A 144,179-nucleotide genomic window follows, 5' to 3' on the forward strand; every position below is an offset into this window, starting at 1 on the left:
GACCCACAGGGCAGAGGGTGCTGGAGGTTTCACAGGAAAGGCTGATCTCCTCTCCATAGTGAGTGAAACATTCCAGAAGGAGAATCTTGCTTACTGAGCTCTGGTGCAGTGCAACTCAATGTTAGAAAGTGTATAGTTCTATTGTTTAGCATTTCGTTTCCTCTGAACACACGTTTGTGTACAGTCGTGGCCAAAAGTTTTGAGAATGACACAAATATTAATTTTCACAAAGTTTGCTACTTCAGTGTCTAGATATTTTTGTCAGATGATACTATGGAATACTGAAGTATAATTACAAGCATTTCATAATTGTCAAAGGCTTTTATTGACAATTACATGAAGTTGATGCAGAGTCAAAATTTGTAGTGTTGACCCTTCTTTTTCAAGACCTCTGCAATCTGCCCTGGCATGCTGTCAATTAACTTCTGGGCCACATCCTGACTGATGGCAGCCCATTCTTGCATAATCAATGCTTGGAGTTTGTCAGAATTTGTGGGTTTTTGTTTGTCCACCCGCCTCTTGAGGATTGACCACAAGTTCTCAATGGGATTAAGGTCTGGGGAGTTTCCTGGCCATGGACCCAAAATATTGATGTTTTGTTCCCCGAGCCACTTAGTTATCACTTTTGCCTTATGGCAAGGTGCTCCATCATGCTGGAAAAGGCATTGTTCGTCGCCAAACTGTTCCTGGATGGTTGGGAGAAGTTGCTCTCGGAGGATGTGTTGGTACCATTCTTTATTCATGGCTGTGTTCTTAGGCAAAATTGTGAGTGAGCCCACTCCCTTGGCTGAGAAGCAACCCCACACATGAATGGTTTTAGGATGCTTTACTGTTGGCATGACACAGGACTCATGGTAGAGCTCACCTTGTCTTCTCCGGACAAGCTTTTTTCCAGATGCCCCAAACAATCGGAAAGGGGATTCATCAGAGAAAATGACTTTACCCCAGTCCTCAGCAGTCCAATCCCTGTACCTATTGCAGAATATCAGTCTGTCCCTGATGTTTTACCTGGAGAGAAGTGGCTTCTTTGCTGCCCTTGACACCAGGCCATCCTCCAAAAGTCTTTGCCTCACTGCGTGCAGATGCACTCACACCTGCCTGCTGCCATTCCTGAGCAAGCTCTGAACTGGTGGTACCCCGATCCTGCAGCTGAATCAACTTTAGGAGACGGTCCTGGCGCTTGCTGGACATTCTTGGGCGCCCAGAAGCCTTCTTCACAACAATTGAACCGCTCTCCTTGAAGTTCTTGATGATCCGATAAATGGTTGATTTAGGTTCAATCTTACTGGCAGCAATATCCTTGCCTGTGAAGCCCTTTTTGTGCAAAGCAATGATGACGGCACGTGTTTCCTTGCAGGTAACCATGTTTGTCATAGGAAGAACACCACCCTCCTTTTGAAGCTTCCAGTCTGTTATTCGAACTCAATCAGCATGACAGACGGATCTCCAACCTTGTCCTCATCAATACTCACACCTGTGTTAACGAGAGAATCACTGACATGATTTCAGCTGGTCCTTTTGTGGCAGGGCTGAAGTGCAGTAGAAATGTTTTTGGGGGATTCAGTTAATTTGCATGGCAAAGAGGGACTTTGCAATGACTTGCAATTCATCTGATCACTCTTCATAACATTCTGGAGTATATGCAAATCGCCATCATACAAACTGAGGCAGCAGACTTTGAAAATTAATATTTGTCATTCTCACCTTTTGGTCACGACTGTATTTGAAGTTGGAAGTTTACATACATTTTTAAAGTCATTAAACTTGTTTTTCAATCACTCCACACATTTCTTGTTAACAAACTATAGTTTTGGCATTTCAGTTAGGACATCTACTTTGTGCATGACACAAGTAATTCATCCAACAATTGTTTACAGACAGATTATTTCACTTATAATTCACTGTATCACAATTCCAGTGGGTCAGAAGTTTACATATACTAAGTTGGCTGTGCCTTTAAACAGTTTGGATAATTCCAGAAAATGATGTCATGGCTTTAGAAGCTTCTGATAGCTTAATTTACATCAATTGGCGGTGTACCTTTTGGATGTTTTTCAAGGCCTACCTTCAAACTCAGTGCCTTTTTGCTTGACGTCATGGGAAAATCAAAAGAAATCAGCCAAGACCTCAGGAAAAACAATTGTAGACCTCCACAAGTCTGGTTCATCCTTGGGAGCAATTTCCAAATGCCTGAAGGTACCATGTTCATCTGTACAAACAATAGTATAAACACCATGGGACCACACAGATGTCATACTGCTCAGGAAGGAGACGCGTTCTGTCTCCTAGAGATGAATTTACTTTGGTACGAAAAGTGCAAATCAATCCCAGAACAACAACAAAGGACCATGTGAAGATTCTGGAGGAAACGGGTACAAAAGTATCTATAGCCACAGTAAAACGAGTCCTATATCGACATAACCTGAAAGGCTGCTCAGCAAGAAAGAAGCCACTGCTCCAAAACCGCCATTAAAAAGCCAGACTACGGTTTGCAACTGTACATGGGGACAAAGATTGTACTTTTTGGAGAAATGTCCTCTGGTCTGATGAAACAAAAATAGAACTGTTTTGTCATAATGACCATCGTTATGATTGGAGGAAATAGGGGGATGTTTGCAAGCCGAAGAACACCATCCCATCCGTGAAGAATGGGGGTGGCAGCATCATGTTGTGGGGGTGCTTTGCTGCAGGAGGGATTGGTGCACTTCACAAAATAGATCGCATCATGAAAAAGGAAATTTGTGGATATATTGAAGCAACATTTCAAGACATCAGTCAGGAAGTTAAAGCTTGGTCGCAAATGGGTCTTCCAAATGGACAATGACCCCAAGCATACTTCCAAAGTTGTGGCAAAATGGCTTAAGGACAACAAAGTCAAGGTATTGGAGTGGCCATCACAAAGCCCTGACCTCAATCCTATAAAAATCTGTGTGCAGAACAGAAAAGGCGTGTGCGAGCAAGGAGGCCTACAAACCTGACTCAGTTACAGCAGCTCTGTCAGGAGGAATGGGCCAAAATTCACCCAACTCTTTGTCGGAAGCTTGTGGAAGGCTACCCAAAATGTTTGACCCAAGTTAAACGATTTAAAGGCTATGCTACCAAATACTAATTGAGTGTATGTAAACTTCTGACCCACTGGGAATGTGTTGAAAGAAAGAAATGCTGAAATAAATCATTCTCTCTACTATTATTCTGACATTTCATATTCTAAAAATAAATTGGTGATCCTAACTGACCTAAGACAGCGATTTTTTTACTAGGATTGAATGTCAGGAATTGTGGAAAAACTGAGTTTAAATGTATTTGGCTAAGGTGTATGTAAACTTCCGACTTCAACTGTGTATATATATATATATATATATATCACACACACACACACCACCCCACCAAATACTGGGTGGAACCTGTTTATTTTCTAGTGATGTTATTATCTAAAGTGAGCTTACAGAGACAAATTATTGTTTACTTCTACTTGGGGAGAAGATGGTCTCTTGAACTTGGCCACTGTGATGTGGGACTTCGCAGCAATGACTTCCCTGGTCAGGGTCTGGTTTCGCTGTTCCACTATTCCTTTACATTGTGAACCATAATTACAATTGGCTCAGTAAATCCAGCACTGGGGAAGGACACACACAAATAAGTTGCGTCACCCACTCACCATCCTCAGCAGTGACTCGGTGAGACGGGCGACAGGGAGTGGGAGTCAGCTGTGGGCTTTTGTCCCTGGTCGTCCAGCCTGGCGAATCCCATCAGGAATCTGGGATTGTTAAATCGAGAAAGAAAGAGGAAGAAAAATGGTGAAATGGCTTTAGATGGAGAGGGTTATGCGCGAGAAGTGATTGAGACATGCTGTAAATAGGTATGTTCCTGAATGCTTCACAGCCACTGTAAAAAAACATTAAAGTAAACTCCCGAAGAGATCACAACTCATCTCCTTCACTCTGAAAGTGAGTTTGTTTGAGAGGATGTTAATCATTAAGCAACATTTTAAGTTTGAAAATGTTTTCTCTAAAACTTTCAAACATCTAAGTCTTTCTAAAAAAGAAACAAATATGCAATACTATATGAATAAAGAGGTAAAGAGCTGCAACGGTGTTGACAAAGTGACCCATACACACACTCACACACAGTGCTCTTGGGTAAAGTAGTCACTGAGGTCCTTCTGTGAACAAAGTAGCTAAACCCTAAGGAGTAAAGGCAACACGAGTGTGTGAGACTGTAAGGTCATCTAATACCCTCTGTCCCACAGCCTACCCCTCTCCTGCCACGTGTGTGTGTGTGTGTGTGTGTGTGTGTGTCGTGGCGACCCGACCAGGGGAGTGTGTCATAATCCTCTGGAACCGAGCAGCGGAAAGACCGGTGGCTACACATCACTGGGGGTTGGATGGGTGGAAGATGGGAATCAATAAATATGGTGGGGTTTGAGGGATGCGGTAGTTTGGTTTAAAGGTGGAGTGAAATAATGGCGAGATGGAGATTGTTTGGAGATTAAGTAAAGATGGGTTAGGACTGGAGAGGTACAGTTGAGGTTGCATCCCACAACACCCTATTCCCTATAAAGTGCACTATTGGACCCTGGTCAGATGTCAGGGGAAGCTCACCCGGGTAGAAACTTTGTCTTTAGACAGAATTCTGCTAATTCCCAACTTTTTGCAACAGAGACCATGAGTGATGTTTCCCCGAAGAATGGCCAGTGGGAGGGAAAGCATAATTGACTGGATGGAATTCACAATCTCTTCACGTTTCAATGGCATCTGAAAGATGTGACCTCTGTATAGATTGGGGTGAGGCTATGAGAAGGTAAAAGGGTATGGGGGTGTTGAGATGGGGTACAAACATCCTGTGATTTGGTGGAAAGGCAGACAGGAAAACCACCAGAACATTCCTTGATAAGGAATTATGGTATCCCTCCCACTGGCCATTCTTCGGGGAAACATCACTCATGGTCTCTGTTGCAAAAAGTTGGGAATTAGCAGAATTCTGTCTAAAGACAAAGTTTCTACCCGGGTGAGCTTCCCCTGACATCTGACCAGGGTCCAATAGTGCACTTTATAGGGAATAAGGTGTTGTGGGATGCAACCTCAACTGTACCTCTCCAGTCCTAACCCATCTTTACTTCATCTCCAAACAATCTCCATCTCGCCATCATTTCACTCCACCTTTAAACCAAACCACCGCATCCCTCAAACCCCACCATATTTATTGATTCCCATCTTCCACCCATCCAACCCCCAGTGATGTGTAGCCACCGGTCTTTCCGCTGCTCGGTTCCAGAGGATTATGACACACTCCCCTGGTCGGGTCGCCACGACACACACACACACACACACACACACACACACACACGTGGCAGGAGAGGGGTAGGCTGTGGGACAGAGGGTATTAGATGACCTTACAGTCTCACACACTCGTGTTGCCTTTACTCCTTAGGGTTTAGCTACTTTGTTCACAGAAGGACCTCAGTGACTACTTTACCCAAGAGCACTGTGTGTGAGCGTGTGTATGGGTCACTTTGGCAACACCGTTGCAGCTCTTTACCTCTTTATTCATATAGTATTGCATATTTGTTTCTTTTTTAGAAAGACTTAGATGTTTGAAAGTTTTAGAGAAAACATTTTCAAACTTAAAATGTTGCTTAATGATTAACATCCTCTCAAACAAACTCACTTTCAGAGTGAAGGAGATGAGTTGTGATCTCTTCGGGAGTTTACTTTAATGTTTTTTTACAGTGGCTGTGAAGCATTCAGGAACATACCTATTTACAGCATGTCTCAATCACTTCTCGCACATAACCCTCTCCATCTAAAGCCATTTCACCATTTTTCTTCCTCTTTCTTTCTCGATTTAACAATCCCAGATTCCTGATGGGATTAACCAGGCTGGACGACCAGGGACAAAAGCCCACAGCTGACTTCCACTCCCTGTCGCCCGTCTCACCGAGTCACTGCTGAGGATGGTGAGTGGGTTACACACACAAATAAGTTGCCCTTCCCCAGTGCTGGATTTACTGAGCCAATCGTAACTAGCTCCCCAAAAATTCAGCTGGGGTCTACAGATGCCCTTTACATTTTAACCCTTAATCCTAGTGACCTCTGACCTCTCACAGTTATAGGTTCAGCCTCGAAAGCTGGCATCACTACCCTCTTTCTAAACGCACTCTTGAAACAGAGTATAAATGTTGATGTGTATTTTTATTCTTTTTTATTTGGTAGTGTAGCAATGAACCTGACTACAGTGCATGCTTTTATTCTTTCCTTCTTAAAACCGAGATGCCATCGAACTACAGACCATGTTGGGAACAAAGGACCTACCACTGCCACTGCTTTCTGAAAGTCTAACCACCTACCCACCGTCATGGATCTGTGACTATACCGAATGCTTAGACACATACACGGCATGGAGAGGCCAGTGTCTCAGATGAGTGGGCAGCCTCACAGAAGGCCAGACCTGAGGCCAATTAAAGCCTTTCATGAGAAGGAACACACTGCACTTCCTGGAAACCTCACAGAGAGGAAAGGACATTCTTTACACTATCCTAGTCCATTCCTGAGGGTATTCAAAACAGAATCCACTGGGCCAAAACTGGTTGACATTGTTTCTATGTCATTTCAACCCCAAAATTAAGTGTGATGACGTTGAATAAAATGTGGAAAACTGATTGGATTTTTTTAAAGTCATCAACGTAAGGGAATTTCATATTTCTTTTCACCCAATTTATAACCTATATCCAATGCCATGGTGACATTGTTTGCTGGTTTCACGTTAGTTGACAACTCGACCAAATGGAAATCAAAACTAGACATGAACTGACATCTGTGCCCAGTGGGAGGGTTCCGAACCATACTGTTTCTGCTACTTAGTACCAAGATAAACTTTGATAGGGGCTCACACACTCATAGGAATTATCGAAACACTAATTTAATCCTAAACAAATAGTTTGTTTATTTTTCCCAAGCTGTGCTGTTGTGAGCATCAGTCAACAGAGAAAATCCACACCAGTGCCTGGAATAAGCAACACCGAGTTTCCTGCAAGACGTAATTAGTGTCAAAACAATGCTCTCCTCAGGATCCTGTGTGTGTGTTGTAACTTGTTTGTTTATTTACCCTTGTACTGATTGCCATTTCCCATGTAAATATGTGGGCCGACAGGCCCAGCTGATACAAAAACCAGCCTTGTCAATTAATTACAAAGACCTTGGGTTGACTACAGTTGTGGCCAAAAGTTTTGAGAATGACACAAATATTAATTTCCACAAAGTTTTCTGCTTCAGTGTCTTTAGATATTTTTGTCAGATGTTACTATGGAATACTGAAGTATAATTACAAGCATTTCAAAAGTGTCAAAGGCTTTTATTGACAATTACATGAAGTTGATGCAAAGAGTCAATATTTGCAGTGTTGACCTTTCTTTTTCAAGACCTCTGCAATCCGCCCTGGCATGCTGTCAATTACCTTCTCGGCCACATCCTCACTGATGGCAGCCCATTCTTGCAAAATCAATGCTTGGAGTTGGTCAGAATTTGTGGGTTTTTGTTTGTCCACCCGCCTCTTGAGGATTGACCACAAGTTCTCAATGGGATTAAGGTCTGGGGAGTTTCCTGGCCATGGACCCAAAATATCGATGTTTTGTACCCCGAGCCACTTAGTTATCACTTTTTCCTTATGGCAAGGTGCTCCATCATGCTGGAAAAGGCATTGTTCGTCGCCAAACTGTTCCTGGATGGTTGAGAGAAGTTTCTCTCTGAGGATGTGTTGGTACTGTTTTTTATTCATGGCTGTGTTCTTAGGCAAAATTGGGGCCATCTTCCAAAAGTCTTCGCCTTACTGTGCGTGCAGATGCACTCACACCTGCCTGCTGCCATTCCTGAGCAAGCTCTGTACTGGTGGTGCCCCGATCCCGCAGCTGAATCAACTTTAGGAGACAGTCCTGGCGCTTGCTGGACTTTTTGGGCGCCCTGAAGCCTTCTTCACAACAATTGAACCGCTCTCCTTTGAAGTTCTTGATGATCCGATAAATGGTTGATTTAGGTTCAATCTTACTGGCAGCAATATCCTTGTTTGTGAAGCCCTTTTTGTGCAAAACAATGATGACGGCACTTGTATCCTTGCAGGTAACCATGGTTGACAGAGGAAGAACAATAATTCCAAGCACCACCCTCCTTTTGAAGCTTCAAGTCTGTTATTCGAACTCAATCAGCGTGACAGAGTTATCTCCAGCCTTGTCCTCGTCAACACTCACACGTGTGTTAACGAGAGAATCACTGACATGATGTCAGCTGGTCCTTTTGTGGCAGGGCTGAAATGCAGTGGAAATGTTTTTTGAGGATTCAGTTCATTTGCATGGCAAAGAGGGACTTTGCAATGAATTGCAATTCATCTGATCACTCTTCATAACATTCTGGAGTATATGCAAATTGCCATCATACGAACTAAGGCAGCAGACTTTGTGAAAATTAATATTTGTGTCATTCTCTAAACTTTTGGCCACGAATGTAGATAGAGGACCGCTGGCATGGCACGCACTCACACCTTAGGGGTTAGGGGCAGCTTACGTTAGGACACTCACTGTTTCTCCAAATGATGGGTTATAGTTTGGTTTACTTGATTGGTCACTACAACAACCCCCCCCCAAATGTGGGTTCTTAGCTGAAAAGGTTGACAGACATACAAGAAGAGAGACTCAGGAATGTCTCCTGAGCCGACTGACATTCCACAACCTGCAGGCCCTCTCCTTCATCTCAGCAGAGAGCTGTCAGGCTTTTGTCTGGTCCGGCTGCCTTGTGGTTTCTTGGATGTGTTGTCTGTTCTTTGGCATGTTTGTTTCAGTGTTTAACAAGGTTGTTTTTTGTGTTGTGGCCTGATGTTGTTGTATTGGTGTACTATACAGTAGACAGACTGGTGTTGTATTGGTGTGCTATACAGTAGACGGACTGGTGTTGTATTGGTGTGCTATACAGTAGGCAGACTGGTGTTGAATTGGTGTACTATACAGTAGACAGACTGGTGTTGTATTGGTGTACTATACAGTAGGCAGACTGGTGTTGAATTGGTGTACTATACAGTAGGCAGACTGGTGTTGTATTGGTGTACTATACAGTAGGCAGACTGGTGTTGTATTGGTGTACTATACAGTAGGCAGACTGGTATTGTATTGGTGTACTATACAGTAGGCAGACTGGTGTTTAGAATCTGTTCATCTATTCTGGACGATTGGTGGAGTGGAAAATTGGATAAAACTCCCATTCTCAAAATCTTTTCACTCTATGTTAATATTTTGTAATGCAGTTGATAACCTCCTCACTGGAGACTTGATTCCTCATTCTAGTGTGAAAGAACAACATGTTGTTCCATCTAGATGACAAAAGCAGGAATGTCTTGGGTGGGATGTCTGAGGGAGTAGCCTCTGTTTTTTTTGCTGACAAGTCCAAAAACATCTCCAACACAAACACAACTACTTTAGGACGGTGTAGTGCAGGGTAGATGAGATTAAAGATTTCGAATGAGTGACTTTGTCTGGCCCAGGTTTTTGTGTGTGTGTGTGTGTGTGTGTGTGTGTGTGTGTGTGTGTGTGTGTGTGTGTGTGTGTGTGTGTGTGTGTGTGTGTGTGTGTGTGTGTGTGTGTGTGTGTGTGTGTGTGTGTGTGTGTATGGATGTGTTTAAATATACTTGTGGGGACCAAAAGTCCCCACAAGAATAGTAAACAAACAAAACTTTGACCAACTGGGGACATTTTGTTGACCCCTACAAGGTCAAATGCTATTTCTAGGGGGTTTAGGGTTAAGGTTAGAATTAGGTTTAGGGTTAGGAGCTAGGGTTAGTGTTAGGAGCTAGGGTTAGGTTTAGGGTCAAGGTTAGGTTTTTGGGTTAAGTTTACGGTTAGGGGTTAAGGAAAATAGGATTTTGAATGGGACTGAATTGTATGTCCCCACAAGGTTAGCTGCGCAAGACTGTGTGTATGTATGTGTGTGTGTGTCTCTCTCTGCGCGTGTTCATGGATGTGTGTGTGCGTGCGTTTGTGTGTGTGTTCATACTTGAGGGATAGTAGTGTGAGACAACAACTAGAGAGCCCATAACAAGGAGTGTTTCACATGTGTGATGGAGCAGTGTTTAAGCCCCCTCTCTCCCATATTTCGCATGTTCCTTCCTGTTCCGTTGTCTGACAGGAAGTCCGATCGTGCTACTGGGCTGGCTTAAGTCTCAGTGGTCCCCAACTATCTAGCCATGAATTATGCCACTTACCACTTCTAAAAAATAGCTTATGTAGTTGCTCATCAGTTAAGATGATAAACTCCCATTTGTCCTTTTACTGTAAGCATGGGAATGGAGTGACTGAAATTCTGTTTTATTGGAGACTCTTTATCTGGATGCACCTGCTTTGGCTGAGTCATCTATTACTCTCTCTTTTTGTATGAATCACCTTGTTAAAGTAAATCACCTAACCTTTTATTCATCAAAGATCTGACTAAGAGAGAAAGTATGCTCCTACAAGACTCCTTTATAGAGACTCCCTAACTGGGATTTAGAGGCTTGATGTGACATAAAGTACAATATTTTGTTATTCAGAAGGTGAGTGTTCGTTATCTTTCCTTCTTTCTCTCCCCTCCCCCTGTATCTCTCTGTCTTTCGGTCTTTGTCTATTTTTCACTATAAGGTGTGCAGTGACCACCTGACCTTAATGCTTTGAGTGCTCCAGCAGGTGTGACGTGTCAGAGGGTTTGTGACCTCAGTGACGTGGGGGATTCCAGGGAGATGAGCTCATGCGTGATCAGTAGAGGGAAGTGACTTCTGACTCCACAGGCCAAGGTTAGAGGTGAAAGGTCAGGTCATGAGAAACAACAACACAGCCCAACTGTCAACCACTGTACTGGGTTAATGTTACCTTAAAGCACAGATTTTGGATCGCTTTACCCTCCCCAAATCCTAACCTTAACCATGAGAGGGTGGGCAAAAAAAATAAGGGGACTCTTTAGCTCCCAGCGCCTTCCCCCTTCCTCATCGTGTCCCAATCTCTCTCCCTCATCTAGGTCAAGTTTACTGTTCACTAAAATGGCTTCTCCATGTGTCAGAAACCATGATGTTCCCAATGCTACTGAGATTATCATAGGTATATTGTATCATTGTATTACATTGGTCACCTGGTTGAGAATGAAATGTGTTGAGATGGAGTAGAATATTGGTAAAGCAATATGAAAAATTCAATAAAGTTAATCTACATTATTTATGCATACTTGTCATGCTTTTATCGTCAACATTTTGGATCAGATTGTTGTTTTTTTCCCATGTGAAGACTTTCCAAAAACATTTTTAGAGAGAAACCATTTGTCATAGTTCATGAACACAGAAAGAAACATTCTTACACTCGTACACATAGTTACTCATGCTTTGTTCATTGCTGAATTACTGGCTGTTCGTAAATCCCTTCTCCCTGTCCCAGACAGGGGAGTCTGGTGTGTGTGTGTGTGTGTCGGAATGTCCACAGGCTGGGCCTTTATTAGGCTCATCCATACCACCACATTATAGATCCTGTAGCTAGGCAACTGCAGGTCCTAAACCGTTACATGGCAAGGGCCCATTGAGTGACATTGCTGGCCCTGTTTGCTTCTTTTCTCTCTGGAATGGGGGTATTTTAAAGGTGCATCCCCCAACTTTGCACACACACCCTGGCTTCGTCGCCCTCTGTGAGGTGCCTGGAGGAGTGGAACTAACAGTCCCACAATAACAGCCCAGAGAGCCAGCCCATTTCCAACAGACCAGGGACTGCTTCTTTGTGCCCAAACACCAGATACACACCACAGTCTGAATGCCAATAGAGGGAGGGATGCAATGCCTAGCTTGTCGTCATAGCGAAAAATTACTATAAACGTTACTATGAAAGGTTATCAATGCATAGATTCACAATGGAGTTCTATCACTTTTGGCTAAAATATCAATTGGATACATGCAGTTTTTTAACCTCCATTTTCTCTCTGCTAATATTTTTTTTTTCACCAAAAGATAATCAGCCCAACTCATATAGCTACCTCGACGCAATTGTTCTCGTGAATGGCCTTTACATTCCTTAGTTATGTGGGCATATGACCCACTAAGGGCTTTATTTTAACAAACCTAACACATTGGTAAATCTAAGCGCTGGCGGTATCGCTATACTTCTGGGTTAGGGTTGAATATTTTCCGTGTATCCCGGTAACTCAGTATTTACCGCCAAAACTGAAAGTGTCATTCAAAAGCATTATAAAGCATATACTGTAAATAGACCTATGTCTGGATTTGATTAGAGCTTTCATTTAAAAAAATTCATGCCTGATGCTACCTGAGCCTGATGAGCATTTTATGAGCCCAAGCCCAAATGATTGTGCCTTATCCGTACATACAGTCAGGTCCATAAGTATTTGGACAGTGACACAATTTGCATAATTTTGGCTTTGTACGCCACCACAATGGATTGGAAAGGAAACAATCAAGATGTGCTTTAAGTGTACTTTCATCTTTAATTTAAGGGTTTTGTCAAAATTATTGTATGAACTGTGTAGGAATTACAACCATTTTTATACATAGCCTCCCCAATTTTAGGGGCTCAAAAGTAATTGGACAAACTAACATAATCCTAAATTAAATTGTGAGTTTTATTACTTGGTTGCAAATCCTTTGCAGTCAATGACTGCCTGAAGTCTAGAACACATAGACATCACCAGATGCTGGGTTTCTTCCCTGGTGATTCTCTGCCAGGCCTTTACTGCAGTTGTCTTTAGTTCCTGCTTGTTCGTGGGGCGTTTTGACTTCAGTTTTGCTTTTAGCAAGTGAAATACATGCTCAATTGGATTCAGGTCAGGTGATTTACTTGGCCATTGCAGAACATTCCACTTCTTTACCTTAAAAAAGTATTGGACTGCTTTCGCAGTATGCTTTGGGTCATTGTCCAGCTGCACTGTGAAGCACCGTCCAATGAGTTTTTAAGTATTTGGCTGAATCTGAGCAGATAATATAGCCCTAAATACCAAAAACCAGTTCCATTGGCAGCCATACATGCCCACACCATAGCACTACTTCCACCATGCTTCACAGATGGCGCTGACAGAGATGCAGCATCGCGACTAGCTCTTAGGAAACTGCAGTATTTTGTTTATGTACAATTTTTTTACATTAATAGCTAAGGAATTGTTTTGTGTCATTACATAAAACCCGGAAGAACTATTGGATATTAGAGTGGCGGTAACTCACCAGAACATCCAGCATTACAACTTTATTACGACTTCCCTGGAGCAGATCCTTTGTTTGCTCTCCCCAGAGCAATTGAACTTATTCCAGAGGCTGACCCAAAACAACACCGGCGCAGGAGAGGTACTCGGGGCGGTCTTCTTGTCCGACTTAGGAAGCGTGCCCACCACCTACCGTTCCTGAGTATTTTACTCGCTAATGTCCAATCTCTGGATAATAAAGTTGATGAACACAAGGTGAGAGTTGCTTTTCAGAGAGACACCAGGGATTGTAACATACTCTGTTTCACAGAAACATGGCTCTCTCGAGATATACTGTCTGACTCTATAAAGCCAGTTGGGTTCTCAGTACATCGCGCCGACAGGAACAAACATCTCTCCGGGAACCAGAAGGGTGGAGGTATATGTTTTATGATTAACGACTTATGGTGTAACTGTGATAACATACAGGAACTCAAGTCCTTCTGTTCACCCGACCTAGAATATCCTACAATCTAATGCCGAACGTACTATCCCCCGAGAGAATTTGCAGCGTTCTATATCCCCCCTCAAGCCGATACCACGACGGCCCTCAAAGAACTTCACTGGACTTTATGCAAACTGGAAACCACATATCCTGAGGCTGCATTTATTGTAGCTGTGGATTTTAACAAAGCAAATTTGAGAAAAAGGCTTCCGAAAATCTATCAACATATTGTTTGTTGTACTCACGCTGCTAAAACTCTCGATCATTGTTATACTACCTTCCAGAATGTATATAAGGCCCTCGCCCGCCCTCCAATCGACAAATTAGACCACGATTCCATCTTGCTCCTCCCCTCCTACAGGCAGAAACTCAAACAGGAAGCACCCGTGGTAAGGACTATTCAACACTGCTCTGACCAATAGCACTCCACGCGCCAAGATTGTTTTTATCACGTGGACTGGGATATGTTCAGAGTAGCTTCAGAAAATAATATCGACATATATACCGATACGGTGAATGCATAGGAGATGTTGTACCACTGTGACTATTAAAACCTACCCCAACCAGAAACCGTGGATGGATAGATGGGAGCATTTGCACAAAACTGAAAGCATGAACAACCGCATTTAACCAGGGCAAGAAGACTGGGAATATGGAAAAATACAAACAGTGTATTTATTGCCTCCGCAAAGCCTAAACGTCGGTATAGGGACGTATGTGGCAGGGTCTACAGACAATCATGGATTATTAAAGGAAAACCAGCCACGTCGCGGACACCGACGTCATGCATCCGGACAGGCTGAACACCTTCTTCACTGGCTTTGAGGAAAATACAGTGGCACTGACACGACCCGCTATCAAGGACTGTGGGCTCTCCTTCTCCTTGGCCAACTTGAGTAAAACATTTATGAGTGTTAACCCTCGCAGGGCTGCCGGCCCAGATGGTATCCCTAGCCTCGTCCACAAAGCATACGCAGACCAGCTGGCTGGTGTTTTTACAGATATGTTCAATCTCTCCTTATCCCAGTCTGTTGTCCCCACATGCTTCAAGAAGGCCACCATTGTCCCTGTACCTAAGAAAGCAAAGGTAATTGAACTAAATGACTATCGCCCCATAGCACTCACAGTTCTATTGGCTGCTATATTTAACATTCAGCAAACAAGAGCTTGCGTCCCTTTTCGAATAGTCTATTGGTATAAGAAATGCTTAAAAAATGATGTCCAGCAAGCTATTCTAGTATAGCTTTTCATGTGTGGTACTCCAAGAGCTAAGGAGAGCAATTTTTAAGGAGAGGCCAGCATAGCACAGGTGTGTGCATATTGCGCAACAAACAGACGTTAGAAGCTTATTATGCATAACCCATCATTAATTAGCTAAAGGCTATAAGGCCAATACTGCATTTAATGTATTACCTGAAAGATGTAGATTAGGACATCTAAAAAAAACCAGCCCTTTTTCAGGACCCTGTCTTTCAAAGATAATTCGTAAAAATCCAAATAACTTCATAGATCTTCATTGTAAAGGGTTTAACACTGTTTCCCATGCTTGTTCAATTAACCATAAACAATTAATGAGCATGCACCTGTGGAACGGTCATTAAGACACTAACAGCTTACAGACAGTAGGCAATTAAGGTCACAGTTATGAAAACTTAGTACACTAAAGAGGCTTTTCTACTGACTCTGAAAAACACCAAAAGAAAGAAGCCCATGGTCCCTGCTCATCTGCTGAACGTGCCATAGGCATGCTGCAAGGAGGCATGAGGACTGCAGATGTGGCCATGGCAATAAATTGCAATATCTGTAGTGTGAGACGCCTAAGACAGCGCTACAGAGAGACAGGACGGACAGCTGATCGTCCTCGCAGTGGCAGACCACGTGTCACAACACCTGCACAGGATCGTTACATCCGAACATCACACCTGCGGGACAGGTACAGGATGGCAACAACAACTGCCCGAGTTACACCAGGAACGCACAATCCCTCCATCAGTGCACAGACTGTCCGCAATAGCCTGAGAGAGGCTGGACTGACTGAGGGCTTGTAGAACTGTTGTAAGGCAGGTTCTCACCAGACATCACCGGCAACAATGTCGCCTATGGGCACAAACCCACCGTCGCTGGACCAGACAGTGCTCTTCACTGATGAGTCGCGGTTTTGTCTCACCGGGGTGATGGTTGGATTCGAGTTTATCGTTGAAGGAATGAGCATTACACCGAGGCCTGTACTCTGGAGCGGGATTGAGGTGGAGGGTCCGTCATGGTCTGGGGCGGTGTGTCACAGCATCATCGGACTGAGCTTGTTGTCATTGCAGGCAATCTCAATGCTGTGCATTACAGGGAAGACATCCTCCTCCCTCATGTGGTACCCTTCATGCAGGCTCATCCTGACATGACCCTCCAGCATGACAATTCCACCAGCCATACTGTTCGTTAGAGCACGTCTGGGACCTGTTGGATCGGAGTGTACAGTGAGGGAAAAAAGTATTTGATCCCCTGCTGATTTTGTACGTTTGCCCACTGACAAAGAAATGATCAGTCTATAATTTTAATGGTAGGTTTATTTGAACAGTGAGAGACAGAATAACAACAAAAAAATCCAGAAAAACCCATGTCAAAAATGTTATAAAATGATTAGCATTTTAATGAGGGAAATAAGTATTTGACCCCTCTGCAAAACATGACTTAGTACTTGGTGGCAAAACCCTTGTTGGCAATCACAAAGGTCAGACCTTTCTTGTAGTTGGCCACCAGGTTTGCACACATCTCTGGAGGGATTTTGTCCCACTCCTCTTTGCAGATCTTCTCCAAGTCATTAAGGTTTCGAGGCTGACGTTTGGAAACTCGAACCTTCAGCTCCCTCCACAGATTTTCTATGGGATTAAGGTCTGGAGACTGGCTAGGCCACTCCAGGACCTTAATGTGCTTCTTCTTGAGCCACTCCTTTGTTGCCTTGACCGTGTGTTCTGGGTCATTGTCATGCTGGAATACCCATCCACGACCCATTTTCAATGCCCTGGCTGAGAGAAGGAGGTTCTCACCCAACATTTGACGGTACATGGCCCTGTCCATCGTCCCTTTGATGCGGTGAAGTTATCCTGTCCCCTTAGCAGAAAAACACCCCCAAAGCATAATGTTTCCACCTCCATGTTTGACGGTGGGGATGGTGTTCTTGGGGTCATAGGCAGCATTCCTCCTCCTCCAAACACGGCGAGTGGCGTTGATGCCAAAGAGCTCCATTTTGGTCTCATCTGACCACAACACTTTCACCCAGTTGTCCTCTGAATCATTCAGATGTTCATTGGCAAACTTCAGACGGGCATGTATATGTGCTTTCTTGAGCAGGGGGACCTTGCGGGCGCTGCAGGATTTCAGTCCTTCACGGCGTAGTGTGTTACCAACTGTTTTCTTGGTGACTATGGTCCCAGCTACCTTGAGATCATTGACAAAATCCTCCCGTGTAGTTCTGGGCTGATTCCTCACCATTCTCATGATCATTGCAACTCCACGAGGTGAAATCTTGCATGGAGCCCCAGGCCGAGGGAGATTGACAGTTCTTTTGTGTTTCTTCCATTTGCGAATAATCACACCAACTGTTGTCACCTTCTCACCAAGCTGCTTGGCGATGGTCTTGTAGCCCATTCCAGCCTTGTGTAGGTCTACAATCTTGTCCCTGACATCCTTGGAGAGCTCTTTGTTCTTGGTCATGGTGGAGAGTTTGGAATCTGATTGATTGATTGCTTCTGTGGACAGATGTCTTTTATACAGGTAACAAGCTGAGATTAGGAGCACACTCTTAAAGGGAGTGCTCCTAATCTCAGCTTGTTACCTGTATAAAAGACACCTGGGAGCCAGAAATCTTTCTGATTGAGAGGGGGTCAAATACTTATTTCCCTCATTAAAATGCAAATCAATTTATAACATTTTTGACATGCGTTTTCTGGATTTTTTTGTTGTTATTCTGTCTCTCACTGTTCAAATAAACCTACCATTAAAATGATAGACTGATCATTTCTTTGCCAGTGGGCAAACGTACGAAATCAGCAGGGGATCAAATACTTTTTTCCCTCACTGTATATGGTGAAGAAGGTGGGGCTCAAGCTGCATCCCTGTCTCACCCCACGGCCCGGTGGAAAGAAATGTGTTTTTTGCCAATTTTAACCGCACACTTGTTTGTGTACATGGATTTTATAATGTTGTATGTTTTTCCTCTAACACCGCTTTTCATCAATTTGTACAGTAGAATATCATGCCAAATTGAGTCAAAAGCTTTTTTGAAATAAACAAAGCATGAAAAGACTTTGCCTTTTGTTTTGGCTTGTTTATTTGTCAGTTAGGGTGTGCAGGGTGAATACGTGGTCTGTCGTTCGGTAATTTGGTGAAAAGCCAATTTGACATTTGCTCAGTACATTGTTTTCACTGAGGAAATGTACGAGTTGTTAATGATAATGCTGTTAATGATAATGCAGAAGTTGCTGTTGACGCATATCCCGTGGTAGTTATTGGGGTCAAATTTGTCTCCACTTTTCTGGATTGGGGTGCTCAGTCCTTGCTTCCAAATATTGGGAAAATGTCAGAGCTGAGAATGATGTTAAAGTTTAAGTATAGCCAATTGGAGTTTGTGGTCTGTGTATTTTATAATTTAATTTAGGATACCATCAACACCAAAGGCCTTTTTGGGTTGGAGGGTTTGTATTTTGTCCGGTAGTTCATTCAATATAATTGGAGAATCCAGTGGATTCCGGTAGTCTTAAATTGCTGATTCTAAGATTTGTATTGATCATGTATATGCCTTTGCTGTTTGTTCTTTGTTATATAGTCAACAAGTTTGGATAAGTGGTTCATCACACATCTCCGTTTTGAATAGATAACTCTTCGTGTTGTTGTTTGTTTAGTGTGTTCCAATTTTCCCAGAAGTGGTTAGATTCTACGGATTCTTGAAATATATTGAACTGATTTCTGACGTGCTGTTCCTTCTTTTTCCATAGTGTATTTCTGTATTGTTTTAGTGATTCACCATCGTGAAGGCATAGACTCAGGTTTTCTGGGTCTCTATGTTTTCGGGTTGGATAGGTTTCTCAATTTCTTTATTAGATGTGTGACAGAGCTGCAGGAGTTGTGACCTGGTTTTGTTGGTTGTTTTGTGATAGTTGTGTCAAGGGGGGCATATTTGTGAGGGAATATTGTCACCTCCAGGTAAGTGTTTGTCGTGTGCTGAGAGTGTCAGGTTCTTGTCCAGTTCTGGCATGTTGGTCACCACAGACTAGTACATGTCCCTGGGCCTGGAAATGATTGAGATCCCCCTCTAGGATGGAGAAGCTGTCATTGTTAAAGTATGGGGATTCTATTGGGGGATATAGGTTGCACACATGAGGAAATGTTTCTCTGTTGAGATAATTTCCTTATTAATTTGTAGCCAGATGTAAAATGTTCCTGTTTTGATTAATTTAATAGAGTGGGTTAGGTCTGCTCTATACCAAATTAACGTACCCCGAGTCTCATCCCTGTTTCACACTTTGTCGTTTAGTGGATGGGACAACCAGCTCCCTATAACCTAGAGCGCAACCAGTGGGTCCATCTCCTCTATACCATGTTTCTTTTAGGATGGCAATGTCTGTATTTCCAATTTCTTTGATGAAGTCTGGGTGAAGTCTGGTGATATTAATCCCACCAGGAAAGTTGTTTTGCCACCCCAATCAGCCACTCTTAAACCACACAATCACAATCAGGCCTACATAACCAAACCCACCCATTGGCGGGAAAGAGCCATAGTGGTGGAAAGACAGACATGCGGGAAGACGTTTCCAGCACATTCTCCCGAGCTTCAATTTACACGCCTGCTAAACAGCTGCGGTGGGTAGAGGGAGAGCTGGCCGAAAGGGGGATGGGGTCGGGGAGTATTGTGTGCTGAACAGCAGAGCCCCACTCTAGCTGAATAGGTATTGTCATCTGGATTTATAGTTCACCAAAGTACTTTCTCCTGCTGTGGGGGTTTACAACCGCCAGGCTGGGGTTTGGGGAAGCACGGTGGGAACACGACGCATTGCGTGCAGGCCCAACCAGAAATAATATTAAGGACTTACAAACTACATGTTCTGATGTTTTGGTACCTTATTCTATTAATTCAACTACATTTCGATTAGTTTAAATGAAACACGTAAACAAATAATTTAAACAATATCCGTTTAATGTCAGTGTAACAACGGAAAGAAGAATATTGCATCAAATACATAATGGATCTTTACAAAACCAGTCAGTAAAACAGCAGTGATTTCCTAAAAATCCATGACAAGAAACACATCCGGCACAATATGTACATATATAAAACACAAGTTTGCAAAATGTTTTGTTTTATCTTAAAATAATTTAGACTCCAGAACAGTTGTTGTGGACATCCTATATTTGACATCTAAATCTATGGTCCTAATTTGTGTAATATATGTGATTTCCCGCTGTTATAGACAAATGTTAGAATGCCTGAGTTGTGAATTGGTTTGAAAATAGGCCAACATGTTTTTGTCGATCTTTCCGAAGTCTCATGCAGCAAAAATCCATTGTCCAAAAACCTTTTAAGTGGTTTGGAGTGCAACCACTCTGAAGTCACTGTAGCCTACACTGAAGTAAAAAGACAGTAGATATGTTGTCATTAAAACTTCCTTTAGAAAAACAAATTCTGGTAAACATTTCTAAATGCAAAGGATTATGAGCAATTATAGAAAATATAGCCCGGGACATTTAAAACAATACTGTACCTAAAACAAAGACGCTCCTTTTTGTCATTGGCTATCACTTTAGGCTATACGCATAGTCTCCAAACGTTTATTTTCTTCTGTTTGCAAAAAAGGATGAATTAATATGTTCTCCAATATTGTGTTTTGTTTAAAGTCAGTGTTACAAAAGGGAATGACGCTTTCATTGATTTCAAAGTTCAGAGTAAACTGCAGGTGCAAAAAAAACGTTTTTCAAAAAACCACATTTAAGCACAGCCTAGCCACCCCATCATGAGGGTGAGACGCAGGGCTACACGTAATTCCTTTTGTCATAGTCCACGGTCCCGTTCGGTGTGGCCCGTTTGGTCGGGGCATATTTGGCCGAATAGCCCGAATTCCCGTTAGAAGGACAGGAGCAGCAGAGTAGCGCGCCCCCGATCAGCAGGAGCGCAGTCGCCGCCCAACCGATGTAGAGCGCAGCCCCAATCTCCCTCTTCGTGGACGCGGGCACCTGTGGGTTGTAGAAATCCGAGATTATGTTGTTGGCCATCCAGCAGAGAGGGACTAAAACAAACAAGCCACTGATTATGTAGATAACCCCTCCGGCGTTCACCACCCGGGCTTTAACGTTCTCGTCATTGATGCAGTTGGTGCACTGCGCCCCGGCGATCACCACCATTAGCCCCAGCACGCCAAACACACATGAGATGACGGTCAGGGCTCGCGCCGCCTGCAGGTCGTGGCCAAGCGCAAGGACCGAGTCGTGCACCTTGCACTGCATCTGGCCGGTGCTCTGCACCACACAGGACATCCAGAGCCCATCCCAGATGGTCTGTGCCACCACAATGTTGGCCTCGATGAACGCCGTCACCTTCCACATAGGCAGCCCGCAAACGACCATCACCAGGAGCGAGCCAATAACGCACAGTCCCAGTCCAAGGATCTCCAGTCCAGCGGACACCATCTTCGCTCCTTTTTAACGGATTTTTTAAAATAATATTTGTCCTTCTCTGTGTTTAACAACGCGTCTCTATCTGGATGCTGCGCTTTAGGATATATGATCTTGTTAGGAAGTTGCTACAAATAGTCTACAAAAGGATTTCTTTTTAGTCGGTATGTTACTGACTGGCTGTAAAAACAACTGGTAGCATAGAGCGGCTGGACCACGGATATATTTTGAGTGGGGTGTGGGCGACTCCACAAGTGCTAAAGCCTGAGGATAAACTTTCACCCAATCAGAAGTCACCGCATCCTCTTAGCCCCAATGAGGAGGCAGGGAAATTGGATGAGAATGAACAAAGCCAGAGGAGCGCTTTGTTTGTGTGTTTACAGTTATTCCGAAAATGGTTTAGTATGTTATTTGGTTAAATATAGGTTTGGGAACAAACGCAAAGGACACTTGGAAGACCAATTGACTGTAGGCTGTCATAAAACATGTTCTAACCAAATTGATTATTACTGGAATAGTCTTGTCTAGGCCTAGACAATAATTAAATGGTATACTTTTTAAAGGAAACTCAGTAGAATTTAAGCACATGCAATGAATTGGTTGTACCCAGAGGATACTGTATATGGCTCTACCCAGACCTGCAACATCTATAGCCTATTAGAATCACATTCAATGTTATTTTATTTAGTTGAATATTGTAACATTGTAATAATAGCAACAACAGAAAAACAACACACCGCCTTTAATGTAATCGCCCCATTCAGAGCAGTTTGGATTTCCCAATGCTGTGAAAGCTTGCGGTTTGCAGTTTATTGGCAACACAGTTGTAAGCAGGTGTAACTAGTTACGTTACAAATGTTTTTTTTTTAATGGTAGGTTAGGCTATACAATACATCTAGGCTACCATAGAACAGTTCTTGAAATATATTTTATTGGGAAAAATGCATCCACCCCATGCACTCTCCCCGACTCAATGTTTTATTTTTTACTAAGTTTGCATTGACATCAAAACAAAGTGGCCATTTAGACAGGGCTTGTTACATTGTTAGTGTTGCGAGGCTAAAGCGAGTAGGCTAGGAGAAGGAATGTTTCCTCCTCCGTAACGACCAAAGCGTGTCAAGATATCAAAATCCGACGTCATCATCCATCAACAACGATAACCGCCTTGTGTAGAAACTGAGAAGCATGGCTGCCATTTTGGACGTTAAACTACCTATAGGCTACCTATTGTTGCACTTCCACCCAGTTTGAGCCGCAATGGACCCAGTGGCACTGACTCCCACCCGTGACAAACGGGCATCATGGGGCGGAACAATTGAGCGGTTTCTGAAATCTCTTTCCTGTCCTGGGATAGAAAGAAGAGGGGGAAATACTTATGTTTATTTCCATTTCATAAATTACACACAGGTAAGGTATCAAACGGTCGTATATTAATGTTTGTCTACCCGAATGAGTCTGATGAAAAGGGATTGAGCGTCTTGAGTGAGATTAACGTTACAGATAGTTGAAATTTGGCAACATGACACCGGTCACATGAGGAAAAACTGTTGCATGCTAAAGTTTTACATGAAACAAATAGTTTCATAGTGTTTCGCAAGTTTAATTGATAGGCCTGTTTCCTATTTAAGATAAGATACAATGTTTCCATATACAGCATATGCAATTATGCCAAACAAATTCCTATTCATTTGGCCGTTAAATTCTTCATAGTGTCTGGTGTGTTTGCAAAATGTCAATCTTTCCCAAACTGGGTGTGGACGTCAAAACTGTAGTAGACAACACAAGGCCAAAACATTTCCGCAACATTACAAATATCCTAACTTCTCATTCAAGGAAGGAACATTGAGTAACACAAAATACAAAATCAGAATACAAAACTTAACTTGTGACAACATTGACAATGCATTGTGAATAGGGGCAATTCCATTCTGAGAGTCTGATTTTTCTCTTTTAAAAGGGTAGGTAGCATAAACGTATCACACGTAACAAATGGTTTTGCATTAGAATACACATCAAAAGTCCCAATGCAATGTTACACCTCTCTTTTCAATTTTTTTAGTTATTACATAAAACTGATCAGAATTCCGAAGAATGACGAAGTCACACAGTAAAAAACATTTGCAGGGTTTGACTTAATATGGAGGACCTGACGAGCCAGCCTATTTCCTGTAATTCTAAACTCCAACAGAAATAACTTAAAATGTATAATTTTAAATTAAACCAAATTGTTTTCACTCATGACTACTGGTTCCCATTACATTTTCAGCGAATTTACAAGCAAATACTTTATGAATTTATTGTTACAAATCAGCTTGCAAAGTTGCTTACCAACAAGCCTGCTAACTTACGTTAGGACTACGTGAGTGAGCCAGTGCATTCAACACCAGCATTTTTTCGAAATGCATAACGCCATCTTTTTATTTTATTTCACCTTTATTTAACCAGGTAGGCCAGTTGATAAAAAGTTATCATTTACAACTCCGACTGACCAAGATAAAGCAGTGCGACAAAAACAACAACACAGAGTTACACATGGGATAAACAAACGTACAGTCAATAACACAATAGAAAACCTGTATACAGTGTGTGCAAATTAAGTAAGCAGGTAAGGCAATAAATAGGCCATAGTGGCGAAGTAATTACAATTTAGCAATTAACACTGGAGTGATACATGTGCAGATGAGGATGTGCAAGTAGAAATACTGTTGTGCAAAAGAGCAGAAAAAAAACAAAAAATCAATATTGGGATGAGGTAGGTAGTAGGTTGGATGGGCTATTTACAGATGGGCTGTGTACAGCTGCAGCCTGTGTACAGCTGCTCTGACAGCCAATGCTTGAAGTTAGTGAGGGAGATATAAGTCTCCAACTTCAGTGATTTTTGCAATTCGTTCCAGTCATTGGCAGCAGAGAACTCATTTGGCAAATGAGGTGTTGGCTTTGGGTATGACCACTGAAATATACCTGCTGGAGCGCATGCTACGGGTGGGTGTTGCTATGGTGACCAGTGAGCTGAGATAAGGTGGAGCTTTACCTAGCAAAGACTTATAGATGACCTGGAGCCAGTGGGTTTGGCGGCGAATATGTAGCGAGGACCTGCCAAAGAGAGCATACAGGTCGCAATGGTGGGTAGTATATGGGGCTTTGGTGACAAAACGGATGGCACTGTGATAGACTGCATCCAATTTGCTGAGTAGTGTTGGAGGCTATTTTGTAAATGACATCGCCGAAGTCAAGGATCGGCAGGATAGTCAGTTTTATGAGGGTATGTTTGGCAGCATGAGTGAAGGAGGCTTTGTTGCGAAATAGGAAGCCAATTCTAGATTTAACTTTGGATTGGAGATGCTTAATGTGAGTCTGGAAGGAGAGTTTACAGTCTAGCCAGACACCTAGGTATTTATAGTTGTCCACATATTCTAAGTCAGAACCGTCCAGAGCAGTGATGCTAGGCGGGCGGGTGGGTGCGGGCAGCGATTGGTTGAAGAGCATGCATTTAGTTTTACTAGCGTTTAAGAGCAGTTGGAGGCCACGGAAGGAGTGTTGTATGGCATCGAAGCTCGTTTGGAGGTTTGTTAACAGTGTCCAAAGAAGGGCCAGATATTTACAGTATGGTGTTGTCTGCGTAGAGGTGGATCAAAGAATCACCCGCAGCAAGAGTGACATCATTGAAATATACAGAAAAAAGAGTCGGCCCGAGAATTGAACCCTGTGGCACCCCCATAGAGACTGCCAGAGGTCCGGACAACAGGACCTCCAATTTGACACACTGAACTCTATCTGAGAAGTAGTTGGTGAACCAGGCGAGGCAGTCATTAGAGAAACCAAGGCTGTTGAGTCTGCCGATAAGAATACGGTGATTGACAGAGTTGAAAGCCTTGGCCAGGTCGATGAAGACGGCTGCACAGTACTGTTTTTATCGATGGTGGTTATGATATTGTTTAGGACCTTGAGCGTGGCTGAGGTGCACCCGTGACCAGCTCAGAAATCAGATTGATAGCAGAGAAGGTACGGTGGGATTCGAGATGGTTGGTGATCTGTTTGTTCACCTGGCTTTTGAAGACTTTAGAAAGGCAGGGCAGGATGGATATAGGTCTGTAACAGTTTGGGTCTAGAGTGTCTCCCCCTTTGAAGAGGGGGATGACCGCGGCCGCTTTCCAATCTTTAGGAATCTCAGACGATACGAGAGGTTGAACAGACTAGTAATAGTTAACCAGTTATCAAACAATGTTACTGGTATATGCAGTTATCTTAGTCAGCAAGCCAATCGGAGAATTGCCGATTGACGGCTGGGTTAGCTACCGAAGTCAAAGAAGAGCGAAGGAGAGGCCTTCAGAGGGAGAGGCCGTTTCACCGGCCGAGGGAGAGTCAGTTAATCCAATAGTGATATAGTGAGGTAAATCCACATTGAATTTATCCGGTTTATCTCCATCACTGCTGACACTCGCAATGTACTGGTAGGTCGGTAGGAAATAGAGGTTGCAGGCTTCACATTCAAGCTCGGCACAGCACCTGGTTTCAGTCAGTCTCATTCCGAATCCTGGCTTTCACTGGTTATACTAAGCCATCGAAGTTCCTCCAGAGTGAAATGAGCACCACATACAGTAGACGTGCGCATGGTTCCCATACTCCAATAAGCTCGCTTCAACCGGACAAACCAGTCCCACTTCAAAGCTAGCTTCTCGTTTTTGGGCCATAAATGAGTCGTAACCCCGTCCTTGTGGGTATTACTGCACTCTGTGGGTATTACTGCACTAGCTACTAACGACAGAAAACTACTACAACACTCACTCGCTCGACTACCACTAACAAATGCACAGGAGAAGAGGAGATGCAGTTTTTCGTATGAATTTATATGGTTTCTTCTTCGTGGATGTACATAGTAGCCCACAATACTTAGTTTGGAATGTAATTACATGCTAGCATGGCTAGTAGCGAACGTTAGCCAGCTGGAACATAGCTAGGTAGCACCGGTTCTCCATATGATGTTAAGAAATAGTGCATTGTGGGTAGTTCAGAAGATTTCCAGAAATAAGTGAATAAATGTAAAAACGCTAAAACATAACTACATAATTTAACATAATAATCATAACATAATAATCATAACATAATCGTGACTACAACTAAGTTACTAAGTCTTGGACCACACTTACATTGGTGAGTTAAAAACTCATGCTTCCTTACCCTTTAAAATTTATGTCAAACAAAAACCAATGATTTAAAAAATAAACAAATCATCCAACTGCTTTTAACAATTTACACAGATAATTTGACAAAAACACATTTACTTGAAGAACAGTGCAGATGCAAAGTTTGGTAAGAGAATGGCGGAACAAATAGCACATTCTGTTACCAAACTTTGCACGGTTCTTCAGATTAGTTTTTTGTCAAAATGTCTGTGGAAATTGTTAAAAGTAGTCCTTTTGCATAGAGTTGTATGGTTTGTTTAACTTTGCAATCATTGGTTTTTGTTTGACATACATTTTAAAGTGAAAAATCTGAGATCCATTACGGTGGAATTGGCCAGATACTAAACTTAGGCCTACGCGTCATTGAGTTAGGTCAGTACTGAGATGTTTATACATTGTAGGAGTGCATAGCTTTATGATGTCACAGCATGAACAGATAGTAAAACGTGACATTGTATTGATATTGCTCTGCCATTTAACCTTGTGATCATCCCATGCTAGTCATACAGTAGCTAGGCCTTTGTGAATAGTGAAGCTTAACATTATGAGAACGTTTTCTTACCTTGTCAATAAGGCTGGGAATTGCCAGGGACCTCACGATATGATATCATGATACTTGGTGCCAATACGATATGTATTGCAATTCGATACTGTGATTTTATTGCGATTCAATGTTCCAAACATTACTCACCATGTCTGCTGCAGAGGGAGAGCCATGAGAAAACGAGTTTTGATCAGTCATGGAAATAAGTGCTAAAAACAAATTGGTTCCCTATTTGAAAAGAAGATGGAGAACAAACTATGAAGGAAAACTACTGGAGTTTTAGTGCAGGTACAGCCAATTAGCACAAAAATAATATTGTGATATTGTCAAAATAATCTTCTGATATGTAACTGTATCGATTTTTTTCCCCCCCCATCACTACTTGCCATCCAACTTTTATGTTGCTTGGCTATTTCCCTTTCTGTCCCCATCATAAAAGGGCCATCCTGTGCTTTTTCTAAAGTGTGTATTAGGAGTGGCCCTGCTGGTTTCCGTCTGCTTGAAAGGCCTCATTCTGCCCATTGTTGTGTTTTTTTTAACTTATGGCTCAGACTGTAGAGAGCTCCTGAAACAGAGTATAACAGCTTTATTATTGTTGCCCACCATCACCTCCCAACCCCCAAAGGACCAATTTATTACAGTTGAGCCTCAAACCCCCCTCTGTGTGTGTATGTGTATAGGTATGTGTATACATGTGTCTGCCAACCTGATCTTTTATCATGGTATTTCAGTTTATCCATTCACTACCCGAGTCATAGCATAGCTCAGATCAGGGTGGACTTTAGCTGCCATTTCTTGAAGAGGTTATTTTAACCAAGAGACCCAATTAAGCTTAAAATAATTCAAAATAATAATAACAAATATAGATTTGGTTATAGGTCTAAATAATTCTGTATGGTGTAAATGCTTTGTTTTAAGTTTCTGTGTGGTAGAGGTGAAGTGAATAGCTTCACTCCTTCCACAGCCCCTCATGGCTTTAATCCAGCTAATAAATCAAGTGTAGACCTCACATGCCAGGACTTTGGCTTAACTAAGGTGGCTTTTTTCCTTCTTTGCCAAACCGTTTAATCTCTCTCAGTCCGGCGTTCTGATTGTGTTTGTGTGTGGGTGTGTGAGTTCGTAACAGCTTACAGAAGCCGGTCAGTTAGCCTAGCGATTAAGAGCGTTGGGTAATTAACCGAAAGGTCTGCCCTTGATCAAGACAGTTAACCCCCGGTAACAACTGCTCCCCGGGCACCGATGACGTGGAAGTTGATTAAGGCAGCCCCCCGCACCTCTTTGATTCAGAGGGGTTGGGTTAAACGCGGAAGACACATTTTGGTTGAATGCATCCAGTTGTGCAACTGACTAAATATCCCCCGTTCCCTTTCCCTTATTAAGTGGGTATTATTGGCGCCTGCCTGTATCCCCCATAGTGTTGCCTTTGTGATATTACCGAAGTGATAATGGTACTGCTTAATTAATCTACTGCTGTTTCCCACAGAGACCGCTCAGGAATAACACATTTCCCGGTGTCTGTGTGTGTGTGTGTGTGTGTGTGTGTGTGTGTGTGTGTAGGGGATACTTATTTAGTTGCTGATAAAATAGGTTGTTTAAATACAGACATAAAACATATCTCAAATTGCTTTTGCATATTAAATAATTGCATTGTAACCTGTACAGTATGATGGCCCCTAGAATGTAGAGCTAGGTAACAGATTAATAATAATACTGCTGTAAATTAAATGTAGGATATCACTCGGATGCATAATTCTCCACTCAGCCGAATCTCACCCTGCGCTAGCCTGCTTTCTCCTGCTTGCTAAGGTTCATATCGCAAGCTAACCGCCTCTGTGAAGCTCCTGGTGGTGTGTGTGATTGCGGGCCAGCGGGAAAGAGGTCGGGCCAGCGGGTCTGTGGTCGGGACAGTGGGCCGGTGCTTGTTTCCTCTCCTACCCCAGCGAGTGGTGATCCAAAAGGCCTCAGGAACGTGGAAAGATGAAAGGCCTCAGGAACCTGGGTGATAAACAGCCATTGTTCTCCTGAGAGCTCGATGAAACGGAGAGGGATATCTGGCCACGTCGCCTGCTGCGGAGATAGGAGGTCCTGGCTCCATGTAGAATAAATCAGTCTTCATCACTCTTTAATGGTTGCCAGACAATATTAAAGTGTCAGTTTCTTTTGTTTGTTTTTCTAATAAAGTTACATAACAGGGTTCAGTCGTCTCTGGCTGTGCTCACCATCTCTCTCCGCTTTCGCCTTATCGTACACGACCTGTCAGTCAGTGCCCAGTGCATTAGTGATCAAATGGGGGGGGTTAGGTAGCGGTAGTTGTTGGCCATTATGTGATAATTTATCATTCAGGTTCATTTCTCTGTCATCTGAGTAGTACCATTGAGTAGGACAGCAGGAGCCTAACTAAACAAACCAGGCCCTTACTGGAGGTCTGGGAATCAACTTGATGCCCACCCTGTTTCTGCTCCATCCACTGACTGATACAGATTTAATGGGGTTGGCTGTGAGTGACTGGATGTCAGAGCAGTCTTAAAGTGACCTAGTGTGGATGCTGTCAGTGTCATTATTATTATTCAGAATGCCGATGATAGTGACTACTGCAAATTAATGGTAGTACTGTAGTAGGAGTTATGACTGCATGCTTGGTGGTGAGTGATTATACAGTTGTTGTCTATGAGATGGTGAGACAGCCTGGATGCCAGTCTACTGCTTACAACAATGCTACTGTACATTGTTGCCTTTCCAAGAAGACAAGTTTAGTAAAGCAGAAACAGACTAGCACCCAGGCTTATGTTACATTGTGACTTATCTGATGTCTTGTTTCTTGCAGGTTTAGGTGACCAGCAACAGTGACCATGTCTCAGTCTGGAGAGAAAGGGAAGGTGAGTGTGCCCTTACCACTTCAACACACACACACACACCCGCACACACACACACACACACACACATTGGGGGCGCACATACAGAGCACACATAGAGAGCGATCATCCTAGCCCAGAGGACATCCTGTATAAATGCTTCCGTTTCATCGGCAGCTTTATTGCTTTTGGGATTTTCTCATCCATTTCATCTCAATTACCACAGACCATCTCACACACACATCTCCTAAACACTGGAGATGAAGAATGTCAGGGTGGAAAGAGAGAGAGGGAGGGAGAGAAACAATTCAAGACCCCTCTTCCAATGCTAACCCTATTGAGTTATATAATACTGTACATTACCTCTATAACCATGTGTTTGTCAGTTCCCTGAGGCGGCGGGATATGTGGGTTTTGCCAACCTGCCCAACCAGGTACACAGGAAGTCCGTGAAGAAGGGATTTGAGTTCACCCTCATGGTCGTTGGTGAGTATGACTTATTACACAACTATTTTGATTCAATTCAGGAGAATTCAAGAGAAGCTTACCTATGCCTACACAGTAGTTATTTTGTGCCAGAATGCTGTCTAGTTGAGGGCTGTGTCCCAAATGGCGCCCTTTTCCCTACAGTAACCTTGTATATATGTATAGATCCTAGAGTACTATGCCTGGTCTGTATTCCTCCTGCAGGAGAGTCTGGTCTGGGCAAGTCTACGCTGATCAACAGCTTGTTTCTGACAGACCTCTACCCAGAGAGATACATCCCTGGGGCCGCAGGTGAACACAAACGCATGCACACACACACACAGGACATAAGCAAGGAGGAATGAGTTCTGCTCTCAGACCAGACAGCACATACACACACACACACACACACACACACACACACACACACACACACACACACACACACACACACACACACACACACATAATAACAGAGAAAGGTCTGTTTTCAGCTGTCTCCAGCATTGTATTGCCTGGAGTGGAATGTTAAGAATGTTTATTTTGTATTAGTCTTGAAAAGGCCCATCCCCTCTTTATGACTTAGATTTTTGGCCAGTCTGAAAATGCACCTCCAGCTCCTACCACTTTTGTGCTTGTAGTTCTGAAGGGATAGGATAGGTGTAAGCAATATGGTGATGGCTTATAGTAGCAACTTCTGCCATACTGCTTACACCTGTCCAGTGCCTGAAGATCTGCATAAGGATATTGTGTCCAGAGGCTTGGCTTAGGCAGATTTTGTAATTTAAGCTCTAAAGTCACATGGAATGGAAACTTTGATGTGAAAAGTAATGAAACTACTTATTATTAAGCTGTGTCCCCTGGGATCCCTCTAAACTTAACCTAGTGTGTTACACACAATGAAAAGGTATTTCCTTTTGTCTCCTCCTTTGTAGAGAAGATTGAGCGGACAGTGCAGATAGAAGCCAGTACGGTGGAGATTGAAGAGAGAGGAGTGAAGCTCCGTCTTACTGTGGTCGACACCCCCGGATACGGAGATGCCATCAACAGCCAGGACTGGTGTGTGTACAATGATGGCAGGAGCAGTTATTCTTCCTGTGCCCTTGCCCCCATCAGCTGCTGTGTGGGCTCTCTCCCTCCCCTCCTCCCTCTCTCAGCTCTGTTTCCTTTTGATTGTACTGATATACCTGTGTTTGGGACAGTTGGTTTGATATACAACTCAGGGTTGGTGACAACTAGCAGTGATCTAAGGGCTAGGCTGAGTGCAATAGAGCAGGTTAGCAGCTCTATTGACAGCTCTCAGTGGTGTTGGTAACAACAAAGGGACAACAGTACATTTGACGTTTTAGTCATTTAGCAGACACTCTTATCCAGAGCAACTAGGGCAATTAAGTGTCTTGCTTAAGGGCACATCAACAGATTTATTTACCTAGTCAGCACGGGGATTTGAACCAGCGACCTTTCGGTTAAGCTGTCAACAGCTAGGCTACCTGCTTCCCCATTAGAAGGTGTTAAGGATATGCTTACATTCAGAGTTGGGATCATTCTATTTCAATTCCATTTCCATTCCTCTCAGAGTTAGTCAAGGCATTTTTTCACAGTAGTGGCCTGAGTTATCTGGAGTTGCTATGGAATAGACCACAACACTACCTAGGTCCAATAGGGTGAGGTGAATATAGGACAGAGGTGAACTGCATCCCAAATGGCACCCAATTTCCTATATAGTGCACTACTTTTGACCAGAATAGTGCTCTATACACGGAATAGGGTGCCATTTGGGATGCAGACTTTATGTTGATGTTAGTTCTGGCTGGGAGGGAAGCTGTAGGCGCCCTGCTAATGAACATGTTACCACGCCTACTGGCCCTGCAGGAAGTCATCAGAGAAAGCAGGTCAGATGGCAGAGATGATAGGCTCCATCTCGGGGCGGCAGCGTAGCCTAGTGGTTAGAGTGTTGGACTAGTACCCGAAAGGTTGCAAGTTTGAATCCCCGAGCTGACAAAGTACAAATCTGTCGTTCTTCCCCTGAACAAGGCAGTTAACCCACTGTTCCTAGGCTGTCATTGAAAATAAGAATTTGTTCTTAACTGACTTGCCTAGTTAAATAAATAAAAAATACTCTGAAACAGCTTCCCTTTCTCCATGTTGGTTTCTCAGAGATGATAGGCTGCATCTCAATACTCTGGAACAGCTTCCTTTTCTCCATGTTGGTTTCTCAGAGATGATAGGCTGCATCTCAATACTCTGGAACAGCTTCCTTTTCTCCATGTTGGTTTCTCAGAGATGATAGGCTGCATCTCAATACTCTGGAACAGCTTCCTTTTCTCCATGTTGGTTTCTCAGAGATGATAGGCTGCATCTCAATACTCTGGAACAGCTTCCTTTTCTGGTCTTTTCTTTTTCTTATCCCTGGTTTTCAAATCGGTGCAGATGAGATAGAAGAGGTGAGGAGATAGAGCCAGTTTAGGCTTTCGAGATGCATCCCCTTCGGGAATATATATATATAGTGTGTACATATACTCCCAAGTCTCCAAAAACCCACAATCTATTTCTGGAGGTGGATTTCTAGTGCAGACTGTGTCTCTGGTTGTTTTTTGTTTGATGTGTGTGTGTTCTGTGCTGTGTGTCCTCAGCTTTAAGACCATCATCCAGTACATTGATAACCAGTTTGAGCGTTACCTTCATGACGAGAGTGGCCTGAACCGCAGACACATCGTAGACAACCGAGTCCACTGCTGCTTCTACTTCATCTCTCCCTTTGGACACGGGTAAGAACACACACACACACACACACACACACACACACACACACACACACACACACACACACACACACACACACACACACACACACACACAGCTACTTCTAGTTCATACCACCATTTAGGCTAGGTAGGGGGAACATAATCACTTTATACTTTTTATTTGGCTACTATTATTTATCTATTGATTGTATTTCTACCTGTCCCTGTCCAGTCTGAAGCCTCTGGATGTGGAGTTTATGAAGGCCATCCACAGCAAGGTCAACATCGTCCCTGTCATCGCTAAGGCAGACACACTCACACTGAAAGAAAGAGACCGCCTTAAGAAAAGGGTGAGTGGGGCACGTGTGCACACACACATACACAAGCAATGCGACAAGCATGTCAGACATTCAAGAGTTTTCCCTCATTCCCCTAGGTATTTCATTTTTACACAGGTGTAAAAACATAGCATTGGCCCTCACTGAGATCACGATGGAACCAATGGAATTAGTGATGAGGTTGTTGCCAGAATGTTGAGGGCTGCATTAGCATCAGTAGCTGTTCTGTGTTGTTTGTGTCCTGAGCCATATGGCACTGTCATTAGAAAGTAGATTATATAATAATAATAATAATAGAAATTAGATTCTTATCAGCACACTGGCACGCTGGCTCAGAGGCAACTATGCAAGTCGAACATCCGTGATTGTGTGTGAATACGCACACATTTGCCTGTGTGTGTGTGTGTGTGTGTGTGCATTTTTAATGATGCAGCTTGATTGCTGCTGGACAATAGCAGGCTTATTTAGAAGTTCAGAGAGAGATGGAGAGAAAAGAAAGAGAGGGGGAGAGAGAAAAGGGGGCGGCAGGTATCCTAGCGTAGAGTGTTGGGCCAGTAAACGAAAGGTTGCTAGATAGAATCCCCGAGCTGACAAGATACAAATCTGTCGTTCTGCCCCTGAACAAGGCAGTTAACCCACTGTTCCTAGGCCGTCATTGTAAATAAGAATTTGTTCTTAACTGACTTGCCTAGTTAAATTAAGGAAAAATAAATACAAATTAAAAAGAGGGCGAGAGAGCACAACATGTCCCTTCTTTCCAGATGCTTCCTATTGGAGCAGACCTGCATGCTTCTGATTTCCTGATATCTGGTCTGACATCACACACACCATGAGAGGTTTGTTAAGCTGATATAGCCCACGCTAGGCAGAGGAGAATGAGGCTGTGTAAATAGGATATCCTGTTTCTGTGATATCACTCCATCTCCCCTCATCCTCCTCTTATCTAATCTACTCCCTCCACTTTTGATTCTTGTGTTTGAGTCAGTTTGTTTCAAATGTTTCAACAGTGCCTTTTTCTCTCTGGTGGGAGGGATAGCAACCAGATCCGGACAGGGTTTGCATGTGTGTGTGCACTTGTGTGTGTAACATCCATCCAATATAATCACTAGTCAAAATCTTATTGTCTAACTCCTGCCCACTACCCACTTCGTTTTGCTTGAGCTGTCTCGTTAGGTATACTTTAACAAGTTTGTTTGCTTACCTAGCAGCTGGAGACACTCCCCCCTCCCCTCACTAACCCCTGTACTGGCCAGAACAGTCAGATACAGTCCCAGCTAGTATTGTATGTTCAGACCCCAGAAACAGTGGTCTTTTCCCCCAAGCGGGGAGGCCTCTGCTCTGGCATGTATGGGGCCGAAGTGGGGCATGCCTGGCACTCAGGCCGGGAACAGCTCTCCTAGCTGGGCTCCAGTGGAGAATGGCAGACTCAGTCACTGTACAGCTGCTTTGTTGAAGACTCACACAGTCTGGTTGTGTAAAGTGCTGATGTTACAGATTAGTAAAAACACACACACACAATTCCTCCTCAAACAGTCTTATTTAAAAAATATATTTTTTTGCTTTTACCAGATCAAATCAAATCAAATACACGTGTTTAGCAGATGTTATTGCGGATGTAGCGAAATTATCTGTATAGGGTGAGTGTCCTGACAGTCAGAGGGGATGGAATGGGGTGAGAGAGGGACAAATTGCACACCCTGTTCAACTGTCTAAAAACTCTGTCTGTCGCATTAGTTCCCATGGTCCACTTAGCGTTCCCATAACAACTGTCAGTTAACAAGCAATTAGGATAAACAAAATGGATAGCCTACACAGATGTGCACGCTAACACATCTCAAACAAGTTAATTTACTTGTGTGGCTGCCAGCCAAATAGTGTTGCACTTCTGTTGTCATCTGATGAAAATGAAGATATTTTCTGCCCAACGTGTTGCACTAATGTATTTTCTGTGAAGGAAAACTATAGCTGCACGTCCCTGATCACTCTATTGAAGCAAAAATTCGCTTGACTTTCAATATAAAATGCGACCCCTGTCAGTACACAGCTGGAGCTGCTTCCGCTTTCTCCCGTTGTGCTATTTACAAACAAACACATGACTGGCTCAACTGCTCTGGGGAACTACGTAAGCTTCATCATTTAAAATAATGTGACAGGTGAAATGAAGAACGCAATCTGCTTTATCTCCTAACGCATCGCACAAGTTGACTGCAGGTATTTAAAAAAAATATAGCTACAAATATTAAAATGTATAGAAAAACTAGTTTCAACAGTATTGACTATATTGAAAAACCTATTTCCAAATACCCCGGTATATGGTATACTGCTCAAGCCTAGTAGTGAGTTACTAGATAAATCATTATAGGTAGGATGTGGAGGGGGGCACTGGATAACACAGGTCCATATTTAGGCATGGCACCAAGCTGTCCATAAGGACCCATATTCTTTAATTTATTTAGTTAGTTATCTTTTGAGATTTTTTTTTTTAGGGGGTAGATCAGCTTTAATATTGCAGATAGAGTGTAGCTTCCATCAATGTAATAGTCTGCATCAACTCTCGGTCTTCCTTTCCTGTGGGGGTCCTCATGAGAGCCAGTTTCCTCATAGTGCTGGTTTTTGTAATTACATTTGAAGAAATTTTCAAAGTTCTTGAAATGTTCTGCATTGACTGACCTTCATGTCTTAAAGTAATGATGGACTGTTGTTTCTCTTTACTTTGAGTTGTTCTTGCCATAATATGGACTTGGTCTTTTACCAAATAGGGCTATCTTCTGTATACTACCCCTACCAGGCTGTATCACATCCGGCCGTGATTGGGAGTCCCATAGGGCGATTTGGCCAAGCGTCATCCGGGTTTGGTCGGTGTAGGCTGCCATTGTAAATAACAATTTGTTCCTAACTGACTTGCCTAATTAAATAAAGGTTATATAATTATTTATTTTTTAAACACAACTGATTGGCTCAAATGCATTAAGAAGGAAAGAAATTCCACAAATTAACTTTTAACAAGGCACACCTGTTAATTGAAATGCATTCCAGGTGACTACCTCATGAAGCTGGTTGAGAGAAATCCAAGAGTGTGCAAAGCTGTCAAAGCAAAGGGTGGCTACTTTGAAGAATCTCAAATATAAAATATATTTTGATTTAACGCTTTTTTGGTTTCTACATAATTCCATATCTGTTATTTCAAAGTTTTGATGTCTTCACTATTATTCTACAATGTAGAAAATAGTAAAAATTAAGAAAAACCCTTGAATGAGTGGGTGTGTCCAAACTTTTGACTGGTACTTTAAATCTGAGAAGTAGCCGTTATGTACTATTTTACACCTAGAGTTACTATACATAACTTTAACCCATTTTATAAGAGATTCTCCAAAATTGAAATATTCCAGGCATTTATATATAAACTCCGGTCGTACCCATAGTCGTAGCATGTTAATCTTACCCATCGCTAAGCATCAATTACATACATTTTTATATGGAAAATAAATTATTTTTCCCATCAGTCTCCTGGATGCTGAAAGTTATTGGCTCTTTGTCTTGAATCTTCTGGCCATGGTAATGTTGTGATGCTTAAAGTCTCTCTGTAACTCTACTCTAACTGCATGTTCATCTACCCTGGTCAATTCTACAGTAACTTAACAATTTCCTTTTTTTTTTTTTACAAAAACACATTTACTTGAAGAACAGTGCAGATGCAAGGTTTGGTAACAGAATTACTGTTTGTACTGTTTATGCCATCATTCTGTTACCAAAGTTTCCATCTGCACTGTTTTTCAAGTAAATGTGTTTTTGTAAAATTTTCTGTGGAAATTGTTAAAAGTAGTCCTTGTGCAGAGATGTATGGTTTGTTTAACTTTGCAATCATTTGTTTGACATATAGAGTGAAAAATCTGAGTCTGTGTCACTCTATGCAATTGCCCTCCTGCCAGACTAGGGTAGTTGGGTGCCCCTCCTCTGTTAGACTAGGTAGTACAATACCCCTCCCCTGCCATACTAGGGTAGTTGGGTGCCCCTCCCCTGTTAGACTAGGTAGTACAATACCCCTCCCCTGCCATACTAGGGTAGTTGAGTACCAGTCTTTCTATTGAGGTCAGAGAAGCAGCAGCCAAGAAGCCACCAGAAAAAGCCCTCGGCTGTAGAATGATTCATGACTAGAATGTTTCCCCCTGATATTTATTTGTTTTTCACTGGCCACATTCTCACCATTTTACGTTGTTTATCTGTCAGATAAATGTGTTGACCTCCCTTCATTACCAGTCCTACGCTCTCTGTATTATTAGGGGGAAAGAACTTGTAGAGAACAATATACGTTTCCTGCAATGGGTCAAGACTATTCCGCCGACAAGCCGCCCTGCGCAATATCAACCATTGAACAAACCTTGCTCTCGTTCTCTCTCGCCATTCCTTTATTTTGTTCTCTGTGTGCTCTGTCTGGTTTTGGTCAGTACATGTGCTGCAGCATTCTGTGTGTTTTGCAGTTGACCAACTTTGGTAGAGCAGACAGGAGAGCATTACAGTAGTCAAGCCTGCTTGTAATAAAAGCATGGATGAATCTCTCTGTATCAGCCTGAGAGAAAAACGGCAGCACCTTGACAATGTTCCATAGGTGGTAAAAATATATTTTGGTCACATTTCTAATGTGTGATTTGAAATTTAGTTCAGAATCTAAAATAGCACCTAGGTTTTTTACCTGGTGTTTTATCTTTATTGTCCGTGAATTAAAATGTGCGGCTTGATTCTCTGTCTGTGCTTTGGCTCTAACAATAAGTACCTCGATCTTGTCTTGATTTATACGATACACAATCTAATAATATATCCGTGGAGCTAAAATCCTCTAGTGACACAGAAATGTAAAGTTGTGTATCGTCTGCGTAGCTGTGAAAATAAATGCTGTGCTTTCTGATAACGCTGCCAAGGGGTAACATATATAAACTGAACAGTACCGGACCCAAAATGTAGCCTTGTGGAACGTGCAATATGTATTTTCTCTGAGTTATGTATTTCCTCTGAGTTACACCCAATTCTGGACCTACGGATCATCAACAGCTTTCTGAGAAAGTTCACGTTCCATATTCTTATGCTCAACGTGCTGTCTCAATCTATTCGTCAAGGTGACTGGTTCACTTCAGTCAACCTGTCGGACGCGCTTCACAGGAGCAAAGTGGTACGAGACACGGCTTTCCTTGTAACCCACCTAACCGAGTTAAGGTTCAAGATAATGCGGATAAAGAGCTGTTTGGTGCCCACACAGAGAATAGAATATCTAGGTGTCAAACTGGATTTTCTCTCTTATCGGGCTACACTATCGGACGACTGCGTCACGTGGTATCCAACAGTGCCTCGCCATGTTCAAGAGGTCACTCTCAGAACGTGTGTCTGAGTTCTGGGGTTGATGGCGTCCACCATCTCAGTAGTACAGCTGGGACTACTGAGAATGAGAGACTTTGGGTTGCTGCCCTTCGTCTGTGTCCACAACGGCACCGCAATCGGACTGTCTCTCAACTCTCCGTCACTGGACGAACCCCTCGATCTTTGTTTCAGGCACTCCCTTAGGGGTACTGTCATTGAAGAAGGTGGTGATGACAGATACGTCACTCACAGGGTGGGGTGCAGTTCGCGAGGGAAGAGCAATAAATGGATTGTGATCACCACATCTCCACCATTGTCATATAAATGACCTCAAACTGCTGAATGTGTTTCATGCATTGATACACTTTCTGCCCATCATTTGAAATTGTCACATCCTTGTCAGGACAGACAATACGACTCTACGTGTTTCCTCCTCTGATTTATTCCCCTCAACAAGACATAGTAGCCCCTCGATGGCCAGGCAGGCTGTGGTTAGCGGAGATCATTCTCCTGCTTTATGAAGATCCCTGGCAACTACAGTTACACAGGGATCTTTTGACCCAGGCGAACAGAGAGATTTTACACCCTCACCCGGAACCCATGGCCCTCTGGGCCTGGATAAATCTTCATTCAACAGGCTTGCCTCGCAGTCATTGAGACTATCCAGAGTGCAAGAGCCCCTTCAACACGCTCACTGTATGGACAAAAGTGGTGTGACTGAAAACATATTCCTTTCCAATGCTCTTTAACTAAAAGTGTTATGCTTCTTGCACAACCTTTTGGACCACGCAATGATTTGGGTTGTCAATTAATTTTGTCCTTCTTCTATACCGCCCGTAATGCGCTACACTACAAGTCCCAGCAAGCACTGCTAGTGCCAACGTGCTATGCCAAAGGCAGTGCATTGAAACACAAACACCCCTCCTCCCAGACCCACACACACACACACCCACGAGTCAGCCAGTGCGCTGTATCATATCATCACTAAACATTTGCAGCTGCCCTTAAAACGTTTTTAGGATAGGGGGCAGCATTCGGAATTTTGGATGAAAAGTGTGCCCAAAGTAAACTGCCTGCTACTCAGGTCCAGAAGTTAGGATATGCATATAATTGGTATATCTGGATAGAGAACACTCTAACGTTTCCAAAACTGTTAAAATTATGTCTGTGAGTATAACAGAACTTATTTGGCAGGCGAAAAACTGAGGACAAACCATCCAGGATTCTTTTTTGAGGTGACAGTGTTTTCAATGGGGATCTAGATTTCTAAGGCACTTGCTTGCAGTTCCTATTGCTTCCACTGAATGTCAACAGTCTTTAGAAATTGGTTGATGTTTTTCTTTTGAGTAATGAAGAAGTATGGCTGTTCAGAACGAGGGTCGAGTCTAGTGTACTGTTGTGGTTGGGGTGCACGACCTGAAAGCTCGCTTCACTTTGTTTTTGTCCTGTATTGAACACAGTTTATCCTTACATTTTATAGATTATTTAATAAAAAAAATACCTAAAGTTGTATTAGGAAAGTTGTTTGAAATATTTGGATCAAGATTACAGGTAACTTATTAGATATTTTGTAGTCATGTTGCGCGAGTTGGAACCGGTGTTTTTCTGAATAAAACGCGCCAAATAAATTGACATTTTGGAGATATAACGACGGAATTTATCGAACAAAAGGACCATTTATGATGTTTATGGGACATATTGGAGTGCCAACAGAAGAAGATCTTCAAAGGTAAGGCATGAATTATATCGTTATTTCTGAGTTTTGTGTCCCGCCTGGTGGGTTGAATTATGATTGTCATGTGTTTGTTTGATGGGGTGCTTCCTCAGATAATAGCATGGTTTGCTTTCGCTGTAAAGCCTTTTTGAAATCTGACATGGTGGCTAGATTAACAAGAAGTTAGGCTTTAATTTGGTGTATTGCACTTGTGAATGTATGAAAGTTAAATATTTGTAATACGTTTTTTTGAATTTCGGACGTTTCGGATGTTGCCGAAACGTTCCGCTAGCGGAACCCCTATCCCAAACAGGTTTTAATGGCACTGACCAAATCTTCTACCGGACCGAAAGTTCAAAGTGTTTTAGGCTAAATGTCGATGCCAAAGTTTGGTTCCAATGTACACAGAAAATGTAATCTTGGTTATCAAAAATGTATTAGATAAAGGATTCACACCCAAGTATAAATTACTACTAAAGGACACTAGGACACACGGGCCAGTATAATTGAATCAACAGTTGAGTCATCTACTTTATGAAATTACACAGCCTGATGCGTTCGCATCCAGCTGCGCTGTTTATGTGTGTCCTAGGATACTAAAATGTTGCAGTCTGGCTTAGTTTTTTAAAGCTTTACAATAAATATCAAAAAAAAAAAAACCTGCATCAAAACACCATACAAATGGAATACATGTAGGCCTATTACAGCAACATTTGAGCAGTAGCCTAGGCTGGCTAATCAACTGCAATACATTTTTAGCACACCATACAGTATTGCTGCATTCAACCGCACCAGTGATCCATGCAGCGCGAACAATGAAAAACATGTTTTAAGTTGAAAAGTTATTGCTACAACAACCTAGTGAACCTACCTACGTTTTTGTTATCGGCAGTTTTTAAATACTTTTTGATTATGTCGCAGAATATTATTTATATCTGCAAGGATAGCAGGAAAGGCTGGACAAATATGATTTATCTCTTGTTTTATTTATGTTAAAATGCTATATACAGCATCCTACATTATGTGCGTTTATAAGTGGACATTATAAAGTGGTATATTTTTTTAATAAAACAATGGGCAGTTTGAGTTGCAGTTGTATGCACGTATTTTGCTAAAAGCAAACATATAGGCTATGTCTGCCTGTGAATTTCTTGTGTTTTTTTTCAATATTGCCTGTGCGGTGATTGAGTTTGACACCTGTCACGACTTCCGCCGAAGTCGGTTCCTCTCCTTGTTCGGGCGGCGTTCGGCGGTCGACGTCACCGGTCTTCTAGCCATCGCCGATCCACCTTTCATTTTCCATTTGTTTTGTCTTGTTTTCCCACACAACTGGTTTACATTCCCTCATTACTTGTCGTGTATATAACCCTCTGTTCCCCCCATGTCTGTGTGTGAAATTGTTTGTTGTAAAGTGTTTGTGCACTCTGACTGGTTCGCGACGGGTTCTTTTGTACCCATATTTTGTTGTTCTGGGTGCTGTTGGTTTTGCATATTAAACTGCTCCGGTTATTACCCAGTTCTGCTCTCCTGTGCCTGACTTCCCTGCAGCCAGTCACGCACCTCTTACAGAATTTCACACCCTGTATATGGAGTCAGCAGGAGCAGGTGCCCCTGGTATAGGGGTCGAGGAGCGCGCGATGGACTTTCGGACCCTGGCTGCCAGCGCGGGATGGAACAACAGGGGCCTGATCGACAACTATCGCTGCAGTTTTCACCAAGACGTCCGTCGGGAGTTGGCCTGCAGGGACACCACCCTCACCTTCGACCAGCTGGTGATCCTGTCCATTCGGCTGGATAACCTGCTGGCTACCCGCGGACGTCCAGAGCGGGGTCTGTCGGTTCCATCCCCCAGCACCACTGCTCCGATGCCCATGGAGGTCTCCACCGTGCGCATTCCCCCCGAATATTCCGACTTGGCTCTCGCCTTCTCTAAGAAGAGGGTGACTCAATTACCACCTCATCGTCGGGGGGATTGTGCGATAAATCTCCTGGTAGACGCCGCACTTCCCAGGAGTCACGTGTATCCCCTGTCACAGGCGGAGATGGCGGCTATGGAAACATTTGTCTCCGAATCTCTGCGTCAGGGGTTCATTCGGTCCTCTACTTCACCCGCCTCCCCGAGTTTCTTTTTTGTGAAGAAGGAGGGAGGTCTGCGCCCGTGTATTGACTATCGAGGCCTAAACTAGATCACTGTGAGGTACAGTTACCCGCTACCTCTCATAGCCACAGCGATTGAGTCAATGCACGGGGCGCGCTTCTTCACCAAACTAGATCTCAGGAGCGCTTACAACCTGGTGCGTATCCGGGAGGGAGACGAGTGGAAGACGGCGTTCAGTACTATCTCAGGGCATTATGAGTACCTCGTCAGGCCGTACGGGTAGATGAATGCTCCATCAGTCTTCCAAGCTTTTGTAGACGAGATTTTCAGGGACCTGCACGGGCAGGGTGTAGTGGTGTATATTGATGACATTCTGATATACTCTGCTGCACGCGCTGAGCATGTGTCCCTGGTGTGCAGGGTGCTTGGTCGACTGTTGGAGCATGACCTGTACGTCAAGGCTGAGAAATGCCTGTTCTTCCAGCAGTCCGTCTCCTTCCTAGGGTACTGCATTTCCACCTCCGGGGTGGAGATGGAGAGTGACCGCATTTCAGCTGTGCGTAATTGGCCGACTCCCACTACGGTAAAGAAGGTGCAGTGGTTTCTAGGGTTTGCCATTTACTACCGGAGGTTTATCCGGGGTTTTGGTCAGGTAGCGGCTCCCATTACCTCACTGCTGAAGGGGGGCCCGGTACGTTTGCAGTGGTCGGCTGAGGCGGACAGGGCTTTTGGTCACCTGAGGGCTCTGTTTATCTCGGCTCCCGTGCTGGCCCATCCGGATCCCTCTTTGGCGTTCATAGCGGAGGTGGACGCGTCCGAGGCTGGGATAGGAGCCGTGCTCACTCAGCGCTCGGGCACGCCACCAAAGCTCCGCCCCTGTGCCTTCTTCTCGAGGATGCTCAGCGACACTATGACGTGGGGGACCGGGAGCTGTTGGCTGTCGTCAAGGCTTTGAAGGCGTGGAGACATTGGCTTGAGGGGGCTAAACACCCTTTTCTCATCTGGACTGACCACCGCAATCTGGAGTACATCCGGGCGGCGAGGAGACTGAACCCTCGCCAGGCAAGGTGGGCCATGTTCTTTACCCGTTTTGTTTTCACTCTGTCCTACAGACCAGGTTCCCAGAACGCTAAGGCAGACACACTGTCTCGGATGTATGACACAGAGGAGCGGTCCATGGATCACACTCCCATACTTCCGGCCTCTTGCCTGGTGGCACCGGTGGTGTGGGAGCTGGACGCGGACATCGAGCGGGCGTTACGCACAGAGCCCACTCCTCGTCAGTGTCCAGCTCGGCGCCTGTATGTTCCGTCTACTGTCCGCGACCGTTTGATCGATTGGGCCCACACGTCACCCTCCTCTGGTCACCCTGGCATCGGTCGGACGGTGCGTTGCCTTAGTGGGAAGTACTGGTCAAGGACTTGAGGGTTTATGTTTCCTCCTGCTCGGTGTGCGCCCAGTGCAAGGCTCCCAGGCACCTGCCCAGAGGGAAGTTACAGCCCCTACCCGTTCCACAACGGCCGTGGTCGCACCTGTTGGTGGACTTCCTGACGGATCTTCCTCCCTCACAGGGCAACACCACGATCCTGGTCGTTGTGGATCGGTTTTCTAAGTCCTGCCGTTGCCTCCCTTTGCCCGGTCTCCCTACAGAGACCTACGGTCTGCCTCCCCACTCACGTCTTCCGGCACTACGTGGTGCCTGAGGACATAGTCTCTGATCGGGGTCCCCAGTTCACGTCCAGGGTCTGGAGAGCGTTCATGGAGCGTCTGGGGTCTCGGTCAGCCTCGCCTCAGGTTTTCACCCTGAGAGTAACGGGCAGGTGGAGAGAGTAAACCAGGATGTGGGTAGGTTTCTGCGGTCCTATTGCCAGGACCGGCCGGGGGAGTGGGCGGCGTTCATCCCCTGGGCAGAGATGGCCCAAAACTCACTCCGCCACTCCTCCACTAACCTCTCTCACTTCCAGTGCGTACTGGGGTATCAGCCGGTTCTGGCACCTTGGCATCAGAGCCAGATCGAAGCTCCTGCGGTGGACGAATGGTTTAAGCGCTCAGAGGAGACCTGGGACGCCGCCCATGTGCACCTGCAACGGCCTTGAGGCGGCAGAAGGCGAGCGCCAACCGCCACCGCAGTGAGGCCCCGGTGTTCGTACCGGGGGACCGGGCCTGGCTCTCGACCCGAAACCTGCCCCTCCGCCTGCCCTGCCGGAAGCTGGGTCTGCGGTTTGTGGGGCCATTCAAAGTCCTGAGGAGACTGAATGAGGTATGCTACAGGTTACATCTTCCCCCAGATTACCGTATTAATCCCTCGTTCCATGTGTCTCTCCTCAGGCCGGTGGTGGCTGGTCCAGTCCAGGAGTCTGAGGTGCGGGAGGTTCCTCCGCCCCCTCTGGACATCGAGGGGGCCCCGACGTATGCTGTTTGAGCCATCCTGGACTCGAGGCGTCGGGCGAGGGGCCTTCAGTACCTCGTGGAGTGGGAGAGGTACGGTCCGGAGGAGAGATGCTGGGTGCCGGTGGAGGACGTCTTGGACCCTTCGTTGCTGCGGGAGTTCCACCGTCTCCATCCGGATAGCCCTGCGCCTCGTCCTCCGGGTCATCCCCGAGGTCGGTGTCGGCGCGCAGCTGGAGCCGTGCATCAAGGGGGGGGTACTGTCACGACTTCCACCGAAGTCGGTCCCTCTCCTTGTTCGGGCGGCGTTCGGCGGTCGACGTCACCGGCCTTCTAGCCATCGCCGATCCACTTTTCATTTTCCATTTGTTTTGTCTTTGTCTTACACACCTGGTTTCAATTCCCCAATTACTTGTTCATTATTTAACCCTCTGTTCCCCCATGTTTGTTTGTGAGTAATTGTTTATTGTAAGACGGTCCGTATCTTTGTGCTCACATATTTTTTGCATTTGATTTTGTGTTTTGAGTAAAGTACATTGATTACTCATATCTCCTGTCCTGCGCCTGACTCTCTTCACCAGCTACACACAGGATCTCATTACAACACCTGTATTTTGGGACTTTCTCCCATTCTTCTCTGCAGATCCTTTCAAGCTCTGTCAGGTTGGATGGAGAGCGTTGCTACACAGCTATTTTCAGGTCTCTCCAGAGATGTTCGATCGGGTTCAAGTCCAGGCTCTGGCTGCCACTCAAGGACATTCAGAGACTTGTCCCGAAGCCACTCATGTGTTGTCTTGGCTGTGTGCTTAGGGTCGTTGTCCTGTTGGAAGGTGAACCTTCACCCCAGTCTGAGTTCCTGAGCATTCTGGAGCAGGTTTTCATCAAGGATCTCTCTCTACTTTGTTCAGTTCATCTTTCCCTCGATCCTGACTAGTCTCCTAGTCTCTCAGCCGCTGAAAAACATCTCCACAGCATGATTCTGCCACCACCATGTTTCATCGTAGGGATGGTACTGGCCAGGTGATGAGTGGTGCCTGGTTTCTTTCCAGACGTGAGGCTTGGCATTCAGGCCGAAGAGTTCAATCTTGGTTTCATCAGACCAGAGAATCGTGTTCCTCATCGTCTGAGAGTCCTTTAGGTGCCTTTTGGCAAACTCCAAGTGGGCTGTCATGTGCCTTTTACTGAGGAGTGGCTTCCATCTGACCACTCTACCATAAAGGCCTGATTGGTGGAGTGCTGCAGAGATGGTTGTCCTTCTGGAAGGTTCTCTCATCTCCACAGAGGAACTCTGGAGCTCTGTTAGAGTGACCATCGGGTCTTGGTCACCTTCCTGACCAAGGCCCTTCTTCCTCGATTGCTCAGTTTTGCCGGACGGCCAGCTCTAGGAAGAACCTTGGCGGTTCCTAACTTCTTCCATTTAAGAATGATGGAGGTCAGTGTGTTCTTGGGGACCTTGAATGCTGCAGAAATGTTTTGGTTCCCTTCCCCAGATCTGTGCCTCAAAACGATCCTGTCTTGTAGTTCTATGGACAATTCCTTCGACCTCATGGCTTGGTTTTTGCTCTAACATGCACTGTCAACTGTGGGACCTTATATTACCCCTTTTTCTGCCCAATTTTGATCTGGTCTCATCACTGCAGCTCCCCAACAGGCTCGGGAGGTGAAGGTCGAGTCATGCGTCCTCCGATACATGACCCAGCAAACAGCGCTTCTTAACCTCTCTAGGGTATGTGGGACGAAATCGTCCCACCTACTCAACAGCCAGTGGAATCCCGTGGCGCGATATTCAAATACCTTAGAAATGCTATTACTTCAATTTCTCAAACATATGACTATTTTACACCATTTTAAAGACAAGACTCTCGTTAATCTAACCACACTGTCCGATTTCGAAAAGGCTTTACAACGAAAGCAAAACATTAGATTATGTCAGCAGAGTACCCAGCCAGAAATAATCAGACACCCATTTTTCAAGCTAGCATATAATGTCACATAAACCCAAACCACAGCTAAATGCAGCACTAACCTTTGATGATCTTCATCAGATGACACACCTAGGACATTATGTTATACAATACATGCATGTTTTGTTCAATCAAGTTCATATTTATATCAAAAACCAGCTTTTTACATTAGCATGTGACGTTCAGAACTAGCATACCCACCGCAAACTTCCGGTGAATTTACTCACGATAAACGTTCACAAAAAGCATAACAATTATTTTAAGAATTATAGATACAGAACTCCTTTATGCAATCGCTATGTCCGATTTTAAAATAGCTTTTCGGCAAAAGCACATTTTGCAATATTCTGAGTAGATAGCTCGCCATCACGGGCTAGCTATTTTGACACCCACCAAGTTTGGCACTCACCAAACTCAGATTTACTATAAGAAAAATTGGATTACCTTTGTTGTTCTTCTACTTCAATAACAAATGTTGGTTTGGTTCAAAATAATCCATAGTTATGTTCAAATATCCTCTGTTTTGTTCGTGCGTTCAAGACACTATCCGAAGGGTGACGCATATCGTGACAAAAAAAATCTAAATATTACATTACCGTACTTTGAAGCATGTCAAACGCTGTTTATAATTAATTTTTATGCGATTTTTCTCGTAAAAAAGTGATAATATTCCGTCCGGGAAACCCTGTTTTCGTTCAAAGACTAAAAATCTAAAATGGACTCTTCACGTGCATGCGCGCGCCAGTCTCATTGTTCTCGGATCGACCACTTACCAAATGCGCTACTGTTTTTCAGCCATGGCCTGCAAAGTCATCATTCAACGTTCTGGCGCCCTCTGAGAGCCTATGGGAGCCGTAGGAAGTGTCACGTTACAGCAGAGATCCTCAGTTTTCAATAAAGAGAGTGTAGAAGGCCAAGAAATGGTCAGAGAGGGCACTTCCTGTTTGGAATCTTCTCATGTTTTTGCCTGCCATATGAGTTCTGTTATACTCACAGACACCATTCAAAAAGTTTTAGAAACTTTAGGGTGTTTTCTATCCAAATCAAACAATTATATGCATATTCTAGTTTCTGGGCAGTAGTAATAACCAGATTAAATCGGGTACGTTTTTTATCCGGCCGTGCAAATACTGCCCCCTACCCTAGAGAGGTTAACACCCGCCCGCTTAACCCGGAAGCCAGCCACACCAATGTGTCGGAGGAAACACCGTTCACCTGATGACGAGGTCAGCCTGCAGGTGCCCGGCCCGCCACAAGGAGTCGCTAGAGCGCGATGTGCCAAGTAAAGCCCACACGGCCAAACCCTTCCCTAACCCGGACAACACTAGGTCAATTGTGCACCGCCCTTTGGGACTCCCGATCACGGACGGTTGTGATACAGCCCGGGGTCAAACCCGGGTCTGTAGTGACACCTCTAGCATTTCGATGCAGTGCCTTAGATCGCTGCCCCACTCGGGAGGCCCGCCTTTCCAAATCATGTTTAATCAATTGAATTTACCACAGGATGATCAATGGAAACAGAATGCACAGGAGCTCAATTTCGAGTCTCATAGCAAAGGGTCTGAATACTTATGTAAATAAGATATTTCAGTAAAAAAAAATCATTAGCAAACATTTATAAAAAGCTGTTTTTGCTTTGTCATTATTGGGTATTGTGTGTAGATTTATGAGGGAAAAATGTAATACATTTTATAATAAGGCTGTAAGGTAACAAAATGTGGAAAAAGTAGGGTGGCAGGTAGCCAAGCAGAGCAGGGGTTTACAGCCCCCGGAGGGCCTGAAGGCTCATTCCACCAGAGGTATGGCTACCTCTTGGACACTGTTCAAAGGCATCTCTTAACAAGAGATTTGCGAGGCAGCATGTTGGGCCACCCCAGATACTTTTGAGGTTTTACCGACTGGATCTCACTGCACCTTCATTGGTGCATATTGTCCTCGGTATCGGAGCCTCTGAGGGGTGATGCTGTTGGAGCTACCCTTGCTTCGGAGAACATGTCTGAGTTACGGGAGTTTGCCATATCCCATAAGTGACACATCGAAACAAGTATTAGAAATATAGGGTCTATGAGAATATGAGTGAGATGTGTCACCGCTTTTTCCTGCTCGCAAGAGTACGAAGAAGAGACGCATGCTTGAGAATGACAAGTTGAGGAAAGGAGCTCACCTCATTCGCCACTCAACCTGTCTGTCTCCAACAGACTGTGTGATTTGATTCTTCGAGCTTGTGACCCGCCCTAAGGCATATCCCATAAGTGACATATCTCATTCATATTCTCATAGAACCGGGGTTAAGCAAGTAACCCTACGTTTCCCTGGCTGAGATTGCAGTGGTCTGTAACTCATAAGTAGCCCTGAGCAGGATATATTGGAGAGTTTATCCTCTGTGTCTGTGATACTGCAACTCAGTGGCCTTGTGGTTAGAGTGCCTGACCTCAGATTGGAAGGTTGTGAGTTCAATCCCTGGATGAGTCATACCAAAGGCTGTAAAAATGCTACAGAAACAGGAAATAGGCTCCTGCCCATGCAAGGCATACTGTGACCTGGGTTTTTTTACTCATAAACCACCTCACTACTGATCTCTATCTGATCAGATGTTATACAGGAGCTGGTTTAGACTGGATCCTGTCTAGGACAATTCTACTGAAATAAAATGAGAATACAGAATTCTGGCATATCCTGCATCAGCTATAATGGACATTTAGCATTTCTAGAGTGATATATGAAAAGAGAATACAAATGTTGATTCAGCAATGGGTTTTAAATTATGTTGATGAGGGATGGCATGTAGTGCTAGTACACTGTACTGAATGTACTCACTAACCTGCTGTATCTGTATAGTAGCACTTGAGTTGGGTATTTGACTGCAACTGCTACTAGTAGTTTAGTACTCTGAGACAGTACATGGCCTCTGTAGTTTGAAGTGAGGAAGAGGTCAGAGAGGGCTAGAGAGCTCAGGAGGAGTTCTATTCTTGCAACGAGCCAGGGGACAACCAATTGTTCAGCCCTCTCCCCTTTTCTCTCCCCCGTCCACTGTTCTCACGGAAGGCAGTTTGGCCATGCAGCTGCCATATTTCACCCAGGCCACGGCCTGTGGTGCTGTCACAGCTTTCCCGTCATTGTCTCGGTCCTGTCGACTCCCCCATGAATCCTCAGTCCTCTCAGCCCTGCTGCTACTGTGTGAACTAGCTCGACTACAGCTCCACAGGGATCCTGGGGGGGGTCTTAACTTTTCTTGGCGCCGTTGTTTGAACTGCTGTCACCATGAAAATGTTTAAGATTAACAGCATACATATTTAATCCAAAGATGGTAGAAATGGCTTATTTGATGGATATTACTTACCAAGCCAAGCAGACTTCCGTCATCATGAAGTGCTTTGAGAGACTAGTCAAGGACCATATCACCTCCACCCTACCTGTTACCCTAGACCCACTCCAATTTGCTTACCGACCCAATAGGTCCACAGACGACGTAATCGCCATCACACTGCACACTGCCCTAACCCATCTGGACAAGAGGAATACCTATGTAAGAATGCTGTTCATCGATTACAGCTCAGCATTTAACACCATAGTACCCTCCAAACTCGTCATTAAGCTCGAGACCCTGGGTCTCGAACCCGCCCTGTGCAACTGGGTCCTGGACTTCCTGACGGGCCGCCCCCAGGTGGTGAGGGTAGGTAACAACATCTTCACCCCGCTGATCCTCAACACTGGGTCCCCACAAGGGTGCGTTCTCAGCCCTCTTCTGTACTCCCTGTTCACCCACGACTGCGTGGCCATGCACGCATCCAACTCAATCATCAAGTTTGCAGACGACACTACAGTGGTAGGCTTGATTACCAACAACGACGAGACGGCCTACAGGGAGGAGGTGAGGGCCCTCGGAGTGTGGTGTCAGGAAAATAACCTCACACTCAATGTCAACATAACAAAAGAGATGATCGTGGACTTCAGGAAACAGCAGAGAGAGCAGCCCCCAATCTACATTGACGGGACAGTAGTGGAGAGGGTGGAGAGTTTTAAATTGCTCGGCATACACATCACGGACAAACTGAAATGGTCCACCCACACAGACAGCGTGGTGAAGAAGGCGCAGCAGCGCCTCTTCAACCTCAGAAGCTGAAGAAATTCGGCTTGTCACCAAAAACACTCACAAACTTTTACAGATGCACAATCGAGAGCATCCTGTCGGGCTGTATCACTGCCTGGTACGGCAACTGCTCCGCCCATAACCGGAAGGCTCTCCAGAGGGTAGTGAGGTCTGCACAACGCATCACCGGGTGCAAACTACCTGCCCTCCAGGACACCTACACCACCCGATGTCACAGGAAGGCCAAAAAGATCATCAAGGACAGCAACCACCCGAGCCACTGCCTGTTCACCCCGCTAACATCCAGAAGGCGAGGTCCGTACAGGTGCATCAAAGCTGGAACCGAGAGACTGAAAAACAGCTTCTATCTCAAGGCCATCAGACTGTTAAACAGCCATCACTAACATTGAGTGGCTGCTGCCAACATACTGACTCAACTCAAGCCACTTTAATAATGGGAAAATTGATGTAATCAATTTATCACTTGCCACTTTATATTATTTATATTAGATAATGTTTACCTAACCTACATTATTCATCTCATATGTATATACTGTACACCATACCATCTAAACAGGCCTATAGGCCCGCTTCAAACACGGGAAATCACGCAGCTTATTAGTTCAGCAACACGTTGCAATATGGCACTTCTGTGGATCAAATTTGACTCACCCAAGTATTCAATTAAGTAATCCCGGCCTACCATAAACATGTACGTCCAATACGTACAGTTCCATTTACAACCAGGAAAAGTAATAGGCTACCAAGTGCCTACATTCTATTTCTGTGGTTATTTATTTCGATGATGATACTGATATGTAGCTATACCCAGGGGCGACATTTGGGTTCTTGCATTGTAATTATATTGAATTATGTTTATATCACGCTATAGCACAATAAACGTACAAGCTTTACAACCGTGATGTGCAGAACGGCATCTTGGAACGCACAACTTGTCGATTCTTGTCACGGATGGCTATTGCAGCAGACGACCACACCGGGTTCCACTGCTTTCAGCTAGGAACAAGAAGAAGCAGTTCCAGGGGGCACGCGATCACCAACACTGGACAGTTGAGGAGTAGAAGAACATCGCCTGGAACATGTGCAGTCCCCAGACCTCAACCCAATAGAGCATCTTTGGGATGAGATGGAAGGGACTGTTCCAACATCCCAGTGGAACATTTCCGACACCTTGTAAAATGCCCTGAAGAATTCAGGCAGTTGTGGAAGAACATCGGGGGTCTGATTCGGTACTAGATGGGTGTACCTATCTAGTACCGGAGTAATACAGAGTAGCTCAAAACATTACTAATCACAAATTGCTCAATGGATCATGATCATTTTCTAGTAAGAAAGTGGGGGTGCAGCTGCTCCGTTTGCTCCATTGATCAGGCACCTATGCTGGTAGATTAACATAGAAATGTACCTCATTCTCGAGGCTCATACAGTTACAGTGGAGTACAGTTAGCTAGTCAGCGAGCTGCTAAGGTATAGCTAGCCAGTCAGTCCTACACATACACTGTAGTTGGCTTAGCCTAGCATTAGCCTCAATGATCTGGATAGTAGCATTCAGTGGTGGAGTTAGCCAAAGACCTTGTATTGCCTCCTCAAGTCCTGCACTGTTTCTCTTTAATCCTCTAAGCTTCTAATGGGTATTTTCCAACACAAAAATACTCGGTGAACAGTGATGATGACCTCATCCTTACTCAGCCCTCTCTGCTGTGTATGTCTGTGTCTGTGTGGTCGTTGCCCAGTCCCTTTCCTCCCTAGGACGCAGGTGTATTTATTTTTCTGCCCTGTGGTAGTAATTGTGTCAGGGCATGCCTGCGCTTCTGCAGAATTTAAAACAATAAATATAAGTTTCCCTCCATGGAGAGAAAATGACTTCAACACACAAATACCTCTTCAGGAGTGGATTAGGAACAGGCCTTTTACAGTGAGATAACAGGATGAAGGAAAAGGGAAACCGCACACTGCTCTTGATAGTATCACTGATATTTAATAAGCTTACGTATCGGCCTAACGGCCTTCGTCAGAGCTTTTGTGAATTTTCTGAAAACAGCACCTCTATGTAGACCTAGCCCCACCCACATCCGTTCCACGCATGGAAAGGGGTTGGAGGCAAAGGAAAATAAATGAATAAGTGCTACCAAACATAACAATATGCATTTCACAAATATTACAAAAGTGTATAAATAAGACGCATTGAACACGTCCATAAAACCACAATGAGGACATAGCAAGTTTTCATTAATCATTGGGTACATCATACGAAAAACATCAGAGTAATCTTAAATAGGCACATCATTCATGTTCAAATTCACAACATAACATACATAGGCATTTCATCATTAAGTCCTTTGGGAAATAATGTCTGGGGGTGAAAATCCCAAAACATTCTCTTTTGCTCAGAGTATTATTAATATCACCTCCCCTGTCTGATAACTTGACTTTCTCTATGCCACAAAATCTAAAGGTAGAAATGTCATGTTTTAAGTCATTAAAATGTACTGCGACTGGATAATCCCTGTCGTTTCGCCTGATTGAACTTTTATGTTCACTAATTCTCTGTTTGAGAGAGTGGGAGGTCTTACCGACATAGCAGAGCCCACATGGACATTTAATAATGTTAATAACATGGGTGGTGGTACACGTGATGATATCATTTATTTGAAACCGTTTTCCTGTGTGGGGGTGGCAGAAATATTCACACTTCATCATATTGTTGCACTGTGCACATCCTCTGCATTTATAGCTACCATTTGGTAGAGGGCGTAAAAGAGCCTGTCTGATTTTCTTTCGTGGCTGGCAGTTGGCATGAACCAATTTATCGCGTAAATTGCGACCTCTCCTATACACAATAAGTGGTGGATTTTTAAATTCAGCCGGCAAAACTGGGTCCGATGATAAAATATGCCAGTGTTTCTTGACCACACCTCCCACTTTTCGCGAATTCAAAGTACATGTGGTTGTGAACATTATGGAGTGTTCTTTTGCTTTAGTGGGTCTTTTTTGTAACAATTCATCTCGTGTTTTTCCCAATGCCAAATTAAGAGCTTCATCCACACATTGTTGCGAATAGCCTCTTCTTAGAAACCCAATGCGCATCTCCGCTGCTTTTTCTGCATAATCATCGGTGGAGTGGCATATACGGCGCAGTCTGAAAAATTGGCTTCTTGGAAGTCCTCTTTTTAATGTCTCAGGGTGGAAGCTGTCCCCCTGTAATAGAGTATTTCTGTCCGTTTCTTTTCTATATAGAGTTGTAAACAGGGTTCCATTTGATTTCTCAATCCACATATCGAGGTAATGAACACGTTTCGTGTTTCACTCAATAGTGAGTTTGAGATTGGGGTCAATGTCATTGAGTAGTGCCATAAAATCTGACAGCTCTTGTTCAGTTCCTTCCCATATGCAAAAAAATGTCGTCAATATATCGATAAAACTTCAAGATTTTATTCAAAAATGGGTTTTCGTTTTCATTTTTGACAAAACGTTCTTCAAATAGACCCACATAAAGGTTAGCATAGCTCGGAGCGAATGTGGAGCCCATCGATGTTCCATTCGTTTGGAGGTAGTATTCATCATCAAACCTAAAATAGTTATACTTCAAAACATATTCTGCCAGCTCTAGAATAAAGTTTGTTGGTGGATATTCATTAGTATCTCTGTCTCCCAAATAGTGTGCTAGTGCTTCCACATGGGGAATGCTGGTTTTTAGACTCTCGACATCTAATGTGACCAGAATACAGTCTTCTTTTAAACCCGTTATTGGTGAGATCTTGTTTATGAAGTCTATAGAGTCTTTTACATATGATGGCAATGCTTGCACATGAGTTTTAATAAAAGCTTCTATAAAGTTCGACAATGGCTCCAGCATTGAGCCTATTCCTGCAACCACTGGTCTGCCTGGATAATTGCCTTGTTGTGTTTTAGGTTTGTGTAATTTCGGTAAAATATACAGGCATGGACGTATGGCACATTTACAGCAAAGATATTCATATTCAGGTTTTGAGATAAGGTGGTTTAATAGGGCTTGTTCCAGATTAGAGCATATATCCCCTGGGAACACCTGTATGGGATCAACACTCAGTTTTCTATAGAAACGTTCATTACTGAGTTGTCTCTGAATTTCTTCTTTATATTTTTCATAGTCTAAAACAACCACAGCACCCCCCTTTGTCTGCAGGTTTAATAACCAAAGATGAATCTTTCATTAATTCAATAAGTGCCTGTTCTTCTGTTCTAGTGAGATTTTTCTGAATGTGGTTTGTTTGTCTCGTATACACTGACATGGCTTCTTGTTCGACTAACCTACAATAGGTATTAATCGAGGAGTTGTTAACCATGGGACAGAATTTGCTTTTGGGCTTAAAGTGGGTACCAGTTCGTTGATGTGTTTCTTGGCCCGAAACAGTGTTTTGGTGAGATAACAGCCAGTTTCCTTGCATTTGTAACATCTTACGGTCACCGTCTGAAGTGGCCTGTCCAACACCCCTTCTAAAGAAAGACATATAATCTATTTATTAGTTTAAGAGACTAATAATATAAGTAATGATATTACTTTAATAGTTTCTTCTTTGATTTTAAAACATTTATGTTCAACCTCTTTTGAAACTGTGAAACTGCACTGTGACAACCAGAACCAGACAGAGGTATTTTCATTAGCTCCTTTCAAACTCTTAAACTGACATGTTCCTTGGTGATTATAGCATATATATAAAGTACATTACTACATGGCTTAATTAATACTGTGTGTATTGTACTCTCCTTCACTCTCTGTGATCATAGGTTGAGGTGGGTGGTCTGTGGATCAGTCGAGAAGGGGGGAAGGCGGTGTACTTTCATTCGTTGCTTTTTTTAATATTAAGCGTTAATCCCACCAGTTACCTTGGTAACTGTCTGCCCCCCACCCCTCCACTCCCATGCCCCCTGGCTGGGCAGACCCACCAGGGCCTGTCCAGTCTGCCTGGTACAGTAATTACAGGAAGGACCTCTGCTCTAATGGTCCACTGACTAGGTCAGGAATGCCGATTTGATGTCTTTGTTTAAGTGCTCTTTCAGAACGAGTCACTCGTTGCTTCACCTCTTTCATTTCTAATCTGAAAGAAATAAGAAAGCTACTTTGTTTTCCAAGGCAGAGCTGTGAGGAGCTCTGTTAGCCTGGGCACCTGTACACCTGTATGCTACAGTACATTACTGTCTGGGCAGCTAGAGTATGGTGCAGGCATCAGGAAGTCTGAATGAGGATGCATCCCAGATGGCATCCTATTGCTATATAGTGCAATACCTTTGACCAGAGCCCGATGTCTGAGTCTATGATTCCTACAGGATTAGCTGGAGCTTCTTAGGCCCAGGGGTAAGGGTCCATGGGGGCTATAGATGAAGCAGGGACATGGAGTCAGAGAGGCTAGTTGTGTAATGTTGAAAGGGTGGGGCACCCTCTCCCTGGCCATCTCGCTCCACCACTCCTCTCCACACACACACACACACACACACACACACACACACACACACACACACACACACTCTCTCCTGCTGTCCATCTGACGACAGATTATTTCAGCCCAAGAGCTGAGGCTGCAGAGAGAGAGGTGTGTGTGTGTGTGTGTAGGGAGTGGCGTTGGGGTCTAACACCCTCAGTCTGCTCCCCTCAGAGTGAGTATTGTTGGGGCTCTGTCACACCCGCTGACTCCATGGGTGTAGCAGGAGGGTTAGTCTCAAGACATTTCCTGGAAAGACTAAATCATTTTGGATATTAAGTTAACAAATTCAGTTTTGAATGAAAGTTGTTTTTGAGTGAGGGACCTAGTGGAATCTAACAAGGAGTCAGCGTTTTGTCCACCCACTGACTCCCACGTTAGATGTGTAATGTGTGTGAGCCCAGTCAGTAAGAGCATGTGTGTGAGCCCAGTCAGTGGTAAAACAAAACAATAATCCATTTGTTGTTATTATTCATCTGTTATTATTATGTTGTTGTCAACTTCATTGTGTATTGGATAGCTTTTTTACAGTGGCTCCAGAGGCTTTGGTCTGTAATGTTACATAAAGCTTATATCAAGGCTTTCCCAGCATAGACTTGGTGAGCTCTCTGGGCTCCCAATGCCTTGCCCTCCTCGCCCCGGGTCGATAACATGCCATTCGATTGTTTTTCTCATTGAGCTTTTCGCTTTGCATTGTTGATTTCATTAGACTTTGCTTCAGTGTATATTTTCACTTCCAAGTATTGTTCCCTGGTGGACTAGTTGTTTAGTGGGGACAAACAGTCCACAATGACAGACCTGAACAGGCTGTTTCTGCTGAGTCAGACCAGGAGCAGTGCCAGGTGGACAGACAGGGGTTGTGGTCTGTAACTGATTACACAGGATAACTCCCAAATGGTACCCTATGCCCTTTATAGTGCACTACTTTTGACCAGAGCCCAGAGGGAATAGGGTGCCATAATGGTAACTGCCATAGAGTTTGGGACTGTTTAGCTACAAACACTTATGGTCTGTGGCCATTTGTACTCGTGCTGTAGCTAGGTGTAATGTGTTGGAGTAACACTTAACCCAGCTGTGTGTTTGTGGCTGTTTTTCAACTGGTTTGTGTCTATGATAGTCATACTCCGTTGTGGGTGTTTTCATACTGGGTTTACTTCGAGGTTATGTTTATGAGTAAACCATATGAAAATATTATTGCATTGTGTTATTCGCTGGTGTAACCCCTTGTAATAAGGGGTTTGTAGTGAGAAACAGGCGTATTGCTTCTGTTAGTGTGGTTGGAGGCTTACTTGACCTAAATGACTCAATGTTCCCTCTGTCCCTATATTAAAAATAGAAGACTGCTATATTGGACGTGATGCTAAAGGAACTAAAGTATTTTGTATTGTATTATTGCATATAGGGCTCTGGTCAGAAGTAGTGCACTATATAGGGAATAGGATGCCATTTGGGACACAAGCATTGTTTTTAAACTTCTCATATCCACTGCCTCCATAATACCCCATAAAGTAAGAATGTCTCTCCCCACCCTTATCGTTTATTACCCCCAAGGGGAATTTTTCCATCTCCTCCGCCTCCACTAGCCTTCACTAACACACAGTCATTAGATAACACATATCAAAACAAATTAAGCCTTCAAATCAGAGGCTCACACTTTTCTAATTAATACTGAGGAAGAGCCCTTTGTGCCATTGTTACCAGAGACCTGACCTGCCAACTCAAACACAGAGACAGAGAGAGAGAGAGACTGACTGTGAGAGAGAGACAGACTGAGACGGTGTGAGAGACAGAGAGACAGAGAGAGACAGAGAGAGACAGAGAGAGACAGAGAGAGAGACAGAGAGAGAGACTGAGAGAGAGACAGAGAGAGACTGTGAGAGTGTGAGACAGAGAGACTGTGAGACAGAGAGAAAGACTGAGAGACAGAGAGACTGAGAGACTAAGAGAGAGAGAGAGACAGAGAGAGAGACTGAGAGAGAGACAGAGAGAGACAGAGAGAGACAGAGAGAGACAGAGACTGAGAGAGAGACTAAGCGAGACTAAGAGAGCGACTGAGAGAGAGAGACAGAGAGAGAGAGAGACTGAGAGAGAGACTGAGAGACTGAGACAGAGAGAGAGAGACTGAGAGAGACTGTGAGAGTGTGAGACAGAGAGATAGACAGAGAGACTGAGAGACAGAGAGAGAGAGACAGAGACTGAGAGAGAGAGAGAGAGAGAGAGACACAGAGAGAGAGACACAGAGAGAGAGACAGAGAGAGAGAGACAGAGAGAGAGAGACAGAGAGAGAGAGACAGAGAGAGGGAGACAGAGAGAGGGAGACAGAGAGAGGGAGACAGAGAGAGAGAGACAGAGAGAGAGACTGAGAGAGAGAGACAGAGAGAGACAGAGACTGAGAGAGAGACTGAGAGAGAGACTGAGAGAGAGAGAGACAGAGAGAGAGAGACTGAGAGAGAGACTAAGAGAGACTAAGAGAGAGACTGAGAGAGAGACAGAGAGAGAGACTAAGAGAGAGACTGAGAGACAGAGAGAGACTAAGAGAGAGAGACGGAGAGAGAGAGACGGAGAGAGAGAGACGGAGAGAGAGAGACGGAGAGAGAGAGACAGAGAGACAGAGAGAGACAGAGAGAGACAGAGAGAGACAGAGAGAGACAGAGACTAAGAGAGAGACTGAGAGAGAGAGACTGAGAGAGAGACTGTGAGAGACTGAGACAGAGAGAGAGAGACTGAGAGAGACTGTGAGAGTGTGAGACAGAGAGAGAGACAGAGAGACTGAGAGACAGAGAGAGAGAGAGAGACTGAGAGACTAAGAGAGGGAGAGAGAGACAGAGAGAGAGAGACAGAGAGAGACAGAGAGAGAGACAGAGAGAGAGAGACAGAGAGAGAGAGACAGAGAGAGAGACAGAGAGAGAGACTGAGAGAGAGAGACAGAGAGAGACAGAGACTGAGAGAGAGACAGAGAGAGAGACAGAGAGAGAGAGACAGAGAGAGAGAGACAGAGAGAGAGAGACTGAGAGTGAGAGACTGAGAGAGAGAGACTGAGAGAGAGACTAAGAGAGACTAAGAGAGAGACTGAGAGAGAGAGAGAGACTAAGAGAGAGAGACGGAGAGAGAGAGACGGAGAGAGAGAGACGGAGAGAGAGAGACTGAGAGAGAGAGACGGAGAGAGAGAGACTGAGAGAGAGAGACTGAGAGAGAGAGACTGAGAGAGAGAGACAGACGGAGAGAGAGAGACGGAGAGAGAGAGACGGAGAGAGAGAGACGGAGAGAGAGAGACGGAGAGAGACTAAGAGAGAGAGACTAAGAGAGAGAGACTAAGAGGGAGAGAGAGAGAGACTAAGAGAGAGAGACTAAGAGAGAGAGGCGGAGGGTCCAAAAATGTTCCCCCGTATTTCCTTTCTCTCTTTCCAATTACAGCACAGAACTGTAATCAGCAGGCTAGCTAGACAGTAAGGAGAGAGGCTGGTGTAAGAGCATGGTCAAAGTTTGTGTCACTGGCCTACACACAAAATATCCCATGATGTCAAAGTGGAAATATGTTTTTAGGAATTTTATAAATTCATTAAAAATGAAAAGCTGAAATGTCTTTAGTAAAGAAGTATTCAATCCTGTTATGGGAAGCCATAATAAGTTCAGGAGTACACATTTGCTAAAGAAGTCACATAATAAGTTGCATGGACTGACTGTGTGCAATAATAGTGTTTAACATTCTTTTTTTATCACTATCTGTACCCCACGCATACAATTATCTGTAAGGTCCCTCAGACAAGCAATGAATTTCAAACACAGATTCAACCACAAAAATGAAAAGAAGGAAGGCTGTACAGAATACAGATATTCCAAAACATGCATCCTGTTTGCAATAATTCTCTAAGTAAAGTAAATAAGTAATAAGTAAAACTGCAAGAAATGTGGCAAAGAAATGTACTTTATGTCCTGAATACAAAGCGTTACATTTGGGGCAAATCCAACACAATGTGTCACTGAGTACCACTCTTCATGTTTTCAAGCATGGTGGTGGCTGCATCATGTTATGTGTATGCGTGTCATTGGCAAGGTCTAGGGAGTTTATTGGGATAAAAATAAATGGAAATGGGATATACACTGGAGTTGTTACCAAGAAGTTGTTACCAAGATGACATTGATTGTTTCTGAGTGGCCTAATTACAGTTTTGACTTATATCGGCTTGAAAATCTATGGCAAGACTTGAAAATGGCTGACTAGCAATGATCAACAACCAACTTGACAGAGCTTGGAACATTTTTAAAAATAATAATGTACAATCCAGGTGTGCAAAGCTCTCAGAGACTTACCCAGAAAGACTCACAGCTGTAACCGCTGCCAAATGTGATTCTAACAAGAATTGACTCGGTGGTGTGAATTCTTACGTAAATGAGATATTTTTTTATTTCATTTTCAATATATTTGCTAAAATGTCTAAAAAATATGTTTTCACTTTGTCATTATGGGGTACTGTGTGTAGATGGATGAGAAAATATTGAATCAATTTTGAATTCATGCTGTAACACAACAAAATGTGGAATAAGTCAAGGGGTATGAATGCTTTTGAAGGCACTGTTACATATATTTATTTTTTATTGTTGGACATGAAAGACTGTAAAAACACCAGCAAATCAGCTCCAAGTGATTTTATTTGAGGAAATCTGTTCCAAAGTATTCCCACACATAATAGAGAGAGATAGACAAAACATGAGGAACACCTTCCTAATATTGAGTTGCACCCCCTTTTGCCCTCAGAACTGCCTCAATTAGTCAGGGCATGGCTTGAAAGCATTCCAAAGGGATGCTGGCCTATGTTGACTCCAATGCTTCCCACAGTTGTCAAGTTGGCTGGATGTCCTTTGGGTGGTGGACCATTCTTGATACACCGGAAACTGTTGAGCATGAAAATCCCAGCAGCGTTGCAGTTCAAACCAGTGCGCCTGGCACATACCACCACAGCCCGTTCAAAGGCACTTAAATATTTTGTCTTGCCCATTCACCCTCTGAATGGCACAGATACACAATCCATAGCTCAACTGTCTCAAGGCTTAAAAAATCCTTATTTAACCTGTCTCCTCCCCTTCATCTATACTGATTTAAAGTGGATTTAACAGGTGACATCAATAAGGGATCATAGCATTCATCTGGATTCGCCTGGTCAGTCTATCTCATGGAAAGAGCTAATGTTTTGTACCCTCAGTTTATGTGATCGTATACAAATGTAAGTAAGGTTTGAAATTGTAACGTTTTAGTCAACTGTTATTTCTGTTTGGGCTTCTTGCAGTCATTTTGCGTCTACAAATTATTTGTAATTATGTTCCGGACCCCTGACGATCTGCTCAAGATAAAATCGGCCTGCGACTGAATCTAGTTGATGATCCCTGCTTTAAAGTGTTAAGATATATAAATAGGATAAAAACTAGAATTGACATGGCATCGGTTGTGTGTGCTATATTTGTCTAATTTAGACGTATTTAGACCAGGCAGTGGTATGAACACCTCATCACTGCTGAAGCTAGTGTTTACAGTTGTGGTTTGTTAAGTCAGGCTGCTGTAAATAGATGGTAGTGTAAATTCCAGGTAAATAGTTATTAAGTTAAGCAGGTTGGGAAACATGTCCAAACACCTGTTGAGTGGTTGGATTCCATGACTTAACATTCTGTTTTTAGGTGAATTCCTAACTCCAGCCCTCTCGTAAATCTCCCACTGATATCACTTCTCATCCTTGTGTTATGATAGTTAGTTGTTGAGTGTATTGTTTGTCGTATCTGTGGTTTTGCAGGAGGCTACTTCTGTATCCCTCCCATCTCTGATACATTCAAAAATATGTTTTTCTGCATGTTTCTTCATTTTCCTCATAGCTGTGGATTTACATAACCAGGTTTGTTTGTTACTTTTTTCCTGCTGTTGTGTCTAATCCTTTTTTTTACCCCTCTGTGTCATGTTCCTCAAAACTCCCAGTCCTATCCCACCAAACTGATACTTGTCCGTTCTGTGTGGGAACTTGCATGTGTGTGCGATGGGGAGAAGGTCTGGTCCTGTGCCACGCTCTCCTCCGGGTCCCATAAGTCTGTTTGCTTTCAGATGTGGTCCTTAACAATACCCTCCACTCCCCACACAGACCCTATCACACACACTCTGCTCTGAGCGCGCTGAGAAAACAACCCACAGCCATAACAGGAGCTGGAACAGTGGCCTGCTCTATAGGAAAAATGTGCTCTCACATCCTGGACTCCTGCCTCTCTCCATACTGTCCTTTATAGATTACATGAAAGTCCCCAAAAATGTCAGGAAAACAACACTTCATGCAACACTCGTGCATTGTTAATTCAATTTTGCTCTTGAGAAAACAGAGAATACACCTTTTGATTTATAAAATAATAAATATTTCCATCTGTCCCCTAGATACTAGTGAAGAAAGGCCTTTGTGTTGTTGCTTCACCGCTGGGGGTTGAAGAAAGGAGGGGGGAGAACTTTTCTTATGACTCTGTTAGACACCCCCCCGCTCCCCCGGGGTAAGTGGGTAAAACTAGAAGTAATAAGAGGGAGAGAGAAATGGCGTGTCCAGAATCCCACTCCTGTCATGGAGGCTGGGCCATGTCTGAAACAGTGACACAGAGGGAGGAGAGGCCTGACTAACAGACAGCAGTGACAGTTTCATTATGTTGCAGAGGGAGCATGTTCTTGTCCTACTGTGGGATTGATTGTCTCTCAGCCCAACATGACAGCCATCCAAAACTGCCTGGTTCAGATGAGAGGGATTGCAGCTGGGCTGGGGGGTGGCTCCGGCCTCCGGGTACAGGTTGCCCTTAGGCACAGATTGCAACACTGACCTTAGATCAACACCCCAGGACAACTTATTCCTCTGGGAAGCAGATGAGGATTGACCTGAGGAAGTGTGAGAGGTCAGAAGGTCACGGCGGGGTTGAGACTCTGTATTGATCTTGTGTGTTGCTGTATTGGCAGATCCTGGATGAGATTGCAGAGCATGGCATCAGGATCTACCAACTGCCAGACGCTGACTCAGATGAGGATGAGGAGTTCAAGGAGCAGACACGAATACTGAAGGTACGACACACACAGGAAGTTTGCGTCCCAAATGGCACACTAGTCCATATATAATGCACTACTTTTGACCAGAGTTCTAAGGGCCCTAGTCAAAACAAAGTACTGCACTATAAAGGGAATAGGGTGCCATTTGGGACGTAAAAAACTAACACCAACTAAGAGAAAGAAACTCAGGGAGAAACACCATTACTGAATGGGACTGGGAGTGACATAGAACCACTGTTATGTCATTTTTCTCTTAACCACTGGGTTTTAGAATGGGTGAGAATCATACTATTGAAACTGACCCATTGATCTTTTGAATGGGCTTTTTGTCAAACGTGAACAATCCTGTCATTTTTCCTTATTCTAGTACGTACACGTGTCAAAGTCATTCCATGGAGTGCCGAGTGTCTGTGGGTTTTTGCTCCTCCCTTGTACTTGATTGATGAATTAAGGTCACTGATTAGCAAAGAACTCCCCTCACCTGGTTGTCGAGGTCTTAATTGAAAGGAAAAATCTAAAAGTAGCAGACACTAGGCCCTCCATGGAATGAGTTGGACACCCCTGCTCTAGTAGATTCCACTCATCTTCAATAACCATCATTCTCCTATTCTCTTCTCCACCTATCTCTCCTTCCCTGACCCCTCTATTTCTGCATCCCTCTGTTTTCACATTCCTCCCACTCTGTCTCCTCTTTCTATCCCCTTGTCTTCCATACCCTTGCATCCATGTCTCTCTACTCCTCCCCCTCTGTCTCCCTCTCTCAGGCGAGCATTCCGTTTTCTGTGATTGGTTCAAACCAGCTTATTGAGGTGAAAGGAAAGAAGATCAGAGGTCGTCTCTACCCCTGGGGGGTCGTAGAGGTGGAGAACCCTGAGCACAACGACTTCCTCAAACTACGCACCATGCTTGTGTAAGTCACCACGACAACGCAATGCGTACCCCTTCAAACATTCAACCTCCAGCTGCGTACCCCTCTAGCACCAGGGTCAGCGCACTCTCAAATGTTGTTTTTTGCCATCATTGTAAGCCTGCCCCACACACACACTATACGATACATTTATTAAACATAAGAATGAGTGTGAGTTTTTGTCACAACCGGACTCGTGGGAAGTGACAAAGAGCTCTTATAGGACCAGGGCATAAATCATAATATAATAATAATCAATCATTTTGCTCTTTATTTAACCATCTTACATATAAAACCATATTTGTTAATCGAAAATTGTGAATAACTCACCACAGGTTAATGAGAAGGGTGTGCTTGAAAGGATGCACATAACTCTGCAATTTTGGGTTGTATTGGGGAGAGTCTCAGTCTTAAATCATTTTCCACACAGTCTGTACCTGTACTTAGTTTTCATGCTAGTGGGGGTCGGGAATCCCCTTTCACATAGGTACGTGGTTGAAAAGGGCATCAGTGTCTTAACAGCGCAATTTGCCAAGGCAGGGTACTCTGAGCGCAGCCCAATCCAGAAATCTGGCAGTGGCTTCTGATGAAATTACATTTTCACAGAACCACTTCTTGCAATTTCGATGAGGCTCTCTTGTTCAGATATCGGTAGGTGGACTGGAGGCAGGGCATGAAAGGGATAACGAATCCAGTTTTTTGTGTCATCCATTTGGGGAAAGTACCTGCGTAATTGAGCACCCAGCTCACTCAGGTGCTTCGCTATATCACATTTGACATTGTTCCATAAGCTTGAGTTCATTTGCACACAAGAAATCATACAGTGATGAAAAGACCTGTGTGTTGTCCTTGTTAATGCAGACAGAGAAGAGCTCCAACTTCTTAATCATAGCCTCAATTTTATCCTGCACATTGAATATAGTTGCGGAGAGTCCCTGTAATCCTAGATTCAGATCATTCAGGCAAGAAAAAACATCACCCAGATAGGCCAGTCGTGTGAGAAACTCGTCATCATGCAAGTGGTCAGACAAGTGAAAATGATGGTCAGTAAAGAAAACTTTAAGCTCCTCTCTCAATTAAAAAGAACTTGTCAATACCTTGGCACTTCTGTATGTTGTAAAAGCGTTACATGGTCGCTGCCCGTATCATTGCATAGTGCAGAAAATACACAAGAGTTCAGGGGCCTTGTTTTAACAAAGTTAGCCATTTTCACTGTAGTGTCCAAACCGTCTTTCAAGCTGTCAGTCATTCCCTTGCCAACAAGAGCCTCTCGGTGGATGTTGCAGTGTACCAAAGTGGCGTCGGGAGCAACTGCTTGCACGCGCGTTACCACTCCACTATGTCTCCCTGTCATGGCTTTTGCGCCATCAGTACAGAAACCAACACATCTTGACCACCAAAGTCCATTTGATGTCACAAAGCTGTCCAGTACTTTAAAAATATCCTCTCCTGGTTTCCAGAAGAAGATGTTTTCCTTAATTGACCCCCCATAAACGTAACGGACATATACCAGGAGCTGTGCCAGGCCCGCCACATCTGTTGACTCATCCAGCTGTATCGCATAGAATTCACTGGCTTGTATGCGAAGCAGTAATTGTTTCAAAACATCTCCTGCCATGTCACTGATACGTCGTGAAACAGTGTTGTTTGATGGAGGCATTGTCTGTATAGTTATTTTGGCCTTTTCCCCCAGCATTGTCCCAGCCATATCTGCGGCAGCAGGAACAATTAAGTCCTCCACAATAGTATGTGGCTTGCCTGTCCTAACCACTCGGTAGCTCACCATATAAGACGCTTCTAGCCCCTGCTTATTAATGGTATCTGTTGCTTTTATACATGTCTTACTACTTGAAAGTCGTCTTAATTCTCGCTCCAAAAACTCCAGTGGCTTATTTTTCAACTTGGCATGTTTTGTTTCTAAATGTCTGCACAAGAGTGAAGGTTTCATCGAGTTGTGAGACAGTACTTTTGCACATATAACACACTGTGCCTGTGGAAAGGCACTACTCCCAATAGAAGTGAACCCCAAATCAATGTAGTTCTCATCATATTTGCGCCTTTTCGATGGTCCAACGTCCCTGTTGGTTGTTCGGTGCTTTCCCGGGTAAGGGAAGCAGCTCTTCGGCTGCATCAGATTCACAACTGTCAGTGCGCTAGCTGGGCTAACAACAAATGTAGAATTACTGATGCTAGCATTGGATGATCTCGTGGAAGCAGAACAACTTGTGTCGTGTGCAGGTGTAGTACTGCTGGTAGTAGCAGTACTACCAGTAGAGCTGGTATGTGTCTCTATGGACACACTTTGTTTTAACAATTCATCAATTTGAGAGCAAACGGAATGAGCAGCAGCTACGTTTGGCTACACACGGACCATTAGTGGAATTCCCGTAAGAGAGTAACGGTTAATGTGATTGGATGTTAATTATTTGACTAGGCTACCTGTATTTGACATTGTGTTGTTCTTTCACTGAACACTAGATGGTTGAATTTTATTTTTGGCAGTGAAACGAGGCAACTCAGGCGAGAAAAAAAAACTCACCCAAATGTATAGCCCCGTTGGAAAATATAAATGTTTGAAAATGTGAAGAAAGAAAAAAATGCGAATCACATTTTTATTTGGCGTACCCCTGATTTGGAGTAAATGTAAAAGTAATCTATGCATGCTCTTATCGCATACTTCTGTTGGATATGTATTACTATACTGCCACTTAGTGGTTGAACAGAGAACTTCAAGTCTGTCCATCTGTTGCTCAGTTTTATGGGGGTTTGCACAAGCCAAATTGTGATATTGAAATGTGTGATGGTTGTGTGTGTTTCCAGCACCCACATGCAGGACCTCCAGGAGGTCACTCAGGACCTGCACTACGAGAACTTCCGTTCAGAGAGACTGAAGAGACCTGGCAGGTCAGTCTCCTATCTGCAGTGTTTCTCTCTCTCTCTCTCACACTCTCTCACACTCTGTCTGTCTGTCTGTCTGTCTGTCTGTCTGTCTGTCTGTCTGTCTGTCTGTCTGTCTGTCTGTCTGTCTGTCTGTCTGTCTGTCTGTCTGTGCTGAGACTACTCTAACATATTACAGTAGTTAATATGTTCCCTTAAACATTCCCTACAGAGCTGTGGAGGAGGATATGATGGACAAAGACCAGATTCTCCTGCAGAAGGAGGCTGAGGTGAGTAGCTACTGCAGCACTGGTTGCTCTCATAGGGTTAACTAGGTCCTAGGATGCTCTCATAGGGTTAACTAGGTCCTAGGATGCTCTCATAGGGTTAACTAGCTCCTAGGATGCTATCATAGGGTTAACTAGGTCCTAGGATGCTCTCATAGGGTTAACTAGGTCCTCGGGTGCTCTCATAGGGTTAACTACGTCCTAGGATCCTCTCATAGGGTTAACTAGGTCCTAGGATGCTCTCATAGGGTTAACTAGGTCCTAGGATGCTCTCATTGGGTTAACTAGGTCCTAGGATGCTTTCATAGGGTTAACTAGGTCCTCGGGTGCTCTCATAGGGTTAACTACGTCCTAGGATCCTCTCATAGGGTTAACTAGGTCCTAGGATGCTCTCATAGGGTTAACTAGGTCCTAGGATGCTCTCATTGGGTTAACTAGGTCCTAGGATGCTCTCATTGGGTTAACTAGGTCCTAGGATGCTCTCATAGGGTTAACTAGGTTTTAGGTAATAAATGAATGGGGTAAGTTGAGCCACGGGACAGGGTACGTTAAGCCGCCTACAAATGTATGTACTGAATAAAATATTACCTCTACCTTTTTAAAACCATGTCTATCTTAATTTACAAGCAAAATTCAACACAATCACAATCGCTTTTTTGTCTTTTAACCATTTTAAGCATATTTTAAACAGGCTTAACACCTAACACTTTGTACTTTTTTAAACACAGGTCCTGTTTTTACTTCATATCCCAGAGATAATGCCATGCATTATGCCCAGGAAGAACACACTTCAATTTACTCAACTTGCCATTGCCTCAACTTACCCCATAGTCATTGGCTCAACTTACCCCAAGGCAAACATTTTGACTATAGTAGCACACACAGCTACAAGGATGCACTTTCATGCTAGATTTATGACCTCATATTGAAGATTATAGAGACCCCAACTGATATATAGAACAATCTAAAAATGATCTACTTTGGTTTAGATACAAGCATCATGAAAACTCTAACACAATACATTAATTTGACTTGGTAAAAATCTGTTTTTTGGACCTAACTTGCTTACCACTTCTTCCATGTGGTTTCTTCGTTCACAGACTCCGTGAAATGATGACCTCTACTTAAATATTTGGTCAAATTATACATTTTGTGTATGGTTTCGTAGAAACAAGGGTGATTCAACTTACCCCTTTGGCTCAATTTACTCCACTCTCCTTTACTAGGCTACCTGAGCACGTTCATCCACTCGCAACATATTTCCAGCCTCCAAACTTGGTGAATGGAAAGAGAGATCTGTTACACAAAACACCACAAAGTGTAATGACATTCAGCTATTGTCAATCAGTGTCCACTGCTGTCTGCGCGTGTCTCGGTGTCGGCCACTGATCTCTGCCTTGGCAAAATTTCAGTGTTCGCATTGAACCACATTGCATTTTGGAGCGTATACCACCTATTTTCAAGACCATTCGTAAATGTTTTATGCCTCTGACATGCGGTAATGATAAATAATGTTGTAATAGCCTACAGTTTTCTTGGCATTTCGTTTGAATTATTGTGATAAGCAGATGTTTTACCGGTATGACGTCCTCCACTATTATTTTGCCGGGACCGAACCTGGCTTATACCCTTTTTGGCCATCTTGGTTTACATTGTTTACATTCTAAACTGTGGAGGCAGTGATTTGTAAGAAAATAATAAATTACCCTCTTCTTCCTGATTGCCTCTGATTGGCCTGTTTGTATTCCCATGGCGATGTATAGAGAGAACAGGGTGGGGTACAGTTAAAGGTGTTAGTTAACATGTCTGCGCAGGATATGACATAATATCTGACTTACTGTCCAGTTAAGTGGTGGGAATAAGCCAGGCCAGGCGATGTATAGGATATTGTATACAGGGTGTACACTGGCTGTGCTGCTGGTGGGGGCTGTGTCCTTATGTAAGATCAGATAGGTTTTGTACAGAGCTGAATTGCGGGAACCCGGTTACTGGGATTTGCGGACCAAAACCACTCCCCTTTCCCAGGATAAATAACTGTGAGAAACCGGTAAATTATACACTGCTCAAAAAAATAAAGGGAACACTAAAATAACACATCCTAGATCTGAATGAATGAAATAATCTTATTAAATACTTGTTTCTTTACATAGTTGAATGTGCTGACAACAAAATCACACAAAAATAATCAATGGAAATCCAATTTATCAACCCATGGAGGTCTGGATTTGGAGTCACACTCAAAATTAAAGTGGAAAACCACACTACAGGCTGATCCAACTTTGATGTAATGTCCTTAAAACAAGTCAAAATGAGGCTCAGTAGTGTGTGTGGCCTCCACGTGCCTGTATGACCTCCCTACAACGCCTGGACATGCTCCTGATGAGGTGGCGGATGGTCTCCTGAGGGATCTCCTCCCAGACCTGGACTAAAGCATCCGCCAACTCCTGGACAGTCTGTGGTGCAACGTGGCGTTGGTGGATGGAGCGAGACATGATGTCCCAGATGTGCTCAATTGGATTCAGGTCTGGGGAACGGGCGGGCCAGTCCATAGCATCAATGCCTTCCTCTTGCAGGAACTGCTGACACTCCAGCCACATGAGGTCTAGCATTGTCTTGCATTAGGAGGAACCCAGGGCCAACCGCACCAGCATATGGTCTCACAAGGGGTCTGAGGATCTCATCTCGGTACCTAATGGCAGTCAGGCTACCTCTGGCGAGCACATGGAGTGCTGTGCTGCCCCCCAAAGAAATGCCACCCCACACCATGACTGACCCACCGCCAAACCGGTCATGCTGGAGGATGTTGCAGGCAGCAGAACGTTCTCCACGGCGTCTCCAGACTCTGTCACGTCTGTCACGTGCTCAGTGTGAACCTGCTTTCATCTGTGAAGAGCACAGGGCGCCAGTGGCGAATTTGCCAATCTTGGTGTTCTCTGGCAAATGCCAAACGTCCTGCACGGTGTTGGGCTGTAAGCACAACCCCCACCTGTGGACGTCGGGCCCTCATACCACCCTCATGGAGTCTGTTTCTGACCGTTTGAGCAGACACATGCACATTTGTGGCCTGCTGCAGGGCTCTGGCAGTGCTCCTCCTGCTCTTCCTTGCACAAAGGCAGAGGTAGCGGTCCTGCTGCTGGGTTGTTGCCCTCCTACGGCCTCCTCCACGTCTCCTGATGTACTGGCCTGTCTCCTGGTAGCGCCTCCATGCTCTGGACACTATGCTGACAGACACAGCAAACCTTCTTGCCACAGCTCGCATTGATGCGCCATCCTGGATGAGCTGCACTACCTGAGCCACTTGTGTGGGTTGTAGACTTCGTCTCATGCTACCACTAGAATGAAAGCACCGCCAGCATTCAAAAGTGACCAAAACATCAGCCAGGAAGCATAGGAACTGAGAAGTGGTCTATGGTCACCACCTGCAGAACCACTCCTTTATTGGGGGTGTCTTGCTAATTGCCTATAATTCCCACCTGTTGTCTATTCCATTTGCACAACAGCATGTGAAATGTATTGTCAATCAGTGTTGCTTCCTAAGTGGACAGTTTGATTTCACAGAAGTGTGATTGACTTGGAGTGTTGTTTAAGTGTTCCCTTTATTTTTTTGAGCAGTGTAATAAATTATTTATATGAACAGCATGGCGTAAAATGGCACTGTTAAATTACATGCGATGTCTAAATCTGGCTTATCTACAGCCTCTGCATGATGAACCAACGCTCAGGGTGGGGACAGACCCATCTCAGTATGGAGCGCAGTTCACAATGCATGTAGACCTATCATTGCATCATGGTAACTTTTTGTCTTATGACAGGTACCCCTGCATTTGCTGCAGTATAGCCTATGCTACATTAATATAAAGACCGAATACGCGTTTCATTTACACATCTCCATTTGGCTTTTGTGGGTCACCTTATTTTTTTAATTGTAAAGATTATAAAATGTTTTATTGCAGCTGCAGAGTTTTTAAACAGCCTATCACTCAAATATCTTTAAATCAGTGCACTCTCTTGCAGTCTTTCTCTCTCTCCATCAACTCCATTCAAATTGCATCCAAAATAGATAATCATGTTCTAGATTGATATATAGCCCTACATATAGATGTGCTAGCCTATTCAATGCAGTATTAGCCTTATATTTAGTTAATTCATGATTGGTTATGCATAATAAGCTTCATAATAAGCTAGAGTAGATTAGCTTGCTGGACATGATTTTTTTTGCATTTCTTATACCAATAGACTATTCAAATAGGGACACAAGCTCTTGTTTGCTGAATGTTAAATACAGCAGCCAATAGAACTCATTGAAAGAAGAGTGAATGCGCGATGGCGGTAGACTATAGCAGTTATTTATTTATTCAGACCCATAACCATTCAATCTTCGTGAATAGAAGTGAAAGCCTTCTGCATCTAAATTCTAGTCCTATATTATTCAAGGACATCATTAAAATGATGAAGATAAGGACAACAAAACATATTTCATTTAACTTTTGAAAGCAAGGAAGGAACAACAATAGACTGAAAAAGCGGAAGTAGGCTAATAACATTAGGGGAAATATTATGAAAGGTATATATGCGTCAGCCTACTAATTATACAAATAGGCCCTATTATATTTCAAAATTAAAATCTATTTAGCTAGCCTATACTTGTAACTATGTAGACTGCACCAGAATCGCATTTTCTCGCCATGCTTTATCATGGTTTGAACGATGTGCGTAATTCCAGACCATATAATACAATACAGTACAGTAATACAGTTCACACTAATAAAGATTAGCTTACTGGAGCTAGTTTCATTTATTTACCCAAGATAGCATACAGTTGAAGTCGGAAGTTTACATACACCTTAGCCAAATACATTTAAACTCAGTTTTTCACAATTCCTGACATTTAATCCTAGTAGAAATTCCCTGTCTTAGGTCAGTTAGGATCACCACTTTATTTTAAGAATGTGAAATGTCAGAATAATAGTAGAGAAAATTATTTATTTCAGCTTTTATTTCTTTCATCACATTCCCACTGGGTCAGAAGTTTACATACACTCAATTAGTATTTGGTAGCATTGCCTTTAAATTGTTTAACTTGGGTCAAATGTTTCAGGTAGCCTTCCACAAGCTTCCCACAATAAGTTGGGTGAATTTTGGCCCATTCCTCCTGACAGAGCTGGTGTAACTGAGTCAGGTTTGTAGGCCTCCTTGCTCGCACACGCTTTTTCAGTTCTGCCCACAAATTTTCTATAGGATTGAGGTCAGGGCTTTTTGATGGCCACTCCAATACCTTGACTTTGTTGTCCTTAAGCCATTTTGCCACAACTTTGGATGTATGCTTGGGGTCATTGTTCATTTGGAAGACCCATTTGCCACCAAGCTTTAACTTCCTGACTGATGTCTTGAGATGTTGCTTCAATATATCCACATAATTGTCCTTCCTCATGACGCCATCTATTTTGTGAAGTGCATGATGCTGCCACCCCCGTGCTTCACGGTTGGGATGGTGTTCTTCGGCTTGCAAGCCTGCCCCTTTTTCCTCCAAACATAGCGATGGTCATTAAGGCCAAACAATTCTATTTTTGTTTCATCAGACCAGAGGACATTTCTCCAAAAAGTACAATCTTTGTCCCCATGTGCAGTTGCAAACCGTAGTCTGGCTTTTTTATGGCGGTTTTGGAGCAGTGGCTTCTTCCTTGCTGAGCGGCCTTTCAGGTTATGTCGACATAGGACTCGTTTTACTGTGGCTATAGATACTTTTGTACCAGTTTCCTCCAGAATCTTCACAAGGTCCTTTGCTGTTGTTGTGGGATTGATTTGCCCACCAAAATACATTCATCTCTAGGAGACAGAACACACCTCCTTACTGAGCAGTATTTTTATTTTACCTTTATTTAACTAGGCAAGTCAGTTAAGAAGAAATTCTTATTTTCAATGATGGCCTATGATGGGTTAACTGCCTTGTTCAGGGGCAGAACGACAGATTTGTACTTTGTCAGCTCGGGGATTCGAACTTGCAACCTTTCGGTTACTAGTCCGACGCTCTAACCACTAGGCTACGCTGCCGCCCCAATGACGGCTGTGTGGTCCCATGCTGTTTATACTTGAGTACTATTGTTTGTACAGATGAACGTGGTACCTTCAGGCATTTGGAAATTGCTCCCAAGAATGAACCAGACTTATGGAGGTCTACAATTTTTTTCTGAGGTCTTGCCTGATTTCTTTTGATTTTGCCATGATGTCAAGCAAAGAGGCACTGGGTTTGAAGGTAGGCCTTGAAATACATCCATAGGTACACCTCCAATTGACTCAAATGATGTCAATTAGCCTATCAGAAGCTTCTAAAGCCATGACATCATTTTCTGGAATTTTCCAAGCTGTTTAAAGGCACAGTCAATTTAGTGTATGTAAACTTTTGATCCACTGGAATTGTGATACTGTGAATTATAAGTGAAATAATCTGTCTGTAAACAATTGTTGGAAAAATTACTTGTGTCATGCACAAAGTAGATGTCCTAACCAACTTGCCAAAACTATAGTTTGTTAACAAGAAATTAGTGAAGTGGTTGAAAAACTAGCTTTAATGACTCCAACCTAAGTGTATGTAAACTTCCGACTTCAACTGTATATGTAGCCTGGCGAAAGTAAACCCAGCACAGGACACAAACTAATTTGGGGTTGTTTATTCTGTCCAATTATAAATTTAAAATAGGATAATGTAGGAGGCAAATCACCGCAAGGGGGGGGAAGTTACCATAAAGTAAAGTTCAGTCTAAATCACAATCAAGTGAAATACATCTGTTAGTAAAGTGCATAAAAACAATCTGAATACAATAAGTACAAAGTATAATGCATAAATGGTAGTGGCTCTGCTTTCAACACACTGTCCACATGATACCCCATATGGAACAGTAGATTCTCATCTCACCCATACAGCACCTTCAAATAATGTTATCAACTCCACAATGTGGTTCTGAGAGCACTGGTATTCAGCTAGCAAGAAGCTACACTATGTGTTCAAGGTTTATGTTCAATAACTGATGTTAAGAAAAAGGTTTTCAGTCAAACAGAAAAATATTCTTTAGAGATTGGTACGTTGTTTGCTGAATTCTGAAGACCCTTAAAGTGTTTGCACTTGTAGTGGTGTAGTTTTTAACACTAGTACCAAATTGGGGATGTAACCCTTTAAGCAGAGTCACAGACCCACATTCCTGTAGAAAAGCAGCTTTGAATACCAGATCAGTTTAGCAAAGTGTTAACGTTTGATCGCATTCCTTCAGTTTGCAACACACAGAGTTCTATAGAGTACAAACCTGGTTTGATGTAGTTTTAAATATTAAAGTAAATATGTAAATCTATTATTCAGTCACACGCCCCTACCCAAGTGTGAAAATGAGTTGGAGTCCATTTTACCCCAATTCGGTGAAGTCAAATGGTCCACTTGAAGTCCTATCCACGACACTAGATGGATATATTTTCTATTGTGTAAAAAATAAAATGTTCATTAAGGCTCTCAAAAAGTTAGGTGGCTCATTGTATTATCTTTTTACAATGGATACAACTTGTCATGTTTGGAATGGCTGATAGCCTCTGGTATTTGTTTTACTCAACTATCTCTTTCCCTCTTTCTGTCTGTTTCCTTCTCTTCTCTCTGTAGCTGAGGCGTATGCAGCAGATGATTTCCCAGATGCAGGCGCAGATGAAGATGAAGGGAGACGAGTGAAAATAGAGGGATTGAAAGAGGGAGTGGGGGAAGAGATGAGAGGAGCCCCCCAACCCTCAACCCCCTGTGCGTCTGCATCTCCATCATGGACGTACTGCTGGACACACACATCACTCCCTATCTCTCAGTGTGTCAGTCAATCAATCAAGCAATCAACCACCCAATTGGATGTTCCCCTCTCTAACATAATTGTAATGATAAAATCTTCAATTTGGCCTCTATTTCACCATGGTACTGAGATCCACTGATCTGCAAGTCTCAGTATTGTTTTGGGAACTGTTACTCACGCTGTAACACGTTTCATACTAAGGTATGTTTGTCTGGAGTGTTATCCTTTATTGTGTAATGTTATGATATGGGTTATGATATAATGTTAAGGCATACTGTAAAGACAGTAATTCCATGTTCTCCCAATAGGTGACTAAAGATGATGTCCATGTGTTTTCATCCGTACTAGTATTCTGTCTCATGTACAGTGTAGATCTTGCATTGCTAACAGTACTAATATTTCATTGGTTAGACAACAACAAGACTTCAGTGTTTACAGAATGTTTGCGGAATGTTCTGAGTATCTTAAAGTGGCTATCAGCAGTTGAAACAGTTGAAACAATAGCAAAGCTTTGAACCCCACTGTTGTTACGGTTAAAAGCTGGGGGGAAGGACTGGAGAAATGTAACCACTCAAATTCAAAGACAGAGCTATGGATGCAAGGACTGACCATCCATTATATCAAAATGATAGTTTTAACCATGTTTTTAGGCTATACAGTGTTTGTTTACATTTACTTTGTTTACAAACATTGGAGTCAAAAAAATTATATTTTGGTTTCTGGGTATGACCGTTGTGCTTTGCTCATGAGGCTTTTATAAGTTATATTCTTCAAGAATCAATAGGTACATATCATTAATTTATAAGTCCCAAAATGGCGGTAGCAACTGCTGATTGCCCCTTTAAGGGTAGGTTTGTTGAGAGCTAGATGTTGTGTTTTTACCATTTGCAATGGTCCGAGCTGTAGGTGTAGTAATAATAGTGTCGCTCTGGTGGCGCTGTAGTCTATGTTCAACAGCACAACACATGGAAAATAACTAAGGGTAATAATATATAAGGGTAATACAGGCTTGTGTGGAAGTATCCCACAGTCTCACTTTTTATTTTAAACTTTATATCACATTTGGTCTATATTATGAAAGATTTATGTAACATAACTTTGTCTGTGCCTCTGTTGTATTGGATGGAGACCAGTGGAGGCTGGTGGGAGGAACTATAGGGGGACGGGCTCATTGTAATGGCTGGAATGGAGGAATGGGATAAATGGAACGAAGTCAAATGTGGTTTCCATATGTTTGATGTGTTTGATAATGTTCCATTTATTCCATTCCAGCCATTACAATGAGCCCATCCTCCTATAGCTCCTCCCACCAGCCTCCACTGATGGAGACGGTTTGCCTTGGTCTCTCTGGGTCAGTCTCCTCAGACGAGGTTTTACTGGGCTGAATTCCTCACCATGTAATCTTATAACTCAAGTATCAACAGCAGAAGGCTGTTGGTTGTGTCGTCATTATACAGGGAATATTTTCCCTCGTGTTTGAGGAATGCTCTGAAGTGACTTGATAGCTAAAATATGTATGTATCATGTGGGTGGACGTACTGTCTAGAATAAATGTTGGTGCATTCGAGATGCAACTGATGAAATGCTTGTTAAGTGATCATGTTAATTCAAGTGTTTTCAAACCATGCACAACCTTGTGTTGGTTAATATACTGTTTTTATCGCCTAAGACTAGCACTACCAAACCTTACATCACCCTTTGTCTTTAATAGTTACATTACATTATGAGCAGTCTTAGTGTAGATATGTGTTTTTGTTTATTTGGTCATGTTCTTTTGGGTTTTCCTAAAGGGGGTCTTCATTTTATCACAATGATTTACTGTATGCACAGACATACTGATATCTTCTGATATTGGCTAGCTCCATGGAACATACAGTATTGAACACAATTCCATTTTCTGAATTCCTAACTATATTCTGATTCACCATGTCTGCCAGCCCACTCTAGGCTGCTGACTGTTATACAGTGAACACACTAACTCCTCTCTGTGTTCAGCAATGTGTCATTCGTGTTTAAGAGTGCTATCGTCAGTCAGTGTGTCATTGTCTATGTAACTTGTCTCTTTCTGCCGAGTTGATCAATAGATTTGTATCTTTGAACCCTGGAGGCATTAACCCAGCGTTTCCCAAACTTGGTCCTGGGGACCCCAAGGGGTGCATATTTAGTTGTTTGCCCTAGCACTACACAGCTGATTCAAATAATCAACTCATCAAGCTTTAATTATTTGAATCAGCTGTGTAGTGCTAGGGCAAACACCAAAACGTGTACTCCTTAAGGTCCCTAGGATTTAATTTGGGAAACACCGCAATTAACCTAACTGTGCTTGAAACATTTTTTTAGTAGTGTCTCAACTTTTGTACTCTATTTTCAGAAATACAGTTTCCATAGAAACACACTTGTTGTCAGAGTGCTTTGTTTACAGGTCATAGGTATGATGATGTGCATTTGAGTGGCCATGTAGAAAAACAAAGGCAATGGGATTGAATGGAGACTGAGGTTTCAAGTTGTCAGGCCTTATAGACCTCTATCAAATTGAAAACACTAGATAAGAAGCTGCTGTGGAAGTTGGTGTAGCAGTGTTGCTAAATGGTGAAAAGCTGATTTCACAGAACGATGCGTGGATAGGAAGCATGACACAGTCTTATTCCCTTACACTTGGTGCACGTCTAGATGTTGAACAATTAAGATTTCGAACATATGAGTGAGAAGTTTGAACAGCATTAATTATAGAAGCTGCATACAATATTGATGATATGGACAGTAAGATCCTAGGAAACCTCTCCATCCACGATTGGGTACCACATACGAGGAGGGCGGGTTCTGCACGATATTGCAACACCCTCTCCCACAACCTGTCTGGCTGCTGTGGTAGCGCGGAGAAGGAACTGACGCGTGCGTTTACCGAGCAGTCCGTCCGTTCTGAAGCGACACCGAGGGGAGGAGAGCGGCGAAAATGACGACCAACATCCGATACAAGAGCCGTATCCCGATCAAATCGGGTAAGCATAAGGATAATAATTACGATTATGCATAAAGGCAATTATAACGCGGTCCATTTCAATGATTGTCTTTCTCTGTCGGTCTCTCTCGCCTTCTAAATTCTCTATGGGCGTCGTTCTGCATCCCTCCACCTGTGTTTCATCCCCCACAATGACGAACAGACGAGACAATTGAGGTAAGGAAAACATTTATTCCTATTTCTATTAAAAGTATATATGTACAAAATATATCTGTGCTCAACGCTTTTGATGTAGGTCTAGGCTGTTGGGCGATACATAGAATCATATTTCATATCAAGCGTGGTAGCCTAGACACTCCGTTTTTTTCCCCAAATTCGCTTCGTATGGCGTCATATAGCTTAGATAGCCCATGTAGCAGGCCTAGTAAGCGTGAGCAGCATCATCATTCCGATGCCGTAAAGATTACTGTTGTTGTCATGCCACCGCAATACAGGGTAGAGTGAGCATCACACAGCCAGAAGGATAAGATGTCATTTATGCGTACAGAGACAGAGACACAAGATGCATACGCAGCGAGTGGTACCCAAGGGCTCGCCTCTCATCCTCGGGCATCCATACATCATTCTAGGCAAGCCACTTGTTGTGGGTGTGACAGTGACCTGCTCGTTATCGTTACTGGAAAGCCTATTGGTCTAGTCAGCGAAATAACTAGCTGTTAATTATCACAGACTTTAGATCAATCTCTGTCTGCATCCTCAGTACATCACAGCTCTATATCCCCTCATTGTTTTCCCTCTGTAATCCCGGGGTTGCTTGCAATGCCAGGGTTATGGGCTTGATTCCAACGGGGGACCAGAATGAAGAAAATGTATGCACTTACTGTAAGTCTCTCTGGATAAGAGCGTCTGCTAAATGACTAAAAATGTAAATCTATTGGTTAGATGAGCTCGATTTTATATATTCCCTTGAGTGAGTCCTGTGTGTGTCCATACGTAACTCAGGTGGAGCTTGGTGGGAGACCAGCAGCACACTGAGTCTCAGGTGTATCGATCTCCTCTCTCTTTGCTCTGGGGGTGACGATGACAGAAGCTTTAGATGCTGTTCTGTTCATAGGTTGTTACTGGAACCTTGTGTAGCTACATTGAGTAGGCAGCAATGGTAACTAAAGGCATCATTTTAGCTGAAGTCTATCTCAGTCAAAGCTAATTGCAGAATATAGTGTAAGGCTTCTATATCCTGGCCTTGTTGACAGTATAGTGTTACGGTCATTCAGAGGCTATGGCTCCCGTAGGTCCACTGGTCCTTGCTGATCTTTCTGGTGTTCACATACTGCAAGCAAACATCATTCTTATTGTTTGAGCTGTAAGCTGGGTTTGCTGCAGATAGATTTTCAGTAAGCCTGTGAAATCACATGGGCAGCATTGCGGAATGAACCTCGCTCGAAGACCTTGACCTTGATTACTACATTACAGTTAATACAGTAGCAATAGCCTGTGTGTGGATTTGGAAATGTCCAGCGTGGGTGTGTATCCTCCAAGGAATTTCTTTGATTGTTTTTCCCTGTAAGGACTTTTCTCTTCTTTTTTTTTTATATTGCTGAGATTTTATCATACTGTTTGTGCTATGCAAAACTGTGTTGGAGATATTCAAGTAGCATGTCTGTTGCCACAGCACACCCACACACTCTGCCTGACCTGGCTGGGTGCTTAGGGGGAGTGGTTTCGTGGATAGTGAGAGGGACCAACCAGTAGTAAAGTTTGTGTGTGTGTGTGTGTGTGTGTGTGTGTGTGTGTGTGTGTGTGTCAAAAGGTCTAATAGGGGGTGCTTATATTTGTCCTGTTTCACACACATACAAGTGTAGTATGGAATTGTGCTTTTTGCATATCCCACTCCGCCTGAGACCCTCAGAGTGGGGTCACTGCCAGGGTGTGTGTATGAGGGAGATGCAGAGGATAGTCTGGGTGAATCACATTCAAATCAACCCCTTCACCCCCCTTTGTCCTCCTCTTTCTTCCCTCCTCCTCTCTCTCCTCCTGCTATGATAATTATTGTGGGTTGGAAGCATTTTTCTCTTATGCTTCACCAAACTGGGTCTGCCAATCACAGTCTGGTGTGCTGGTATGTTGCCAGGCAACAGTTTTATCCATTTTCATCACTCTCAGACGCTGGGAGAGGAACCTATCCGCAATTCCTCAGGATGACTGACGTGTGTAGGCTTCGATTTAACGACACCCAGTTATCACAGATCTACGATGCTGTGGAATCTGTAGTTCTCCTTGGCACCCGTATACTCACATGGCATGGTTTCCCAGGTCTAAATCAGGCGTGAGGAAAGATGTACTCATTAACTTAGCTACCTATGAACACACACGCCTCAGAGTTTCTGATCGAAAAGATGGTGTAGGATGGTATTCACACAATGTATTTATCAGCCGAGGCCATCCAACTCCTATTCATGGTTGTCATGGGAATTCCAAGCCTATTTTGATTCATTACCATGTTCCTACTGGCACTCTGTACAGCACTCCAAATGTATTTTCCTACCACACCCTCCACTAGATTTACATTTACTTGCTTATAGCTTTTAATAGAAAAGGCCCCTATCTGTGGTTGTTTACAGTAAATTGCCTGACCTGGTAGCTCAACTTTCAACTCTCCTGAGTGTGTTCTGTGTGTTTGTCTTTGTTCTTTATCTGAACTGAAATGTTTCTGCTCTCTGGCACCTGATGTCATTGTCACACTGAAAACATGTATGCAATGCCAATGATCCAGTAGAGTGAGTGTGTGTGTGAGTAAGAGGGAGTTCACGACCACACACACGTGAATAACAAGTTTATCTCTAACCCCAGGTCTCCCTCTCTCCCTGTACAGCTTGCCGTGTCTCAGCCTTTGGGTAGGCGTTTAAAAAGCTGTTGAAAATAACCCATGCCTGACCCATTTTCAAGAATGAAGAGTTTGGGTGACCTCGATAACTTGGAGATTAGATGATGTTTGGGGGGGGGAGGAATCAGAGATTTGGGAGCTAAGATCTAATGAAAATGATGAGGAGAATTAGAGGACTACCTTTACCTCCTACTGTGGGAAGAAAAGCTCCCTTGAGGAATTTAGAAAGATGCTTAACTGACAACTGTAAGATGAATGAAAGCCATATAATGGACCATTAGGAAGCGGAACCTTCTTACTATGGTGACGCAAATTGAGCCGATAAACGCTAAACACAGATTCTGCATTGTTTAGAGGACATTACCAAACACTATCTGATAATGAAATAATAAAATGTGTTGTCATTATGGCGCGCCCAGTTAAACCTGTCCTTGGCAAACACAATAAAGGCCATCAGTGTGTGAACACTTGTTTTCTTCCACTCGTCTGCAGGAATGTCTAGTTCCCAGCACCTGTGACGCAATAGCTCTTTACTTTCCACTGTATTGTATCCTGGGGGACTCCCTGGTGACCAGCCCCTTGCTGCTGAATGGGCAGATGCTAATGCTAGGATACGCTGGTCAAGTGTCCCTCTATTCCCCCAGTTTTAAACCCCTGTCCCATTCCCGCCTATGCAATTCATGTAGATCTGAAAGGATCATACGGTGCATTTGGAAAGTATTCAGACCCTTTGACCTTATCCACATTTTGTTACCTTACAGCCTTATTCTAAAATTGATTCAATTACATTTTTTTCATTTTTTCATCAATCTACACACAATACCCCATAATGACAAAGCGAAAACAGGTTTTGAGAATTTTTTTGCATATGTATTAAAAAAAACAGAAAAAGCATTTAGACCCTTTGCTATGAGACTCGAAATTGAGCTCAGGTGCATCCTGTTTCCGTTGATCATCCTTGAGATGTTTCTACAACTTGATTGGAGTTCCCCTATGGTAAATTCAATTGATTGGACATGATTTGGAAAGGCACACACCTGTCTATACAAGGTTCCACAGTTGGCAGTGCACGTCAGAGCAAAAACCAAACCATGAGGTCAAAGGAATTGTCCGTAGAGCTCCGAGACAGGATTTTGTCAAGGCACAGATCTGGGGAAGGGTACCAAAAAAAAATGTCTGCAGCATTGAAGGTCCCCAAGAACAGTGGCCTCCATCGTTCTTAAATGGAAGAAGTTTGGAACCACCGAGATTCTTCCTAGAGCTGGCCGCCCGGCCAAACTGAGCAATTGGGGGAGAAGGGCCTTGGTCAGGGAGGTTACCAAGAACCCGATGGTCACTCTGGCAGAGCTCAGGAGATCCTCTGTGGAGATGAGAGAACTTTCCAGAAGGACAACCATCTCTGCAGCACCCCACCAATCAGGCCTTTATGGTAGAGTGGCCAGACGGAAGCTACTCCTCAGTAAAAGGCACATGACAGCCCACTTGGAGTTTGCCAAAAGGCACCTAAAGGACTCTCAGACCATGAGAAACAATATTCTCTGTTCTGATGAAACCAAGATTGAACTCTTTGGCCTGAATGCCAAGCATCACGTCTGGAGGAAATCATGCTGTGGGGATGTTTTTCAGTGGCAGGGACTGGGAGACTAGTCAAGATCGAGGGAAAGATGAATGTAGCAAAGTACAGAGAGTTCCTTGATAGACCTGCTCCAAAGCGCTTAGGACCTCCAGACTGGGGTGAAGGTTCACCTTCCAACAGGACAACAACACTAAGCACACAGCCAAGACCACGCAGGAGTGGCTTCGGGACAAGTCTCTGAATGTCCTTGAGTGGCCCAGCCAGAGCCCGGACTTGAACCCGATTGAACATCTCTGGAGAGACCTGAAAATAGCTGTGCAGCGATGCTTCCCATCCAACCTGACAGAGCTTGAGAGGATCTGCAGAGAAGAATGGGAGAAATTTCCCAAATATAGGTGTGCCAAGCTTGTAGCGTCATACCCAAGAAGACTCGAGGCTGTAATCACTGCCAAAGGTACTTCAACAAAGTACTGAGTAAAGGGTCTGAATACTTATGTAAATGTGATATTATAATTTTTTTTCCTTTTTTTTGTGTTTTTACACATTTGCAAAGCTTTCTAAATATGTTTTTGCTTTGTCATTATGGGGTATTGTGTGTAGATTGGGGGGGACAATTGAATCCATTTTAGAAAAAGGCTGTAACTTAACAATGTGGAAAAAGTCAAGTGGTCTGAATACTTTCCGAATGTATGTGGTGGCTAACAGTTCCACCTTGTGATCTTATAGGTCTTTAGAGATCTACTGAAGTGCTTACAAGGATGGGCTACGGGTCTATTTCGCGCTAGGCTGTGGAAGAGCCTATTGTTTTGCTGAATAGACAGACGCTAACGCTAGGCTACGCAATGCTAGCCAAGTGTCCTTTAGAAGGCCTATTGTTGCCAGGCCAATTACACGCTGTTAGATTAGCATGCTGAAGAGCCTAGCACCCAGAGACTCACATCTCCAAGGAGAACAAACACTACGGATGGGGGGGATGGGGGTCCAAAGAGCCTCTCTTTCTCTCATTCTCATCTTCAGTCTCTCAATCTTTCAAATTCCACCGTCGTTCCCCCTCTCTCTTCATCTCTACCTCCCTCCATTCCGCTCTCTTTCCCCCTTTCTCTTTATCACCTTCCCTTTCCCTGTACGCATCTTTGGTCTAACACCCTGCCACCATTTGTTTCTGCTTTCGGACTTAATTGTGTGTAAGGCATGGTTGGACAGGACTGAGATGTCTTCAGGAAAGGTCACCTCTCTTTATATCTACATCACAGAATGTATCCTCTCCACATCTTCTGTCTCTGGAGGTGTGTGTGTGTGTGTGTGTGTGTGTCTCTCACTCTGTCATCAGAAGGACTGGGCTTGGCCTCGGATGACTCAGCATTTAATCCCCAGCACCTCACATTGTGGAGTGTTTTGACTGGCTAGCCCCTAATAACGCACAGGCAGAGCCCAAGGTATCTGTGGTTGTGTCCCAATGGGCCCTGGTCAAAAGTAGTGCTCGATAAATGGAATAGGGTGCCATTTGGGAAGCATACAGTGTGATAGTCACAGCAGACAGACAGCTTACTGGTTTCTCCTATCATATTTCATCCACAGAGGTCAGGACAGACAGACACAGGAAGTAATGGATGGGCTGGAGATGGTTATTACTGCCTGACTGTGTCCCTGAAAAGTGGCTTCCACATGGCCTGCCTTTAACACTGTCCATAGGATGTGCTCTATTAAACTGATGATGTCAGCTGTATCCATGTGTGTATGTTTACGTGTGTGCACGTGCATCAGGTTGTGTGGGTGTGTGTGACGTTGCGTGAGAGAGCTCAAGGTGCAGTGACCTACTAGAGGGACAGCTGGCCAGTGAGAGAGGGAGGGGCCTGAAGAGGTCTATTGTGATGTCACTCTAGGACCTCTGTTCTATTCAGATGAATCCCCCCTTTTTTGTTTCACTCTCAAGAGTCAAGTTTTCCGTCAATTGCTGGTATCTTATGTGTTCCTATCGCTTCCTAAAAACAATGTTCTGTGCTATATAGCCAGGCTATTTCTGCTGCCAATGCATTCATAATGTACTGTACCCTGTACTGTACCCTGCACTGCATCTCAGTGCAAGAGACATCACTATAGTCCCTGGTTCGAATCCAGGCTGTATCACATCCGGCCGTGATTGGGAGTCCCATAGGGTGGCGCACAATTGGCCCAGTGTTGTCCGGGTTTGGCTGGGGTAGGCTGTCATTGTAAATAAGAATTTGTTCTTAACTGACTTGCCTAGTTAAATACATTTTTTAAATAAAAGCTCTGTCTCCCTCATTTGAAGTAGCTTGGTATTACAGCTTCTGGAGACGTCCCATGAAGAAAGCTCCTTGGGATCCACAGTGTGTTCAGGCTTTTGTTCCAACCCTGCACTAATACATCTGATACAGCTATTCAAGAGCTTGATTAGTAGTTACACGAACATACCATAGATAGAATGTCCTCTGTAAATGTTGCCCATTCTGTCTGGGGTATCATAGCTTTCTGAGCTCCAGTTGTCCTGAAACCTGTGTCCCGTCCTGAACCCACCCACACACACACCATAGGCCAACATCTGGCAACAATTGTCCACCACGCCCTGTCTTGTTTCACAGTGTGTGGAGTAGTGGGACCTCTGGTACCACTCTGGTACCGCTACACACATTTCTAATGAGAGAACGGCTCCTTTCATTCTTTGTGTAATTTCCACAGCCATGACTTGTATGGCTGATGTGCAGTCTAGACGTTGGCTAGGTTCTTCATTTAATCATTCATCTCTGGCTAGTGTTATCCCAGGGGTGAGTTGAGAGTCCCTACTAGCTTCACTAAGCTCTATGTGACCGATTACTGACTCGTACAAGTCCACACTTGAACCACACAGAGGGTTTGTATCTCTGTTAAAGGACACTGTGTTCTTTGACAAATGATCGCTGTTATGGTCAGATATGGGCTAGATTGTTTATCCCTCTGTCTGTCTGTCTGTCTCTCTCGCTCTGGGCTGATATAGGTCGTTACTGTTGCAGTCAGTGCTTTATTTATCTAACGGTCGAAAAGGGGGAGGGACAACAGGGTGAATGAATGAGTGTCTTTTTATTCCTTCACTTTCCCCCTCCGTCCCTCACTCTCTCCCCCATCCCTCGCTTCCTCCCCTAAACTGCTACCTCTTACTACCTTTCGCGCTCTCTCTCCTCCCATTTTATTTCCTCCTGTCAACCCCCCCCCCCTTATTAGCTCTCGCTCACCTCTGTCAGTATTCCTCCCTACCTGTCTGAACAGGGAGCAGTGGGGCAGAGGAGAAAGAGAGGAAATAAAGGGAGATGAGGAGAGAAGGAGTAGGAACAAAGGAGCAGGAACAAAGGACAAAACAGGAAAGACGAGTGTGGACGAACGGAGGGTTACAGAGGAGTAGAGGGTGTGTAAGAGAAGCGTTCTGGCTGCGTGTGAAGAGGTTGCTCTGTTTTTGTCCTCCGTTGGAAAACATTTCCCCTATTGGTGTGGTGTTGGCTTGGTATGGATGCTATCATGCTGCAGGAGAAACTGGTGGAACGCTTGCTTTGCCCTCGAGTCAGAACCTCCAGGCAGAAGGTAAAAATCTGGAACAGGCGAGAGAGGGGATAGAGGGACACTGAGGAGAGAGGAAAGGGAAGGGAGAGGGGGGGTCAATGTCTCACACACTCACATCAGCTAACTCTCATAAAGACACCTTTCCCTCTCTAACATGTCATGTTAGTATAGAGGTGGATAGGACATACTGTTGTCTTATGTCATGTCCTGATGGGTTCATGACAGATTTATGGATAGTTTGTTTGTTCTGTCTGTGGGATTTGTGTTCCCACACACACCCTAGAAGTAAACCAGAAGTTCGTATTATTCCTCATAGGTTATGAATCCAGCTCTGTAGATTTCCGTGTTCTCTGTGTGTGACTTCAGCCCTGGCTCTATTCCATGTCTACGCATGCTGTGTTTTGTTTGTTTGTGTGTGTGGTGTGTGTGGTTAGTTAAGCCGTGCCCCAGGGGCTGTCGGAAATGCATATGACAGGTTATGACAACTTATAATAGACCCTCACTGAGTATTTCTTTGGCATGTGTGTTTGTTTTGGGTTTAAAAAGGACCATTCAGGCCTGGTCAATACAGCCTCTGTTGGCTGGCAGACTCTGGCCTTGGTAGACTGGCAAGGCTGTGTGTGTGTGTGTGTGTGTGTGTGTGTGTGTGTGTGTGTGTGTGTGTGTGTGTGTGTGTGTGTGTGTGTGTGTGTGTGTGTGGAGTCTTCAGTTCTGTACGGTCTGCATTAGGAGCAGCTTTGGATGATGTGTGAATGGTATCAGAAGGGGATGGGGAGAACAGCCAGATAGACAGCTGTGCACGCCATTGTGTAGTGGAAAAGTCATAGATCGGTTATACTTTTCTCTCACTGTGTGTGGAAAAAGCACAGCGCCAGGTCTTAGAGATTCAAAATGGAATGTTATGAATGCATTTTCCCCCTTTCCTCCCTCCTATTGTCAATGGACTTTTCCAAACTGTAATTGTAGCATGGTGGGTGGAGTTTGAATTTCAACGGTATTTTAATTTCAATGGTAGTTTTGCGCTCATTCATTCAGCTCTTGGGGATGTTGCTTTGAATTGATCTTTCTCTCTTTCTCTCTCTTTCTCTCTCTCAGGAGAAGCAGTATGTGGGTTTTGCTACCCTCCCTAACCAGGTGCACAGGAAGTCAGTGAAAAAGGGATTTGACTTCACCCTCATGGTCGCCGGTCAGTGAAAGTATTGATTGTAGCTTTCTTAAAGAAGTAAAACGACCCAGTGCTATTAAGTACTTAGTGTGTGTTCATGAATGTTCTCTCCGGCCTCCCGAGTGGCGCGGTGGTCTAAGGCACTGCATCGCAGTTGCTAGCTGTGCCACTGGAGATTTGTCGCAGCCGGCCCCGACCGGGAGACCAATGGGGCTGCGCACAATTGGCCCAGTGTTGTCCGGGTTAGGGGAGGGTTTGGCCGGCACGGCTGTCCTTGTCCCATCGCACTCTTGCGACTCCTGTGGCGGACCGGGCGCAGTGCACGCTGACATGGTCGCCAGGTGTACAGTGTTTCCTCCGACACATTAGTGCGGCTGGCTTCCGGGTTAAGCGGGCATTGTGTCAAGAAGCAGTGCGGCTTGGCTGGGTCGTGTTTCGGAGGACGCATGGCTCTCGACCTTCGCCTCTCCCGAGTCCGTACGGGAGTTGCAGTGATGAGACAAGACTGTAACTACCAATTGGATACCACGAAATTGGGGAGGAAAAGGGGTAAAAAAAATAATAAAAATGTTCACTCCGTGTTGGCTGTGTGTGCGTTGCTCACTGTTAGAAACATGTTGTATAATGCTGTATGTATGTCATGTTACAGGAGAGTCTGGTATGGGTAAATCTACTCTGGTCAACAGCCTGTTCCTCACAGACCTGTACAAGGACAGGAAACTTCTCAATGCTGAGGGTGAGTAACACACACACACACACACTCCTTCAAATGTCAACAACAGCAAAATTAAATGCCATCTCATCAGAGGTTCTCTTCCCTCCCTCCATCCCTACCTCTCACCTTCCCTTTCTCAGAGCGTATCAACCAGACAGTAGAGATCATTAAGCACACAGTGGACATTGAGGAGAAAGGAGTGAAGCTGAAGCTGACCATTGTAGACACGCCGGGCTTTGGAGACGCTGTCAACAACAATGAATGGTGGGACCTCTCTAGTCCTCAACTAATCCTGGCCTAGCCCTGCCCTGATCCTACAGACTCTTTAACCTTTTACTGCAGTGGGCTAAATCAGGGTCACACACAGAGATTCTTGGAAGTCTTAAACAAATCTACTTTGAAACAGAAGTATAAACCTCACACACATGGTTATGGGCTTAAAAAAGAAGACACCTGTACCATGTCAGATATAGAGTTAAAATGTATTCAATTTTGAGTTTGTATCCCAATATTACACTTCATAAACTGTGTGGTTTGAGCCCTGAATGCTGGTTGGCTGAAAGCCATGGTATATCAGACAGTATACCACACCTCCCCAGGCCTTATTGCTTAATTATATACATCACAGAAGACTGAAATGTAACAAAACCATCTGACATAGAAACACCTGATTTTCAGCTTTTAAAAAAAGGGTTTATTAATTACATTCCAGCCATGAGCCCACTAGAGGGCGATTTGGTCATTTTGACTGCAGGAAAGGGGTACGGCTTCTGTATGGGTTAGTAGATTGACCTAAAATAGGAATGATGGCGGCAATGAATCTTGTACGTTGTTCCTGCAAGCCTTGACTGATTGTGTCGTGTGCGAGTGCAGCTGGAAGCCCATCACCGACTACATTGACCAGCAGTTTGAGCAGTACTTCAGGGACGAGAGTGGACTGAACAGGAAGAACATCCAGGACAACAGAGTCCACTGCTGCCTCTACTTCATACCTCCATTTGGACATGGGTAACACGCATACACAGACAGAAGAATGTGATGGGCTAGTGACCGGTAGAGCTGTGATGACTAGATCGTAATAAAACATCCTTAGTGTGGAGGAGGAGGATATACCTTTAGGATACTATGTAAACAGCACCAATACAACTCAACCAGCAAACACTGTTATTATTCTCCACCTTACTCATAGTCGGTGTGCGCTTTTCCTCCATGGCACACGCACACACACACTGACCAGGTTGTCTCCTCCTATCCCTTGTAGACTGCGTCCAGTAGATGTGGAGTTTATGAAGGCTCTCCATGAGAAGGTGAACGTGGTTCCTCTCATCGCCAAGGCTGACTGTCTCACTCCCAGCGAGATCAAGAAACTCAAAGACAGGGTGAGTCCATCAGAGCAGACAGACTGCAACTGCTGAAGCAGGTCTCGCGTTATGATGGTAAGGCTGGCTGCAGGAACGTTGGGAACTTAGTCATTTTAATTTGGTTTAGTTAAGAGCAACTCCCTCAGAGCTTCTGCACTCCCCCTCCAAACAATGTCTCACCCAGTGCAATGTGGCGTGTTTGTGTGTGTGTATAGGTCCGTGATGAGATTGAGAGGTTTGGCATTAAGGTGTACCAGTTCCCAGAGTGTGACTCTGATGAGGACGAGGAGTTTAAACAACTGGACAAAGAACTGAAGGTGAGACACACAGCTGGAGCCACACAGCTGGAGACTGAACATCAATAAGACATCTACAAGTGGAACGAGACCACTAAACTCAACCATCCCTTGTCAATCTATCATGCCAAATCCTGTGTGTGCGTGTGTGCGTAGGAGTGCTGTCCGTTTGCAGTGATTGGCAGTAACACTGTGGTTGAGGCCAGGGGCCAGAGAGTAAGAGGGAGACTTTACCCATGGGGCATTGTGGAAGGTGGGTGACAACAATGGAAGACACAACAATATTACTCAGGGTTTTGACTCTAAGTTGCATGGTAGAGCATGCTTTTCCTCACATATGACAATTTTTGAAGGAAAAATTACTAACTCAAACTATGAAAAACGACCAACTATCGCTATGTCTCAACCAATGCATTATGATTAGGCTCAGGAGTTTTCTTGCTCAGAACACTTGGTCAAGTAGAAATTCATGTCCCTAATATTACACAGTGCATCAGTTCTGGTGGATACAACAGAAGGAATGTTTTATCTTAGCAAATCATGTCAGTGTAATATGACCCAGTTTGTCTGTTTTGTGTTTCAGTGGAGAACCAGTCTCACTGTGACTTTGTGAAGCTGAGGAACATATTGATCCGCTCCCACATGCACGACCTCAAAGATGTGACCTGTGACGTGCACTATGAGAACTACAGAGCGCAGTGTATACAGGACATGACCAGGTGTGTGTATGTTTGCGTGCACGGCTGTGTGTGTGTGTGTGTTATATATATTAGTCGAGGTCAGAGAGAATGCAAAAGAAAGTATGAGTAGCTTTGTTTATTGCTGGTGTTGAGATTATCTTTAGTTTTGTTTATTAATATTGCATGCCCTTGTGTATGAGTCTGTATTCATGTTCCCTGTGTCTTTTCCCCTCAGTAAACTGACGCAGGACAACCGAATGGAGAGCCCGATCCCCATGTTGCCCCTGCCCACCCCCGACGTGGAGACCGATAGACTCATCAAGATGAAAGATGAAGAGGTAATTATGGGTAACATCACCAAAACAGGCTAGTCTCCAGTTTCTAGAAAGATGTCCTGTGAGAAAAGACAAAAATGTCATTACCACTCACTCACTCTCTTTCTCTGCAGTTGGCGAGGATGCAGGAGATGCTGAATAAGATGCAGCAGCAGATCCATGATGGGAAGGACCAGTGAGCGCCTCCCTGGCAGACCAAGACTACAGCCCCATCTGCTGGCCAGCCACTGATTTACATCCACAACTTCAGACGAACAAATGGAAAAAGTACCATACATACCAACATGTTATTTACTGATATAATCAGCATTGTGTTGGGGGGGGAACAGTTGCTGTATATTCATTGGTCATGGATTGGTGTGGATTTAGTTTTTTACTGTACCTGGTGTCCATTTTGAACCCCATTTAATATTATGAACAGTCCTCATAGCATATGACATAATATAAACATGTTATTTAAATGACCTGTTAAATGTATCTAATTTATGAATATGCTGAATACTTTTGGGATATTCTGTCAGGTTATGAATACGCATAAGATGTTTTGGAAAACGGCAATATTACTGATGTTAAGGTTTGAGTCTATTGATTTTGAGTGAGTGTGTCTGTGTGATTCGAGATGTATGACCCTGTATTACGAGAACCTTATTCTGCTTTGATACGGTGAGAATCTGTTTTCCCTTTCAGTGGCATTTCTTGTGCTTTTGGTACAGACTTAATAATAGGCTACCTAAAGAATCTAAACAAATGTAACTTATTACCTTTTTACTGCTGGTCTCTACTTCAGCTTGTTGGGAAGACCCTTTTCGCTTTTCTTCTTTTAACAATGTCTTGGTGCTTGCAAGTCAGATTGAAAATGTCTTCAGCGACATTTGCTTACCTTACAGTGCATTGAGACCCTTTGACTTACATAGCTAATGAAAGGGTAGGTTCAGTAAGTGGTGCATGTGCCAGCATGCCGAAGTTACTCATAACTGCTTAGAGCTTAATTTCCACTCTCATATGATGCAATGTGTTTGTTCTTAAATGCATTTTGAGCTATGCCTCAGTACCACTATGTGACGGTAAAAATAGGCTAACTTTTAAGAGCAGCTACTGTATATGCTTTTGTCCAATATGGCATATAGTGTGTGGAGTATGCTGCCCTCTGGCTGTGTTGTTCAGGATGGTGTTTGGCTTTTTATAGTGCTTGTGCTCAGAAAACATTGGGGAACTAGTGACCTGTTTATGATGATGAATAAACAGTCTGGATTCATGTGTTTCTTTAGCTGAGTTATTTCCTAAATAAAGTATATGGTTTCTAGTACGATCTTACGGTCACTAATATTTAGGCAAGCACGGAGCCCTAAAGCACAATACAGGGAACAGGGTGCCATTTGAGACATAGCCCTGAGACATCCTGTAGGCCCCATGCAGGCAGGCCTGTGTGGGGGAAGTCTTCCTTTTGTCATGACGTGGCCCTCTTTGGGTATAGCGAGTGCCTTCCCCCTCTCTCCCTCTTATACCCAGGCTCTGTTATCTCAGGTCGTAAATGTCTAGAGGAGACTCCTCATGGACAGGCATTATAGTCAGAGAGAGTTTCAGAGTAGAACAAAGGAACTTCTTCTACATCACAGAACTTGAGAACTGAACAATATCCATGTTTTGGAGAATGTAGAAATGGTCGGTGGAAAATTCAGCTACGACCGGTCCGTTTTTGTTTTATGATTGTGACCTCAGGAAAGACAGTACAGCCACATTACCATAACTCTGTTTATACAGGAGCCTCCGTTCTGAGGCTTGCATCTAATTATTGTATAAAATGAATGAGTAAAGATAACTATTTTTTTTTAATTGTGTAATGTGATTTTAAACCGTTAATGTGAGAGAATTGTATTTCTGTTTAAAGTTTCACTAAGTCATTGGCCCGCCCACATGAGCACAGACAGGGATCAGCTTTTCCACAGTTCCTGAATAAAACCCCCACCTGGAGAAGCCCACTTTAGACCATGCGTACCTCGATTACCGAGAAGGCTAAGGTTTGAGTAGAGACCATGCATACCTTCAGTATAAGCAAAGGTTGTAATGGTTGTTAAACTCTGAGACTATCGATACCGACAGAATAAGAGCAAATCTTCGATACTAATTTCTAGTCTGCAGCTAGAATTTATGCCGACTGAATGCGAAGACCGACAACCGCCGAAACATCTATTCTATAAGAACATTTCTGAATGGGACTCTGAAGTATTCATTCAGACTTCATGGGAGATAGATAAGTTCAGATGAACTTTCCAACAGAAAGACAGACGATTCCAACAGAGATCATGACGATACACCGAGCGTAAATATATATATTGATTGCAATTATTCCCGAATGAGTGAGCATTCATGTGCAAAGGATTAGCATTTCAATTATTCTAATTATCAACTGTGTAGTGTCTTTTGTCTTTCCCGCCCTTCTCAGTCCCTTTGTCTACCAAGCCGCCATACTGGTTTAGCCCACTAGGGAACCTCCCCTATCATTTCCTTGTAACCATACCTACTGTTTGTTTGTTATGCATTTCTGTGATTATTTAGTTAGTTAGTAAATAAATGATTAAGACAATTGATGTATGGATGATTCATAGCAGAGACTGGGTTCGTGCAGATAACCAACAATTTACGAAGTTTGGAACGAGACTAACGTGAGGTAAAGAATAATTCATTAATTAGAAGACTAATTGATCAGATATTAAAATATCTGAAGAGTTATATTAGGAAAATTATAACTTTGTAATCTGAAGATTTTCCTTGGTGCCCCAACTTCCTAGTTAATTACATTTACATGATTAGTTTAATCACGTAATAATAATTACAGACTTGATAAAATAACAGTCTTCAATTTAATGATGCCAAAGACACGACACTACTGTAGCTGAATAAAGCACTGAGTCACAGTTTATCTCCTTGGACCTCACTACCCCTCTGGCCCACAGTGTTAGATCTATCACTAACTCAACTGACTGTATGGAGCTGAATGATGGGAAGGGCCTCGCTGCAACTATAGTATAGTTACTGTGGGAGATGGTGAACCTACGAGCCGTTGTAGGGACAGTTTACCCTGGGTTGTACCAAGAGAGAAGGAAGTATTAACTTTATACATAAATCCCCCTGAAACGTACATCTGGCCTCCCAGACAGGAGCATCTATGGGCAGTGATAAGGAATAAAATGCTGCTGGCATGAAATAGTTGTGTCCTTCCTGTGTCCCATCAGGGTGTTTTATCAGGGCAAGCCAGCTGTGACTTCATACACTCTCATGCCTCTGAGTGACTAGTAGCACAGTCTCACCAACCACTCCTGCCACGAACACACGCAAAGGTAAGTCACCATCTCCTAACCATAACAAGACCATTACACCTTTCAGTATGACCATAACATTACTGTTTTATTAGGCTGTCTCAGTGTCTGATTGGAGAATGGTCTCAGATGTCTGAATAACCTGTCAAAGAGAAGTTTTTCATCCAGCGGTAGTTGTAGAGAACTACTGTGGTGTATAACTGAACTGGGTAACACTTCATTTTAAGGGGTACCTATTACAGTGTAATCACATATGTAATTACACTAACAAGTATTGTAATTGTAATAACTCATAGTTACACTTTAATAACATGTTAACCGGTGGTAATTGCAGTCTGTAATTACAGGGTTGTAACAATGAATGCTTCTTCCCGTGCTTGTTACAAATGTTAAGGTTTCCGATAGCATCTCAACGCACCATATTTCCCCCTGCACAAACCACATGATAAGTGTTAGCCAACTGAAAACCGACCACCTCATTGACACAACGCTGCAATAAAGATCTGGAGTCTGATTCCCAGGCCCAATGGCAAAAACGGGTTTACAAACGGTTCACATCAATAAATACTTTAAATTGTTAAATAATGGGTCAATTACTTTAAGCACCAATTAAACATTTTTAGACAGATTACATTGTATGTCTATTAAGCTTGGTTGAATAATGGTTTCAGTGGCAATTTTAGCATGTAAATGTTGGTGGGGCAACAGAAAAAAAATTGTGGGATGCATGCCAGCAAAGCCACAACACAACACCAAACAATACATTAATTGCACTATACACTGCTACAGCAGTGTATAGTGGCAGCGAAACAGTTAATTCAGCCTCATTTACTGCCTTTTAAAAAAACATAGCTGATATGGCTGACTTGCTTAAACAAATGTGGTTTCTACTGACAACTGAGATGTACAAACTATGCATAAGGGGACGACAAGCGGATAAAAGGCTATCCGTAATTTTGATTAAGACATCAATGAGCGAGCTAGGACAGACGTAGTCATAACTATTTGTTCAGCACTTTTGACATGTACAGCGATAGAATTCAGAACATGGGCCGTTTTTACATTGTTCTCCCTGTACACCAAGTCAGAACCGTGGGATAAATAAATGGGGCATCTAAGCAGAGAATGAAAGCTTTTACAATGTTCTATGATTACATTTCTCAAAAACAGGTTACAAGCTACATGTGCACCACCAAGTCAGAACAGTAGGCAAAATTAAGAGGTGAAAATAGACCAAATTATTAGGGTGAGGCACATGGGCTACCAACAGCTTACTACACAACATGCACTTTGTATTACTTTCTTAGCTACAGTATGCATATCTCCCTGGCATATTACATCATTTATGCAGCAGCATACAATACATTTTTGGACTCACCACTCATTGTTGAATTTGCAATTTCCAACTTGTTGTCTCATGTTTATGTCCAATGGCCGATGAGCACATACACGTTTTATCTATAATTTCTCTTAATTATTTATCTTCATATGACAAGGATTAAAAAGGATTTGCCAGTAGATTCTCGACTTCATTCATGATGATGACTGCTAGCTAAGATTTTGAAAGTATGATCAGTCCAATCAAAGCTACCGTAGATATAACATGATTTGACGTCATTTTATCTGTGGCCAGTGACCTTGAGCCTTCTTGGATGGGTACTTCTAACGTAACTCTATGGCAGCACCCAAGGGGATTGCATTTTCTAAATCTACCATTAGACTTAGCGGTGACGTTGTATCCCCATGAGTGACAGAATACTGAGCCAATCACGACGCAACACTCCATATTTTCTGCTGGCTTGCCCCACCACCACAGAAGCACTGAGCTAGGCTGAAACACTTGCATTTTGGAGCTGCTTTATTCAAGAAAACAAAAAAGAGACCATGTTTGCAAGCGGCTTTATTAACTCAATGATATATTTTTTTTCTTCATTGTTTGCAAACTGATGTGTGACACATATTAATGGCAAAATAACATGTAAAAGAGGCAAGCCCATTTTTTTTTCCAAAACATTTGGGGCAGAGCCCCACCTGTGTGGACACTGAATGGTTTATAAATGCACTTAAAATGGTCATAAGACTATAATGTAACCTTGCAAGGGTTTCACTATTGAGGAGCATTCTCACTTTTGGATGGGATGCATTGGTGCAATGATTTATTTATCCAAGAATTAAGGCGTCATGTCAAGATCTGCCCATCTGCTCAACACACTCGAAATAAAGAAGACCTCGAACCTTCCCTCAGGAGTTGACGCTGACATCATGTAACAGTCAGCAAAAACGGACAGAGAAGGTCAGTTTGCAAAATCTAGACACGATTGCTGAGAAAGTGTTGTAGGTCAAAAACGTCATCGCAGGAATGAGAAAGTAAGTTTTCCATGCAATTGGTTTAGCCTTTTTTGATACTTGAATTTAGCATAGTACGTAGTTAGTAGGTAGTTATTTAGGTATCCCTGTACCCCAAGGGTATTACCTGCACGAGAGCACCGTCTGTTCTGGATGACTGTGTGATAACGCTCTCGGTAGCCAATGTGAGCAAGACCTTTAAACAGGTCAACATTCACAGAGCCGTGGGGCCAGACGGATTACCAGGACTTGTACTCAAAGCATGCGCGGACCAACTGGCAAGTGTCTTCACTGACATTTTCAACCTCTCCCTGATTGAGTCTGTAATACCTACATGTTTCAAGCAGACCACCATAGTCCCTGTGCCCAAGGAAGCGAAGGTAACCTGCCTAAATGATTACCGCCCCCGTAGCACTCACGTCGGTAGCCATGAAGTGCTTTGAAAGGCTGGTCATGGCTCACATCAACAGCATCCTCCCGGATACCCTAGACCCACACCAATTCACATACCGCCCCAACAGATCCACAGATGACGCAATCTCAATTGCACTCCACACTGCCCTTTCCCAGCTGGACAAAAGGAACACCTACAGTATGTGAGAATGCTGTTCATTGACTACAGCTCATCATTCAACACCATAGTGGCCACAAAGCTCATCACTAAGCTAAGGACCCTGGGACTAAACACCTCCATCTGGATCCTGGACTTCCTGACAGGCTGCCCCCCAGGTGGTAAGGGTAGGCAACAACACATCTGCCACGCTGATTCTTAACACTGGGGCCCCTCAGGGGTGTGTACTTAGTCCCCTCCTGTACTCCCTGTTCACCCACGACTGCGTGGCCAAACACGACTCCAACACCATCATTAAGTTTGCTGACGACACAACAATGATAGGCCTGATCCCCGACAATGATGAGAAAGCCTATGGGGAGGAGGTCAGAGAACTGGCAGTGTGGTGCCAGGGAAACAACCTCTCCCTCAATGTGAGCAAGACAAAGGAGCTGATCGTGGACTACAGAAAAAGGCGGGCCAAACTGGCCCCCATTAACATCAACGGGGCTGTAGTGGAGCGGGTCGAGAGTTTCAAGTTCCTTGGTGTCCACATCACCAACGATCTGTCATGGTCCAAACACACCAAGACAGTCGTGATGAGGGCATGACAAAACCTTTTCCTCCTCAGGAGACTGAAAAGATTTGGCATGGGTCCCCAGATCCTCAGAAAGTTCTACAGCTGCACCATCGAGAGCATCCTGACCAGTTGTATCACCGCCTGGTATGGTAACTGCTCGGCATCTGACCGTAAGGTGCTACAGAGGGTAGTGCGTACGGCCCAGTACATCACTGGGGCCAAGCTTACTGCAATCCAGGACCTATATAATAGGCGTTGTCAGAGGAAAGCCCATAAAATTGCCAGAAACGCCAGTCATAGACTGTTTTCTCTGCTACTGCACGGCAAGCGGTACCGGAGTGCCAAGTCTTGGACCAAAGGTCTCCTTAACAGCTTCTACCTAAGCCATAAGACTGCTGAACAACTAATCAAATTGTTTTGTTCACTACTGCTACTCGCTGTTTATTATCTATGCATAGTCACTTCACCCCTACCTACATGTACAAATGACCTCTAACCTGTTCCACCGCACACTGACTCGGTACCGGTACCCCCTTTATATAGCCTCGTTATTGTTATGTTATTGTGTTACTTTTTATTATTTTTTACTTTAGTTTATTTGGTAAATATTTTCTTAACTCTTCTTGAACTGCACTGTTGGTTAAGGGCTTGTAAGTAAGCATTTCACGCTAACGTCTACACTTGTTGTGTTCGGCGCATGTGACAAATAAAGTTTGATTTGATACACACCCAGCATGTTAACGTTAGCTAGCTATATACTTGTGTCAACACAAACACTATTATTGCTAGCTGGATAACAGAACAACTGGCTAGGTAACAGCTTGGTCTAGCTAGCTGTATGCCTAAACTATAGAAATCATGATGACGATAAATAGGGCTAATGTAAAGTGTCTATGCTAAATTATCATACATTCTTTTTCTCTACCACAGATTCCCACAAGGCTTCAGACTCCATGATTGGAAAATGCTTACAAAAAAGAAACTGATGAAGACAGTCAGAGACAGAGTTGTTGATTTCTATTGTTACTTGTAATGTTAAATTAGAAGGAAAAGACATTCCCATTTTTCTAAATTAGCTAGCTATCTTGGCTACTCGCCATACTAGAGGTTACAGATTTGAGTCACCACTAAAATAGTTATTTTTATGTTATTGAGTAAGCCTTTATCTTTGCTTAATCTAATTAATCAATGTATTAATCTAGCAATAAAAATCCTTGTTATTTTGAAAGAAATGTAAGGTATTTTACATGTTGCAATAAAGTTGACTAAAGTAGAAGCTCATCTTTTGTTTGTAGGTATTTTCACTTGGTAATGAGTAATAAGTCATTATATAGAACTTGCTCACAGGTAACTATAAAGTTACACTTAACTTTAAATAGCAAAATCCTGTGTAACAACTAGCAACAACCTTGTACTTATGCAGATATTACAGATATGTACTCTGTGGTGTATTACTGTGTAGATTTTCTGACTTGGATGACGCTTTCAGAAGCTGATGATTCGATTGTCAGAATGGGTAACATACTTTGTAGGTACACAATAATTACAAGTAAGTACACATCAAGATATATTTCATTTTAACTAGCTACATCCTGTGTAACACCTAATAATTACATTATACTCTGTGGTGTACTTGTGGGTTTAACTTCTCACTTGGATGGCATGGAGGTTCAGCTTGTCATAATGGGTAATGTACACATTAATCAGAAGTTATTATTTTTCTTTATAATCTGGGATGACACCCATACGGAAGAGCCCAGTCAGTGAGGTTGACCTATATCTGATCTGTTTTTGTAAACTCAACCAAGTTAACCCAGATGGTACACTTTTTGGGAGAAAGTGCTAGCAACAACATTGAGTGGAGATTTTGAAGAGTGTGCATTCATGGATAAGTAATTTGAGGCTATTGAGCCTCCAACCGTTGTAATCTCAGACACCCAGAGCATCTGTCCACAAGGGGTTACAACCTTGTGATCGTCAGTACTGAATCAGATGCAGCTGAGAAGAAACTAAACACTAAATTTATGAATTTAGTGGAAACTTGCCCATTTGTAACAAGCATGGTAACAAGCATTTGTTGTTACACCGCTGTAATTACAGACTGCAATTACCACCAGCTACATGTTGTTATTACAGTGTAACTATGAGTTATTACAATTTACTACAATACTTGTTACAGTGTAATTACACGTGTAAATGTAGTGTTACCCTGAATTGTTATTAAGATCAAAGGTTAGATGTCATTTTCAAATCCTCAAAATATACATTCCATAGTAGTAACTCGTTCTTCTGTGCATGGTTAGATGTTAGTTATGTTTATAATATTAGGTTAACACTAACTCCAACTTTAACTGTTACATGGAGAGAGGCAAGGTGATCTGCCTGACCCTGCTACGCTGTCCCAAGTTGTGAATCCTCACTGTCCCATTTTTTCACAAGTTATTTTATTTCATTTAACAAGGGGACTACTCCAGTGGAGTTAATCGTCACTTTTTTTTCAAGAATTCAAACTAGCATCTTTGGCACCCGCTCTCCGGAAATATGTATTCCTTTGCGTGGCTATCTCCCAAGCTTGGAATGACATGTTCTCTTTTAATCACTAATTTCTCACACTAAAATGATATCTACATCCCTCACATGGCAGAGACGTCCACAGACATGAGTTGTAATTGTTTCCCCTCCACCCTTTCAGTATGACATATCCTCTCTCTCTCTCGCTCTCTCTCTCTCTCTCTCTCTCTCTCTCTCTCTCTCTCTCTCTCTCTCTCCAGAGTTGACAGTGAGGATGAGGGGGTTCCTGCCATGTGTTACCCCACTCCTGGGTCTTCTCCTCCTCTTGTTGACCCCAGGGAGGGTTCAAGGGTCATCAAGCTGTCCCCTGTACTGCTCCTGTCATGGTGCTCGGGTAGACTGCAGCAGCCGTGCCCTCACCACCTCTTCCTTACCCTCCCGCTTCCCTCCTGCCACCACCGAGCTCCATCTTCACGACAACCAGCTAACCACGCTTCCAAACAGCCTTCTGGACTTCCTCTCCTCCCTCCGCTCCGTGTCGCTCCATGGAAACCCCTGGGCGTGTGACTGCGGTGTGCTCTACCTGCGTGCCTGGCTGCTCCGACAACCTGCCAACTACACCAGCCACAGCAACATCACCTGCAGTTCCCCTCCCCGCCTGCGAGGGAGGCTGGTGGCCTACCTGGTTGAGGAGGAGGTGCTGGAGTCCTGTCACTACTGGTACTGTGACTTGGCAATGGCCTCCCAGGTGTGTTTGTTTGTGTTCGTGGCGGTGCAGGCGGGGCTGCTGGCTGCTGTGGTTGTGTTCCTGAGGAGGTTTGAGAGCCTGTCCCGCGAGGCCCGGATGACCACAGAGGAGAGTTTGCTGGGGGAGGGGCTTATGAGTAATGAGTATAGTGAGTATGAGCCCATGAAGGACAGCATCATCTGACGAGGGGAGGGGAGGGAAGGGCCAGGTAGGCAAGGAGAGAGAAGAGGAAGAGGAGACACTTGAAGGGGACAAGCTGGTGAGCAATAAAATGATGGAGCCCTTTCAGGTCTGTGGTAAGAAAAGAATGAGGATGAGGAGAAAAGGACTTGTTAGATTCACTGGAAACTGGAGATTTCAGAGAAACTCGCAGGACAAGAAATTAGGCTAAATCGAAGTGGTTCTGCATCTATTTTCAGAGACTTCTTGCAATGTGTTTGTTGCTTACATCAGTCAATAACGCTGTTGGAATAATATATCATGCTATGAATCAATAGTACATAGAATATAACATTTAATTTACATTTAATAATGCTGTTTTGTGTCATTGTTTTAAAGCTGCTATTTATAATTTATTTAGATAGCAATAATAAAACAAAACTGTAAATTGGTGCATTTTTAAAGGATACGGATGTATATATACTGAACAAAAATATAAACGCGACATGCAACAATTTCAAAGATTTTACTGAGTTAGAGTTCATATAAGGAATTCAGTCAATTGAAATTTCACATGACTAGGAATACAGATATGCCTCTGTTGGTCACAGATTTTTTTTAAAAGATCAGAAAACCAGTCAGTGTCTGGTGTGACCACCATTTGCCTCACGGAGCGCAACACATCTCCTTCGCATAGAGTTGATCCGGCTGTTGATTGTGTCCTGTAGAATGTTGTCCCACTCCTCTTCAATGGTTGTGAAAACTTTCTGGATATTAGCAGTAACTGGAACATGCTGTTGTACACGTCGATCCAGAGCATCCCAAACTAGCTCAGTGGTGCAATGGGTGACATGTTTGGTGAGTATGCAAGCCATGGGGCCGTGCATTATCATGCTGAAACATGAGGTGATGGCGGCGGGTGAAAGGCACGACAATGGGCCTCAGGATCTCATTACGGTATCTCTGCATTCAAATTGGCATTGATAAAATGCAATATTGTTCATTGTCCATAGTTTGTGACTGCCCTTTCCATAACCCCACCGCCACTATGGGGTACTCTGTTTACAACGTTGACATTAGCAAACCGCTCGCCCACACAACACCAGACGTGGTCTGCGGTTGTGAGGCCGGTTGGACGTACTGCCAAATTCTCTAAAATGACGTTGGAGATGGCTTTATGGTAGAGAAATTAACATAACACTTTCTGGCAACAGCTCTGGTGGACTTTCCTCCAGTCAGCATACCAATTGCACGCTCCCTCAAAACTTGAGATTGTGTTGTGTTACAAAACTGCACATTTTAGAGTGGCCTTTTAATGTTTACAGCACAAGGTGCATCTGTGTAATGATCATGCTGTTTATTCAGCTTTTGATATTCCACACCTGTCAGGTGGATGGATTATCCTGGCAAAGGAGAAATGCTCACTAACAGGGATGTAAACACATTTGTGCCCAACGTTTGAGAGAAATAAGCTTTTTGTGTGTATGGAACATTTCACTGATCTTTTATTTCAGCTAATGAAACATGGGATCAACACTTTACATGTTGCGTTTATGTTTTTGTTCAGTGTAATTACAATATGATGGTGAATCAGCACAATTTATATTTATTTGTAATACATGTTTGTGTTTATGTACTTTGATACCGCACGTTAGCTATTGGCTATTTTCTATATTTTATTTGGAGGTTTTCATTATATAACATTCCTAATCCAGCCCATTAAAAATGATATTGGAAATATGTTTGTGAATTTTCATTCCAGTCGGAATAGAAGCTTGACTAATTGCCTGCAATGACATCCGTTTTTTAGACCTAATAACTACAGCCAGAGCCATGCATTTCTACTCTATACATGGATTAAACTACAATAGGCTATTCCATATACTTCCACACAGCGCAGTGTAGTTCACCATCATACACATACACAGTATAGCTTTGTCATAATAGCTATTGTTTGTCAGTTTCATCACATAAAACATAAATATTCACTGGATCATTCAAAAATATTGTAATGCATAAAGAAATAGCTTGCGGAATAACGTTTTAAGGAAGGAACTTTCCTACTCTGTCTGTGTCAGTGTCGGAACACAACGATTCATGTTGTTTACACGTGAGATTCAGTGGAAAATTAGCTAGCATAATGGTGAACACTTTTGAACTTCTCTATCAATCATATTTGAACATATACAGTGCCAGTCAAAAGTTTGGACACACGTACTCGTTCAAGGGTTTTTCCTTATTTTTACTATTTTCTACATTGTAGAATAATAGTGAATACATCAAAACTATGAAGTAACACATATGGAATCATGTAGTACCCAAAAAAGTGTTAAACTAAATATATTTTAGATTTTAGATTCTTCAAAGTAGCCACCCTTTGCCTTGACAACAACTTTGCACACTCTTGACATTTTGTCAACCAGCTTCATGAGGAATGCTTTTCCAACAGTCTTGAAGGAGTTCCCACATATGCTGAGCACTTGTTGGCTGCTTTTCCTTCACTCTGCCGTCCAACTCATCCCAAACCATCTCAATTGGGTTGAGGTCGGGTGATTGTGGAGGCCAGGTCATCTGATGCAGCACTTCATCACTCTCCTTCTGGGTCAAATAGCCCTTACACAGCCTGGAGGTGTGTTTTGGGTCATTGTCCTGCTGAAAAACAAATGATAGTGCAAACCAGATTGGGTGGCATATCACTTCAGAATGCTGTGCTATCCATGCTGGTTAAGTGTGCCTTGAATTCTAAATTGATAACTGACAGTGTCACCAGAAAAGCATCCCCACACCATCCCACCTCCTCCTCCATGCTTCACGGTGGGAACCACACATGCGGAGATCATCCGTTCACCTACTCCGCGTTTCACAAAGACACGGCAGTTGGAACCAAAAATCTCAAATTTGGACTCATCAGACCAAAGGAGAGATTTCCAGCGGTCTAATGTCCATTGCTCGTGTTTCTTGGCCCAGGCAAGTCTGTTACTTGAACTCCGTGAAGCATTTATTTGGGCTGCAATCTGCTGTGCAGTTAACTCTAATGAACTTATCCTCTGCAGCAGAGCTAACTCTTGGTCTTCCTTTCCTGTGGCGCTCCTCATGAGAGCCAGTTTCATCACAGCTCTTGATGGTTTTTGTCACTGCACTTGAAGAAATGTTCAAAGTTCTTGACATTTTCCGGATTGACTGACCTTCATGTCTTAAAGTAATGATGGACTGTCGTTTCTCTTTGCTTATTTGAGCTGTTCTTGCCATAATATGGACTTGGTCTTTTACCGAATAGGGTAACTATTGTTCTACAATGTAGAAAATAGTAAAAATAAAGAAAAACCCTGGAATGAGTAGGTGTGTCCAAACATTTGACTGGTACTATATATCCAGTTTCAGTTGGTGTGTAATTATGAGCTGTGTAATTGGAAATAGTTCTGTCCGTAAAACACAAAGTACTCTATTCATCATCATCTCCCTCCTTTGATCCCCAGAGGGCAGACCATGCTGTGTGAGGTGCAGCTGCCTGACTGAACTAAAGCGGCTTACACCACCTTAATACTGGGCACAGGAGATAAGCAGTACCAGACCCAACACTAAGGCAGTGGGACTGTGCCATGCCATTGTAGCAGCAGCATTTGGTTTAGTAACACTTTCCATATGCTCAGGTGGGCTTGTGAACAGGGAATAGATTAGTTGGAGTGATGATGTACTGTAGGCTTGTTTATGATCCTCTGTGGTGTTCTATCTCTCTCAGGACTGCTGATGAGGTAGTTGACGGGGGCCTCGGGACCCAGGATCAGCAGCCTGCGTGGATTCAACAGGAAGAGGAAATGAAGAGCACTGGAAGAGTAGGACGAAAAGGAGAAGAGTAGTGGTTGGACTCATAATCTGATGAAAAGGTGGATGATGGAGAATGAAGGGTTGGAGGCCACTGATGTCTCTGAATCTAAAGAGCCGGCCTCCTCCTGTCAGGAGATTGAGATGGAGGAGGTGAAAAAGGAAAAGAAACAAGAGAAAAAGGAGGAGAGGAGAGAGGAGTCAGGTCCAGCCCCCAGTAAAAAGGAGGAGAGGAGAGAGGAGTCAGGCCCATCTCCCCAGTAAAAAGGAGGAGAGGAGAGAGGAGTCAGGCCCATCTCCCCAGTAAAAAGGAGGAGAGGAGTCAGGCCCATCTCCCCAGTAAAAAGGAGGAGAGGAGTCAGGCCCATCTCCCCAGTAAAAAGGAGGAGAGGGGAGAGGAGTCAGGCCCATCTCCCCAGTAAAAAGGAGGAGAGGAGAGAGGAGTCAGGCCCATCTCCCCAGTAAAAAGGAGGAGAGGAGTCAGGCCCATCTCCCCAGTAAAAAGGAGGAGAGGAGAGAGGAGTCAGGCCCATCTCCCCAGTAAAAAGGAGGAGAGGAGAGAGGAGTCAGGCCCATCTCCCCAGTAAAAAGGAGGAGAGGAGTCAGGCCCATCTCCCCAGTAAAAAGGAGGAGAGGAGAGAGGAGTCAGGCCCATCTCCCCAGTAAAAAGGAGGAGAGGAGAGAGGAGTCAGGCACATCTCCCCAGTAAAAAGGAGGAGAGGAGAGAGGAGTCAGGCCCAGCCCCCAGTAAAAAGGAGGAGAGGAGAGAGGAGTCAGGCCCATCTCCCCAGTAAAAAGGAGGAGAGGAGAGAGGAGTCAGGTCCATCTCCCCAGCAAAAAGAAGGAGAGGAGAGAGGAGTCAGGCCCATCTCCCCAGTAAAAAGGAGGAGAGGAGAGAGGAGTCAGGCCCATCTCCCCAGCAAAAAGCAGGAGAGGAGAGAGGAGTCAGGCCCATCTCCCCAGTAAAAAGGAGGAGAGGAGAGAGGAGTCAGGCCCATCTCCCCAGTAAAAAGAAGGAGAGGAGAGAGGAGTCAGGCCCATCTCCCCAGTAAAAAGGAGGAGAGGAGAGAGGAGTCAGGCCCATCTCCCCAGCAAAAAGAAGGAGAGGAGAGAGGAGTCAGGCCCATCTCCCCAGTAAAAAGGAGGAGAGGAGAGAGGAGTCAGGCCCATCTCCCCAGCAAATAGAAGGAGAGGAGAGAGGAGTCAGGCCCATCTCCCCAGTAAAAAGGAGGAGAGGAGTCAGGCCCATCTCCCCAGTAAAAAGGAGGAGAGGAGTCAGGCCCATCTCCCCAGTAAAAAGGAGGAGAGGGGAGAGGAGTCAGGCCCATCTCCCCAGTAAAAAGGAGGAGAGGAGAGAGGAGTCAGGCCCATCTCCCCAGTAAAAAGGAGGAGAGGAGTCAGGCCCATCTCCCCAGTAAAAAGGAGGAGAGGAGAGAGGAGTCAGGCCCATCTCCCCAGTAAAAAGGAGGAGAGGAGAGAGGAGTCAGGCCCATCTCCCCAGTAAAAAGGAGGAGAGGAGAGAGGAGTCAGGCCCAGCCCCCAGTAAAAAGGAGGAGAGGAGAGAGGAGTCAGGCCCATCTCCCCAGTAAAAAGGAGGAGAGGAGAGAGGAGTCAGGCCCATCTCCCCAGTAAAAAGGAGGAGAGGAGTCAGGCCCATCTCCCCAGTAAAAAGGAGGAGAGGAGAGAGGAGTCAGGCCCATCTCCCCAGTAAAAAGGAGGAGAGGAGAGAGGAGTCAGGCCCATCTCCCCAGTAAAAAGGAGGAGAGAGGAGTCAGGCCCATCTCCCCAGTAAAAAGGAGGAGAGGAGGAGTTAGGCCCAGCCCCCAGTAAAAAGGAGGAGAGGAGTCAGGACCATCCCCCAGTAAAAAGGAGGAGAGGAGTCAGGACCATCCCCCAGTAAAAAGGAGGAGAAGAGAGAAGTCAGGCCCTCCAGTAAAAAGGAGGAGAGGAGAGAGGAGTCAGGCCCTCCAGTAAAAAGGAGGAGAGGAGAGAGGAGTCAGGCCCAGGCCCCAGTAAAAAGGAGGAGAGGAGAGAAGAGTCAGGCCTTCCAGTAAAAAGGAGGAGAGGAGAGAGGAGTCAGGCCCAGCCCAGGCTATCACGACTCAGGAAATGACCCAGATGCAGACACAGGAGGCGGATAGTACAGTTCTCAGATAATTTATTATAACAAGGGGGCAGGCAAAGGGTAGGTCGAGAACAGGCAGAGGTTCGTAATCAGTTCAGAGTCAGGCAGGTACAGGACGGCAGGCAGGCTCAGCTTGTGCCATGAATTAATACGAAAAATTGAGGATTAGCTGATAACCGCAAAACAAACATTCTGGATAATATAGAGAACCTTGAACTATTTATTGATCAGCATTTTGATATGCTCGAAAAAGAATCAGATACATCAAGGCAAACAAGAGACGACCTTTCCTCAAGCTCTGCGAGCGAAACTGAAGGGAAGTCGCCATCTAAAATTTAAAAAAAACATTGGAGGGGGATGTTTTTATAACTATGTCTCCAGAAGATAGAGCATTACTTACAAGCATGAGCGAGCAGTTAAAAAAATCTGCATCTATTGCCTGGGCTACTGGGGGAGTTCGAGGCCTTAAAAACAGGAATGGATTACGGTAATAAAATGATGGAAGAAATACGAGCGGAAAATAAGATATTGAAAACTACCGTGGACTCCAGTGGCGACCCGTCATTCAGGGCAGGTGGGGCAGAGCCCACATTTTTTGCAAAAATAAATAAATAATTGCCTGTTTTACATGTCATTTTGGCATTAATACGTGTCATATATCAGTTTGCAAACAATGTAAAAAAAAAATATATATCATTGAGTGAATAAAGCCGCTTGCAAGCATGGTCTCTTTTTTGTTTTCTTGAGTAAGGCAGCTCCAAAATGCAGGTGTTTCAAATATGATGGAGTCATATTATATTATATTTTGAAAGAGGAAGCAAAATATTTAAACATATGTTGTCTTTTCTGTTTCCTCCATTTACTCAGAATGATTTATTTCCTAATAATAATAATAATAATAATAATGTAAAAGAAAAACCTGTGTGAAGGCCAACTTACAGAAGAGGAACTTTTTGAGGCAATTAACATTTTTCAGTCTGGAAAAACACCAGGGCTTGATGGTATACCAGTAGAGGTACAGTGCCTTGCAAAAGTGCCTTCATCCCCCTTCTCCTATTTTGTTGCATTACAACCTGTAAATTAAATAGATTTTTATTTGGATTTCATGAAATGGGCATACACAAAATAGTCCAAATCGGTGAAGTGAAATGAAAAAAAATTACTTGTTTCAAAAAAGATTTAAATAAATAAAACGGAAAAGTGGTGCGTGCGTATGTATTCACCACCTTTGCTATGAAGCCCCTAAATAAGATCTGGTGCAACCAATTACCTCCAGAAGTCACATAATTAGTTAAATAAAGTCCACCTGTGTGCAATCTAAGTGTCACATGATCTGTCACATGATCTCAGTATATATACACCTGTTCTGAAAGGCCCCAGCGTCTGCAACACCACTAAGCAAGAGGCACCACCGAGCAAGCGGCACCATGAAGACCAGGAATCTCTCAAAACAGGTCAGGGACAAAGTTGTGTAGAAGTACAGATCAGGGTTGGGTTATAAAAAAATATCAGAAACTTTGAACATCCCACGGAGCACCGTTAAATCCATTATTAAAAAATGGAAAGAATATGGCACCACAACAAACCTGGCAAGAGAGGGCCGCCCACCAAAACTCACGGACCAGGCAAGGAGATCATTAATCAGAGAGGCAACAAAGAGACCAAAGTTAACGCTGAAGAAGCTGCAAAGCTCCACAGCAGAGATTAGAGTATCTGTCCATAGGACCACTTTAAGTCGTACACACCACAGAGCTGGGCTTTATGGAAGAGTGGCCAGAAAAATGCCATTGCTTAAAGAAAAAATAAGCAAACATGTTTGGTGTTCGCCAAAAGGCATGTGGGAGACTCCCAAAACATATGGAAGAAGGTCCTCTGGTCAAATATGACTAAAATTGACCTTTTTGGCCATCAAGGAAAATGCTATGTCTGGCACAAACCCAACACCTCTCATCACCTTGAGAACATCATCCCAACAGTGAAGCATGGTGGTGGCCGCATCATGCTGTGGGGATTTTTTTAATCGGCAGGGACTGGGAAACTGGTCAGAATTGAAGGAATGATGGATGGCGCTGAATATAGGGAAATTCTTGAGGGAAACCTGTTTCAGTCTTCCAGAGATTTGAGACTGGGACGGAGGTTCACCTTCCAGCAGGACAATGACCCTAAGCATACTGCTAAAGCAACACTCGAGTGGTTTTAAGGGGAAACATTTAAACGTCTTGGAATGGCCTAGACAAAGCCCAGACCTCAATCCAATTGAGAATCTGTGGTATGACTTAAAGATTGCTGTACACTATCAGAACCCATCCAATTTGAAGGAGCTGGAGCAGTTTTGCCTTGAAGAGTGGGCAAAAATCCCAGTGGCTAGATGTGCCAAGCTTATAGAGACATACCCCAAGAGACTTGCAGCTGTAATTGCTGCAAAAGGTGGCTCTACAAAGTATTGACCTTGGGGGGGGTGAATAGTTATAGACGCTCAAGTTTTTGTTTGTTTCACCCCAAAATATTTTGCATCTTCAAAATTGGTAGGCATGTTGTGTAAATTAAATGATACAAACCCCCCAAAAATCAATATTAATTCCAGGTTGTAATTCAACAAAATAGGAAAAATGCCAAGGGGGGTGAATACTTTCACAAGCCACTGTATATCAACCCTTTTTTTATGTACTCAAAGATCCATTAAAAACATGTTTTAATTACTCCTATACAAATTGTAGACTTTCAGGTACTCAACAAGAAGGACTGATTTCATTACTAGTAAAACAGGACCCAGGTGGTAAATATAAAGATCCAGTCCATTTAAAAAACTGGAGGCCTCTAACACTTCAATGTTGTGATGAAACAGATATTGTTCATCCTGATCAGACAGGTTTTTTACATGAACAATATATTGGCGATAATATCATGAAACATCAAAGTTACCAGGCCTGGTCTTCATTGCAGATTTTGAAAAGGTGTTTGATAAAGTATGACTAGAATTTAGATATAAATGCCTGGAATTACTTTAATTTCAGTGAATCTCTTATACAATGGGTTAAAGTTAAGTACAGAAATCCCAGAAATAGTAAATAACGGTTACTTCTCAGAAAGTATTGACCTTTCAAGAGGAGTACAACAAGGCGGTCCGTTGTATCCATATCTATTTATTATGGACATTGAAATTAGATCCAAGAAGAACATCAAAGGGTTAGAAATCAATGTTTGCCGATGAATCAAGTTTTTTCTTAAGTCCGCAATCTGGATCCCTGCACAGTCTCATTTAAGATCTTGATCACTTCTAGCCTCTCTGGACTAAAACCTAATTATGACAAGTGTACCATATTAGGTATTGGATCGTTAAAAGACAGTGTTTACACTACCTTGTAGTTTACCAATAAAATGAGTGGATGGTGAAGTAGACATACTTGGTATTCACATCTCAAAAAATATACACTGCTCAAAAAAATAAAGGGAACACTTAAACAACACAATGTAACTCCAAGTCAATCACACTTCTGTGAAATCAAACTGTCCACTTAGGAAGCAACACTGATTGACAATAAATTTCACATGCTGTTGTGCAAATGGAATAGACAACAGGTGGAAATTATAGGCAATTAGCAAGACACCCCCAATAAAGGAGTGGTTCTGCAGGTGGGGACCACAGACCACTTCTCAGTTCCTATGCTTCCTGGCAGATGTTTTGGTCACTTTTGAATGCTGGCGGTGCTTTCACTCTAGTGGTAGCATGAGACGGAGTCTACAACCCACACAAGTGGCTCAGGTAGTGCAGCTCATCCAGGATGGCACATCAATGCGAGCTGTGGCAAGAAGGTTTGCTGTGTCTGTCAGCGTAGTGTCCAGAGCATGGAGGCGCTACCAGGAGACAGGCCAGTACATCAGGAGACGTGGAGGAGGCCGTAGGAGGGCAACAACCCAGCAGCAGGACCGCTACCTCCGCCTTTGTGCAAGGAGGAGCAGGAGAAGCACTGCCAGAGCCCTGCAAAATGACCTCCAGCAGGCCACAAATGTGCATGTGTCTGCTCAAACGGTCAGAAACAGACTCCATGAGGGTGGTATGAGGGCATAACGTCCACAGGTGGGGGTTGTGCTTACAGCCCAACACCGTGCAGGACGTTTGGCATTTGCCAGAGAACACCAAGATTGGCAAATTCGCCACTGGCGCCCTGTGCTCTTCACAGATGAAAGCAGGTTCACACTGAGCACGTGACAGACGTGACAGAGTCTGGAGATGCCGTGGAGAACGTTCTGCTGCCTGCAACATCCTCCAGCATGACCGGTTTGGCGGTGGGTCAGTTATGGTGTGGGGTGGCATTTCTTTGGGGGGCCGCACAGCCCTCCATGTGCTCGCCAGAGGTAGCCTGACTGCCATTAGGTACCAAGATGAGATCCTCAGACCCCTTGTGAGACCATATGCTGGTGCGGTTGGCCCTGGGTTCCTCCTAATGCAAGACAATGCTAGACCTCATGTGGCTGGAGTGTGTCAGCAGTTCCTGCAAGAGGAAGGCATTGATGCTATGGACCGTTCCCCAGACCTGAATCCAATTGAGCACATCTGGGACATCATGTCTCGCTCCATCCACCAACGCCACGTTGCACCACAGACTGTCCAGGAGTTGGCGGATGCTTTAGTCCAGGTGTGGGAGGAGATCCCTCAGGAGACCATCCGCCACCTCATCAGGAGCATGTCCAGGCGTTGTAGGGAGGTCATACAGGCACGTGGAGGCCACACAAACTACTGAGCATCATTTTGACTTGTTTTAAGGACATTACATCAAAGTTGGATCAGCCTGTAGTGTGGTTTTCCACTTTAATTTTGAATGTGACTCCAAATCCAGACCTCCATGGGTTGATAAATTGGATTTCCATTGATTATTTTTGTGTGATTTTTGTTGTCAGCACATTCAACTATGTAAAGAAAAAAGCATTTAATAAGATTATTTCTTGCATTCAGATCTAGGATGTGTTGTTTAAGTGTTCCCTTTATTTTTTGAGCAGTATAAATTAATTTACCACAATAAATTTAAATTGATAGTTTGCAAAAATAGATATGATTCTGCAACCATGGGTAAATACTTGTCTATTTAGGGAAAAATCACATTGATTTAACTCTTTGGTCCTATCGCAGTTTAGTAAATAAGTAATGGTGCTGCCTACACCATACGACTCGTTTTTTAAATCATATGAGCAATAAATATTTCATTTTATTTGGAATGCTAAGCCAGACAAAATTAAACGTGCCTATTTATATAATGAATATGAGTTTGGGGGGCTAAAAGTATAACATTTTAAAGCTTTAAACTTCTCACTAAAAGCTTCACTTATACAAAAGTTATACTTAAACCCAAAATGGTTCTCCAGTAGATTATTAAGAAAGGCTCATCCGTTGTTCAAAAATTGCCTTTTTGCCTTTACAGATTACAACTTTTAATTTCCGACTAATTGAAAATGAAATGTATAAAGTATCACCGTTTCTTAAATAAGCTATTCAAACCTGGTTACAATTTCAGTTCTGTCCTCCAGAAAAGATAGAACAAATATTACAACAAATGTTTTGGTTAAACTCAAACATACTGATTAATAAAAAAAAACATTATTTATGGAAGAAAAAATAAGTTATATTTATTAATGAAATTATGAATATAAATGGTAGAGTTATGTCACATATGCAGCAATCAATCCAATCTCTAATTCTCTCTTTCTCTCTTTCTTTCTCTCAGAATGCCAGAGATACAGGTTTGTGTGTGTTTCTTGTGTTGTACATGTATCTCGTGGTATGTGTGTGTATGTTTTGCACATTCTATTTTTGTGTTTCTCACGCCATGTGCATATGTTTTTGTTTATCCTACTTTGTGTGTGTGTGCATGTGTTTTTGTGTGTTTCTCCTGCGATATGTGTGTAGGAGGCCCATGTAAAGCTGCCAGTGCTGGCCGAGGAGCAGGTGGTGAGAAAGAAAAGCTATGTAGTTCTGTGTGGAGAGACAGGAAGTGGTAAAACCACCCAGGTACCCCAGTTCCTATAGGAGGCTTGATACTCTAGGTAACACACACAAACTCCTTCATCTAATCCACCACTTGTCTTTGTGTATATTTATTTGGAAACCTTTCACTCCACTAATATCATCATAATAGCATCCCTCTCCTTACCCCTCTCCCTCCTGTTTCTCTCCAGTGGTCATTGGTGTGACAGAGCCTAGGAGAGTTGCAGCTGTCAGTATGGCCCACAGAGTGGCCAAAGAGACGAACGTGTCCACACGGTACACACACACAAACACAATGGTTAGTGTGGATTTGGTCTCCATTTGTGTTTGGTTCGGTCTGTTAGGGAACGTGACCAGTGACACCAAGATCAAGTTTATGACCGACGGAGTCCTGCTGAGGGAGATTCAGAAGGTAATCCCTCTTTCTCTCTCCTTACTTTCCATCCTTCCATTAACTTTCTCTGTTCGTCCCTCTCCCTACCTATTTGCACCCCTATCCTCCGTCTTTATTGTATGACCCCATTCTATCAGTTACTCATGCTCTGTAAGGCTGCGTCCTAAATGGCAGTCTTTATTGTATGACCCCATTCTATCAGTTACTCATGCTCTGTAAGGCTGCGTCCTAAATGGCAGTCTTTATAGTGCACTACGGCATTGCTTCTGTCTCTGCCTCTCTCCGCTGTAGGACTTCCTACTCCAGATATACAGTGTGATCATCATAGACGAGGCCCATGAGAAGAGTGTGTACACAGACATCCTGATAGGCCTGCTGTCACGCATCGTACCACTCAGAAACAAGGTGGGACTGACAGACAGACAGACAGACAGACAGACAGACAGACAGACAGACAGACAGACAGACAGACAGACAGACAGACAGACAGACAGACAGACAGACAGACAGACAGACAGACAGACAGACAGACAGACAGGATGTTTCTGATGCCTTGAGCATGTTATTTAATACATGCACAACTGATACGTAAGGATTTATAAACTCTTTACTAAATGGAAACTCTATGTTTAATAATGATTTATAAGCGGAACTTGAAAGAGCTGAGACTTCTCTACCCAACTTGCTGTTGTGTCCTTATCTCATCTTTACCCTGTTGTTTCCTATGTGTGTCAGAGAAAGGCCTCCCCGTGAAGCTGATAGTGGACAGCTACTCCGCGTGTGGAGGAGGTCACAGAAAACATAAAGCTGTTCCCACTCCCGTCATCAAGATGGAATCCCAACAGTTCCCTGTCACGTCCACTTTAACAAACGTACTCCTCTGGAGGACTACACTGGAGAGGTGTTCCACAAGACCTGTAAGATCCGCCACTTGCTGCCCCCTGGGGGTATTCTGACGGGCCAGGCTGAGGTCCACTCTGTCTGCAGGAGACAGGAGGGCCTTCCCTTTCAGGAGGTGCAACACAGCTACATGTGAGACACACACACAGTTATTAGTCAGTTATCACCATACAACACAGCTACATGTGAGACACACACACAGTTATTAGTCAGTTATCACCATACAACACAGCTACATGTGAGACACACACACAGTTATTAGTCAGTTATCACCATACAACACAGCTACATGTGAAACACACACACAGTTATTAGTCAGTTATCACCATACAACACAGCTACATGTGAGACACACACACAGTTATTAGTCAGTTATCACCATACAACACAGCTACATGTGAGACACACACACAGTTATTAGTCAGTTATCACCATACAACACAGCTACATGTGAGACACACACACAGTTATTAGTCAGTTATCACCATACAACACAGCTACATGTGAAACACACACACAGTTATTAGTTACATTATAGTCAGTTATCACCATACAACACAGCTACATGTGAGACACACACACAGTTATTAGTCAGTTATCACCATACAACACAGCTACATGTGAAACACACACACAGTTATTAGTCAGTTATCACCATACAACACAGCTACATGTGAGACACACATTGACCTGGATAACTACTCACCGTTGGATGAGGACCGTCTGGCCGGGGTAGATGAGGAGGAGGGGTCAGACCTGGAACTAGGAGACGACCCCACAGACACAGGTAAGGGAAAAGGTCTCAGCTAGGTGGGTGTGTGTTGCCTTACAGCTCTCGGGTGTGCATTCTTTATTCATATGCTCTCTCTTCCCCTCCTCTCTTTATGTGTGTAGAGGAGAAGGTGGACCCGTCCATCTCTCTCTGTCTTCCCCCTCTACTCTCTCCTGGCTCCAGAGCAGCAGGTCAAGGTAAGATAGATCACTCAGCACAACAAACCAACTAGGAGGTAGAGGTAGTTTGAGACAGTTTTACATGGACCATCTGTGAGAGCTTGTGTATATGTGTCTAATCTGTCTTTATGCATGTATGTATGTGTGTCTAATCTGTCTTTATGCATGTATACATGTATGTGTGTGAAATCTGTCTGTGTCCAGGTGTTCCTTTCCCTGGTGCACATTTGTGTGTCTTAGCTCCCAACATAGCAGAAAGCTCTCTAACTAAACTTCGGAGATAAAGTATGTGGTCAACTGCGGTCTGGTCAAGAACCGCTTCTATGACCGCGTCACGGGAATCTCTTCCTTCAAGGTCTTCTGGACCTCACAGGCCTCAGCCAATCGGTACCGAACCTGGACACTGCAATAGGTCAGAACTGGAAAGGGGTGCTTAATGTGCAATGACTTTCATGTCTTTAGTGTAACAGATTGTGTTTGGTGTCTGTGTGTGTGTTCCAAGCTGTACTCGTCAGCTGTGTTTGGAGACTTCAGTCTGTTTACGGAGGCAGAGATTACCCACAGGCCAGTTGAAGACCTGGTACTACAGATGAAGGAGCTCAATATAGACAAGGTCCGAGAAATAACACATAATTGATTGATGATGTTAACTCTGTAAAGCTGGGGAGAAAACATTCCTGTGAATTTAGTCAGACGCTAGAGAGAGCTGTGTGTGTCTACGTTTTCAGGTGGTGAACTTTCTGTTCCCCACCCCTCCCTTTGCTGAGGCGCTGGTGTCAACCAACCAACCAATCCATCTCTCTCTCTGCTGTAGTGTCAATGAGATGGAGTGAGTGTGTCTGAGGTGTCCCATCTGCCCCCTGGGCAGGGCGATGGCGTCGTTCCCCATCGTGTCGCGCTACTCTAAGATGCTAGCACTAGGGAAGCAGCAGGGAATGTCTGCCTTACGTCACCGCCGTGGTGGCCACAATGACAGTCCGGGAGATCTTTGAGGATCTGGACAGGTGGGGGCCAGGGCAGACAGATAGGAAATGTGTGGTTATGGGATTATTTTGAAATACGTAAACAGATAAGAAATGCATGTATTGCCAATCAAACACTGGATTTTGGTTGGCTTCCGGTGCCGGTCAGTGCCATTTAAGATGAGGGAGAATTTTATTTTATTTTTTATGAGCATGGCCTTATTTCTATTACAGCATATTGAATGACTGTCATTAATATTACATTCACCCAGCTCAATCTAACATTGATAGGTTTAGGCTACTACATGATACTCACATTTTCCTTATACCCATCATGAGGTTGAGATAAAAATGTGAATAATCCAGAAAGTTACACATTCAATACCGCCTCATTAGTCCCATCGCGCTCTATCAACTCCTTGTTTTGGGTCCCGGGCACAATGCACGCTGACTTCAGTTGCCAGTTGTACGGTGTTTCCTCTGACACATTGGTGTGGCTGGCTTCCAGGTTAAGCGAGCAGTGTGTCAAGAAGCAGTGTGGCATGGCAGGGTTGTGTTTCGGAGGACGCATGGTTCTTGACCTTTGCCTCTCCAGAGTCCGTACGGGAGTTGCAGCGATGTGACAAGACTGTAACTATCAATTGGCTATCATTAAATTGGGGTAAAAGTACAAAAAAAAGGAGGGATGTTGGCCAAATGAATCACATTTATGTGTCCTTAAAAACAGCCTATTAACAATTACAAAAACATTATTCCTTGTGTTTCGATGTGTAGCATATGCAAAAATGTGTAGCCTATATTTTTTTAATCATTTTTTAGGCTACTTTCCTAAAACCATAATTGTCCACCTCACGGTTCAGCTGTCAGAGATTTGAGTACTAAATGCATCAGGGCATTGCATGCAAAGGCATATAGGCTTAGGTGTCCATGGTATGATTTTACACTGAACAAAAATATAGATGTGACATGTAAAGTGTTAGGTCCCATGTTTCATGAGCTGAAATAAAAGATCCCAGAAATGTTCCATATGCACACAAATATTATTAATCTCAAATTTTGTGCACAAATTTGTTAGTGAGTATATCTCCTCTGCCAAGATAATCCATCCACCTGACAGGTGTGGCATATCAAGAGCTGATTAAACAACATGATCATTACACAGGTGCACCTTGTGCTGGGGACAATAAACGGCAACTCTAAAATGTGCAGTTTTGTCACACAACACAATGCAACAGATGTGCAATAGGCATGCTGACTACACGAATGTCCACCCAAGCTGTTGCCAGAGAATTTAATGTTAATTTCTCTACCATAAGCCGCCTCCAATGTCGTTTTAGAGAATTTGGCAGTACGTCTAACCAGCCTCACAGCCGCAGACCATGTGTATGGCGTTGTGTGGACGAGTGGTTTGCTGATGTCAACGTTATGAACAGGGTGCCCCATGGTGGGGTTATGGTATGGGCAGGCATAAGCTACGGACAACGAACACAATTGCTACAGAATACCATGACGCGATCCTGAGGCCCTTTGTGGTGCCATTCATCCCCCATCATCATGATAATGTACGGCCCCATGTTGCAAGGATCTGTACACAATTCCTGAGACCATTCCTCTGTACATAATCTTTGCAGATATCTTTCGTCTACGGTTATGGATTGCCATCTTCAATTCAAACCACAGGTTTTCAATAGGGGTTCAAGTCCAGATACTGACTTGAAATCTTTTGGGATTTGGAGGTTATTGTCTTGCTGGAAGATCCACTTGCGGCCAACTTTCAGCCTCCTGGCAGTGCCAACTAGGTTATTGGCTAAAATGTCCTGGTACTGGGTAAAGGTTGACCTTAACAAGGGCCCCAGGACCAGTGGAAGGAAAATAGACCCATAATGTCAAAGATCCACTGACTAGCAAGCTACGTTACTAAGGTGGCTGTGTTCTAAATTGGGAGTGATTTTACAGCTTGCATTGATGGTATAAATAGTTAGATTACAAATAAATAAAACATACTTTACCAGGATAGCATTTTGTCGGACAGAGATCTCTTTGGTCCTTGCTATCCGGAATCCTTGGGACATCCCTACCTGATTGATGTTGACATTTTAAATGGTTATGGTAAGGGTTAGGTAAGGGTTCTGGTTAGAGTTAGGGTAGGGGTTAGGGTTAGGGTTGAGGGTTGATCAGTAGAAATAGTACCATGGATAGTACACAGTGCCTACAGAATGTATTCACACCCATTTACTTTTTGCACATTTGGTTGTGTTACAGCCTGAATTTAAAATGGATTAATTGTATATATTTTTTGTCACTGGCCTACACACAATACCCCATAATGTCATAGTGGAATTATGTTTTTCAAAATGTATACAAATCAATACACAATGAAAATCTGAAATGTCTTGAGTCAATAAGTATTCAACTCCTTTGTTATGGTAAGCCTAAATAAGTTCAAGAGTAAAAATGTTCTTAACAAGTCACGTTATAAGTTGCATGGACTCTGTGTGTAATAATAGTGTTTAACATGATTTTTTTAATGACTACCTCATCTCTGCACCCCACACATACAATTATCTGTTAAGCCCCTCAGCCGAGCAGTGAATTTCAAACACAGATTTAACCGCAAAGACCAGGGAGGTTTCCAATGCCTCTCAAAGAAAGGCACCTATTGGTAGATGGGTAAACATTTTAAAAGCAGACATCGAATATACCTTTGAGCATGGTGAAGTTATTAATTACGCTTTGGATGGTGTATCAATACACCCAGTCACTACAAAGATACAGGCGTCCTTCCTAAGTCAGTTGCCGGAGAGGAAGGAAACCACTCAGGGATTTCACCATGAGGCCAATGGTGACTTTAAAACAGTTACAGAGTTAAATGGCTGTGATAGGAGAAAACTGAAGATGTATCAACAACATTGTAGTTACTCCACAATACTTACCTAATTGACAGAGTGAAAATAAGGAAGCCTGTACAGAATAAACATACTCCAAAATATGCATCCTGTTTGCAACAAGGCACTAAAGTAATATTGCAAAAAATGTGGCAACACAACACATTACTGAGTACCCCCCTCCATATTTTCAAGCATAGTGGTGACTGCATCTTGATATGGGTATGCTTGCAATTGTTAAGGACTGGGGAGTTTCAGGATAGAAAATGGAAAATACATGGAATGGCGCTAAGCACAGGCAAAATTCTGGAGGAAAACCTGGTTCAGTTGGCTTTCCACTAGACACTGAGAGATTATTTCACCTTTCAGCAGGACAATAACCGATAACACAAGGCCAAATCTACACTGGAGTTGCATACCAAGAAGGCAGTGAATGTTTCAGAGTGGCCAAGTTACAGTTTTGACTGAAATCTACTTTAAAATCTATGGCTAGACCTGAAAATGGTTGTCTAACAATGTTCCACAACCAATTAGAGAGAGCTTAAAGTATTAAGAAAATAGTAATGGGCAAATGTTGCAAAATCCAGGTATGGAAAGCTCTTTGAGGCTTACCCAGAATATGTATATGTGAATATGTAAATAGATATTTCTGTATTTCATTTTCAATACATTTGCAAAAATATCTAAAAACATGTTTTCATTTTGTCATTATGGGGAATTGTGTGTAAATGGGTGTAAATAACATATTTAATCAATTTTGAATTCAGGTTGTAACACAACAAAACGTGGAATAAGTCAAGGAGTATGAATACTTTCTGAAGGCACTGTATGTATTCAGAAAAAAATTGCAAGAATTGACATTGCCAACAAACATAAATGTATTCAGAAGGAATAAATATACACAGCTACTCCCTTGAAAGAGATCAATCATCTCAAAAACTAAAACAGATAGCTTGCTACTGCACACAGTCTATTTAAAAGGTTTTACTTAAAGGGATAGTTGGGTATTTATCTACTTCAGTCAGATGAACTCCTGGATACAATTTTTTTTTATCTCATTGCCAAAATCCCGAACTATCCTTTTAATAAAGGTGAACTGTGCAGCTCTCTGCATCCTGACTGTTGGCCTATTTCAGTTATTGTGTTACCTTTTTTTTTGCCTGGCCTCTTTCAGTATATCCAGAGATATGCCCAGGGCCGTCCCCAGAGTTATCTCAGCAACCTTCTGCATTGCTGCTTCTTCATTTGTAAATACCTTCATCTGTTCTTCTGGGATAGGAGGTTCATGCTCATCACACTGTTTCCACTGAATCACCTTGATTATGTCCTCCGCAAGCTCCTCCACAGCGTCAAACATCTTTTCTGCCATGTTATATCACTAGACGAGGAAGAGGTAAATAATGAAGAACAGTGTAATAACTATTTCAAATAAATTATTATTCCCCAAAAATTGCTATGATTTTTCTTTTTTTAAACAGTTTAATCTTTAATTTCAAAATGACCCCAGTTGGTAGGCTAATCCATGTACTGTAGGGTTGTTCCATCCCGAAAATAAATCACTTGTCATCCCGGGTAACCCGGTATTTCCCTCCAAAACCGTAAGTGCCATTCGAAAGCATTATAAAGCATATAAATGTCTGGATTTGATTAGAGCATCGATCAGCATGAAAATTCTAACCTGATGCTACCTGATGAGTCATATTAAATAGATTTTATAAGCCTCACATTAACGACATTTAATGAGCCCAAGCCCAAAAAAGCCCAAATGATTGTGCCATTATCCAATACATATACGGTATGATGTAGGCTACTGCACATTACACACGACAGATTATACAACAGGTGGGTCTATTTCTGAATGCTGATTGGTTAAAACCACATTCCAGCAGGTGTCTATTCCACAAGTTACCACCGGCTAAATTTATGACGTTAAAATGCCTATTTACTATGTTCCATTTGACTATGCAATACACTGTCTCATCAGCCCAGCCAAGCAATTTATAAACTTGATCTCCACTATAAAAAGCATCTAGACATTATTTCACATTTCTTTTAGACTAACATTTCATTTTGAACAGCAGAGATTTGTATAAACCTTGCTGTCTGTCTCTCCAACATTTGCAACATTGTTTCAATATTCAAATTCGATATCCAGCTGTCCTATAGTAATGAACAAGTCTGTATGAGACAGACAGGCAGGCAGCGTTTCTCAGCCAATCGAAATCATGAATCAGCTGGCATCATTTTTATGTATATATACAAATGTCAATTGAAAAAATCTAAAATGAAACGAAGTGCAGCTACTGTAGTTTGCAGTCTTTCTAGCTTCAGTTTGAAGTGATTGTGTTAGCTGTGTTGTTGGCTAGCTCTATATCTATATTTCCCCTTTGTTAGTAGCTTACCTCCTCTTCCTCGCTTTCAACAGTTACATGAAACATTCAGCAAAAAACAGCTTGCGTCCCTCTTCGAAAAGTCTATTGGTATAAGAAATGCAACAACAAAAAATGATGTCCAGCAAGCTATTCGAGTCTAGCTTTTCCTGCATGGGACTCCAAGAGCTAAGGAACGTTTTTTAAGGAGAGGCCAGCGGAAACACAGGTGCTTGCATATTGCGCAAGAGACAGAGGCTATAAATGAGAAGCTTATTATGCATGACCGATCATTGATTAGTTAAATATAAGGCTATTACTGCATTGAATTTGTTACCTGAAAGAGGTAGGCTAGGACATTTATATATAGGGTTATATATCAATCTAAAACATTATTATCTATTTTGGATGCAATTTGAATGGAGTTGATGGAGAGAGAAAGACTGCAAGAGAGACTGCTCGTGCGTGCACTGATTTAATTAAAGCAATGATATTTGAGTGATAGGCTGTTTTAAAACTGCAGCTGCAAAAAAAAAAATCTTTACAATTAAGAAACAAGGTGACCCCGAAAGCAAGATGGAAATGGGTAAATTAGGCGCGCATTTGGTCTTTATATTACTGTAGCATAGGCTATGCTGCAGGAAATGCAGGCCTTCCTGAAAAAAAGTTTCCATGATGAGATGATAGGTCTACATGCATTGTGAACTGCACTCCTTACTTAGATGGGTCTGTCCCCACCCTGAGTGTTGGTTCATCATGCAGAGGCTGTAGAGAAGCCAGAATTAGAAATCACATATAATTTAACAGTTCAATTTTACACAATACTGTTCATATAAATAAAATATTATAATTTACTGGTTTCTCGCAGTTATTTATCCAGGGAAAAGTGAGTGGTTTTGGGCAGTAGGGTACTATGGGGCGAGATGCCCCCTGGGTTAAGACCCCCCCACCACCACCACCCCCCACCCCCCTCCCTGTAGTTCTCACAAAACACATTCAATAAAGAAAGGAGGTTGGATATATTCCAATTAATTTGTTTGAAAAATGTATAAAATTATTGAAAACCGTTTTCTCTTGAATTTCATTGTAAGGACTGCTGGGATTTTAAATCTCGCCTTATTCAAATGATAATGAGTTTAGTTTAACTGTACATAATGGAGTATGAGGAAAAGGTAAAAGAAAATATATAATTTATGTGCAGGGGAGGTAAAAAATAGGCACACTTCTGTGAATCCCTATGGCATCATCTCTTATTGGGGCAATTTATGCCAGGGGTGGGGGCATTTTACCCAGGTAGCTGGGCAAAATGCCCCTTTCCTAAAAAATAAATGTTATTAAATAACTACCAATCTGTTAACTGTAGCCATTTATTTTCCTTTATAATTTGTTACACTCAGCATGGCCATCATCCACCTACAATTTCTTTGCTTTTTTGTGTCAGCAATTAGACATTGATCTTAGGGGGGGGCTTCTATTTCATGTTACCCTAAGTCCCTGCAAATCTCGGTAACGGGGTTCCCGCCATTCAACCCTAATGTACTGTGAAATATGTGGTAAGTTGAGGGTTCCCATTTCAACCTGTAACTCTTTCACCATCGAGGAAGAAGTGGACCAGTGTTGCACCAATTTTGATTTCCCTTTAAGGGTGGTTTCACTTGGTGAAAGTTTCAGGCCATTTACAATAACCCTTCATCCTTGGGAGCAATTTCCAAATGCTTGAAGGTACCACGTTCATCTGTACAGTCGTGGCCAAAAGTTTTGAGAATGACACAAATATTAATTTTCACAAAGTTTGCTGCTTCAGTGTCTTTAGATATTTTTGTCAGATGTTACTATGGAATACTGAAGCATAATTACAAGCATTTCATAAGTGTCAAAGGCTTTTATTGGCAATTACATGAAGTTGATGCAAAGAGTCAATATTTGCAGTGTTGACCGTTCTTTTTCAAGACCTCTGCAATCCGCCCTGGCATGCTGTCAATTAACTTTTGGGCCACATCCTGACTGATGGCAACCCATTCTTGCATAATCAATGCTTGGAGTTTGTCAGAATTTGTGGGGTTTTGTTTGTCCACCTGCCTCTTGAGGATTGACCACAAGTTCTCAATGGGATTAAGGTCTGGGGAGTTTCCTGGCCATGGACCCAAAATATCAATGTTTTGTTCCCCGAGCCACTTAGTTATCACTTTTGCCTTATGGCAAGGTGCTCCATCATGCTGGAAAAGGCATTGTTCGTCACCAAACTGTTCCTGGATGGTTGGGAGAAGTTGCTCTCGGAGGATGTGTTGGTACCATTCTTTATTCATGGCAGTGTTCTTAGGCAAAATTGTGAGTGAGCCCACTCCCTTGGCTGAGAAGCAACCCCACACATGAATGGTCTCAGGATGCTTTACTGTTGGCATGACACAGGACTGATGGTAGCGCTCACCTTGTCTTCTCCGGACAAGCTTTTTTCCAGATGCCCCAAACAATCGGAAAGGGGATTCATCAGAGAAAATGTCTTTACCCCAGTCCTCAGCAGTCCAATCCCTGTACCTTTTGCAGAACATCAGTCTGTCCCTGATGTTTTTCCTGGAGAGAAGTGGATTCTTTGCTGCCCTTCTTGACACCAGGACATCCTCCAAAAGTCTTTGCCTCACTGTGCGTGCAGATGCACTCACACCTGCCTGCTGCCATTCCTGAGCAAGCTCTGTACTGGTGGTGCCTCGATCCCACAGCTGAATCAACTTTAGGAGACGGTCCTGGCGCTTGCTGGACATTCTTGGGTGCCCTGAAGCCTTCTTCACAACAATTGAACCGCTCTCCTTGAAGTTCTTGATGATCCGATAAATGGTTGATTTAGGTGCAATCTTACTGGCAGCAATAATCTTGCCTGTGAAGCCCTTTTTTTGCAAAGCAATGATGACGGCACGTGTTTCCTTGCAGGTAACCATGGTTGACAGAGGAAGAACAATTATTCCAAGCACCACCCTCCTTTTGAAGCTTCCAGTCTGTTATTCGAACTCAATCAGCATGACAGAGTGATCTCCAGCCTTGTCCTCGTCAACACTCACACCTGTGTTAACGAGAGAATCACTGACATGATGTCAGCTGGTCCTTTTGTGGCAGGGCTGAAATGCAGTGGAAATGTTTTTGGGGATTCAGTTCATTTGCATGGCAAAGAGGGACTTTGCAATTAATTGCAATTTATCTGATCACTCTTCATAACATTCTGGAGTATATGCAAATTGCCATCATACAAACTGAGGCAGCAGACTTTGTGAAAATTAATATTTGTGTCATTCTCAAAACTTTTCGCCACGACTGTAGTAAAAGAGATAGAAGATAAGTGTTTACGATGACATCATCGGGAAACACTTTTGATGTCATCTGGTGTGCATCATGTCATTAACTAACTGAGCAGGCAAAGGTTAGTAAAGTAACTTTTGCCTACCCATAGTTGGTTAAAATCACTTAGACTTGAGATAAGTTGACATAAAGCTGCAATGTGTCATTCACATAGAATTGTGAGCTATAGAACTGTCATTCTTAAAAAGCAAGTCCAAGAAGCGGAAGTGTCACACTCTGATCTGTTTCACCTGTCTTGTGCTTGTCTCCACCCCCCACCAGATGTCTCCCATTTGTTCCCATTATCCCCTGTGTATTTATACCGATGGTTTCTGTTTGTCTGTTGCCAATTTGTCTTGTCAAGCCTACCAGCGTGTTTTTCCGTGCTCCTGTTTGTCTAGTCCCTGTTTTCTAGTCCCCCGGTTCCAACATTTTCTGCCTGACCTCGAGCCTGCCTGCCATCCCGTACCCATCTGACTCTGACCTGGTTTACGAACTTCTGCCTGTCCTCGACCTGCCCTTTGTCTATTAATAAATATCAGAGACTCGAAATATCTGCCTCCTGTGTCTGCATTTGGGTCTTGTCCTGTGTCGTTATAGGTAGATTTGTTCTATGTGCGCTATTTCTATTTCTTTCTCGTTTTTTTACTCTTTTACTTTTGGTTTTGTATTCCAGCTTCAAACAGATAAAAATGCAATAGTTTGTGTTATGGAAAATATATTTCTCAGCGGTTTAGATGGTACAATGATTCACTACACTATATTTACTTTGACACATAAACTGAAATTAGGTGAAATATTTGAATTTTAGCAACCAGGAAATGGTGAAGCGATTTCTGCATATTGCACCTTTAAAACAGATTTAAGTAAATAATACATTTTATCTCAAGCCTGAACAGCGCCCATAAACAGATTAGGTGTTTCCGCTGGAGATGATGAATATGATATTTAAAAGTGGTGAAATTTACCTTTAACAGGTTTTTGTAAATGGCCTGAAACTTTCACCAAGTTGGTGGAGTTACAGGTTGAAAAAAGTACCCTCAAACTACCACATATTTCACAGCCTACCAACTGGGGTTATTTTGAGATTAAATACTAAACTGTAAAAAAAAAAAGAACAATATGGAAATTTGCCCATTCAGTAAACTCAGAACAAGTGTACAACAGGAAATGATACATTTCCTTATGGACATGAATGTGGTCATTTCTGAAGTTTTGCAAAAAAAATGTATCTAAATATCACCATTTGGCTCAATGTCTTTATATTACTATTAGTTATACTCGGAATATCCTTTTTCAACTGAAAAATTTAAAAAGTAGCCTGAAAGTTTGTTCAAACATAACAATTACTCTAACCCCCCGCCCTCCTATGTCATGGTGTTTCCTAAGTTAATAGATCAATCAATCAAATGTATTTATAAAGCGCTTCTTACATCAGCTGATGTCACAAAGTGCTGTACAGAAACCCAGTCTAAAACCCCAAACAGCAAGCAATGCAGGTGTAGAAGCTGTTACTCTCTGCCTTACTGATACTGTGAGAACAGTCTGTCAGAAAACCGTTTGAATTAAGGAAACCACAACTGCTACATCTACTATTAGCAGTTGTTTCCTTCATTCAAATGGTATGAGACAGTGAAAGAGAAAGACATCTCTGGCCTCGTTTATACCTGGTGCTAACATTGGTCCTGTGTCCTAATCTTGTCCACATTTGTGCCCACTGATTGTGCCCACATTTTCAGATATGCCTCTACACATGCCTACACTCCCAAGTAGCGCAGCGGTCTAAGGCACTGCATCTCAGTGCTAGAGGTGTCACTACAGACCCTGGTTCAATCCCAGGCTGTATCACAACGGCTGTGATTGGGAGTCCCATAGGGCGGCACACAGTTGGCCCAGTGTTGTCCGGGTTTGGCCGGGGTAGGCTGTCATTGTAAATAAGAATTTGTTCTTAACTGACTTGCCTAGTGAAAAAAAGATCCAAATTGGGGTGCCTGTGTAGAAGCAGCCTTATTCGTCCACATTGTGACCAGATTTCCTGGAAATTCAGAGTTACAGGATTATTGAAATGGAAAGGTATTGTTCCCACATTATATCGGAGACCGCATTCATGGTAAACATTGTAATGTTGGCTCTGTCCCTGAGCAAGGCAGTTAATCCACTGTTCCCTGGGCGCTGATGACGTGGGTGCTGATTAAGGCAGCCCCCCCGCACATCTCTGATTCAGAGGGGCTGAGTTAAATACAAGAAGGCACATTTCACTTGAATCCATTCATTGTACATCTGACTAGATATCCCCCTTTCCTTTCCCTTTCAATAAGAAATGACCTAAAAAGTCTAGCACGATATCACAGATTATCCATTATATTGACCAGATACTCAAGCGGCCGCTCTAACAATGAAGAGAAACGTCTTCAAAAATGGAATGCTGTCGGGACGACTCTAGCCAATGAGAGGGCAGATACACGTGTGAACAACAGGAATGGGTGCCGCCAGGGATTTTGGGCCCCATGAAAATATATCACATTGGACCCCACCACCACAGGCCACACCAACCCTTCGCAATTGCTGTAACCAGACACCTCCAGAACCCAATCAACCCATTCAAAGCTTTAAATAACTCTACCTTTGTAGTCCAATATTTACTGTATGATATTTACTGAACACTGAGCTGTGAAAATATAACACTGTGCAGACATGCATGCAACATTCTGCATACAGTGGAATTCACTATTTGATGCAAGACTGATACCCTCTATAAGAAATGTGCTAAAGGCCATCTTTTACAGTCTAAATGTAATTTTAATGGTACAATTCTTGAATGGAAAATTCTCTTAACATTGATGAATAACAAAATAAATATAACTTAAATATACATTAACCTCTTCAATTAGAATAAATGAACATTATCATCTATAGAATGAACAAAATAATAAAATCAGCAGTAGATTTTTTAACTAAGTATACATACCAACTAGAAAATAAGCAGCTGTAAAAGTGGAAATGGAAAATGGAAAACAAAATGGAAATGAAAAGGCCTGATTGTGGCGCTAGAGGAAAGGTCAAGTGGTCACCAAATCACATTGGGCCAGTAACTGAAAGGTCCCTGGTTCGAATCCTCGAGCTGGCAAGGTTGAAAAATCTGCCGTTCTTCCCTTGAGCAAGGTAGTTAACTGCCCAACAACTGTGCACCGACGATGTTGATTTAGGCAGCCCCTCTCACCAAGCGATTTGTTTTTATATGGAGGTCAATGAGTTACAAAAAATATAATGGCTTATTTGCTATGTGTGGCTTATTTGATCAAGAAAATGTTTTATAATGCATTGTACTGATATAATTAGGAGTTGTGCCTGTTGTTCACACGTGTATCTGCGCTCTCATTGGCTAGAGTAGTCCCGACTGCATTTCATTTTTGAAGACGTTTCTCTTCATTGTTAGAGCGACCACTCGATTATCCAAAATAATGGATCATCTGTGATATCGTGCTAGAAATGTTAAGGTTATTTCTTATTGAAAGGGAAAGGAGGAGACCTAGTCAGTTGTACAATTGAATGGATTCAACTGAAATGTGTCTTCCGCATTTAACCCAACCCCTCTGAATCAGAGATGTGCTGGGGGCTGTCTTAAAACCTCTACAGGCTCGGTGGGTCCCCTGCGGGACGGTTGCGTTAACATACGGTAATGCGATTAGCATGAGGTTGTAAGTAACAAGAACATATCCCAGGACATAGACATATCTGATATTTGCAGAAAGCTTAAATTCTTGTTAATCTAACAGTACTGTCCAATTTACAGTAGCTATTACAGTGAAATAATATCATGCTATTGTTTGAGAGTGCACAGTAATGAACTTGAAAAGTTTTTAATAAACCAATTAGGCTCATTTGGGCAGTCTTGATTCAAAATTTTCAACAGAAATACAATGGTTCATTGGTTAAGTCTAAAACTTTTCACACACACGCTGCCATCTAGTGGCCAAACTCTAAATTGCAACTGGGCTAGAATAATACATTATGGCCTTTCTCATGCATTTCAAAGATGATGGTACAAAGAAAATAAAACAAAACGGTTGGCTTTTCCTTTGTATTATCTTTTACCAGATCTAATGTGTTATATTCTCCGATGTTCATTTCACATTTCTACAAGCTTCAATGTGGTCTGCTTGTGGTCTGTTTCCTTTCAAATGGTATCAAGAATATGCATATCCTTGCTTCAGGTCCTGAGCTAAAGGCAGTTAGATTTGGGTATGTCATTTTAGATGAAAATCGAAAAAAGGGGCGGATGCTTAAGAGGTTTTTAATTGACGTCCAGTTGTTGGGGTTAACTGCCTTGCTCAAGGGAAGAGCGGTAGATTTTCCAACCTTGCTGGCTGAGTTTCAAACCAGTGACCTTTCAGTTACTGGCCCAACACGCTTAATCGCTAGGCTACCTGCTGACATGCACCCTTTGTCCTGATTATGTCCACATTTGTAGACGATCAAAAGACGCGATCTGGTTGTGATCTTCCTTCTCCTTTCCTTCCTCCGGAGGTAGTCAGGCACGCATTGTGTCTGGATATCTCACAAGTGTAGATGGGTCTGGACAGTGAAACCATTTAAATCATTATCCCGCCTTGTAAGGGCGCTATTCAATATGTTTTAGCAGATTGAATCTGTTGACCTTTGATGATGTGGCCATTCATTTGTTCTACTGCAACAAATATTTCATTATTGATGGTTCAGTTGAAGAATAGGCAGCAGACGATGTGTAGATTTGAGTGGTTTATTAAGAAACATAATAGTAAAAGTGTGTCACCAATAAGTTCATCACAACAAATACAATCCGCCTAGTGTTAACAGGAGCAGCTTGTAGTTGTCTCCTCTACAAGCAAAGGCAGATAAGTGGAAGCTGGAAGGACACAAGCAGTAGCCTAATATTAAAACAATCCCTATACCCTGATAAAGTAGAGACTCTTCAGCAGTGGAACATGCAAGTTGGCACCACATTCATTAGTGTGCCTGAATTATCTTCACCAAAATAGATAGTGTGAAGCGTGTAAATTAAAACAATTGGGTACAATCAGTAGTCTATGGAGCAGGAACCTAGCAACTAAATCACATTTTAATTCAGCCCTAAAATGAATTATCTTCATTGCAAACTGACATTACCACATAAATATGAGCTACAAAGTAAAAAACATGTACAGTTTTATCAGTAAAAGGACCAGTTATAATTTCAATACAACTTTTACACTCCTTGACAATTTCTATAACTTCAGATTCTGATTCAAAATTAAATTCAGATTAATTTATACTGACTCACTCTGCCACTTAATTCTAGAAGCAGTATGTTAGCCCGATTCCATTCTAAACACACCCTGTGTATCCTTACACAATCCACAAAACGCCACCATGTCTACAAACATTTAACCAACAATACGTTGGATGAAGTAAAAAGTCAATACAACAAGGTGGAATCAAATCTATACACATTGTAAAGTTAAATTCTATCTGATCACATTGATGTTAAACAATCAATGTAAGCGTACACAATAATGGCAAAACTTGAAAAATGCATGCGAGTCGAAGTTTCCTGAAAACCATTCCTTGATGTCAATGAGAGTTGGGTGAAGGTTCAAGTTCGACCAAGTTGGGCTTCGACCAAGTTGTTTTCTACAGACAATACTTAAGTAGAAAAAGGAAGCATACACTAAAGTATATACAGTTGAAGTCGGAAGTTTACATACACTTAGGTTGGAGTCATTAAAACTTGTTTTTCAACCACTCCACACATTTCATGTTAACAAACTATAGTTTTGGCAAGTCGGTTAAGACATCTACTTTGTGCATGACAAGTAATTTTTCCAACAATTGTTTACAGACAGATTATTTCACTGTATCACATTTCCAGTGGGTCAGAAGTTTACATACATTAAGTTGACTGTGCCTTTAAACAGTTTGGAAAATTCCAGAAAATGATGTCATGGCTTTAGAAGCTTCTGATAGGCTAATTGACATCATTTGAGTCAACTGGAGGTGTACCTGTGGATATATTTCAAGGCCTACCTTCAAACGCAGTCCCTCTTTGCTTGACATCATGGGAAAATCAAAAGAAATCAGCCAAGACCTCAGGAAGAAAATGTAGACCTCCACAAGTCTGGTTCATCCTTGGGAGCAATTTCCAAACGCCAGAAGGTACCACTTTCATCTGCACAAACAATAGTACGCAAGTATGAACACCATGGGACCACGCAGCCGTCAAACCTCACAGGAAGGAGACGCATTCTGTCTCCTAGAGATGAATTTACTTTGGTGCGAAAAGTGCAAATCAATCCCATAACAACAGCAAAGGTCCTTGTGAAGATGCTGGAGGAAACAGGTACAAAAGTATCTATATCCACAGTAAAACGAGTCCTATATCGACATAACCTGAAAGGCCACTCAGCAAGAAAGAAGCCACTGCTCCAAAACCGGCATAAAAAAGCCAGACTACGGTTTGCAACTGCACATGGGGACAAAGATCATACTTTTTGGAGAAATGTCCTCTGGTCTGATGAAACAAAAATAGAACTGTTTGGCCATAATGACCATCGTTATGTTTGGAGGAAAAAGGGGGAAGCTTGCAAGCTGAAGAACACCGTCCCAACCGTGAAGCACGGGGGTGGCAGCATCATGTTGTGGGGGTGCTTTGCTGCAGGAGGGACTGGTGCACTTCACAAAATAGATGGCATCATGAGTGAAGAAAATGATGTGGATAAATTGAAGCAACATCTCAAGACATCAGTCAGGAAGTTAAAGCTTGGTCACAAATGGGTCTTCCAAATGGACAATGACCCCAAGCATACTTCCAAAGTTGTGGCAAAATGGCTTAAGGACAACAAAGTCAAGGTATTGGAGTGGCCATCACAAAGCCCTGACCTCAATCCTATAGAAAATTTGTGGGCAGAACTGAAAAAACGTGTGCGAGCAAGGAGGCCTACAAACTTGACTCAGTTACACCAGCTCTGTCAGGGGGAATGGTCCAATTGACCTAAGACGGAATTTTTACTTGGATTAAATGTCAAGAATTTTGAAAACTGAGTTTAAATGTATCTGGCTAAGGTGTATGTACACTTCGGACTTCAACTGTATGTGCAGTACATACAATGAGTGAATAGCTTATTGGTTTAAAGAGGAATGTAAAAAATAAATAAAATATTGAACAAAGGCACACATCAGTCAGTCAGCTGTTTCTGCTGGAAACTGTTTCTTCCTCACATCCCAAACCATCTCCATCCGATTGCCTTTACTGGGGTTACTGCCATCACAGAACTGCCTCCAAAGTCCAAACATTTCAATGGTGTCAGCCATACAGCAGTTTGCATACTGGTATCAGTTTTACCAGCATCACAGAACAACTAAGTAACTTATCTGCAGAAACAACTGTACTGAACGGGAATAAATACACAGGAATACAAACAATGTAAAGCGGTGGTCACCAACCATTTCTGAGTCAAGATCACTTTCCGAGACAAAATGCAAGCTGAGATCCTACCACTCAGATTTTTTTTTTTAAACATTACTTAAAAAACATAAGCCTATGCAACATTAACCAATTGAAAGCAGTTTTGTAGCAATGAGATTTGTGCAGTAGGTTATAGGCCCAATACATTATCACTGCATATTGGCTACTCTTGAATTGCCCTGCCAATGTTGTTCTTCTCAGATCATTTTGAAATTATATAAAAAAAATGTTGGTATATGATCACACTGGTAATATATCATTTGTTGTATTACTTGTGAGACACAGCTGAGTGAGCATAATAATTGGCTTTTTCTTTTAACTGGACTAATGGCCAGCATCTGATGTTCAGTCTGAGGGGAGGCAGGGAGCAGCGGTGAGGCTGCCTCTCACCCGACTCACCATCCCTCCTCTCTCCCTCCATCCACTAAGAAAAGGGGACACAGTCTTCCAACTAATTGCGAAACTTAAGTCACACTGCATTATTTCTGCCTCATGCACCAATTCATGTTGTTACTCCTTTGAGAAAGTGAAATATTCCTTGATATAAAAAAAAAACAAGCCGCAAATAATAACAATGCAAGCTTTGCTATACTCATTCATTGCAGCTGCAGTGCTGGTTGTAGCATGAGTGGAAATAGCGAGAACACACATTTTATGGATTATAAAACTGTTGAACAAAGTGTTGACAGTGCTGAATAACAATTTAAACATGAACTTACTCATAAAAACAGCAGCTCTTTGCTGTATTCGTTGAGTCTCTATAGTTATGGTTTTAAAAGTTTTGAAAATCTCACATCAACTTTGCTGTGCGTTTGAGGCTTCTTTTTACAGTCAATGGCGCAAGGAAACTGTGCAGACACGATAATCTGAGCTATCTGATTGGCCAGCGGTAGGCCTATAGGTGCACTTGATTTGCTCTCTGGGCCTGCCGGGTAGGCGGTGTTCTACATTCAGACACATGAAATGGTTAAAAATGGGAACACTTCCCGGTGCTTGGTCTGCTGAACCAAGTGCACCTACCACGAAAAGCACAAAACTAATTTAAAAAACTAGGATTGCAAGGCTTTATTGTTGCGTTTTTTACAGAAATGTTTGGCTTGGAAATCTGATCACGATCGACCAGTTGGTGACCACTGATGTAAAGGATGAACTCTAAATGTACAAACTGTAATGTGATTCTAGGCCACTGCAATCCTAGTGTTGACACTGAACTCTACAGAAAAGTGCACCCTCACCTCCACATACATGTCTGCCTCCAAAATGGCACCCTATTCCATATACAGTGCACTACTTTTGATCAGAGCCTATAGGGCTGTGGTCAAAAGTAGTGCACTATAAATCAGACAAAACAAACAGGATATCATAATATGAGGAAAAAAATAATGAATTGCTGTGGTTAATCCAGTGTGTGCATTGAGAGGACTTTCCTACTTCCAGGGAATACAAATTATTTCAGTAGCACTGACAGCTTAGCACCTGGTACCTGGTGGGCTCAAAAATTACAGTCCCTCTCCTCCCCACTCAGGGTTAACATTTGGGCCTGGTCCCATTTCTACCACTAGTTACTCAACCACTCATTGAGTAGAGCCATCGGGGTAGTATGTAGTTGGAGATCAGTTGCCCAGATATAAAGAACCCGGGACAAAGGGGTAGTATGTAGTAGAAGTTAAAGACTACAGGGATAGTATGTAAATGGTATTTCACTAGATGGGTAGTATGTAGTTGGATTTGCACTATAGGGGTAGTATGTAGTTCGATTTGAGCTGTAACACCAACATGTTTCAAGCAGACCACCATAGTCCCTGTGGCAAAGAACACAAAGGTAACCTGCCTAAATGACTACGTAGCATTCACGTCTGTAGTCATAAAGTGCTTTGAAAGGCTGGTCATGGCTCACATCAACACCATTATCCAAGAAACCCTAGACCCACTCCAATTTGCATACCGCCCCAACAGATCCACAGATGGCGCAATCTCTATTGCACTCCACATTGCCCTTTTGTATTGAACCTTTATTTAACTAGGCAAGTCAGTTAAAAACAAATTCTTATTTACAATGAAGGCCTACCCCGGATAAACCCTAACCCGGACGACGCTGGGCCAATTGTGCACCCTATGGGATTCCAATCACGGCCAGTTGTGATACAGCCTGGAATCGAACCAGGGTCTGTAGTGACGCCTCTAGCACTGAGATGCAGTGCCTTAGACCGCTGCGCTACTCAGGAGCCCGGGAGCCCTTTCCCACCTGGACAAAAGGAACACCTACGTGAGAATGCTATTAATTGACAACAGCTCGGAGTTCAACACCACAGTGCCCTCAAAGCTCATCACTAAGCTAAGCGGAAAGGGGGATACCTATTCAGTTGTCCAACTGAAGAACCCTGGACTAAACACCTCCCTCTGTAACTGGATCCTGGACTTCCTGACAGGCCGCCCCCAGGTGGTAAGGGTAGGTAACAATACATCTCCCATGCTGATTCTCAACACGGTGGCCCTCAGGGGTGTGTGCTAAGTCCCCTCCTGTACTCCCTGTTCACCCATGACTGCATGGCCAAGCATGACTCCTACACCATCATTAAGTTTGCCGACGACACAACAGCGGTAGGCCTGATCACCGACAACAATGAGACAGCGTGGTGCCAGGATAACAACCTCTCCCTCAACGAGATCAAGACAAACGAGATGATCGTGGACTACAGGAAAAGGAGGGCCGAGCACACCCTCATTCTCATCGACGGGGCTGTAGTGGAGCAGCTTCAGGTTCCTTGGTGGCTACATCACCAACGAACTGTCATGGTCCAAACACACCAAGACAGTCGTGAAGAGGGCACGACAATGCCTATTCCCCCTCAGGAGACTGAAAAGATTTGGCATGGGTCCTCAGATCCTCAAAAAGTTATACAGCTGCACCATCGAGAGCATCCTGACTGGTTGCACCACCACCTAGTATGGCAACTGCTCGGCCTCCGACCGCAAGGTACAACAGAGAGTAGTGTGTACGGCCCAGTACATCACTGGGGCCAAGCTTCCTGCCATCCAGGACCTCTATACCAGGCAGTGCCAGAGGAAGGCCCTACAAAGTCTTCAGCCACCATAGGCATAGGCTGTTCTCTCTGCTACCTTACGGCAAGCGGTTCCGGACCGCCAAGTCTAGGTAAAAAAAAAAGGGTTCTTAACAGCTTTTACACCCAAGCCATAAGACTCCCGAATAAAAAACAACAAGAGTTTAACCTTTATTTAACTAGGCAAGTAAGTTAAGAACAGATTCTTATTTACAATGACGGCCTACACCGGCCAAACCCGGACAGTGGGCCAATTGTGTGCTAGGCTGCCCTCCCCCACCCCCCTTTACCTCTACCTACATGTACATATTACCTAAATGAACTCGACTAACCTGTGCCCCAGCACATTGACTCTGTACCGGTTACTCCTGTATATAGCCTCGTTACTGTTATATTATTGTTGCTCTTTAATTATTTGTTATTTTTCTATTTTCTTTTTTTCTTTTCATTTTTATTTATGTATTGTTTACTTCAGTTTATTTAGTAACTACTTTAACACTTATTTTTTCTTAAAACTGCATTGTTGGTTAAGGGCTTGTAAGTAAGCATTTCACTGTAAGGTCTACACCGGTTTTATTCGCCGCGTGCGTCAAATACAATTTGATTTGATTTCAATATATAGTTGGAGTAGAGCTATAGGGGTAGTATGTAGTTGGCCGGCTATAGGGGTAGTATGTAGTTGGAGTTGGCCAGCTTGCGTTCCTGTACAGCAGGAACAGTCTCTCTGTGGCGTAGCGGCCAGTGACAGTCAGGGTCCTGGAGGGAGGGGTAATGCTGTCTGTAGCAGAGCCAAGAGAACACCAGGCCCAGACCAGAACCCACCAACACATCTAAACACAGAGGGGACAACACACACATATACAGAAGTGACACAAAGATCTTAGCACGTCTCTCAATAGTGGATTAGAATAATATTCTCTTATACGTTTATAGCGCTTTTCAAAGTGAACATGGTTAATGGCTAGCCCTCTCACCTTGCCAGTGGTGTTTGTAGTCGCAGGTCCTGGAGAGAGCGATCATGAAGGCTAGGAGGAGGGGAGCGAGGAAGAGACATAGTCTCCAGGCCCTGCCCCGACCCCCCAGACTAAAGCATCGCAGCTTACCCCCCACATACAGCGCTGTGAAGCCCAGTCCAGTGAATGCAACTTGAACAAGACGAGAGGAGAGAGGGGATCAGAGATGGGGCAGGCACATATATCAAAGTAGGATCAACAGTTTTATTCATAATGACATGAGAAGGCTTGACATGAGAATGTTTAGGCCAGTGTCTAAATAAACACAACATTGTTTATCAAAGTTACCACCAAGTTAACACACACATATACTGCACACACACACACACACACAGGTCCAGTCTAACTAGCTTTTAATCTGAACGAGCCCACTGTAGTCTCACGGCCAATCAGATCTGCTCTCGCAAGAGGACTAGCCAATCAGATTGGGCCTTACAGGAGGAGTGTCCACTGGGAAAGCTCTTCCTGCCCTCCATGACCACTTCCGGGTCGCCGCTGCAGTGCATCTCCAGGTTCATCTGTCCATCTGGGAAACAGCGGTAGAAGAAGTCTGGCCGTGGCCTGAAGCACACACAGAACACACTCCATCACATCCAGTCAGCATAATACTGAGCTGGCCTGAAGCACACACAGAACACACTCCATCACATCCAGTCAGCATAATACTGAGCTGGCCTGAAGCACACACAGAACACACTCCATCACATCCAGTCAGCATAATACTGAGCTGGCCTGAAGCACACACAGAACACACACTCCATCACATCCAGTCAGCATAATACTGAGCTGGCCTGAAGCACACACAGAACACACTCCATCACATCCAGTCAGCATAATACTGAGCTGGCCTGAAGCACACACAGAACACACACTACATCACATCCAGTCAGCATAATACTGAGCTGGCCTGAAGCACACACAGAACACACTCCATCACATCCAGCCGGCATAATACTGAGCTTGTAGCAATGTAACCCTAACTGTACATCTCCAGACTAGTACTCCAGACTAGTACTCACCGGCCCACGACCAGCTTGATGGCGTTGGTGAAAACTCCGTTCAGTACCAGAGCCAGAGTCACCGCTGAGGAACAGAGGCAAACAACTGGGTCAGTATTTTTCTCTCACACACACACACACAATCTCTGTGCAGCTGCTCTGATGCCAAACAGCATGTGTAGTTCTACAGTCAGGCCTTACCTAGCGAGGCCTCTCTCACATCTCCTCTCTCAACTCTCTTCAGAAAGGTGAAAAGCAGGATCACCAGGAATGGAGTGAAACACGCCACGCTCTGATACGAGGGACATGGCAATAGAATTAGTAAAACAGAATGGTAGCACTTTACATTAAAGCACAAGATTACCTGGTAATACCATGGCAACAAGTTATTGTTGCTCTCCAGTTTATCCTGTGCTTTAATCTGAAGTACTACCGGCAGAACAAATATTCACATTCAATGTTCCAAGATTCCAGTGAATTCAGTCAGTGCCTCCCCCCTGACACACACCAGTACTCACAAACATGAGAGAGGTGGGGACATGGTCATTCTCCACTCTGTGAAATCTATACAGCCACATCTCCTCTGCCTGGATCTCACGAATAAAGGGTGGAAGCTGCTCTGTCACACTGAGGGAGATAACACACACACACACAGTTTAGCTCTTTTGAGTTGCACCAGACAAGTCCATACAGAACACATTTGTCAAAGTTATTGTGATGTTTCAATTTGAATTACTCACAGGAAGACAACCAGAAGCAGCAGTCGGATAGACACCTCTGGCAGTAAGCCACGCAGCAAACCCCTCTTCATCTTGTTTATCAGGTTAGTTTCCAGACAGATCACTTGGCAAATCCACTAGAATCCTCTCCAAAACTGTGTGTAAGGGGGGGTGGAAGAAAGAACTTGGTTTCTTAATGATACATTTAACACACGTATAATCACAATTTATAACAAATATTTAAGTCTTGGTTGACATATGGCAGTGTGAACCAAATAAAATAAATCGATTGGTTCAAGAACAGGTACAGGAGAGAAGGCATGCTAGTCTTTCTTGTTCCATATCGAACCAAGCATCACGATAAATTGATAGGATACACTTTCCTCGTGGTGCTCTTTAAAATGACCAACTAAATCGGATAATGCATATCCTAAACAAATTATTCATAATTTATTCATCTTAAACAGTGCCCTGCTCTTGTATAGATCGCTGGCTACATCTTATATTATTGCTAGTAACGTTAGCCTAGCTACATCATCTGTCTCTAGCCACACATCTGTGAATAACATTTGGTGGCATTTCCGCATTTCCAGCGGTCTAAACCAGGAGGACCAACCTTAAACTCGGTGTTTAGCTTAGTCTTTCTCCGCATACTCACACTGCTAGCTACCGTGACCTGGGCCTCTCCATCATCATCATCATCCTCCACCCATCCGCTAAACCGGTATAGCGAAAGATGCCCGGAGGAGAAAGCTTTGTCGGTCGTGTCGAAGTATAATGGCGCTTTCAAGACAACTGGGAACTCAGGAAAAAAACGAGGTCAAATCATGACTTTAGTGATTTTCAGAACGGAAAGTTGGAGATCTACAAAGATGCCCGAGTTTTCAACTTGGAATTCCGAGTTGGGTGACCATTCAAAACGATTTTCCCCAGTCGGAGCCCGTTTTTCACGAGTTTCCAGTTGTCTTTAACGCAGCATAAAGTGCGATGCCACGTCACGTTAACGGGACGACCTCTAGTGGGACAATGGTAAAATGACAAATGTGATTATTATGACCCAAGAGTGTCTTTGGGCTCATTGACAAAAAAATTAATACAAATGCAATTACTATCGATTATTTTAATCTGGCAATTTAAAGTGATATTCTATTTTCCATGAAGAGAGAGACAAATGACTTCCACTGAGACACAGTACAGCTTTATTTTAGTCAAACTTCAGGCATGTCTGAACTCCTCAGCTCCAACTCAACCTCCTTTAGAATGAAAAAAATAAAAAGACAGTCATGTACAAAAGAGTGGCATTCTCACAGTCACACACACATTTAGAAGCAGAATTTTACAGGCAATAGCACTCCACAGTAACATTATCCTATGCAAGTTCAATGCAATTTATGTACAAGTCTTAACATTATGCAATAATGACTGCTGAACAGTAAAACAATATGGTAACTTTGTGTTCATCCACTTTTTAATTGAAGCAACATTAAGAGATAGATACGACCCCGGCGTAATCCCCAAAGCAGTTTCACTATATGACTAGAGAAATGAGTTCCTCTGAAAACACGTTTTTTCCTAACGTCTGGGAGAGCATGTCAATCACCTGTAATGACAGAAATAACAAATAGTATTGCACAAAATCAAAAATAACTGGAAGGTGTGGAACAGAAACATATGCTTCAGAAAGGGCCCCTTCCAAAGTCTGTGTTGGAAGATAATACTTTGATAACTCACTCTTCGTAACCCTACTGTTTGACATCCTCTTCAGCGAGGAAGATCATGTAAAAACATGGTTAAAATCTATGTCTGTGGCAAACAGAATGACGACTATATGGTCATTGTACAGACTGAATGTTGTGTTCAAGTCTAACTGGCATAAAGTGAGTAAGTTTCAAAACAGGTGCAAAAAAAATAAAAAAAGGCTATTGGGTTGGCCTGGATAATCTTTGTGCAATACCAATAGAGGATCAAATCAGAATACAATGACAAAAAAGAGAATCCACATGTGGTTGTTTTTAACATAACAACAAATGAGCATTAAAAATGGATACAAAATATGTCCCCAACTGATAAAACAGATTCAGATTTACCTTCCCTTCAGAATGGAAGGGGTGCATCAAGTCTTGGCTGAAAATGATATAGTTCTGCACAAATTGCTTTGTGTTGGGGTAAGCATACAATGGTCCAGTTTACAATGGTCACTAATTGAAGGTTAGAGAAGGCTTAAAGACTAGGTACTCCTTTACAAACCATGACAAGACAGCCAGAGGACCTGAGATGTGGCTCAGAATGAACAGGCCTAATATCCATCATAGATATCTACCATGTCAAATCAGTTATCAGTAAACACTCATGTTTGTGAACATATTGATCTGTAGTACAAAACAATACAAAAATAATGAAATTAAAGAACAAAATATAATTCAAGTTTTAAAAGGTTGTTAAAAATATGACAGTGCCTTGATGCACCTATATGATCGTGCGCTGCGTGGACCACAGCCTAGTACTGAAATGATCTAAATCTAACACCTATCGAAAGAAAAGACTATCATTTGGCAGGTTTGAGAGCAACTGAGTCCATATTCCATTCAGTTGTGTTTACCCTTCTATATGCATTAGGAGAAATCAGCAGGCTTCAATCCCAAATGAATGTAAGATATTGGCACAATCTAATTCTATTTCGTTAAGACATGAATGTGGACACAGTTTGACACAAGACAACAAGAGGTATGGAAACATTTGACAAACGTGTATTTTCTGTGAGCTATCGTTTTAAAGGCATGGATACATAAATCAGTAATGTTCCAGAGAAGAGAATGCACAGGCTCAGACAAGATTAGCAGACTACTGTTCTAGGTTCAACATGATAATGTGAGTTTAGGCTGAATTAAGTGCTTGTTTACTTCACATCACAATGTTCAATTGCTTTTAACTGCATTAACATGAGTACAGTGAGTCACAATACAGAGAGCTTGGCCTATGAGGAGCAGCTGTTATCAAACAGTGGTACCATTACACTAATAGAAAATGTATGAAATGTAAACGACAACTACATACAGAATCATCAATTTTAAAGCTCCCTATTGTTTTATAGTCTGTTACTTAATACTTTGGGTGGGTGCTGTTTTCCAATAGGCGTTTTTGATACATAAATCAACTAGTATAAAGGGTGTGATATAATTTTAAAAATCTGTCATAGGAGGATGAGATTAAAAACACTACATTTTCTTTACTTATCTGATACCGAAGTACTCTATAACTTAATGTTGATACAAAACCAATTTGTGGAGATGTACACAATCATACAAAAAGGTGAAAATAAATACCCACCAGGGCAAAATACAGAATGTACTAAATACCTTGAATTAAGACGAGGGCGTTAGTCGTTCTACTATGATTAAAAAAAAACTGAAAATGTGATCGGCAGTAACTTGTGTGAGAGAACGTTTTCAGTCGCAAAGATATTTGGATCATGTCGTTGGACCTATAGCAGAAGTTACAAAACAGTTTCAAATTCCTACATTACCACAGAAAAGAGGTATCCACTTCAATGTCATGTATTATATACATATATGTTATGACCTACCAAAAGTATGTAGCAATAAACTGTGAAAGTGCTTTAAAAAGGTTTAGCAGAACAATTTAAAACATAACGTTTACGTGTACAGTACAGTACACACAGCATCACTTAAATTACTGCACACAGGGCCAATGAACAGCCACCTCTCTCTCAGGTCAGTATATTGGAAATGAGTCCCTCAAGGCTGACTGCATTACCGTGTACAAACAGACTGGGACCATATCTGTATAATATAACACTTCACTAATCTAATGAAGTGTAACACTAAATCCTAGGAGGAAATAATCACCAGAAAGTATGCTGCTCAACCTCTCAATTTGAATGAAATGTAACTTCCTCTCCAAAAACGCATTCCTGTCTGTTTCCATACACAGTGAAGGGGGACAGTCATAGAAGAGTGAAAATGCCTCCCTTCTCCTTCTCTTAAACACTTGTGGTTTACAATATGAACCAATTATGTCCACAATGGAGAGTGAGACTGGGGAACTGACAAATAGAACTTAAATGTAATGATGTGATGTCATACATTACACTATATGCCCTTATAATTCACCTTATTAGAAGGACTATATTCACAAGGAGATCTGCACAATTCTAAACACCTAAACAAACAATACACCATTCACCGAGATGAAGTGAGATAATCTGTTTGTAAACATAAACAAATATATATAAACTGGCCACTGAGTATGTATATATACACACACTATGTGGCCAGTTTATTAGGTACACCCATCTAGCGTATCGGACCCCCAGTTTATTAGGTACACCCATCTAGCGTATCGGACCCCACTTTGCCTCCAGAACAGCCTGAATTCTTTGAGGCATGGAAACGTTGCTCAATTGGTATCAAGGGACCTAACATGTTCCAGGAAAACATTCCCCACACCATTACACCACCAGCCTGTACCGTTGACACTAGGCTGGATGGGGCCACGGACTCATGCTGCTTATATAAAATCCTGACTCAGCATGATGCAACAGTAACCGGGACACGTCGGACCAGGCAATGTTTTTCCACTCCTCAAATTGTCCAGTGTTGGTGATTGCATGCCCACTGGAGCCACTTATTCATGTTTTTAGTTGATAGGAGTGAAATCCGGTGTGGTCGTCTGCTACAATAGCCCATCCGGATTAACAAGTTGTGTGTTCCGAGATGCTGTTTTGCACACCACTGTTGTACTGCATTATTTCCCTGTTTGAGGCCCGCCTGTTAGCTTGCACAATTCTTGCCATTCTCCTGCGACTTCTCATCAACGAGCTGTTTTATCGTCCGGAGAACTACCGCTGACTGGATGTTTTTTGTTTGTCATACCATTCTCGGTAAACCCTAGACACTCATGCATGAAAAGCCCAGGCCGGCCATTTCTGAGATACTGGAACTGGGCTTGCCTGGTACCAACAATCATACCACGCTCAAAGTCACTTAGGTCACTCGTTTTTCTCATTTAACATTTAATCAAACAGTAACTGAATGTCTCAATGCCTGTCTGCCTGCTTTATATAGCAAACCATGGTTACGTGACTCACTGTCTGTAGGAGTGAACTATTTTTGTGAACGGGGTAGTGTACCTAATAAACTGGCCACTAAGTGAATATGTGTGTGTGTGTGTATATATATTTATTACATACACACACTGAACAAAAATACAAATGTAATCTTTGCCAAGATAATCCATCCACATGACAGGGGTGGCATATCAAGAAGCTGATTAAACAGTATGATCATTACACAGGTAAACCTTGTGCTGGGGACAATAAAAGGCCACTAAAATGTGCAGTTTTGTCACAACAATGCCACAGATGTCTCAAGTTGAGGGAGCGTGCAATCGGCATGCTGACTGCAGGAATGTCCAACAGAGCTGTTGCCAGATAATTGAATGTTCATTCCCCTACCATAAGCCACCTCCAACTTCGTTTTGGAGAATTTGGCAGTACGTCCAAGCGGCCTCATAACCACAAACCATGTGTAACCACGCCAGCCCAGGACCTCCACAACTGGCTTCTTCACCTGCGAGATCATCTGGACCAGCCACCCGGACAGCTGGTGAAACTGTGGGCTTGCACAACCAAAATATTTATGCACAAATTGTCAGAAACCGTCTCAAGGGGGCTCTGCGTGCTGTCATCCTCAACAGGGTCTTGACCTGACTGGAGTTTGGTGTCGTAACCGACTTCAGTGGGTAAATAATCACCTTCGATGGCCACTGGCATGCTGGAGAAATGTGCTCTTCACAGATGAATCCCGGTTTCAACTGTACCAGGCAGACAGCGTGGTGTAGGAGAGTGGTTTGCTGATGTCAACGTTGTGAACAGAGTGCCCCATGGTGGCAGTCGGGTTATGGTATGAGCAGGCATAAACTACGGACAACGAACACAATTTCATTTTAAATC

At 43.2% G+C, this 144,179-nt stretch overlaps 5 protein-coding genes and 1 pseudogene across 7 annotated transcripts; 4 read left to right on the plus strand and 2 right to left on the minus strand.

Moving 5' to 3' along the window:
- Positions 1–19,849: 19,849 nt before the first annotated feature.
- Positions 19,850–21,579, minus strand: LOC106585050 (claudin-4). Its single transcript, XM_014170805.2, has one exon. It carries the CDS (start codon positions 21,352–21,354, stop codon positions 20,701–20,703), a length of 654 nt encoding a protein of 217 aa, XP_014026280.1. The 5' UTR covers positions 21,355–21,579; the 3' UTR covers positions 19,850–20,700.
- An 886-nt stretch (positions 21,580–22,465) lies between these two features.
- On the plus strand, positions 22,466–77,885 carry LOC106585049 (septin-2). Its single transcript, XM_014170804.2, has 12 exons — positions 22,466–22,746; positions 29,891–29,942; positions 30,305–30,404; positions 30,609–30,695; positions 31,319–31,442; positions 33,017–33,151; positions 33,360–33,477; positions 63,516–63,617; positions 64,367–64,512; positions 67,330–67,413; positions 67,619–67,676; positions 75,316–77,885. The coding sequence occupies exons 2-12, from the start codon at positions 29,916–29,918 to the stop codon at positions 75,379–75,381; spliced, it is 1,047 nt and encodes a 348-aa protein (XP_014026279.1). The 5' UTR covers positions 22,466–22,746; positions 29,891–29,915; the 3' UTR covers positions 75,382–77,885.
- A 380-nt stretch (positions 77,886–78,265) lies between these two features.
- LOC106585048 (septin-5) lies at positions 78,266–92,265 on the plus strand. Of its 3 annotated transcripts, XM_014170803.2 has the most exons (12): positions 78,266–78,489; positions 78,652–78,665; positions 87,554–87,644; positions 88,273–88,359; positions 88,479–88,602; positions 89,212–89,346; positions 89,600–89,717; positions 89,915–90,016; positions 90,152–90,248; positions 90,579–90,714; positions 90,911–91,013; positions 91,124–92,265. In XM_014170803.2, the coding sequence occupies exons 1-12, from the start codon at positions 78,444–78,446 to the stop codon at positions 91,187–91,189; spliced, it is 1,119 nt and encodes a 372-aa protein (XP_014026278.1). In that variant the 5' UTR covers positions 78,266–78,443; the 3' UTR covers positions 91,190–92,265. The 3 variants fall into 3 exon arrangements, with proteins under 3 accessions (XP_014026278.1, XP_014026277.1, XP_045562754.1); XM_014170802.2 differs by lacking the exons at positions 78,266–78,489; positions 78,652–78,665 and adding an exon at positions 86,035–86,479; XM_045706798.1 differs by lacking the exons at positions 78,266–78,489; positions 78,652–78,665 and adding an exon at positions 86,042–86,306.
- Positions 92,266–93,943: 1,678 nt separating this feature from the next.
- LOC106585047 (platelet glycoprotein Ib beta chain) lies at positions 93,944–101,591 on the plus strand. The gene is made up of 2 exons (XM_014170801.2): positions 93,944–94,348; positions 100,575–101,591. The coding sequence occupies exon 2, from the start codon at positions 100,589–100,591 to the stop codon at positions 101,243–101,245; it is 657 nt and encodes a 218-aa protein (XP_014026276.1). The 5' UTR covers positions 93,944–94,348; positions 100,575–100,588; the 3' UTR covers positions 101,246–101,591.
- Positions 101,592–112,874: 11,283 nt separating this feature from the next.
- On the plus strand, positions 112,875–126,709 carry LOC106584924 (probable ATP-dependent RNA helicase DHX37; annotated as a pseudogene).
- A 9,226-nt stretch (positions 126,710–135,935) lies between these two features.
- Positions 135,936–138,926, minus strand: ppc1a (Phosphatidic acid phosphatase type 2 domain-containing protein 1A). The gene is given in 8 exon segments (NM_001146657.1): positions 135,936–136,308; positions 136,453–136,623; positions 136,928–137,052; positions 137,511–137,574; positions 137,691–137,781; positions 138,008–138,116; positions 138,230–138,363; positions 138,867–138,926. Coding segments are annotated over 7 exon segments (801 nt in total). The 5' UTR covers positions 138,301–138,363; positions 138,867–138,926; the 3' UTR covers positions 135,936–136,138.
- Positions 138,927–144,179: the final 5,253 nt, after the last annotated feature.

The sequence above is a fragment of the Salmo salar genome, chromosome ssa24 (assembly GCF_905237065.1).
Source record: "Salmo salar chromosome ssa24, Ssal_v3.1, whole genome shotgun sequence".
NCBI classification, from domain to species: Eukaryota; Metazoa; Chordata; class Actinopteri; order Salmoniformes; family Salmonidae; genus Salmo; species Salmo salar.

Coding starts and splice junctions, on each gene's coding strand:
- LOC106585050 (XM_014170805.2), bottom strand. CDS start 21,354: ATGGTGTCCGCTGGACTGGAGATCCTTGGACTGGGACTGTGCGTTATT.
- LOC106585048 (XM_014170802.2), top strand. CDS start 86,405: ATGGATGCTATCATGCTGCAGGAGAAACTGGTGGAACGCTTGCTTTGC. Junction 88,360..88,478: donor GAAACTTCTCAATGCTGAGG/GTGAGTAACACA, acceptor TCCCTTTCTCAG/AGCGTATCAACCAGACAGTA. Junction 89,347..89,599: donor ATACCTCCATTTGGACATGG/GTAACACGCATA, acceptor TATCCCTTGTAG/ACTGCGTCCAGTAGATGTGG.
- LOC106585049 (XM_014170804.2), top strand. CDS start 29,916: ATGTCTCAGTCTGGAGAGAAAGGGAAG. Junction 63,618..64,366: donor AGCAGACACGAATACTGAAG/GTACGACACACA, acceptor TCCCTCTCTCAG/GCGAGCATTCCGTTTTCTGT. Junction 64,513..67,329: donor AAACTACGCACCATGCTTGT/GTAAGTCACCAC, acceptor GTGTGTTTCCAG/CACCCACATGCAGGACCTCC.
- LOC106585047 (XM_014170801.2), top strand. CDS start 100,589: ATGAGGGGGTTCCTGCCATGTGTTACCCCACTCCTGGGTCTTCTCCTC.